This window comes from Lucilia sericata, unplaced genomic scaffold (genome assembly GCF_015586225.1).
Source record: "Lucilia sericata isolate MDLA Ls3-8-SP2 unplaced genomic scaffold, ASM1558622v1 Contig000708F_arrow, whole genome shotgun sequence".
Lineage (NCBI taxonomy): Eukaryota > Metazoa > Arthropoda > Insecta > Diptera > Calliphoridae > Lucilia > Lucilia sericata.
Window position 1 is genome coordinate 31553 of NW_023994711.1, and position 144179 is coordinate 175731.

At 31.1% G+C, this 144179-nt stretch overlaps 2 protein-coding genes across 3 annotated transcripts; one reads left to right on the plus strand and one right to left on the minus strand.

Annotated features, from left to right (window-relative positions):
• Positions 1-15874: 15874 nt before the first annotated feature.
• On the plus strand, positions 15875-98147 carry LOC119607559. 2 transcript variants are annotated; one of them, XM_037961519.1, is made up of 3 exons: positions 15875-15950; positions 58508-58751; positions 97092-98147. In XM_037961519.1, exons 2-3 carry the CDS (start codon positions 58525-58527, stop codon positions 97726-97728), a joined length of 864 nt encoding a protein of 287 aa, XP_037817447.1. In that variant the 5' UTR covers positions 15875-15950; positions 58508-58524; the 3' UTR covers positions 97729-98147. The 2 variants fall into 2 exon arrangements, with proteins under 2 accessions (XP_037817447.1, XP_037817445.1); XM_037961517.1 differs by having other exon boundaries at positions 15878-15950; positions 58522-58751.
• A 28567-nt stretch (positions 98148-126714) lies between these two features.
• Positions 126715-128274, minus strand: LOC119607560 (jerky protein homolog-like). Its single transcript, XM_037961520.1, has 3 exons — positions 127824-128274; positions 127077-127555; positions 126715-127014 (listed from the first exon to the last, which is right to left on the minus strand). Exons 1-3 carry the CDS (start codon positions 128272-128274, stop codon positions 126715-126717), a joined length of 1230 nt encoding a protein of 409 aa, XP_037817448.1.
• Positions 128275-144179: the final 15905 nt, after the last annotated feature.

Here is a 144179-nt window from a genome sequence, read left to right on the forward strand (position 1 = left end):
CATTAATATAATAAATAATTGTTTAAGTAAATTGAGTAATAAATTAATTAAATAATTTCTAGACTATAGACTAGACTATAGACTAGACTATAGAATAGACTATAGAATAGACTATAGACTAGACTATAGACTAGACTATAGACTAGACTATAGTATAGTCTAGTCTATAGTCTAGAGTAGAATTTAGACTACACTATAAACTAGACTAGAATATAGATATAGACTAGCCTATAGACAAGACTATATACAAGAACGTAGACTAGAATTTAGACTAGGTTATAGACTAGCCTATACTATATAGTAGACTATAGACTAGACTATCGATGCATATATTATGTTGTATAACTATAAGGGACATTTCAAACATTCCGATTTTGATGAAACTTGGTACACATATTCTTTGCGTTACGGTTAAGATTTTATCGAGGTTCAAAATTCATATTTTTTGGGATTTTTTTCAACAAGCATTAAATTTGACATCGTATATTTTCTAAACTATTTATCCGATTTTAATCGTCGTTTTAGTCCCCAATTAAAGCCTATGTCTTGTAGTTCGACAATATTTTATTCAAAATATTATAATTTTAACATAAGGATAATGATATCGAAAAACGTCCTTCAGTCAAGGTACCCTCCATTTTATTTATATCTTTACGTAAGATTGCTTATAGTACTTAAAAATATATAAAAAATTCAGAATGGGACGATGAGGGGATCTCAAGTAAACCAACTTTTAGTAAAATTATCCATATTATTTCCATACAAATTTCAAAAATTTAAATTTTTTGTTCATGAACAATTTAATTTTTGTTTAAAATTTTTAAATTTATTTTTGTGTTCATCAACAAATAAAACTATAAATTTTGAAATTTGTATGGAAATGGTGTGGATTATTTTACTAAAAGTGGGTTTACTTGATATCCCCCCATTTTGTATATATTGTTGAGTACACTATAGGCAATCTTATGTGAAGGAATAAAGAAAATTTTTTGAGATATCCTTGACTAAAGGACGTTGTTTGATGTCATCATCCTCACGTTAAAACTATAAAAATTTAAATAAAATATCGTCTAACTATAAGACATAAGTTTTAATTGGGGACTAAAATCGGATAAACAGTTTAGAAAATATGCGAAGTCAAATTTAATGCTTGTTGGAAAAAATCCTAAAAAATATAACCTTTGACCTCGATAAAATCTGAACCGTAACGAATTTAGAAATTTTGGAGAACCACAAATTCCTAATGAAGAAGGCCCTCAATGACATACATAGATATATGAAAATTGACATGTATGTTTTACGGACCAAAGAGAAGATGGACACTGACCTGGATTTTTGATATCCGCTGTTACTGCGGAGAGGTAGAGGAAAAAAGAGACCTGGTAAGTGAAAGGAGGCTGTACTTATTACTCTCTGTTTAAACATTCGGTGTCTTTAACCGATTTTTCTATGCAAATCAGATTAAAAAGACGAAACACTTAATACTGTTGATAAATAATAAAAAACAAATTTTGCATCACTCTGGCCCATAGTGCAATGTCCGTCTATCGAAAATTTTTGCAGGTCATAATTATGAAAAAAAAAATTCATTGAAATCTGACTATGGCTTCTACAGCGCTAATATAGATAACCGGTTTTTTTTTAATATTAAACCATGTATACCATAAAATTTTTTTACTCTTTTGAAAATTTTAAAATGGCTACAAAATATTTAAAGATAAAGTTTGATCTTAATTAAATTTGGTAGGAATATTTATCTATATATCGTCACATGAAACGCAAACGGCCCTAACTAACCAAAAACTCAAAATCGATTTTATTACTGATTCTAATGTATTCGACCAAAAATTAGCGATTTTATTGACAAAGAACAAAAGACCTTATATACAAAAACATTTAAATATTAAAGGTAAAAAGTCCAATTTATCCATATCAACTATCATAACAAATGATAGGTTTCACTATTAAACAATTTGTTTATTTACTACAAATAAATCGCGTAGATAGAAACAAACTTTTTAATTTAAATAGTTCTTTGCTTCTCCTGTAAAATTTTAAAATTGTTAGATAGGGCCGTTTACGTGTTAGGTGACGATATGTAGATTGTGACCGAAAATTTGTTCAAGTTTTATTCATATTTATGACCTGTGACACTATCTGAAGTTATGGATAGACAGACATTGCACTATGGGCCATGGAGGATTTTGAAATAAACATACATATAACAACTTATAAGCATATATTAACAGCTTATAAATAACGCAAAAATTATGACAAAATTGTTATCGATGCTTTCTATGTTAAGATTTAAAAATATTAATGCAATGGGAAAATAATCCACTATAGCTCGAAAATAACTAATGATATGGTAAAATAGTCTTCAATTAAAATATAGAAAATTTAATTTATATTTGTAGAAAAGATATTAAAATGGAGTATATCTCTTTCAAATTTGGTGTTCATATTTTTATTAGTTTAACTTTCATTAATTTTTTTAATTATCCCAGATAATAAATTAATTAATTTTTCACATCGGAAAACTTTAAAGAGTTTTTTATCCATTTAATTGTTCCAAATCATATAGAATTTTATAGTTTTTATTAAAAAATACAAAAATGAGGTATATCAAGGACCTCACCCCTCCTCACCCTGAATAAAAAAGGCTGGAATAACTTTATTGCTAATTTTTGTTCAATCATAAGTACGAAGATTATAGAATTGGTCGAATTATTCGGCATAATCGGTGGGAAAATCATTTTTTTTAAGACATTTATTTTTTAAACTTAGGAGATTTCACGATTAAATACAAAATTTGACTGAAATATAGCTTTTATGTACAGAAATTTTGGTCGTTTTGTCAATCCTAAAAGAATCATATTGTCAATGGACATAACTTCCACTTTTAAAAGTGTCATTATGTCAATGGTCTTTGTGACACTATTAAAACATAAATGTATTGGTAAATATATGTAGGATTTAAGAAAGTGGCACTCTTTTCCTGGATAGAATTGCTCTTAACTTTGCTGTATGTTGTATTTTTGATTCATTTAAAAAGTCTCTGGAATTGACGGCCTTCGGACGGGCGCAGAGGTTTTAAACTCCGGTGTATTTGGAATATCTCAATGGACACTATGAAACTGTTTGGTTTGCCACCATAAAATAAAGTTGTTTTTAACTTTCAAGTGATATTCTATGGTAAATATACAAATTATTACCAACAAACATATTTTTTAATTTAATAAAATGTGTATAACTTAACTTTTAAAATTTTTTTACAAGAAACTGATAAAGATAAAAACATGAAATTTTTCACTCAGAAACTCCATATTATTTAATTTAACATATATTTTTTCAAAAAAATTGACTATAAAAAAGAAGGATATTAAAGGATTAAATTTTTTTCTGTTTTTATACCCTCTACCACCATCAGTGGTGATAGAGGGTATATATAAGTTTGTCATTCCGTGTGTAACACCAAGAAATATTCATCTGAGACCCAACAAAGTATATATATTCTTGGATGTTATGAAATTCTGAGTCGATTTAGCTATGTTGGGGTTTTTCTATTTAAGACATGCGAAAACTTATTTCTACAAATATTTGATCAATTAAAAAAGTATTAATATAAAAGTAGCTGGTGGAGGGTATTTAAGATTCGGCTCAGCCGAAAAATTATTTCATTCATAAGAATACTGTTATTCTCCTCTTTCATTTGATACCCATATTGACCAACTAGACCTAAACAAATTTCAACTAAATATAATTATACTTACTCTTCCTTTCAAACTTTAAAGTCCTTTTAAAGGAAGAAACGATCAGAAAATAAAAAAACCAAAAATGTGGTATATGGTCTTGTTCATGTGTGAAACAAATTTTCCCAATTTATTGTACGGTGTTATCCTTTGATTTTGTAAATACATTTTTTTGTTATTTTCCTTGCCTGGCAGGGACAGGCTTAACAGCTAGTACCGATATAAAAGTAATATATCGGTAAAAAAATGTACTAAACTAACTAAAAGTTAAAAGAAAACAAGTACTTAAGAGTGTTACATTCGCCGAATCTTAAAATGTGAATTTTCTGAATAAAAGATATATTTTTGGTAAGAAATATGAGTGATTACTAGGGATGCCAAACGGCACTGGCTTTTACAAATCCCGGGATTCGGGGCACTACAACATATGCATTTAAAATATGAAAGAGAACACAAATGAAAATATGTGTGCTTTGCACTGAAAAAAATTATATGTTTGCACTTATTTGTGTTATTCATATTATTTGTATTATAAATGAACAACAGAGGGAATGTATACATCGATGTATGTATATATTGACGAAACGATGTATTGATGCATATATTGATGTAAGAATGTATTAATGCATGTGTTGATGTATTTATGTGCATATGTATTTCCTTCTATAAGTGTTCAAATAATTAACCGTTGATCGGTTAATCGATAAAATTTTGGCGATTAATTGCTTGAATAAATGAAAATACAAATATAATTGTAAATAATTATTTACCTAATAAATCTATCAAAAGCATACATACAAACATTTATTTATAACAGCTTTTGAAAATATTCTCTGTGTATCATTTCATAAAGAGAGCAACTAAATTAAATTGTTTTTGTTTTGTGTATAGTTTGTTTTATTGCTGAGAATATTCGTATTGAATGTGTATAAGCGCAGGGGCAAGTTTGGCCATCGTTGTTTTAGACTTACTATCATTACGCCTTACAATATGCAATTAAAGACAAAACTACCACTTAACAGACTGTTACAGAGCGAATTTAAGAATTTAACCTATGTTCTGTATTTAAAATAATTTCTATGTGTGAGAAAAATGTATGGCAATAGTTATAGTTATAAAACTTATATAATTTTGACGGGAGGTACAATAGATTTTCAACGTTGTTGATCCTATGAAAAAAAAAAAAATAAAAAAATTTGCTTTTGAATTTTTATTGTTGAACTGAATTTCGACACTTAATTATATTTTTAAAAAATTTAATTATTTATGACAAAAAAGATAAATCGACCAGGAATCGAACCGGCAACGCTCAGTTTGTTAATTCTCGGTTCCATCCACTACACCACTTCATTAAATATGCCATGTTATTTTTTGTTTGTACAAAACATTGCTGCTGAATAACTTATCAACAATGAAATTGCTGAATAGCATAAGAAATTAAACAGTTACACTTTCTCAATGTGCACATTTTATTTGATCTTGGGTTAACAACAATTTTTTACAACAGGAAAGAGAATTTCTATGTTAACATTATTTGCAAACAATTACTAAGCTAGTTAATGGTGTAGTGGGAATGGCGTAAAACTAGCAACTGTGAGATTTTAAGTTCGAATCCTGTTCATTTTGGACAGTTTTTATTTAATTTTTTGTGAAAAATAATCAATTTTTTAATCCCTGTGGACGGTACAAGAAATTGTGGACTGATTTCGATTTTCATCCCAAACTATATGAATGACAAAATTCCACAATAAATATTTGTGCCAAATTTTTTATGAATATCATTATTTGGTAATTAGTAATACCTATGCGTTTAAGTGATTCTCGAAAGGGGACCTTAAATGGGAGCTATGACCAATTGTGGACCGATCGTGAAAAAAAATTATAATAAGATTTCTGTAGATAAATAAATATTTGTGCCAAATTTTGTATGGATATCTTTATTTATAACAAATTTTACGGTATCATTTCTGTTTATAAAGGCAATGTTTGTGCTAAATTTTGTATGGATACCTTTATTTGGTAACGAGAAATATGCGTTTAAGTGATTTTGAGAAGGAGACCTTGTATGGGAGCTATGACCAATTGTGGACCGATCGTGAAAAAAATTTACAGTAAGATTTCTGTAGATAAAAGCAATACTTGTGCCAAAGTTTGTATGAATATCGTTATTTGGTAATGAGTTATGTGCGTTTAAGTGTTTTTCCCTTATATGGGAGCTATGACCAATTATGGACCGATTCAGAAAATTCTTTCTTTATATGAATTCTATTGACATAGAATTGAAATTTGTAAAATTTCGTAAAGATATCGGCATTATTTCGGAAGTTATTAATAATAAATTAATTTCGGGGAATGTGTACACATGTATGGGAGGTATATGAAATTGTGAACCGATTTTTAACATCGTTGATCCTAAATAGAATGAGTCTACTATAGACAACGAATGTGTATACTTTTTGGGTCTACGACGAAATGAAAAAATAAATTTGTATGTTCTATATATGGTATCATACCACAATAAAAGGTTCAAAATGTATAAGATTAGCTGTGCTGAATTTTGTTTTGCATAAGTCAAAAATAAATTATGGCTCAAAAAAGAATTTAAAAAAATTTTGAAAAGTTTCTAATCCGGAAAAATCCCGGGATTTTCGGGATCGGGATTTCGCGATTGGCATCCCTAGTAATGACCAGTAGTTTTTTAATACCTTACATTGTAATAAGTGGTCAAACTGGTGTAATACTGGTACATATTGATTTGGTATTGATACGGTTAGGTAACGGTAGTGTACCGTTATCATACCGGTAAAGGGTATGTATATTTTGGTATCAATATCAATAACGGTATTCAATTTTAAACAGTATTTAATCGGTATCGGTTGCCAACCTTGTTTTAAGGTTAAGGTAAAATACCGTTATGATAACGGTATTAGGGTAAGATATATTTTAATACCTGTATGTATACCGAAAAACTTATTTCGGTACATATCGATATTAATACCGGTATTCTATTTTAAAGAGTATTTAATCGGTATCGGTTGCCAACCTTGTTTTAAAGTTACATTATAATTCTGGTATTTTTGTGTTAGCTTTTGTATTCGTCGTTAATAACAATTGCCCCAGCACAATTCATGAACTCGATTAAAAACGGACAATGCCGGGTACAAAAATGTAGTAAGGACATAATTTTTAAATAGTTTTAATAATAACACTATGCAAAAAATTTTGAGTCTTTCCCGAACAATACCAACGGGAAATAAAAGTAGAGATTTATAGACCCAATTTCCCAAGGGGCTTAAAAAGTTAGCTCGTATTGTTAATTTATAGGCATTTTAATTTAATAGGTCTGTTCGCGTACTCGATAATTTGTAACAATCTGCAACAATTGTTACAATTGTCCGTTCGCGTACTTTTGAAAACTTGCAACGAGAGATTAAGAGACCGATTAAAATAACAGTTCGTTAATAGAGATTTTTTTTGGTTTTAATGGATATTTTTTCCCCAGTAAAAAATATCCAACATATGTTCACAACATATGGTTGAAATATGAATACGTAAACAAACCAAATAAAATGAAAATTTGGTAAATTTTAAATTTTTTGAAAGGAATATTAAAATAAATAACACACGAATATTAAAAAATTAAAGTATGAACATTAATAAATTTAAATATCTTTAACCTTATGTAATTGAGTAATTTATATATTGATTATTTCATTGGATTATATACATACATATCGTCACCTGAAAAGCAAACGGCCCTAACTAACCAAAAATTCAAAATCGATTTTATAGTTGATTCTAATGTATTGCATCAAAACAAATGTCCACACAAAAAAGTGGAATCCTCCGACCAAAAATTTGCGATTTTATTGACAAAAAACAAAAGGCCCTATCTACAAAAACATTTAAATATTAAAGGTAAAAAGTCCAATTTATCCATTTTTATATACGCCATTGTCAACTATCATAACAAATGTTTCACTATTAAACAATTTGTTTATTTACTACAAATAAATCGCGTTGATAGAAACAAACTTTTCAATTTTAATAGTTTTTTGCTTCTTCTGTAACATTTTAAAAATGTTAGATAGGGCCGTTGGCGTTTTAGGTGACGATATATGGAAAAACTGTTCACAAAATTGCAAAACTTTAAATGCCTATAAAATAAAAACTCGAGCAAACTTTTTTAAACCCTTTTTTGGTCTACTAATGGTCTACTTTCATTTCCGTTGGTCTCATTTGGGAAAGATTTTCATCTTGCACAGTGTAATTTCTTATGTACAAAAACTCATTCTTCAAGGAAAGCTAAAATTTTTAAATATTTTCATAGATATTTCAGTATTACTTTTATAAAACAAATATAAATGTGGTATCATTTTATAAAAAAAATTCCAGCCTCAAAGGTAAATTAAAATTAAATATAAGGAGTGCGAACGAAAATAATAAAAAAGTTTTAAAGTACATATGTATATTAAAGTGCTCCAAAAAACGAAGTTGCGAATTTTGCACGTCCCACAATGCTTCGTTACATGGACAAAAATACCAAAAAAAGTTAATCGGAAAAGAAAAAAAATTATAATTTCAGATTCGTAACTAAATAATTAACAAACATTTTCAAAAAAAGTATATTTTAATTGTAATGTATCTGTTAGAGGGCTCCAAAATCAGAAGAATATGTGAACAAAAACTTTTTGCATCGGCATTTAAATGTTGTGTTGAGAGAATATTTAAAAATACATTTTATTTCTATGGATTTTTTTAATTTTTAAATATATCCAAAAAAAGATATCTCAGATTTTCTTTGTTTTCATTCAGAATATACCTACATTTTGAATATAACGTACATATATAAACATTTAAATAAAGGCTTAAATGGCTTTTTTTTAATTTAAAATTAATTGCTTCACATGAATTGCTATAGTTCGCTTGTTTTTCAATATTAAAAACTTTTTTCTATTTATTAATTATAAATATTCAATTTAAAAGAACCTGTAAAAATTTGTGTATTTGCTGTCTTAGTTCTTGATTTATAGCCGTGGGAAAATTACAAAGAAGAACCTTCAACATTCGTGCAGAAGTCTCTCCACTCCTTCCGCTTCGCATTTCTAGTCAAGTTTTTGAAACGATTCACTGAGGTCTTATAGGGTATCCAGTTATTGGTCCTTTTTACCTCATTGAACAGTTTACGACATACTTTTCTAGCGTTTGCTATTTCAGTGTTCCACCATGAGGGTTTGGATTTTCCTCTCTTGATGGAAAGTTTACAGGCTGTTGTAGTCGCCATACGGAAAGCATCCGTTAGGGTGTGAACTGCTGCGTTAATGTCCTCAGTACTTTCTAGAGTAGGGAGAGAAATTAGAGACGAGGAAAGTAGGTTATGTTGAACTTCCCAGTTCGTCTTCCTTCTATTTAGAATACTATTCATATTCCCTTTTATATTACCAATCATAAAGTCTATATATCGATGGTCTGACAAAGAACAGTCATTAGATACGGTCCAATGCGTGATACATTCGCGGTGCTTAGCACTCACGAGAGTAATGTCTAGTACCTCTCTTCTGTTAGATACAATGAAAGTGGGTTCTGAACCCCTATTTACTACTTCCAAATTTCTACTAATAATGAAATTGAAAAGTTGCTCACCTCTTGTGTTGGTGTCACTGCTACCCCAGATACTGTGGTGCGAATTAGCGTCAGCACATATGACGACAGGGATGTTGTGTATATTCGCCTTGTCTACCAATCTTCGGACATTGTTGTTGGGAGGACAATCCCCGTGATCGTGGGCCATATAGCTTGAAACCAGCCATGTAGTTGTGCCGCCATGTTCTAGTGCGGCTGCAACCGTGTCTTCATCACTGAAATCAGATAAGATGAAGATGTGAAGAGAGCTCTTGGCCAGAATACAGGACCTTACTTTACCTGAACTTTTAACATACAGGATTTTATAGTCCTTATGTTGTAGTCCGCAAACCCGATCCTGGTGGATCCATGGTTCTTGGACCATTATAAGCACCTCCCCTCTCTGCGCCTCTCGGAGGAGCAATGCAGCTGATGCTGCTTTAGAGTGGTGTAGATTGATTTGAGTCAACCTCACCATCTCCTGGGGTAACAACATCGGCGTTGGCGATCTCCTGGGATAGACCCAGAAGGTCGTCATCGTCGACCTCCTCATCCTTCCGAGTAGAGAGTTTGCTCATCAATTCAGAGACTGACTGAGCATCATCTCTCTCGGAGGGATCAGAGGTTGTGTTGCTAACCGTGCCTTCTGTTGACTGCACGGTCAACTCATCATCCACCTCCACCTTCGGAGAGGGATCGCCCTTGGAATCGCTACGATAAACATGTAGGAAGATCGTTCCGAAGCAGTAATAGACCTTCCCCTTTGTTTCTCGCAGCGGTTCCAAGGATTCCTTATTCAGGACTACGATCACATGTCTTGAAGGTCCATCAGCCACTGAAACCCTTACAACTTTCCAATCATTTGTTGGAAGCTGAGGGTTACAGCACTTTAGGATCTCCAAGATCTCTTCGGGAGTGGAGGGCTCAGACGGTATTTTGGCGATGGATCGAGGCCTGCGTGGAATCTCCTCAGGAGTCACCACATCAAGCTTAGATCCATCCCATACCTCACCCAATAGTGAAATGGCAGACTTGAGCAGCAACGCTGAGCGTTCGTCTGCACATGTCATTAGTTTAACGTGACCCTGGAACCATCCAGCGTCATCGCATTGAGGAGGAGTGCCTGGGTTCTCTTTGAGAACTTGCCAGAACACTCCCATGAGTTTTGGCTTCACCACATCCCAGTTAGACTGGGATATGGATCCGTCAACATCGCTCCGGTCGATGACGGCTCGAATAAGGCTGTCTTTGGCAACCTCACTGAAGGAGCGCGTCATTGACTTCTGCACCTGTTTTGGACGTTTCGTCTCTAACTGCTGGCTTGCGGAAGCTGCTTCCTCCTCTGAACGTTGCCGTTTAGGCGCCGCTTCCGTTTTCACTTTTGCGGGAGGAGAAGCATTGTCGTTGCCAGCGATCTGGGCTTTGGCCCATTGGAGGGAAGCTGATTGCTCCGTAGTGAGTTCCCCGGGTGGTTTGGACCCGAGTAGCTCAATAATCCTAAAGGCGGAACGCCTTGTAGTTGTCGCCCGCTTGGAGGGTTTTTTGTGCCGAGTCGATTGTTGATTGCCGGACCAGGACAGGAGGATACCGTCACTGAGCCTGGAGGTACAATTGGCACTTGGGAAGCTGATATAAGAGACGACTTAGCCGACCCATTATCATCAGTACCTGAAGCAGGGTTTTTAACCGCCTTAGCGGTTTGGACTGCAGCTGCTTTAGAGGTACTTGATGAGAAGTCCAGAGGTACCTCGCCACCTGATGAGCAACTACGAAAAGTTTTAAATTTATTACATTCAGCCAGCCTGGGTGTACCGGCCTCCTGCGACGCCGGTAACATGCAAACTTGCCTGACCCGGTGTGGCCGCCTGACTAGTCTGGGTAACAGTCGCATTCGACTTTCCCCAGCCCATTACCGTCGCTGTGGATGTAGGGTCCCCGGAGATTATGAAGCCCCTGACCGGGTACGCGGGGCATGCTTCCTTCTTCTCTTCCATGGTTTGTCCTTGTGACAAGTGTATTTTTAACCTACTGCCAGGTTAAACTGCCGACCCCATAGGGAAACAGACGCTACCAGACAGGGGGAGGGGTAGTTCTTAGTTTCGCGCTCAATGTAAACCCGTCTGGAATGGGTGACCCTACCAGGAATAGCCAACTTGTGATGGCCATTCCCGATCATCGCGCTTAAGCATCTGCATCACGTCTGCGATGGGTAGTCATCTTGACTACCCAAGTCTTCCATAAGTTATGGAAGACTTTTTTCACTTAGCAAATTGCGTACTAAGAAAAATCTTTAAAAAAGTAAAAAAATTTTAAAAGACTTAGATTTAAATGGGTATATTTTTGAATCTAATTGAGATGGTTGGTTGGTTTACGTGGTAGTTCACTACGCGCGAACAGTCAAGTAGATCCAAGCGACTCCGCTTCGACCGGACCACTCCACTCGTCAGATGTAGTATATTACAGTTTTAGATCCAACCTGTAGCAGTGAGAAATCTTAGGATATCATTAAGCTTAGATCTAGATATCTTTCCAAGGTTAGATATGAAGTAACTGCCAAGGAAACGGTTCCTTTTCACAGATAAAGCAGGGCATTCGCAGAGAAGATGGAAGAGCGTTTCTTCCTTTTCCCTGTCTTTGCAACTCGATATATCCCGTCTACTTCGGCCTTTTGAAGATAGAATCTGAGGATACTACTCTTGATAAAATCTAACGGGGTTGCTACTGGAACGGCGTTGGAGATATCAAGGGCAGATGCCGTTCTGGCAAGCTCATCTGCCTGTTCATTTCCATCATAATCCCTATGAGCAGGGACCCAAACAAGGCAACCCAGCCCTGATAGATCCTTCTTGCATTGCTTAACTAATAGGGAAGTGGTAGTATAAGAATTTAGTGAGAGAAGTGCCGCTTGACTATCAACAAAAATGCCTATGTTGCCGCGGATATTGAGGTCGTGTAGTACCCTATAAGCTGACATTATCGCAAATATTTCAGCTTGAAAGACACTACAGTTGTTGGGAAGGCGGTGAGATATACTTATCCCAGCGTCTTCACAGAAGACACCAGAACCAACACCATAGTTCATTTTAGAACCATCTGTAAAGATTCTGGTGGTATATTCGCTCGGTAGGTTACCCCTACACTACGCGCTCCTGGAAGGAACTCTCACTTTGAAAACTCTATCAAAGTCAGTGTGTGGGGTAATATAATCCGATGGTTGGTTCAAGATTGGAGGTAATTGGCTTAAAATCTTAGCGTGTCTATATGTTCTTGATTTCCAACTTCCGGATGAGTTAAGCCTCGCTGCGCTGCAAGCAGATATGGCCATAATATAAAGATCAATAAGTAGAATGGTGTTCAGAGCTTCTGAAGGACTAGTTCTTAGAGCACCTGTTATCCCAATAGCTTAGATAGCTCCGAATTCCACCATGAAGGGAAGCTTTTCTTTGTCTTTGTGATTGGCATTCTTGTCTAGAATGAACTGTGCCTTGGCGTATCTCGATTTGAAGATGTATTTCTAACTCTTCTAAATTAGGCATTACAACCGTCCCGTGTCGTAACACCGGAGGGGAGCTGTTAGCGACTAATCTTATTTTACCTCTAATTAGCCACTCAGGTTCTCGGCACTGCTACCAACCACCTTAACCTTACAAGTGGGAAATGGGATAGTAGGAAAATGAGGAGATTAAAACAGGAAATAGGGATTGGGAAAGGAGGGGGATAATCCTTGGCCATGCAGGCTTTTAAGTTCGCTGTCATGCGGGAAAGCTCAACAGTGTTTAACAGCATGTCAGGAACCACAGCCAACACTAAGCCACCACATCGCGGCAAGATCCAGGTGGTGGATCTAATTGAGATATTGACTTGAAATTTTTTTAGAAGATCAAAAATTAACTTAGCTAAAATTAAAAATCTTTAATATCGGATGGAAAACAAAAAAATAGCACGCGTTTAAAAAATTTTTACATGTTTGAGGTACCCTATTTTGAGCCCCCATAGCGCCGCCCCTAGAGCATTTTTAGAATCTATTTTCATAATTTAAACCCGAATACTCCTTGGCTACTAAGTGTTTAGAAATGCCAGATTTATTTCCAAAAAATGTCCATTCTGCCCTACTGTGATCGAAAATACCGTTATCCTTGGACCGATTTAACTCAAAGTTGAAATTTTACCATATCTTTATCTATAAAGCCCTGTACCAAATTTCATGGATCTACGACAACTCCTTTTATTTTTGCCAAATTTTGTTCTACATGAGAGCACTGTGTGTCAAACAAAGTGTTTTCAGAGTATTATAGACTAGATAAAAAAAGGTAAATTAGCCCTTTATGGCTAAAGTTCCAAAATTCGAAAAAGTACTTTCCATTTGAATAATGCTCTATATAATTAGAGAAATAGCAGAAATATAACAAAAACTTATATATTAAGTATAAAAAATTACTATGCAGTAAACTTGAGGTGTACATTTAAAAAATGTAGTTTTTAAAACTGGTAATTTATGTAGTCCAGTTTTTCAATCGATTTTCGACATAATATGTCTAAAATACAATCTTTATATATTCAAAAAGGGTTAATACACAAGTTTTTATACCAAATATGTATATATTTTATTTTTTTTTTTTTATTTCTGTTATTCCTATAATTATATATAACATTATTCAAATGGATAGTGTTTTTACGATTTTTTGAACTTCGGGGTTAAATTTGTGTTTTAAAGGGTTAATTTTACTCTTTTTAAACATAAGACTTTATTCAAAAAATTCCAGTCAGCTTTATTAAATATGGCCTACAAAAAAATAATATTTCCCTATAGTAAACTGAGAATTCATAAATATTGCAAAATTTGACCTTTGAACTCCACCTTTTATGGGTTCCAATTTGAATAAAATTTCAGATATATATTTTATATTAAAACACTAATCTGATACTTTATTTAAAATGTAAAACAGTAAAGAATTCATACGTATTCTCTAAAATATTACAAAAATATAACAAGATTTTTCTGAAATCCGCCGAGTTCAAATCGCAGGTACAGTTAAACTGTAAAAATGATTAATCCAATTTTATACCTCTTTATTTTTGTATCTATTGTCCACAAATCCTCATGAGTTCTCCTAAAAATTTAAAAATTTGTTTTTCAAAATTTCAAAAAAACTTAAATTGAAAATCACAAAAACTATTATTCGAGTAATTATAAATATATTTTAAGTAAAAAAAATGTTTTTTTAGAATATATGTATCTCAAAAAAGTAAATTTTTTGTCACATTTCAAATTCATGTGCTGTGAGACACGTTAATGGCCTGGGGAATTTGCAATAACTTTTAAATTTTTCAACCAATTTTTGTGTTTTATATATTTCTGAAATGGTTTTTCTACGCACATTATGATTCCTTTACAATTAAGTGCAAAGTTTATTATTAAATGGAAATTTGAGCAAAAACTGAAAAAAAGTTTTTTCCTTGTAATTGCGCTTGGAAACTTCAGAGCCGTTGCGCTACCTGTTAACGTTATCCTATCAGCCTAATTTTTGCATGACATAGTTTTACAGCTCAAAGAACAATTTTAGAGAGGGAACGCCCTCTCTAGAATTGTAGCTTGGAGCACTCTTCACACAAGCTTGGAGCACTCTAATGTACATATATATGTATGATAATTATAATATTATGCATATTTTTAACGTAAAATTTAACTTTAACTTTTCAATTGACCTTTAGTTGTCTTCTAAAATTTTTGAACAATGCAGAATAAATACGTTTTTCCGTCTATTGATAATTTTTGAACAAAACTGCTGCGAAATGTACCATCTGATTTTGATTTTTGAAAAAAAGGTCTCATTTCACTCTCTCATAACATTGCTGAAGGTTGTGATGAATATAAAAAAAGAAAATGATGTGTGCATAAATTAATTAAAAAGCACAAACTATGAACACTATCTTTTTGTGCGCACTCCTTATGTAACATAATTGTGCTCTTAACATTGCCAAAAATTGAAAACAAAATTATACCATTAGACGGGGCTTCAAAAATCCTTTTAATAACCTATATTGTATAACTTCTTTAAAAAGAAATAAAAAAATTTAAAACAAATTACATACTAAAATACCTTTCTGTTATATTTTGTGAATAAATAGTATTTTAATATCTAGTTCAATTTCGATTTTATCGATTATGTATTTAGTTACATATGTATTTTATTTTTCTACTAAAATATAATTTATTTACTTATATTTCATTATTCTCCTTTCTTATCCAAAGCATGTTAAAATATATTTTAAAACATACATAAATATATTTGTTATTAAAAACGTTCATAAACTATGGACTTATTCGTAACAATTTATCAAAGGTTTATAAGACAAATTTTATTATTTATTCAATAGACGAAGAATGTAATCTAATTGTCATACAATATTTGTTCTATAAACCTTTGATAAATTGTTACGAATAAGGCAGTATAACTATACCAAATACAAATTAATAAATATTTTTATCTATACAGAAGCATATCAAATGATGCCATATTAAATTCCCCAACTGGTGGTAAAAACAACAGCGGCAGATACTCACCGAACATGCAGGTAATTAAGTTTTACATGTTTATTACTATATCAATGGGAGCAATGTTTACTACTTTTCATGTCTATCAAAATAAAATTAATGCCTGATATCGAAAATATGCCCCCCACTGTTGGGGTGAGGAATTCACTAAAGAGTGAGAGGTTCGGCCAAGTTCGTTGTTCGAAACAATTTTGAACCTCACCCAACTTTTTACGAAACTTTTATCTCTTTGAAACTATGTTTAAAATTTCTTAAAGTCGGCCCAGCCATTTAGGTGTGGACCTTATGAAAAACACGAAACTGCCCTTTTTACCCAATTTAATTTAATTTTTCTTAAAAAAATATGTATCTTTTGACTGATTACAGCAAAATACTTCTCAAGTATTTGCATATTTCCGAAAAAGTACCTAAACTACACATAATTACCCGTTATGTTTGAATTACCCACATGCCTATTTCTGGTCCAACTTTTACAACAAATCTTTCCTAATATATTATTTCTGGAACGTTAAAAGCTAAATCGAAAGTATTCAGCATTAGTACAGACAAAAATCACTTTTTAAGGACATAACAGTAAATTTGCCCGTTTTTCGTCATTTCCCGCATTTTTTACCAGTTTTGGTCAAACTTTCGCAACGCACAGTGGTATAGGAAAAAAAAAAGAGGGAAATAATTCGGTAACTTCTAAACGGTTAATCCGATTTTAATGAAATTTGGTATGCACAAAGAGAAGGTGCTGTCGAGTTTAGGTTTTGAATTTGGACCTTATAGGCCAACCAGGGGCCCGGTGGAGGGTCCTCAAATTAGGACACCTCGGCTATGTTAAATTTTTAAAACGATCCTATTTCTTCATTTGAGTTCCGATTTAAAAAAAAATTCGTATATAGAATCTCCTCATCTCCTCATCACTATAAAAAATGTCGTCGTAGCAGTAAATTATCTCTTATAGTTTAGGAGATATTCGCATTTGAAAATTAAAATTTTAAAATTTTTACCGTCCTTACTTTAGTTTTTTGATAATAGCGGGTCCAAATATTCCCGATTTTTTTTTTATTCGCATAACAACAAGTTTATATATCTGATTTTTACATAATTCTTTCACTGCTTGATATATAAACTTGTTGTTAAGCGAATAAAAAAAATGGCGAAAATCGGGAATATTTGGATCCGCTATTATCAAAAAACTAAAATAAGGACGGTAAAAATTTTAAAATTTTAATTTTCAAATGCGAATATCTCCTAAACTATAAGAGATAATTTACTGCTACGACGACATTTTTTATAGTGCTCGATGAGGAGATTCTATATACGAAATTTTTTTTAAATCGGAACTCAAATGAAGAAATAGGATCGTTTTAAAAATTTAACATAGCCGAGGTGTCCTAATTTGAGGACCCCCCGCCGGGCCCCTGGTTGGCCTATAAGGTCCAAATTCAAAACCTAAACTCGACAACACCTTCTCTTTGTGCATACCAAATTTCATTACAATCGGATTAACCGTTTAGAAGTTACCAATTATTTCCCTCTTTTTTTTTCCTATACCACTGTGCAACGGAACTTTGCTAATAAAAATTTCTTACACTTAAGATAGCTAAATCGAAAATATCTTCGCGTCAGAATATACAAAAATCAGTTTTCAAGCACAAAAGTACCGATTTTTCCAGTTTTTCCCCGTTTTGTTGCAACTTTGCTAATACATATTTCTGACACTTTATTGAAATATGTATTAGTAAATACATAAATCGAAAATATTTTCGCATTAAAGTAGACAAAAATAAATTTTTATGCCCGATTTTCGTAGTTTTCACCCATTTTTTTACTCCCTTCTAGTCCAATTTTCGGAAAGTAATATAGCCTATTGACGCTTCCTGACTTATATCTTTCTATGTTCCAAGTTTGAAGAAAATCGGTTCATCCGTTTAGGCGTGATTGACGCACAAACAAATAAATAAACAAACAAATAAACAAACTTACAAAGAAATTTATAATATATATTAGGATATTAGGATTTAGTAATTATTATTCTCGCAGTCGGAAGACTGATGTGTTTTGTTGCTATCACTGAGTGTTACTTTCAAAATTATTTTAAAATATTTTTTATTATTAAAATAGATAGGGGGTATTAAACCGTGAGCGTATGAGTAATTTTCCGAAGGGAATCTTCTATGCGTCACAGATTGGAAAAAGTAAGAAAAAGGAACAAAAATTATATTTTTGTGAATCTCCACGATTTTGAGATAATTTTAACAGTTTTAAAATTTATTGGAACATTATTTCGAAAATAGAAAATGTAAGAAATTGGCCTCGAAAAGAACTAAAATTATATTTTTGTGAATATCCCCAATTTTTAGATTATTTTAACAGCTTCAAAATTTTTTCGAACGTTACTTCGAATTTTCGAACTTAATTTTAAATATTCCACCATAGCATTGTAGTGTCATCAAGTGTACTCCAGACAGCCAAATTTCAGACAATTCGGGCCACGAGAACTGGTTTTAATGGCTTTAAAATTTTTTCGAACTTAGATTATTTTAAGAGCATAAAAATTTTTTCGAACATAACTTCGAATTTTCGAATATAATTTCGAACATTCGTACATGATATTGTATTGTTATTAGCTGTACTCACAACCGCCAAATTTCAGCAAATTTGGGCTACCGGAATTGGTTTTAAAACAATTTTCCCCAATTAATTCGTCGTTAGTCTGCCTAAGAAATAGAAATATACCTATCGAATAGTTCGTTACGTACGACGAATTTCGTCATACGCAATGATTGTGTACATTTTCATATACCCAAGTGTGTTCTATTTCTGACGACGAATATTCGTTCCGAAAAATTCGTCGTTGGTCGTACTAATAGATTTTGTTTTGTATAGAACTTGTTTATGTCAAATTTCATCGCTATACACGTATTTTTAAATAAGGAAAACTAGTATATTAATAAGCAAAACCATTTATGAAGGGAACCTCGTAATTTTCTGAATCCTCCTCTTCAAATTTTCTTAAAAGGACCTTATATGAGGGGTAGGGTCAATTATTGACCGATCCTCATAACTTTTTGTAGACCGATTTTGGTTCATATAAAACTTGTTCACATTGAATATCATCGCTGTATTCGCATTTTTATGGCAATAATAATCGTTAAAGTAATTTTCGGAAGGGGGCTTATAGGGGGGTAGCAAGATTAACGTTCTTATAAAAGTTTCTTATGTCGAATTTCATAACTGTCGTATTTTTAAGCCAGCAATGATCGTTTAAGTAACTTTCAGAAGGGGACATCGCATTTTTAAGGAAGTAATGAGCGTTAAAGTAATTTTCCTCATATGGAGGTATGGTCAATTATGGACAGATCCACATAAACTTTGGTAGAGAGATTTTGGCTAGTGAGGAACTTACTTGTGTCAAATTTTATAATCGTATTTTTCAGCCAGTAGTGAGTTCTAAAGTAATTTTCGGAAGGGGACCTTTTATGGGCGATAGGATCAATTATGGACCGATCCTTACTAAATTTGGTAGATTTTGGCTCGTATATAACTTACGAGTGTCGAATTTCATCACTTTACGCGTATTTTTAAGCCAGTAATGAGCGTTAAAGTATTTTTCTGAAGGAGACCTTATATGGGTGGCAGGATCAATTATAGACCGATCCACATAAAATTTATTGGAGAGATTTTGACTCGGGAGGAACTTATGTAAATTTCATCGTTATACTCGAATTTTTAGCCAGTAATGACCGTTAAAGTAATTTTCAGAAAGCGACCTTATATGGGGCCGATCCTCAAAAAATCAGTACGGAGATTTTAGCTCGCATAAAACTTGTGTGTGTCGAATTCCATCACTATATGTTATACTCGTACTTTTCAAACAGTTATGACCGTTAAAGCTATTTTTCGGGGGTCCACATGTATGGGGGCTATCGGAAAACGTGGACCGATATTGCCCATTTTCCATAGCAAACAAACCTTATCAATAGAGAATATTCATGCAAAATTTCAGCTGTCTCAGAACAAAAAACGACTTGTTTAAGTGATTTTCAGAATTTCAGGACTTTATATGGGAGCTATGACCAATAATGGACCGATCCGGGAAAAAAGTAGTAAAATGATTTATATGTACACAAAACATATTCAAGTCGAATTTTATCCCTATAGCTTTAGAATTCTATGAAATATATGCGTTTAAGTGATTTTCGGAAGTGGGCCTTATATGGGAGCTATGACCATTAATGGACCGGACTAGATTTTTACAATAGCTTTATTTGTCAATGAAATATGTGCGTTCAGGTCATTTTCGGAAGTGGACCTTATAAGGGACCTATAACCAAGTGTGGACCGACTGTGATCTACGTTGATATTATGATTTCTGTTCATATTATATTTGAATGTACACAATTTTGTGTTGATACCGATATATTTGAGGGAGTTATTAATGATAAACAAATTTCCAGGAATATATACCTTTGTATTTAGGCTATGGGAAATATTAGATCGATTGTAAAGACTTTGAACAGATTTGATCATTGCCCTGAAAAAATATTGTGTGACAAAATTCACCGAAATATCTTTGGTAGTTTTCTGAGAAAAAGAGTTAGAAGAAAAAATGTAATTTTTCGAGGTGTTCTGAAATTTTTACTCATAACTTTTTACGTTGTGAACCGATCTTGCTGATTTTCAATACTAAACTGCTTAGGATAATAATAAATATTTTGTATATACACTTTGTTGGGTCTTAGATGAATATTTCTTAGTGTTACACACGGAACGATAAACTTATATATACCCTCTATCACCACTGATGGTGGTGGAGGGTATAAAAATGATAAGAAATTGGCTAGATGACAACATTTTCGATAAAAATATTCCAAAAGAGAAAACCTCGATTATCGATAAAAGAATTTGCTTAATAATATTCCGATGCTTGAATCACATTACAAAAGGCAATACACAAACAAACTTTATTTATATTGGCGAAAAATATAACTAAGAAAAAAAAAAAACGATTTCGAAAATGCCAAGTGTAGATTGTGTCTCGTCACCTGCAATGCAAAAGGGCGTACCAACACTTTTAAAAATTTTACAGAAGAGACAAAAAACAAAATAAAATGAAAATACTTGTTACTATAAAAACGTTACTTTTTTAGAAGATTTATATCCGAACATCAATAAAAAGATTTGATTATGACGCCTTTTTGCATTTCAGGTGACGTTTTGTTATTATATATGGATATGCAAGCTGTTAAAATGCTGAAACAAATGCAAGTGCATCACATTATAAAATGAAATTACAAGTACATTTTTTGTGCCATTTTTTTGTTTTTCATCCAAATACAAAGATTTTTATATTTTCTGAAAGTGCTCGACGAGATCTTGCTTGGACATACTACTTATCTCTTATAATATCCGAGTTATAGGCATTTAAAAATTTAGTGATACAAAATTTACCATACCTTGGTCCGCCTTTTTTTGAATACCGGGCGTAATTTTGGACCAAATGGACTTAATTTTTTCTTGTTAGTTAGACAACAAAATTTCCAATAATATACAAAAAATTTCAGATCAATATCATTTACTGATCCAAAAAAATACGGTTTTTAATTTAAAAATTCAAAAAATTTTAGATTTTTGCCGTTTTTTTTGCCAAAAATGTGTCTTAACTCTTTTATTAATAAAATAAAATTTTCTTTAAGAACATATAACAATTTTATAGTTTTCTAAAAGGTATCTTTACGCAGAACGCTTTGGCGTAAAAAACTTGTCCTATTTTTTGAAAATGTTGCCACTGCGTCCTTCCGAATATGACCTATTTTTTATCAAAACTTCAACTTTGGGCGACATGTTCTAAAATCCCAAAGTTGGGATCAGAAAACTGAAAGCAATTTTGGAAACCTCAATATATTTCTATTTACTCCAAAAGTATTTTCCCAGCCCTGAAAGAAATGTGGACCCTATGGGCAAAAAAGTAAAAAATCCCATTTTTGGGATTTTCATTCCTATTTTTGGGAATTTCGGAATGCCCTTTGACCTTTTCAATTTTTTTTTGCATTTTCTTATTTGAAATGACAAATTTAACAAGCGTTGAAAATTTCATTGAGTTTTGTTCATAAATAAAGATTTTGTCATATATTACATATTTGTTTAATTTCTAAAACTATGATTTATATCAAAATTTTAATAGGGTCGCAGATAGCTACAACATTTTAGTCCATATTTATCCCTTAATATCTTTTTTTAGTTAGATATGGAAATTCTCGATTCTTTACAAAAATTTTCAAGCCAATATCTCAATTACATTCAAAAATATGTTCATTTAAACCTGTATCCTTTAATTTCATATTTTTCATATTTTAGTATTAAATATGACAGAACATATTTAAATCTTATATTTACCTATTTTCTATTTGTTTGCTTATCCTTATAATTGAAAAGTCCTATTATGCTTAAATTTTCAGAAATTTATAACTATTTTTTACTTAAATTTTTTCGACAGATCATTTCGTTCTGTTTCGTTTATGATCATGTAGGTAAAAATATTAAGGTAATGATAATTTCGATTCATTCACTAATAAGAAATATCAATCACTGAATTACAGGTTATAGTAATATAGTCCTAAATGTTAATAGGTAGAAAATTCGTAATTTTTTACTATGGAATACTTGTATCTGAAATGACAAGAATTGGTATATAAGTAAACTTCTCAGATTTTAAGTACCATATTTAATAAATCTACAATGAAGATTACATTAAACGAAGAGTTGTGTTCCGTTTTATGGAGTGTATCTTCAAAAGGGCCAGAAAGAATTGAAGACATTTCAAATTATATAAAAACTACATATAGTAGAAAAGTAGACAAAACAGGCATATCAAAAATTGAAATTTTTTTGATGTAAAAAGTAAGTCTGTGGATGGAAATCAAAAGAAATTTCGATTAAAATTTTGTAGTTGGATGGAAACTACTACGGAAATCTCAACTTACAATACATCAACAGGAGCGCTTTGCAAGTCATACGAAGACTTATGTTCAAGGTCAAAAAAAAAGAGGGTCACACAAAAACTTTTTTCAATCTCAAATGAGGAAATTGCTGATACATTTATCGAAATGCTGAAAAAGGAAAACCAACCTATGGATGCCGTACATATTGCAAACTATTCTTCCTAATGCATCAACAAAACGACTTAATCGAATTGTGGAAAGTATACCAACTCCAACATCACAATCAAATTTTACTGAAGAGGAAGCAATAGCGCTTATGTTGGAACTGGGTCTCAGTAGAAATATTAAATATTACCAATTAAATATTACCAAATATTAAGGAAAGCTCTGCATGAAAAAGGACACAATATATTACCATCATACAAGGCGATCCAGGAAAAAAAAAAAACTATCCTACCATCACCTATTGCTGTTAATGATGTGGAAGCTTGTATTGATATATCATCTTTGCTCGAAAACACAGCATCAAGAATTGTGTCAGACATTTCAGAAGACCAACTAAGGAAAATTCATAACTGTGATGTTGTCTTAATGTGTAAGTGGGGATGTGACGGTTTATTAGCACTTCCAGAATACAAACAAGCTTGTGGAAGTCGGACATTAGCAGACTACAAAAGTGTATTTATGTCATCATTAGTGCCATTACGAATTCGTTCATATTCCCTTAATCCATCATCGTCAAGCATCGGAAATTCATTTGAAGATATATGGATCAATACAACTCCGGGTTCAAAAAATTTTTGTAGACCCATTGGATTTGAATATATAAACGAGTCAAAGAAAACAACAAAAGATTTAGTGGAATATTTAGAAGATGAAATAAATGCACTGGAGCCCATTTGCATAAAAATAAAGGAATTCTCTATTAACGTATCATATCAGCTAAGCTTAATAAAATTTATTGGAGAGATTTTGACTCGGGAGGAACTTATGTAAATTTCATCGTTATACTCGAATTTTTAGCCAGTAATGACCGTTAAAGTAATTTTCAGAAAGCGACCTTATATGGGGCCGATCCTCAAAAAATCAGTACGGAGATTTTAGCTCGCATAAAACTTGTGTGTGTCGAATTCCATCACTATATGTTATACTCGTACTTTTCAAACAGTTATGACCGTTAAAGCTATTTTTCGGGGGTCCACATGTATGGGGGCTATCGGAAAACGTGGACCGATATTGCCCATTTTCCATAGCAAACAAACCTTATCAATAGAGAATATTCATGCAAAATTTCAGCTGTCTCAGAACAAAAAACGACTTGTTTAAGTGATTTTCAGAATTTCAGGACTTTATATGGGAGCTATGACCAATAATGGACCGATCCGGGAAAAAAGTAGTAAAATGATTTATATGTACACAAAACATATTCAAGTCGAATTTTATCCCTATAGCTTTAGAATTCTATGAAATATATGCGTTTAAGTGATTTTCGGAAGTGGGCCTTATATGGGAGCTATGACCATTAATGGACCGGACTAGATTTTTACAATAGCTTTATTTGTCAATGAAATATGTGCGTTCAGGTCATTTTCGGAAGTGGACCTTATAAGGGACCTATAACCAAGTGTGGACCGACTGTGATCTACGTTGATATTATGATTTCTGTTCATATTATATTTGAATGTACACAATTTTGTGTTGATACCGATATATTTGAGGGAGTTATTAATGATAAACAAATTTCCAGGAATATATACCTTTGTATTTGGGCTATGGGAAATATTAGATCGATTGTAAAGACTTTGAACAGATTTGATCATTGCCCTGAAAAAATATTGTGTGACAAAATTCACCGAAATATCTTTGGTAGTTTTCTGAGAAAAAGAGTTAGAAGAAAAAATGTAATTTTTCGAGGTGTTCTGAAATTTTTACTCATAACTTTTTACGTTGTGAACCGATCTTGCTGATTTTCAATACTAAACTGCTTAGGATAATAATAAATATTTTGTATATACACTTTGTTGGGTCTTAGATGAATATTTCTTAGTGTTACACACGGAACGATAAACTTATATATACCCTCTATCACCACTGATGGTGGTGGAGGGTATAAAAATGATAAGAAATTGGCTAGATGACAACATTTTCGATAAAAATATTCCAAAAGAGAAAACCTCGATTATCGATAAAAGAATTTGCTTAATAATATTCCGATGCTTGAATCACATTACAAAAGGCAATACACAAACAAACTTTATTTATATTGGCGAAAAATATAACTAAGAAAAAAAAAAACGATTTCGAAAATGCCAAGTGTAGATTGTGTCTCGTCACCTGCAATGCAAAAGGGCGTACCAACACTTTTAAAAATTTTACAGAAGAGACAAAAAACAAAATAAAATGAAAATACTTGTTACTATAAAAACGTTACTTTTTTAGAAGATTTATATCCGAACATCAATAAAAAGATTTGATTATGACGCCTTTTTGCATTTCAGGTGACGGTTTGTTATTATATATGGATATGCAAGCTGTTAAAATGCTGAAACAAATGCAAGTGCATCACATTATAAAATGAAATTACAAGTACATTTTTTGTGCCATTTTTTTGTTTTTCATCCAAATACAAAGATTTTTATATTTTCTGAAAGTGCTCGACGAGATCTTGCTTGGACATACTACTTATCTCTTATAATATCCGAGTTATAGGCATTTAAAAATTTAGTGATACAAAATTTACCATACCTTGGTCCGCCTTTTTTTGAATACCGGGCGTAATTTTGGACCAAATGGACTTAATTTTTTCTTGTTAGTTAGACAACAAAATTTCCAATAATATACAAAAAATTTCAGATCAATATCATTTACTGATCCAAAAAAATACGGTTTTGAATTTAAAAATTCAAAAAATTTTAGATTTTTGCCGTTTTTTTGCCAAAAATGTGTCTTAACTCTTTTATTAATAAAATAAAATTTTCTTTAAGAACATATAACAATTTTATAGTTTTCTAAAAGGTATCTTTACGCAGAACGCTTTGGCGTAAAAAACTTGTCCTATTTTTTGAAAATGTTGCCACTGCGTCCTTCCGAATATGACCTATTTTTTATCAAAACTTCAACTTTGGGCGACATGTTCTAAAATCCCAAAGCTGGGATCAGAAAACTGAAAGCAATTTTGGAAACCTCAATATATTTCTATTTACTCCAAAAGTATTTTCCCAGCCCTGAAAGAAATGTGGACCCTATGGGCAAAAAAGTAAAAAATCCCATTTTTGGGATTTTCATTCCTATTTTTGGGAATTTCGGAATGCCCTTTGACCTTTTCAATTTTTTTTTTGCATTTTCTTATTTGAAATGACAAATTTAACAAGCGTTGAAAATTTCATTGAGTTTTGTTCATAAATAAAGATTTTGTCATATATTACATATTTGTTTAATTTCTAAAACTATGATTTATATCAAAATTTTAATAGGGTCGCAGATAGCTACAACAATTTAGTCCATATTTATCCCTTAATATCTTTTTTTAGTTAGATATGGAAATTCTCGATTCTTTACAAAAATTTTCAAGCCAATATCTCAATTACATTCAAAAATATGTTCATTTAAACCTGTATCCTTTAATTTCATATTTTTCATATTTTAGTATTAAATATGACAGAACATATTTAAATCTTATATTTACCTATTTTCTATTTGTTTGCTTATCCTTATAATTGAAAAGTCCTATTATGCTTAAATTTTCAGAAATTTATAACTATTTTTTACTTAAATTTTTTCGACAGATCATTTCGTTCTGTTTCGTTTATGATCATGTAGGTAAAAATATTAAGGTAATGATAATTTCGATTCATTCACTAATAAGAAATATCAATCACTGAATTACAGGTTATAGTAATATAGTCCTAAATGTTAATAGGTAGAAAATTCGTAATTTTTTACTATGGAATACTTGTATCTGAAATGACAAGAATTGGTATATAAGTAAACTTCTCAGATTTTAAGTACCATATTTAATAAATCTACAATGAAGATTACATTAAACGAAGAGTTGTGTTCCGTTTTATGGAGTGTATCTTCAAAAGGGCCAGAAAGAATTGAAGACATTTCAAATTATATAAAAACTACATATAGTAGAAAAGTAGACAAAACAGGCATATCAAAAATTGAAATTTTTTTGATGTAAAAAGTAAGTCTGTGGATGGAAATCAAAAGAAATTTCGATTAAAATTTTGTAGTTGGATGGAAACTACTACGGAAATCTCAACTTACAATACATCAACAGGAGCGCTTTGCAAGTCATACGAAGACTTATGTTCAAGGTCAAAAAAAAAGAGGGTCACACAAAAACTTTTTTCAATCTCAAATGAGGAAATTGCTGATACATTTATCGAAATGCTGAAAAAGGAAAACCAACCTATGGATGCCGTACATATTGCAAACTATTCTTCCTAATGCATCAACAAAACGACTTAATCGAATTGTGGAAAGTATACCAACTCCAACATCACAATCAAATTTTACTGAAGAGGAAGCAATAGCGCTTATGTTGGAACTGGGTCTCAGTAGAAATATTAAATATTACCAATTAAATATTACCAAATATTAAGGAAAGCTCTGCATGAAAAAGGACACAATATATTACCATCATACAAGGCGATCCAGAAAAAAAAAAACAAACTATCCTACCATCACCTATTGCTGTTAATGATGTGGAAGCTTGTATTGATATATCATCTTTGCTCGAAAACACAGCATCAAGAATTGTGTCAGACATTTCAGAAGACCAACTAAGGAAAATTCATAACTGTGATGTTGTCTTAATGTGTAAGTGGGGATGTGACGGTTTATTAGCACTTCCAGAATACAAACAAGCTTGTGGAAGTCGGACAGCAGACTACAAAAGTGTATTTATGTCATCATTAGTGCCATTACGAATTCGTTCATATTCCCTTAATCCATCATCGTCAAGCATCGGAAATTCATTTGAAGATATATGGATCAATACAACTCCGGGTTCAAAAAATTTTTGTAGACCCATTGGATTTGAATATATAAACGAGTCAAAGAAAACAACAAAAGATTTAGTGGAATATTATAAGATGAAATAAATGCACTGGAGCCCATTTGCATAAAAATAAAGGAATTCTCTATTAATGTATCATATCAGCTAAGCTTAACAATGATTGATGGAAAGGTCAGCAATGCCATAACAGAAACTTCTTCCTTCTGGAGATGCTCAATATGTAATGAGAAAAAGTCGCAATTCTCAAATATAAAAAAAAGCAGAAGTATTAATGAAGAAGTCCTGTCTTTCGGAATTTCACCACTTCATGCCAGAATACGATTTTTGGATTACTTTTTACACATAGCATACGACCTCAAATATAGAAGTGTGCCAGAGAATCTTACTAAATCAACAAAAAATAATGAGGAATTGAAAGAACTGAGAGCTGCGGAAAAAAGCAGAATCCAAGAAAAATTTAAAGTTCAGATGGGATTAAACATCGACAAACCAATTCCAAGTTGCGGTAGTACAAATGACGGTAATAGGGCGAGAAGGTTTTTTCGTGATTTTGAAATTACTTCAAAAATAACTGGAATCGACAAGGAGTTGCTTCGAAGATTTAACACTATTTTAATGGCACTGAATAGTAAACATAAAATTAATGGAAATCGATTTGGGGAATATACATCTGAAATTTCTAAATTACTTGTATCTCTGTATCCATGGAGGGAACTAACACCAAGAGTACACAAAGTATTGTGTCATGGTCAAATAATAATTGAATCGAATATTCTTCCACTTGGAGAGTTAACAGAAGAAGCCCAGGAAGCGAGGAATCGAGATTTTAAGCATGTTCAACTATTGAGCTCAAGAAAATGCTCCAGGCAATCACAGAATGAAGATATTTTTAATAGTTTACTTCTATCTTCTGATCCTGTTCTTTTAACTATGCGAAAAAGATGGATTTGTTATGAAACTCTATCATCTCAAAACAAGGAAGATTTAAAGGACTTATATTACCTTCTGGATATGTATACCGATATGACAGATTATTTTATAGAAAATAAGTAGTGTTAGGAATTAACTATATAAGTAGGTTGTAAGAATTAATTGTATTATGTTTAAGATAAACAGTTCAAATAAAAAAGCTATTATACTATCTGATGATATTGTATTAAATTGTGTTTTATATTTCGGTGGGCGGGAAAGGTGGTTTGTTTGTGATTTAGGTGTTGTTGTGCGTGGCTCATAATAAAATTAAAATTTTTTATTGTATATACAATGTTATAGTCTTTAATAAAATAATTAACTAAATAATTTTTAAAAATTGTCCAAATATTTTATTCAACACCAAATGTATGTTCTGTCATACTTAATACTAAAATATGAAAAAGATGAAATTAAAGCTCACAGGTTTAAATGAACATATTTTTCAATGAAATTGAGATATTGGCTTGAAAATTTTTTGTAAAGGGTCGAGAAATTTCATATCTAACTAAAAAATGATATTAAGGGATAAATATGGACTAAATTGTTGTAGCTGTAGTTTTAGAAATTTAACAAATATGTAATATAAGACAAAATCTTTATTTATGAACAAAACTCAATGAAATTTTCAACGCTTGTTAAATTTGTCATTTCAAATAAGAAAATGCAAAAGAAAAATTGAAAAGGTCGGATGCCCGCAATTCCCAAAAATAGGAATGAAAATCCCAAAAATGGGATTTTTTACTTTTTTGCCCATAGGGTCCACATTTCTTTCAGGGCTGGGAAGATACTTTTGGAGTAAATAGAAAATATATTGAGGTTTCCAAGACTGCTTTCAGTTTTCTGATCCCAGCTTTGGGATTTTAGAACATGTCGCCCAAAGTTGAAGTTTTGATAAAAAATAGGTCATATTCGGAAGGACGCAGTGGCAACATTTTCAAAAAATAGGACAAGTTTTTTACGCCAAAGCGTTCTGCGTAAAGATACCTTTTAGAAAACTATAAAATTGTTATATGTTCTTAAAGAAAATTTTATTTTATTAATAAAAGAGTTAAGACACATTTTTGGCAAAAAAACGGCAAAAATCTAAAATTTTTTGAATTTTTAAATTAAAAAACGTATATTTTTGGATCTGTAAATATATTGATCTGAAATTATTTGTATATTATTGGAAATTTTGTTGTCTAACTAACAAGAAAAAATTGAGTTCATTTGGTCCAAAATTAAGCCCGGTATTCAAAAAAAGGCGGACAAAGGTATGGGAAATTTTGTATCACTAAATTTTTAAATGCCTATAACTCGGATATTATAAGAGATAAGTAGTATGTCCAAGCATGTTTTTTCAAGATCTCGTCGAGCGCTTTCAGAAAATATAAAAATGTATTTGGGTGAAAAACAAAAAACTGGCACGAGTTTAAAAATTTTACATGTCGTAGGTACCCTACTTTGAGCCGCCACAGCGCCGGGTTCATCTTCAAAACTTAAACTCGAATACTCCTTGGCTACGCTCACTCCAAATTTTATACCGATCGGATCAGCCGTTTAGAAATGCCAGATTTATTTCCAAAAAATTTCGATTCTGCCCCACTGTGCGCCCTAAAATATGCTTTAGCGATATTTAATTATTTGCACATATGCATGTGTGTGAAATATTTAATGAAATTCAAATTGATAATTCAACTAGCTAAATATGGTTAAAGTGATTTTTGGGGCAGGACCTAGTATGGGAGATATGACCAATTATAGACCGATCGTAAAAAATTCTTTAAGTAACATTTCAGTATATAAAAACTATATTTCAGTCAAATTGTGTATCTATATCGCAATTTTGTAATGAGTAATGTGCGTTTAAGAGATTTTCGTAAGAGGACCAATTATGGTCCGATTGTAAAAAAATTCCAACATTAATGTATATAAAGACAAAATTTTGGCTAAATTCTGTATCTATATCATTATTTGGTAATGAATATTGAGCATTTAAGTGATTTTCTGGAGGGAACCTTGTATGAAGGCTATGACCAAATATGGACCGATCGTAAAAAAATTTTATAGTGCAATTTCTGTATATAAGAGCAATATTTGTGCTAAATGTATGGATATCAATATTTGGTAATGTATCGTATCCAAAGTGTTTTTCTGAAGGAGCTATGACCAATTATGGACCGATCGGGAAAAAATTGACAGTAAGAGCAATATTTTTACCAACTTTTATATGGATATCTTAATTTGGTAATGAGTTATGTGTGTTTAATGTTTTTCTGAAGGGGACCTTGTATGGGAGCTACGACCAATTATGGACCGACCGAAACAAAAATTTTACAGCACTTGTAATATTTGTAAAAAATTTATATGGATATTTTATTTTGATAGGAGTAATGAGTTATGTGCATTTAAGTGGTTTTCGGAGGGGACCTTGTATGGAAGCTGTGACCAATAATGGACCGATCGTAAAAAAATTTTATAGTGTAATTTCTGTATATAAGACCAATATTTGTGTTAAATTTAATATGGATATCTTCATTATGTAGCTCCTTGTATGGGAGCTATGACCAATTATGGACCGATCGGAAAAAAATTTACAGCTCCAGATTTGAATACGTACCATCATACTAACTTCAGAATTGCTCATTTTGAGGAGATTTTTAGTCTCGCTCTCATCAGGGTCACCCCATAGGATCTTCGTGGTTCTACCTACTGTTTCATTATTCCAAGAGGCCTTATGGGATTCTCTCATCCATATTTTTAGTTCAGCTTTTGTTGCGTTGAATGGTTTCGCCTTTGTCAGGTTAACTGCCTCGAGCTCCCTATCCTTTAAAGCTATTACATTCGCCCTTTCGTATTGGTATTTGCTCTGGGATCAGCGTTTGGATAAGAGTATCAGTGTGCACGTTATTGAAGGCGCCTTCGATGTCAATGCATACCGCCAGTGTGTATAGTTTGCAATCAAAGGATGCACCTATGCAGTGGACAACTTCGTTTAATGCGGTTTCCACAGATCGTTTCTTTACATAAGCATGCTGCTTAAATTTTAGGTCTTGTCGTTTATTTAATGGGGGTATATGTGAATTTCAAGCATGCAGTAAGTATCTGAGACAGATGTGCGGAAACCAGTCCCGCCTCAATTTGTAAGAGTGCCGGAAAAATGCCATCCGGCCCTGCAGCTTTATAGGGAGCGAAGCTCTTGATTGCCCCTTTAACCATATCAGGTGTAATTACAATTTCCGTGTTAGCCTCCCCTTCCTCCAATATCGGTTCATCTATGTTAATCGATATACCGGGTGGGAAATGAGAGTCCATTAGGAGTTTCATTGTCTCCTCCATATCCTCCAGCCTCCTGCCCGTATCATCGACTATAGATTCCGGTTGGACATGAGTTTTGGATAGGAATTTTCTTACCTTCGATATGTCATTTACGCTGTTACAGAAAAGTTTCCAGGATTCTCGTTTGGCTTTACGAAGAATTTTCTTATATTCACCAAGTTAACTACGATACTCATCCCAGTATACTGCGGTATTTTTACGCCGTGCCCGGTTAAATAGTTTACGAAGAGTCTTACCAAGGTTCCGGATCTCCCCGGTTACCCAGGGTTTCTCCTGGGTATATCTTCGCTCTCGCAGAGGGCTGTTGCCCTCGAACGATTCAACCAAGGCACTTGTGAGCATTTCTACTTTGGCGTCTATGTCTTCTTCATTTCGACATTGAAAAGTGTTCTGACATAAACGGTTCTTTAGTAAGGAACCGAACATTGTCCAATTAGTTTTAGACTTAATCCGAAACTTAATAGGCTTTGGTGGCGGCCGTAGTATTACTTACGTCTAAGTGTTTTTTGGGAGAGGACCTTGTATGGGAGCTATGACCAATTATGGACCGATCGGAAAAAATTTTACAGTAATATTTCTGTTTACAAGGGCAATACATGTACCAAATTCTATGTGTATGTCACAATTAAGTAATGAGTTATTTGCGTTTAAGTGATTTTCGGGAGGGGACCTTGTATGGGAGCTATGACCAATTAAGGACCGATCGATAAAAAATTTCACAGTAATATTTCTATGAATATATTAATTTAGTACTGAGTTATGTGCGTTTAAGGAATTTTCGGGAGGGGACCTTGTATGGAAGCTATGTCCAATTATGGACCGATACAGAAAATTTTTTTATCTGAATGAATTATATTGACGTAGTCACAGAAAAAAATAAAAATCGTATTTGACTACAAAATTAAAAGATATGATTCCAAAAATATTCAATTTCCAGCCTATAAAGATTTTTGACTCATTGACTACGACATTTCTAATTTTTAGTCTTGTTTTGGTTTTTTAAAGTCGATAAAAAAAAAATAATTAAATCCACTAAAATATTACTCAGTAAATTTTTTACTACCCAACAAACTTTTTTATCAAACCAATAAAAGTTTTGTTGGTTTGATTATAAAATTTGTTAAGTAATTAGAGAAAAATTGATAATTATTTTTATTAAGACAACCATTTTTTTGTTGGATTTAATGCCAATTTCAATAAAAAATATCATTGATTTGACTATTTTTTTTTATCAAACTTGTTTTTTCCACCCCAAATAATAAACAAAATTTGTAAACATTTATTTTTACTTTTATTTTATTTAAAAATATATATACGTACATATGTATTGCTATTGCAATAAAATATAATATTATATTGTACATTTTAGGAATATAAATAACTAATTTTTAAAATAACATTTCAAATTGAGAAATAATTTTTAAGTTTTAAGCAACCTTGGTTGGATTATACTATGTTGAGGTTTAAGGAGTTTTAGTTTAATATTCAGCTTCTCTTTGGTTTCTGCAACTATGGCAAACGAATTAAGGAAATCTGTTACGGTAAACTTTTTTCTGGTTTGGGCTCCGGCTTTATAAGTAACTAATTTCTGTTGAGGTGGAAACAAGTAATGTAGAAAATATAGAATAGAAAATATCCTTGATTCTGTTAAAAAAGAAATAAAATGTAATTATGTAAATGTTAAATGTCAATTATATTAAAGTCAATAATATAGCGGCTTACCATCAATGCACGACTTCAAATTGTCTATTTATGACAACAAAATAATTGGGTCCTTATCAAAAGAATTTGATAAGGACCCAAAATATATATACTTTGTTGGGTCTCAGATTAATATTTCTTGGTGTTACACACGGAATGACAAAGTAATATAGCATCTATCATCACTGATGGTGGTGGAGAGTATAAAAATGTATAATTCATTCGCCAGATATTCACCACTTTATAATATATTCTGATGGCTGCTTTTATCAAAATCGCAATATAATATTGTCAAACGCATTGCTTTCATTCAAACATATCATTTATATGTTTTTATAAAACGCTAAGCTTTTTAATTTCTGATTTTTATTTTTTTTTTTTTTGGAAAATAATAATAATTATTTTTTTATTTTTATTTTTTTGCCCAGAAATAAAAATCATTTTTTAATAATTATTTTTGGATTTTGGATATTTTAATAATTATTTTTATTTATTTTGGTATAGCGAAGAAATTTGGCATAAGTTAGTATCTTAGGAGTCAAAACCTTTCCACCAATTTTTATGTGGATGGGTTCATAATTGACCCTACCCCCCATATAAGATCCCCTCCATAAAATTACTTTAACGCTCATTACCAACTTAAAAATACGAGTATAGCAATGAAATTTCATAGAAGTAAGTTTTATACTAGCCAAAACCTCTCTACCAAATTTTATGTGGATCGTTCCATAATTGACCCTACCCCCTATATAAGGTTCCCTTCAGAAAATGACTTTAACGCCAGGGATTGCAAATAATTATTATTGATAAATTTTCTAAAGAAAAAAATCATGCAATGATTTTTATTTTTTAAATTTTATTAAAAAACTCAACAAATAATGATTATTTTCTGAGCATTATTTTTTGTTCAGAGAATAATAGTTATTGTGAGAGTTTTATTTTGCGCTTAGAAAATAATAGTTATTATGTGATTTTTATATTTTGTTCATAAAATAACAGTTATTTTCAGATTTTTATTTTTCACTTAGAAAATAATAATTATTTGTTGAGTTTTATTTATTTGCTTATAAAATAAAAATCATTTTTTGAATTTTGATAATATAAGAGAAAACTAAGATATTTAGTGCAAGATATATGATGCATTATGGTACTTTTTCATTAAACAACTGGAAAATTTTGAAATTTATATAATATTTAATATAAAAATATGAAATTCAATTATAGGGTCCTAAGTAAATTCATTTCTATGTATATGAGGGAACTTTATGGAACTTTTTCATTCTACAGTTGGTACTTTTTGAAAGTTAGGTAATATTTAACATACATATAAACACGAAATTTCACATATAGGGTCCAAAGTACTTTTTCGTTCTTCAAAAGGTACTTTTGGAATTTTCTATAATATTAAACCTATACAAAAGAAATTAAGCATGTAGAGCCCGGAGTACATAGGAACCTATAAAAGGTAACTTTTTGGAACTTTTTTGTTCTTTAGAAGGTACTTTTAAAATTTTCGGGTTATATGTATAACTCTCAAATTTAAAAAAAAAAAAATTACCAATTATACCCCTTTTAATTCTACGATTTGCGATATATGTCCTTTGGCCAGCAAATTTTTTGTTTTGGAGTTATAGACCTTTTAAGTTTTAAAATATATTATCAATATCTTCCATATTCATGAACCGATCCGGACAATATGTGAATCGTTTGAAAGAGCTCTGAAATACCTTTTCAACGATATACAATATGACCCCATTTATTAACCCATAAAGAACCAATCCCACAAATTGTATTTTTATATTGATTTTTTTGATAAAATTGCCATTATTTCATAAATCTGTCTAAATAACGGTACCAATAAATGTAGAAAAAATTGTAGGAAAGATTTCAAGCTTTCATTTGATGTATAGATATGTACTTACATATATCTTCATAATTAAGAAGAACCCATTGTACGACCAATGCAATGCACTTTTTCTTTAATTCTTTCGTCAGTTGAATTTTTTCTATCGACACATTTTTCAAAGATTTAATTTTTTTAAGAAATTGTGCCGCAAAAGATTTGACGTACACTTTTCATTAAATGTATACACATTATTACAGCGAGTACAAAAAATCGCTTCATCACTATCCTTAATGCGCTTTCGATTTTTATTTTAATTTCAATTGTGTTAGTCATTTTCACTGGATTTATTATACACCGTATATTGTCAAAGAACTCAAGAACTAGTATAGAAAATGAATTCCTTTGTTCATGGAGTTTTATTTAACTTTGTAATTATTAAGGATTTTCAAGGATTAGGTAATATTTAAATTAAAGATTAGTAGCCCAGGAAAAGAAGGGTTTTGCTGTAGGGAATTAAAATCTTAATATTTTTAACTTCAGTAAAGATAATTTCGCATTTTTTCTTTCTAATATTAGCTAAAAGTACATAATCCCTCTCTGGCCCATAGTGCAATGTCCGTCTATCCGAAATTTCCGATGGGGTCACAGGTCACAATTATGAATTTAATTTGAAAAAAATTAGTCGACATAATCTACAAAGTCAGGAAAATATTTCCCCTAAATTTCATTGAAATCAGACCACGATTTCAACTAACTCTAATATATTCAACCGACTTTTTCCATAACATATCAACACGGACAGAAAACATCTATTTTCGGATTTACCATCTCCGATTTTAATGAAACATATCTTTGGTTTGAAGGTGTTCCTCAAATCAGTGACTTTTTAATCGGAATCCCGTTCCAGGCCAAAAATATCGCGCTTTGAAAATTTAAAAATGTGTTAAAATTGTCTAAAAGTGTAAACATATAATTGCCCATAACTTTGAAGTTCCTTTAAAAAGATTGTCTTTAAAATCGTGTAAATAAAATATTTAACCTCCAAAAGGTTACCGGTCAATATTCATAGTTTATTGTTTAATGACAAATATATCAGACAGTATTGAAAATTATAAATGGTCAATGTATGAGGATACCTATACTCTGTTCTATATTTTAGTGAAAACTTTTCGATGGAGACTCTTGTAGTTCAGGAGTTATTAACCAAAACGTAATTTAAAGCAAGTTTTTTATACAAAATCGTATGAAAAATTTAACAAAAAAAAAAAAAAAAATACAAAGTGCAATCAATTTGAATTTATATTGAAAATGCTATTTATCTCTTATACTGCAGGACCAATTAAAATAAAATGTACAAGAAAATTATTAAGGACGATTTAGCCTTATTGAAAATTGTCTTTGTTAAAATTGAAGGTGAGGTATGTGGTGTTAAATGAGAGTACTTCGATTATAAAAATATATTAAAGCTTCACAAATCTGCAAATAAGGACCGATTTGGCTGAAGTTGAATTTTTCTTACAGTACACATTACGGGTATTAAAAAAGTTCTATAAAGTTCCCTCATATAGAAATAAATTTACTTAGGACCCTACATATTGAATTTCATATTTTTATATTAAATCTATATATATAAAAATGAAAGTGAGTTTGTATGTTTGTTTGTGCTTTATAGACTGCTAAACGGCTGGACCGATTTTCCTGAAATTTTCACAGTTTCTTCCTGTATGTCTGGAAGGAACTATAGGCTACTTTTTATGTTGAAATTTTAAGTGGGCGACTTGCCACGCCCATATTAAGAAAATATTGAAATAGTGTATCTGAGATAATATAATAGCTAGAGTCTTCAAATTTTGTCAGAGCAACTTTAGTATCAATATAATTATTTAAGACAAAAAATGGGCGGCTTAGCATTAGGGGGCGTGGCACCTCCCATATAAATTAAATACAAAAAATTCGTTTATCTTGGAAACTATTACAGTTAGAGCCAATATTTAAGTGAAAGATTAGCGATTAAATTAAAATTAATCCTCGAAAGATGTTTTTGAGTACTCAATTAGTTAATTTTGTTTGCAAGTTTAAGCGCCCAATGGAGGTGGTTTAATCTTAAGCACGAAATGCAAACAGCTGATGCAAAAAAAATAATACAATTTTTATAAATATAAACATTAAAATGTTCTATTTTTTGATTAGTATAAATTATAGACACTTCAAAATACATTTTTTTGTTTTTAATTTAAGTTTTCATTAATGTTCATATTAAATTTACAATTGTCTTCTTCTTTTTTATAAAATATGCATTGTTTTTATAACAAGCAGTGAAGTTTTCTGTTGTTTTGTATGGCAACACTGCGAAGTTTAATCTTGTACTCAAAAACATCAAAGGGGATTAACATAAGATTTAATTTATTTTTAGATTAACTAATCTGATTATTAATTGGCATTTGATTATCATTTCAAAAACCCGCTCTTAGAATATTAAAAATTTGCACGAGTAACTTTATAATCCATGTAAACATTTTGGGTAATAAATTGGCGGACTACCCATGATGGGAGCAGCACCTCCCATATTAATACAATACAAAAATAAGTTTATCTAGGAAACTAATTGAACTAAATTCTTCAAATTTTGCTCTAAGAACTTAAATATTCATCTGAACATTTTGGAGAAAAAAGAGCCGACTTTCGTCATGGGGGGCTTAGAGCCCCCATATAAATTAAATAGGAAAATTATTATATCTGAGAAACTATTAGAACTAGAATCTTCAAATTTTAATTGAAGAACTTTGGCATTCATGTTAACATTCAGAGTATAATGGGCGGACTTTCAATGGGGAGCTTTGCACCTCACATATGAATTAAATACAAAATTTCGCTTATCAGGGAAACTAATAGAACAAAATTCTTCAAATTTAGCAAGAAGAACTTTATTAGACATATGAACATTTTGAAGAAAAAAAAGGCGGACTTTCATCTGGGGGTTGTGAGTTCCCATATGAATTAAATAGAAAAATTCGTATATCTGAGAAACTATTAGAGCTAGAATCTTCAAATTCTACATGAAGATCTTTGACATTCATGTCAACATTTAGAGAATAACGGGCGGACTTTCAATGGCACCCCCTATATGAATTAAATACAAAATTTCGTACATCTGGGAAAATATTAAAATTTTTTTTAAATCTTAATTAACGTTCGGAAAATTTGTATCTCTGGAAAACATTACAGTTAGAAACTTCAAAATTATTAAGAAGATTTTTTATTTATATTGCTTTTAGATAGCTAGTATTATATAAATTTCAAAATTTAAATTTCAATTGAATCATATATCTTGCACTAAATATCTTAGTTTTTCTTATATTATCAAAATTCAAAAAATTTTTATTTTATTAGCAAAAAAATAAAACTCAATAAATAATTATTATTTTCTAAGTGAAAAATAAAAACCTGAAAATAACTGTTATTTTGTGAACAAAATATAAAAATCACATAATAACTATTACTTTCTGAGCGAAAAATAAAAATTCTCTGAGTGAAAAAAAACTCTCAAAATAACTGTTATTCTCCGAACAAAAAAAAATAAAGCTTAGAAAATAACAATTATAGAGCAATTTTTTTAATAAAACTCATAATGATTACAGTCCCTGTTTAACGCTCATTATTGGCGTAAAAATACGAGTATAGCAAAGAAATCTTTCCACCAAATTTTATGTGGATCGGTCCATAATTGACCATACCCCCCATATAAGGTCCCCTCCATAAAATTACTTTAACGCTCATTACTGGCTTAAAATACGATTTTACAGATATAAGTTGTAAACAAGCCAAAATCTTTCTACCAAATTTTATGTGGATCGGTCTATTATTGATCCTACCCTTACTTTAAGGCCCATTACTGGCTTAAAAATACGAGTATAGCAATAAAATTCGACTCCAGTAAGTTCCTTGCGAGCCAAAATCTCTTAACCAATTTTTTGTGGATCGGGCCTTAATTGACCCCCCCCCCCCCCCCCCACATATAAGGTCTCCATCAGAAAAATAATTTAACGCCATTACTGACCTAAAAAACTAGTAAAGCGATGAAATTCAATATAAACATGACCTGTATGAACCAAGATCGTTCTACAAAATTTTACAAGGATCGGTCTATAATAGACCATCCCCCATTTAAGGCCCCTTCAGAAAATGACTTTAAAACTAAGTACTGGCTTAAAAATACTAGTAGATTAATGAAATTCGACATAAACTAGTTTTATATGAGCTAACATCTCTCTACAAAATGTTGTGGGGGTCGGCGCATAATTGACCCTACCCCCATTTAAGGTCCCCATCAGAAAAATACTTTAACGCTCATTACTGGCTTAAAAATGCGAGTACTGCGATGAAATTCGACACATCTCTCTTACAAGGCGATTAGGTTGTAAGTAGTTAAACATCTAGCACTTTCAGTGCTAGATTTTGCATTTTGCATCGTGAAAATGTATTGAAGTTTTTTAAAATTATGCTAAATGCTTTTTAGCATATTTTGCTTGATAAAAAAAAATTAAAAAATATTTCTATGTTTTCTATGAAAAGTTAAGTATAGTTTAACTGATAAAAATATTATTGAAAATCAGTGGTTAGATATTGCAAAACAACATGACAAAAATCTGATACAATGTATATAATTTTGAAAATTTTATCGATTAAAATTAATTTAATGAATTGTCTATTTTTGTATTGTCATTACTCGTTTCACCTTTTTCTAATGCCGAACATGAAAGGTTTTTTATATCAAAGGCTATAATTAAAATTCGAAATCGTATTTAAGCTAAATTTTTATGTTCAATAATACAAATTCGAAAAGAATTGAAATTCGAAAATGCATGCTGTTACACTTAAGGCCTTAATCATAAACAAATTTTAATTTTATACAAGTTTTATAAATCAAATTTTGTATGGAAATTTAGTATTAAAAATAAAATGTTGTTTATGAATATATAAAAAATTATATTACAAATAAAATACGATCATTTGAGAAATATCAAAATGAGGTTTACGATGAAGATATAGTACCAGAAATATTAGAGTCATGCACTACATCATCAGTATTTTAATAAAAACTAGAAAAAACAAACATTTATATTGTTTTGTTAGATTAAAAAATTTAGCACTTTTTTTCTTACGTAGGACATTTTAGCACTTTTGAAATTTATTTTCTGGCAACACTGTGCTTGTATATTATTAGGGTGATCGATTATTCGACATTTTCCAAAAACCGGTTTTCGAATAGTTCGAATAGTTGACATTTAAAAAAACCGGTTGATATTTTTCAAATTCAGAAAAAACCGGTTAACCGGTTTTTCATTATAAATAAAAAAATATATTTTAATTTGAAAAACTTAATGTTTATGTTTAAATTTGATTAATAAAACATGGCCCGAAATGATTTTTAACAGTTTAAAAGATTATAACTTTAGATCTAGTCGTCTGATTTACATTATTTCTTTAATATAAAAAAATTAGGAAAAAAGTGGGACACTTCTGTTAAACATAAGGTACTATGTAATCCTGTTTAGGAAATTTGCATAGGCATTCCAACACTTCCATAAAATTTCAGCCGTAAATTAATTATTGTAATTGGAATATAATCTTAAGATTGATAACATTTTATCAAACAGTTATCTATTTTACAAATAAATTTTTTTTAATTAATTAGGAAAATCAAAAAGTTTAACCAAAGGAGCTTTAGAAAAATATACGCTAGCTCCTCGACTCGAATATTTTTAAAATTTAGGCGGGCTGTATTATTATTTACTTAAAAATTTCATTTAAATAATCTTTGAATACAAAACAAATAAAAGTATTCGAAACCGGTTTTTAAAAAGTGAAAAAACCGGGTTATTCGATATTCGAAAAATCAACATTAAGAAAAAACCGACACTGGTAAAGCAGAAAAAACCGGTTTTAAAACCGGCTGAAAAATCGAGTCGATCACCCTATATATTATACATGTTTTGCAGTTGCTCTTTATTCTAGTTTTGAGTCTGAAAATATGAAACTTCGTTTGTGCCATTCGACACATTTGGCTACATTCAGCATGATACAGAAATTCGGAAATGCTTTAGGTACATTTTGCAAATTTTTGAGTTAAGGGACCATTTACACGTAGAACAAGGTTTGAGTCGATTAACGGATTTAGAGATTTAAGAGAACTTTTATTTGCTATATTTTCTAAATAAATGCCTTTTTAAGCAATGATTATGGGTCTGTTTTTGACGAATTTCATTTCGTCTTGTGTTAAATTTTCATGGGTAGAAATGAGATGTTATCTAATTGTGAGAGATCCTGAACAAGATTGTTTCACTTTTGAAGGAATTCCTGTGAAATGTCTTCATCCCATCCTATTCCCTCTAACCATAGTTGTTGCATAAACATTTTTGTTATGATGACTATGGGTGCTAGCTGGGTCAAAGAGCTTTGCTACCGATGAGAGAATCTGACGTTTAGTTTTCTTTGAGGCCTGATCAATGGGTGTAAAAATATACGTAAATGCATCAGTAAGTGCATTCCAACTGATTCCAAGTGTTTTTGTACTACTTGATTCATGAAACCGAAGATAATCTAGATCATACAGATCATCTTTGGGTACATCGGACAACAATTCTGGATAATTTACCGTAATTTTCTTTAGGGGAAGACCAGCTGACTTTAATGTATCAATCAGCGTTTCTTGTATATCGCCACTAAATACGTAGCGATATTTACTCCAATTGAGAATTATAGTTATTAGATCGTTTTGAAAGCATGTCATTTAGCGAAAATTGCGATTTTGACTTTCTGGAAGCATTGAATACGACAATTACTTTCGTCGTAAATAAAAAGTGTTATATTTCCCATAATCTAAAGTTATGTATTCATTAAGAACTGTTTTATATTGTGATTGAAGTGCAGAGTCTTTCAATAGAGTTTTTTCCATTCTAGAATACTGAGCTAGGGCAACAAAGCGAGACGAACCTAAGAACTCTTTTCTGAAAGGCAATGTTACGACGTATCTACTGTCTTCATTTCGGGTTGTTGTCTGAACATAAAACTTTTCAAGTCATGTTCTACTGACACTGGTCTTTATTATTCCATCAATATTAAGAAAATGTTAGCAGTCGTTGCCTAATATAAGATTTATTAAAAGTGGGATCTGCAAGATCTAATTCTGCCAGCTCTTTTGAGATAGGAATCTCAAAGGCATATGAAGGGGAAATTTGGTGACTTTATATTTTTGAATTAAGAACTCTTTAAGAGAGTGAAATAAGTAATTATTATTGGAAAATTTAGTAAAAAAAAAAACGTTATCCATTTAAAATATAATATATAAGATAAAGATAATCCATACATTCATTAATAATTTAATTGTACAGTAGAGTAATAACTGCGTGGTAGTTAGTAGTGTTTTAATTACGAAACCCGTTTTCAAAAATTGTATAAAAGATACAGATTGACGGTATTATTGAACAAAATATTTCCAGACACTTAATCCTTATGAGGAATTCCATTTTAAATTTAAAAGATTTTTCCCATACTCAACGATTTGTACTAAATTTTGTAAACACGTAAAGGAAGGTCCACAATCATTAGAAATTACATTCTTTCATTGAAGTTTCAAAAATTATGGCAACCCTATATATTAGGTGTTAAAGATAATTAAAATTTTATTTTTGCGTAAAATTCTTCAAAACAACCTTTTTGTGAAATTATATAAACATTTTATTTAAAAATTTGTTTCCACGTTTTTTCTAAAAACAAAATTCTGAATCATATAAAAGAGAAAATCTATGTTTAGTTTTTTTAAATTTTTATATGGTGGCCACATTGGTTTTTTAGCCGTAATCAAACATTTAGATTGGGATTATTACTAGTCTCCGAGATATGACCAAAAGTGTCCATGTTCATCTACAAAAAAGGGCCTAAAATCTGTCTTTTTCATAACTTTTTTATTTTTCAACTCAACAAAATTTATAAAATTTAAAACTTTAAATTAAATTATATACATTTCATACATTTTTTTAAAGATACATGGACATTTTTGGTCATTTCTCAAAGAAAATTAAAGATTTATTTTTCATAATAAAACATTTATCTTCAATAATACCTTGTTCCGATACATTTAAGCAATTTATGGATGAAAAACTGATTTTCTGAAGGAGGCTTTATATGGGAGCTAGGGGCAAATATGGACCAATCCCGATAAAATTTTGTGAATATATTTATATAATATCTATTTCTGCTGAATTTCATCGCGATATTTGTGTTTATAAGTTAATTTTGGACATTGTATAGGGTCAAATAAGGCTCGATTTTTATGAAATTTGGCAAGTTCATCAAGGATTGTATAAAACTAAGTTGTGCCGCTTTTTATCGATATAAAGATATATTTAATATATTTAATATATTTAAGGGCTCAGAAGCCCTTTTCGGGTGGTTTTCTACAGGCTTCGTCCTTGGGCAAAAAAAAGCGTGTGTGCCAAATTTCATCCAATTATCTTGAAAATTGTGACCTGTACCTTGCGCACAAGGTTTACGTGGATATCCAGCCAGACACGCTCACTTAAAAACGATGCTAAATAAATTAATGAAATTCGGCGAAAATATTCACTATTGCCTTAGGCAGTTTGGTATTGAAAATAAGCAAAATCGGTTTACATTGAAAAGAGTTATGAATCAAAATATACAAAACTCCTAAAAAATTAAGCTTTTTTAACACAAAAACTTTTTTCACAAAAACTATGCGATATAATTTCATTAAAAGCAGCACACAATTGTTTCTATATGAAAGCTTGATTCCTGTTAAAAATGGGCGGAATCGGTCACAATTTCATATACCTACCATACAAAGGTACATATTCCCGGAAAATGCATTAACCCATTAATGCCCACAGTTACATATACGTAACGTAAATCAATTCGAATTTGGACTCGAAATGCACAGAAATGAAAAATGCAAAGTTACTTTTTTCTGATGGATAGGTTAACTTAACATGTTTTTAACGAAATACAATTTGAGTAATTTTTGCCTATAGGATTGTAATTATTGGTTATTTTGTTCGTAAAGCTGCAAAAACTCATATTTTTCGAGGAATAAAAGTTTCTTGCGTAAACTTATAATGAAGTAATCGAAGTTTATTACCTAATTGTTTATAAACATATACCATGTCCTTGCGGGAACTTATAAAGAGGATAATAAAGGTGTTACGTGTATGTAACAGTGGGCAGTTCTCAGTACTTTTTTCCCCCTCTACATATGATATAAATAATGAACAACTTGCTTACTTTTTTATGTAATCTGCTCCAAAAATAGTTTTTTATCAGAGGAATGGGCTTTTAACGTATGATATTTGATGAGAAACAATATATTTTTAATGTAAATGTTTCTATTAAATCGTCATCACGGGGATATTTTAAAATTTTCAAGGATTTCTGTGAAGGATATGCAATTTGAACGCATGAAAACTTGCTCAGGACACAGTTGGTGAATCTTAAATATATATTTTTACTAGATAATCGGAATATAATTGCAATTATCATTAAAAATGAATCATGGGTTGGAAATTATGACCATATATGCAAAATATGTAATGTTAGTCAATTTATCTGTTGCTGCAAGAAAATATATATAATTCATTGAATTCATGAACTAACATTACAAAAATTACAAAATTCCACGAATTAAAATTTTTTACTTTGAAATTATTTTTTATTTTATATGAAATAAATTTGTATGATATACCATATAAATTTCCATAATTGGTCGTAGCTCCCATACAAGGGTTAAACGCACACTACACATTACCAAATAATGATATCCATACAAAATTTTTGCACAAATATTGCCATATACACAGAAATGATACTGTAAAATTTGTTCACGATCGGTCCATATTTGGTCATATCTCCCATACCAGGTCCCCTTCCGAAAATAACTCATTACCAAATAATGATATCTATACAAAATTTGCCACAAATCCCAGGAAAAACTTACATTGAAAAGCAATGAGTTAAAAAGCTCTTTTCACTACTTCTTCATTAGCATTTTAAGTCATTATTTTAACACAGTGGTGTCATTGGAGGATAGTACTTCCACGCTCGCTTATAAATAGGGAATTAAAGAAGTACTTGCAATTTCACTTACAAAGAAGTTGTTTAGTAAGTTGTTTTATTTTTATACCCTTCACCACCGTCAGGTAATAGAGGGTATATATAAGTTTGCCATTCCGTGTGTAACAACAAGGAATATTCACCTGAGACCCAACAATTTTTTCGGATCGGTCCATAATTGGTCGTATCTGTCATATACAAAAAGTCCCCTTTTACGTGTTCTCGCCTAATCACTGCACCACTGCTTAGCTATTTTCGCGTCAAATAATGGTTTTCACATAGAAATTTTTTTTGTTAAACACAAATCTTAACACACAATTAAATAAAATGTGCAAACAAAATGACAAATGACGATAAGTAGTAGTCATTGAAAAGTAGGTGGTTATGGACGTACAACGCATTACCGAGTTTTTGCTGGGAATATTGCTTTTGTATACAAAAATGTAATTTTAAAATTGTTTCACGATCGGTCCATATTTGATCATAGCTCCCGTAGAGTACCTCCTTCAGAAAATCACTTAAACAAACATAACTTATTACCAAATAATGGTATCCATACAAATTTTGGCACAAATATTGCTTTTTTGTATAGAAATGATTCTGTTTTTCACGATCGGTCCTTATTTGGTCATATCTTCCATACAAATAATATCTATACAAAATTTGCCACAAATATTACTTTTGTATACAAAAAAAAAAATTATTTTAAAATTGTTTCACGATTGTTAAACACAATTCTTAACACGCAATTAAATAAAATGTGCAAACAAAATGACAAATGACAAAATGACCATAAGTAGTATTCTTTGAAAAGTAAGTGGTTATGGAAGTACAACCCATTACCGAGTTTTTGCTGAAAATATTACAAAAATGTAATTTTAAAATTGTTTCACGATCGGTCCATATTTTGTCATAGCTCCCGTAGAAGGCCCTCTTCAGAAAATCACTTAAACGCACATAACTCAGTACCAAATAATGATATCCTTTAAACATTTGGTACAAATATTAATTTAGTTTACAAAAATTTTATTTAAAAAAAATCCCCTCCCAAATATTACTTAAATTTACATTAATCATTACCAAACAATGATATCCATGCAAAATTTGACAAAGACATTACATTTGAATACAAAATGTTATTTTAAATTTTTTCACGATCGGTCCGAAAATCACTTTAATGCACATCACTTATTAAATAGCTATATAGATACAAATTTTGACAGAAATGTGGCTTTTATAAACAAAAATGTTACGATAAAAACACATTAACCGTATATAATTTGTTGTAATTTTTTTTTAGTTGAATGAATTTAGTACAAACAAATTGTGAACAACAGTATACATATCTAAATTTCCTTAAATATTTCACCAGTATTGCCAAAAAATCCCCATTTTTAAATTTAATTCCCCATAGTTTTCCCCAAAATTTGTCCATGAAAAACTCTCATGTCCGTCCCACACAAATATTTTCCATTCATATGCACTATTTCGTATATAAAATGCGCAATACCGGAATTTGATTTTAAATATGGTTAAAACAGCCATGCATATATTAATTAAATAGCAATCGTGATTTAATTTAGAACAAGTTGGTACCTAGAAAGTATACTAAATGAATGGCAATTATCGGGGCACATTTTTCCTTTGTCCCCATTTAGGACCCCTGAAAATGACTTTAACCCCAATGATTATCTTTAAATGACATGTATAACAAAGAAATTCGACATAAACAATTAATCCGGTATGTGATGGAATACGAGCGATTTGAAATCGACCGATTTGAAAATGTGTGATGAATTTCGATCGAGGAATGATTTATTATTTTCGTGCAAAATTCCACGCAGACAACAAAATACTGTATTGAAAATCACAGAAATTTAATATTATATCATACAACAAATCGTTTTTGTTGATTTCAAATCGATTCGATTTTAAAAATGAATTTAATTGCATACCTGATTATATAACTCTCTACCAAGTTTCATGAGGTCCAAAAAACAAAATACGCAAAACAATAAAACCAACACACTTCCATTTTTTTATTGGAATTGAAAGAGACCATATACATATGATACTAGGTATCATTTAAAGATAAATTGCGTTTTCAGTTTATAATTTTCTGATCGTTTCTCCTTTCCAAAGGACGTCAAACTTTTAAGGACATACAAAGTAATTTAAATATATTTACTGAATAGTTTTAGTCAATATGGGTATCAAATAAAAGAGGACAATCTCCAAAAATCAAATATATTTTTTTGTTTTTATTTTTCAGTACGAAAAAAAATTAATAATATCATTTGCAAGTTTCATCCTTTCATATCCTTGGGAATTTCCATTATATTTTTTTCAATAAATATATGTTAAAATTTGTTTCTATAGCTTTATTATTTAAGCAGTAAAAAATTATATTATTACTCTAATATCTAATCTGAAAAAATTTCTTGATACATAAGAAAATAAATGTGAGTAAAATATTGGACATCGAATGTTTAGAGGGAAAAACGGGTAAATTCTGTAACCTCATATCTCCTAAACTATAAAAGATACATAAACAGTTATCGTCGTTCATTTAAAAAATAAGCGGACAGGTGTCTGGTACTTTTTTAAAATTCGGCCCCTTTAGGGGTGAAAATTGTACCTATTTTTGGTACTTTTTTCATAAAACATTGTTTTTGGTTTATTAATGAATGGACTCCCAATACGATGTTGCAACTTTTTGGAACAGAATTTCTATTTCGTTAAAAAGGAGACTTTTTGGCAATTTTTCGTTATTCAAAAGGTACTTTCTGAATTTTCTATAATATTTAACCCAGAAACATGAAATTATACATGTAGAGCCCGTATTAAGTGAGGACCTATAAATGGGGACTTTTTGATAATTTTTCGTTTTTGAAATGGTACTTTTTTAATTTTCTATAATATTGATCCTAGAAACATGAAATTAAGCATGTAGAGCCCTGATTAAGTGAGAACCTATAAAAGGGGTAATTGTTCGTTCTGCAAAAGGTACTTTTTGAATTTTCTATAATATTGAACCTAGAAACATGAATTAAGCATGTAGAGCACGGAGGAAATAGGAATCTATAAAATGGGACTTTTTGGTACTTTTTCGTTCTTTGACTGGTACTTTTTGAGTTTTAACCTAGCAACATTAAACTAAGCATTTAGAGCCTGGAATAAATAAAAACCCATAAAAGGAGACTTTTTGGTATTTTATCGAACTGCGTCTGGTACTTTTTGAAATTTTTATAATATTAAACCTAGAAACATGAAATTAAGCATGTATAGCCCGGATTGAGTGATAACCTATAAAAGCTATTGTTCTTCAAAAGGTACTTTTTGTGTTTTTTATAATATTGATCCTAGAAACATGAAATTAAGCATGTGGATCCCGGAGTTAATGAGAATCAATAAAAGGGGGCCCTTTGGTAATTTTTCGTTATTCAAACGGTACTTTTTGAGTTTTTTATTACATATAATGAACCTAGAAACACAAAACTAAGCAATCAGAGACTTGAGTGAATGAAAATTTAAACTGGAATATTTTCTGGTACTTTTTCGTTCTTTTGAATTTTCTATAATATTGAACTTAGGAACATGAAATTAAATAAAATATGTCTTTTGGTACTTTTTCGTACTTCAACTGGTACTTTTTGAGCTTTCTAAAATATTGAATATATGTAAACATAATTGAATGAAAATTAAAAAAGGTACCAGTATCCTCTTTTGTTCTTTTTCTAATTCTTTTCGAATTTTCTATAATATTGAACGTAAAAACATAAAATTGGACACGCAGCTTCCTGATTGTATAAAAATCTGTATGAGATTTTTTGGTTTCTGGTTGAAAATTAAACATGCGTCATCCTGATTTGACGAAAATCCATAAAAAGGCACTGTCTGGTACTTTTTCGTTCTTCAACTGTTTTTTTATTTTCTGTAATATTGAGACTAGAATCATAAAATCAAACTTAAGAAGTTCTCTAAAAGGGGACTTTTTGATATTGCAGATATTCTTTATACATTTACAATAATTATGTTTATTTTATTCCATTGTGTTGAGGGTAGCGAAGCACACTGGGTATAGCTAGTATATTAATATTAGAGTAATAATATATTTTTAGCAACTTAACTAATAGTGCTACAGGAACAATCTTTAAGTGTGTGGTAAAGAATGCATTTTGGAGAAAAATATATTGAACATTTTTAAGAATATAAAAGGATGAAATTTTCAAAAGACATTGTTAACACTTTTTATTCCTGAAAAGTAAAAACAAAATATAATTTTGATTTCCGTAGATTGTCCTCATTCATTTGATATTGACAAAAACTATTTGATAGAAATATCTATAGCCTAGCCTATAGTCTAGTCTATAGTATGTATGTATGTATGTATGTATGTATGTATGTATGTATGTATGTATGTATGTATGTATGTATGTATGTATGTATGTATGTATGTATGTATGTATGTATGTATGTATGTATGTATGTATGTATGTATGTATGTATGTATGTATGTATGTATGTATGTATGTATGTATGTATGTATGTATGTATGTATGTATGATGTATGTATGTATGTATGTATGTATGTATGTATGTATGTATGTATGTATGTATGTATGTATGTATGTATGTATGTATGTATGTATGTATGTATGTATGTATGTATGTATGTATGTATGTATGTATGTATGTATGTATGTATGTATGATGTATGTATGTATGTATGTATGTATGTATGTATGTATGTATGTATGATGTATGTATGTATGTATGTATGTATGTAGTATGTATGTATGTATGTATGTATGTATGTATGTATGTATGTATGTATGTATGTATGTATGTATGTATGTAGTATGTATGTATGTATGTCTGTATGTATGTATGTATGTATGTATGTATGTATGTATGTATGTATGTATGTATGTATGTATGTATGTATGTATGTATGTATGTAGTATGTATGTATGTATGTATGTATGTATGTATGTATGTATGTATGTATGTATGTATGTATGTATGTATGATGTATGTATGTATGTATGTATGTATGTATGTATGTATGATGTATGTATGTATGTATGTATGTATGTATGTATGTATGTATGTATGTATGTATGTATGTATGTATGTATGTATGTATGTATGTATGTATGTATGTATGTATGTATGTATGTATGTATGTATGTATGTATGTATGTATGTATGTATGTATGTATGTATGTATGTATGTATGTATGTATGTATGTATGTATGTATGTAGTATGTATGTATGTATGTATGTATGTATGTATGTATGTATGTATGTAGTATGTATGTATGTATGATGTATGTATGTATGTATGGTTTGTTTGTTTGTTTTTGTTGTTTGTTTGGATTTTATAAATGCTAAACTGCTGGGCTTGCTTAGTGGGTGTGGCGCGTCCCATATAAGAAAACCTTAATTTAGTATATCTGTGAAAATATTACAGCTAGAGTCCTCTAATTTTTTGCAGCCACTTTAGTATCAACATGAATACTTAAGACAAAAAATTAGCTGACTAGCAGTAGTGGGAGTTTATTTGGGAAACTATAGGACCTACAATCTGTAAATTTTGCACAAAGCACTTTACCATCTATATGAACATTTTTCGGGAAAAAATTGGTGGACTAGCAATAGGGGCCGTTGTACCTACCATATGAATTAAATAAAAAATTCTTTTATCTGGGAAACTATTAGAGGTAGAATCTTAACATTAACATAAAAGTGAACATTTGGAAGTAAAATGTGCGGACATTCATTTGGGGTTCTTGGAACCTCTCATATGAATTAAATACAAAAGTTATAAATTTGAGAAACTATTAGAGCTAAAATCCTTAAATTTTTCGCTAACAACTCTGACATGTGAATATTTGAATCTAGAAACCTCAAATTTGTCACGAAGAATTTTCACATTCATGTGAACATGGGAGGTACCATACCCCTATTGTGGACTATCAAAAGGGGTTATGGTACCTCCCATATGAATTAAAATAAAAATTCGTACAACTGGGAAACTAATAGAACTAGAATCTTCAAAAATCGTAAAGTGCGGTTTTTAAGGTAGCAAAGCACACTGGGTATAGCTAGTTTTATATATAATTTAATGAAAATTATTTATAATTTGGTTATTTCCCGGCTATAGCGATTTTTATAAATCGCTATAAACCGTTCCAAACAACCAATATATCTCTTTTCCAGTTGCACAGGGTATTGAAATGTAATTTGTATTTTTTTTTTGTGGAAAAATGTTGATGAAAAACAATATTAAATGAAATTTTAGAATAAATAGAAGTTATTATTCAATGATATATCTTTTTAGCAAATATAAACACATATAGTTTTGGCTTTAAGTTCGGTTGCGCAGAAACTGTTCCTCTTGCTGTGTTCCTCTTTGTCAGCAAACAAAATCATGTTTTTTACTGTTTTATACGTCAATTGTTTTAACAAATTATTTATTGTAATGTGAACATCGGGCAAACAAAACGTTAAAACAGAAATGCTCATTTTAAGCACATTATGAAATAAAAATGTATTTAATTTTTTGTTTTTAGGCAGAAATTTCTATGAAATCGCAAAAAACTATTTTAAGTTCAATTAAATATTTTATACCCTTCACTTTCGTGAGAAGTGTATATATAAGTTTGTCATTCCGTTTGTAATTTCCACAATATAATTTTCCGACCCTATAAAGTATATATATTCTGGATCCTTATAGATAGCGGAGTCGATTAAGCCATGTCCGTCTGTCTGTCTGTCAATTTTCTGAAGACCCCAGATATCTTCGGGATCCAAATCTTCAATAATTCTGTCATTAAGTGATATGGATATAAACTTTTTACGGGTGCTATGACCAATTATGGGCTGATCTTGCCGATGCCAAAAAAATTAGTATAATGATTTACATATTCACAAACCATGTTTTATTCCGATGTCAAATATTTTAGCAGAATGATTTATACACTGAAAATAATCAATGCCTAATATACACGAAAAATGTCGTACATTATACGAAATGCTTCGTGGTTTGGCACCACGAAATTCTTTCGTAATATATACGAAATTGTACGAAATATTTTAGTAAAATTGAAAATAATTTCAGAAAAAAATGTTTATTTTACGATTTTTTTAATGACATAAATATGTTAGTTCATTTAAAAAATATTATTGTAAATTTAGAAAAAAATTGCGAATTAAAAAAAATTGTTTTATGTTTAACAAATACTTTAAAGAATTACGGCTGTATTTATAAAAACTTATTTTAGGTTTATTAAATTAGTCAAATATCAACGAAATTTATCAATATTTGCAAAAATTTATTAAAAATTACAAGGAAAATAAGTAAAAATAAGAAAATTTTAAATAGTGATGTTTATTTTGTTGCTTTTTAGTGATACTTAGATTTATATGTTATATTTATACATCTGAACTAAATATATATATATATTACAGTGGTGGAAAAAATAATAGAAACGACTTTATTTTGTGGTGAAAACTAAATTTTCTCAAAAACTACCCGTTAGATATGTATCTTAAATAAAAGGTATTTAAGTCTACTTTGCTACGATATATGGAGTTTTTAGTTAAGTAAGTTTTTTTGCTCCATCATATTTTATTCGTATTTAAAAAAGTTTGATATTGGAAAAAATAATAGGAACGATTCACAGTATTACACTGGGAACACAAGCTGAGATTTCTTAACTGCGTTTTGTATTTATTTTTAAAATGTTAATTATAAATGAAATTCTTAATATAAAAGTATACTTTTTACATTAATTTTTATGTAAACATTTGTTTTTTCGAAGCTTGATTGACCATATGGATCCAAGAAAGTAATAGAAGATGCTGTAAAATATAAGTTTAAGCCAAAAAATATGGAAAACAAATACAAAATTACATCTTTTTTTAAGCGAAAAAATCAGACTCATGCAGAGGATGACACTTTTGTGTGTTCCGTATAACCTTAAAAGGGAATATAATTTAGATGTTGCCAGCTTCATAGTAAGACCTCTCATGTATAAAAATTATTAAAAGGGTAAAATTAGTAGAAAAGTATTATATGGTACTTTAAAGATCCTGAAAGAAAAAATAAAATTTTTCAAAAACATTTGAAATCTCCCCTTGAGCAGGAATCGAAATATTTTGTGGTCAGATGTAAAAAAGTATATTTATTTTATTCTGATATGATCCGTATAGCTATACGTAGACGTTCCAACACTGGATTTTGTCCCCAATGTGCTATGAAGATCATTGAACATGGTGGCGGATACGTAATGGTATGGGGTTATTTTTTCTTGTTTGGAACATGGTCTCTATTTCGGATTGAGGGAAGATAGGACCGTAAATATTCCATAATTATAATTAATGATGCTATGCTGAATGAGAAATACCACTTTTTAAGGAGATTCCTACCATTGTGTCCTCAAAAGCGCAATTTTTTTACATGACTCAATATTTCTTGCTCCAAAAAGAAGTGTTATTTCTTATTCTTTCTTGATATTTTCTGGTTTAAATTGCATTTTTACAGTTTATACTATTTTTTTGGACCAAAGAATTATTTCAACAATTTGTCTTGAACATGGCGTATTTTTATAATTTTTCTGCGGTCTCGCCGGCAAAGTTTGCTTCTGCATCTTTTTGGACTCAAAATTATTGTTTATAATGAGATTATATTAGGGTTGTAATAATAAGCCTTTAACTTACAATTTGTATCGATTTCAATTTGAAAATTGTCTACAAATTGTTAAATTTTTATATTTTTGCATTTTTATATAGCTTAATTTAAAATCTCATTAAAATTACGAAAAGTGACGCGTAAATTATTGCAAAAATAATGGTATTATATTCATAACTGATCAGTACAAAATTTCAGTTAGTTTTTCCAACTCAATTCTTCATTGGAGGGATTTTAAGTAAAAAGAAACTTCGAAAGAGGAGGTGGCTCTATTTTTCGGAACATCACTGTATATTTATATATATATATATATATATATATATATATATATATATATATATATATATATATATATATATATATATAAATATATACTAGCTATGTATAATGAGATGCCATTCAAATTATTGCAAGTTCGCCAATTATTCTAAACGTTTATTAAGATTTAAATGTAATCCATAAAAAGGGTGAATAATCTAATCTAAATACGAATTTTTCTATTTAAATAATATGAGGGCTTCAAGCCCCCCAGATGAAAGTCCGCTCTTTTTCCTCCAAAATGTTCAGATGAATATTTAAGTTCTTTGTGCAAAACTTACATAATTCAGTTCTATTAGTTTCCCAGATAAACAAATTTTTGTACTTAGTTAATATGGGAGGTGCCGCTCCCCTCATGGGTAGTCCGCCAATTTATTACCCAAAATGTTTAAATGGATGTTGAAGTTATTCGTACGCTAGTGCGCCTACTTTTTGTCCTAAATAATCATATTGACATTAAAATGGCTCCGACAAAATCTGAGGATTCTAACTGTTATATTATCTCCAATACACGGATTTGATTCCTTAATATGGCGTGGCTTCCCGCCCACTTGAAATTTCAAAATAAAAAGCTGCCTATTACCTATTCCAGACATACAGAAATACGCTGTGAAAATTTCAAGAAAATCGGTTCAGCCGTTTATATAAACATACAAACAAACACACATTCATTTATATATATATGTACTAGTTATACCCAGTGTGCTTTGCTACCCTGAAAGCAATATAAATAAAAAACACACTTAACAATTTTGAAAATTCTAACTACAATAGTTTATTTAATTCATATATGGGTGCCAAGCCCCCATTGAAAGTCCTCCCGTTATTCTCTAAATGTTTACATGAATGTCAAAGTTCTTCATGTATGGGACCGACCGCACCCATTTTATGAACCAATCGTGAAAAAATCTTGAAATAGAATTTTTGTATACAAAACTAATATTTGTGCCAAATTTTGTATCAATAGCTTTATTTAGTAATGAGTAATGTGCGTTTAAGACATTTTCGTAAAAGGACCTTGTATGGGAGCTATGAACAATTATGTATATCATTGGTAACGAATATTGTGCATTTAAGTGATTTTCTGGAGGGGACCTAGTATCAGAGCTATGACCAAATATGGACCGATCGTAAAACAATTTTATAGTGTAATTTATGTATATAAGAGCAATATTTTTGCTAAATGTCAAATTTGGTAATGAGTTTTGTGCGTTTAAGTGATTTTCGTGAGGGAACCTTGTATGGGAGCTATGACCAAGGATGGACCGATAGTGAAAGAATGTTGAAATAACATTTATGTGTACAAAAATAGTATTTATGCCAAATATTTTATGGGTATCACTATTTGGTAATGAGTTATGTGCCTTTAAGCGTTTTTCTGAAATCGACCTTGTATGGGAGCTATGATCAATTATGGACTGATAGAAAAACAATTTCACAGTAATATATCTATGTATATGAGCAATACTTGTGCCAAACTTTATATGGATATCTTAATTTAGTAATGAGTTATGTACGTTTAAGTGATTTTCGGGAGGGGACCTTGTATGGGAGCTATGACCAGTTATGGACCGATCGGAAAAAAATTTTCAGTAATATTTCTGTGCATATAAGTAATACTTGTACCAAATTCTATATGGAATCTTAATTTAGTAATGAGTTATGCGCGTTTAAGTCATTTTCGGGAGGGAACCTTGTATGGGAGTTATGACCAATTATGGACCGATCCAAGAAAACTTTCACAGTAATATTCCTGTATATAAGAGCAATATTCCTGTATATAAGAGCAATTTTCTATGGATATCTTCATTTACTATTTAGTTATGTGGTTTTAAGTGATTTTCGGGAGGGGGACCTTGTATGGGAGCTATGACCAATTATAGACCGATCGGAAAAAATTTTTATAGTAATATTTCTGTATGTGAGAGCAATACTTGTACCAAATTATATATGGATATTTTAATTTAGTAATGAATTATATGCGTTTAAGTGATTTTCGGGAGGGGACCTAATATGGGAGCTATGTCCAATTATGAACCGATCCATAAAATGTTTTCTCTGAATGAATTCTATTGACATAAGATTTTAATTTGTTTGTGAAGATATCGACATTGTGACGGAAGTTATTAACAAAAAACCCATATTCCGGGAATATGTACTTTTATATGGGAGGTATATGAAATTGTGGACCGATTCTGGTAATTTTCAGCAGGGATTAAGCTCTTGTGTAGAAACGAATGTATAGTGATTTTCATGGAATTATCTTGCATAGTTTTCGAGAAAATTACATCAGAATATGTAAAAAATGCTTATTTTTTCGAGGTTGTTTTAAATTTTGATTCATAACTTTTCCCGGTGTGAACCGATTTTGAAGAACATTTAGGGTGAATTTGGTTAAATTCTATTAATTCGTTTTATCGTGAGCGTGTTTTACTTTGTTGGGTGAATATTTCTTGGTGTTGCACACGGAATGACAAAGTTATATATACCCTCTATCACCACTGATGGTGGTGGTGGGTATAAATAAAAATCCCCACTTAACAATTTTGAAGATTCTAACTATAATAGTTTTTTTATATAGATATATGTATGTATAATGAGATGCCATTCAAATTATTGCAAGTTCGCCTATTTTTCTAAACGTTAATTAAGATTTAATAGTTTCCCAGATATACGAAATTTTATATTTAATTCATATGGGAGGTGCCAATCCCCCATTGAAAGTCCACCCTTTTCTCTTTAAATGTTCACATGAATGTCAAAGTTCTTCATGTAAAATTTGAAGATTCTAGCTCTAATAGTTTCTCAGATATACAAATTTTTCTATTGGAGGATTTCTTTTTAAAAGAAAAATTTTGTTTTTAAAACTGATAATTTATGTACAAACTTTATATGCTCAAAAAGGGTTAAATCATAAGATTTTATACCTAATGCAAATTTTTTTTTGTTTTATTTCTGTTATTTCTCTAAATACATAAAACATTATTCATGGATAATGTTTTTACCATTTTTGAACTTCCGGGTTAAATTTGTCCCATGCGTTTTGAAGGATTAATTTCGCTTATTTCGCTGTTATTGGCCAACAAATAAATAATATTTCGTTATACTGAGAATTCACAATATTGCAAAATTTTACCTTTAAACTTCACATTTTATGGGTTAAGAATGTCCGATTTGAATAAAATTTGGAATATATATCTTATATTATCTGGTCTATAATACTCTGAAAATACTTTGTTTAAAATGTACAACAGTAAATAATTAATACGTATTCGAAAAAATTCGCAACTGCGTTTTTTTTTTTGAAGCACTCTAATGTACATATATGCTATGTATATTGCCGACTAGAAAAATTAGAGTTGTTTTTCCATAAATAATGTAAATTTGAAAAAACGTAAAAGGTGTTAGCCAAAAATTAGACATTTGGCTGATGAAATTAATTTCTAAACCCCAGTGCACTGGTATGTGTACAAATCCAATTAACTTTTGGAAAAAATATGTTTGCCTCTGATTTTTAGATTCAGACCATAATTTAAATTTTTATCGTACCTATTACAAATTAATTTTAAAAGTTTTGAAACATTCTCTCATTGATTTTCGAAATATTTTCTCTATTTAAGTTATAAATTTTATTATTAAGCTAATTATTTTTAGAATATGTGGTCAATTGGCTCATCATTGAGCGATGAAGTTAGTTCCGCCGAATTTTCCTGTATAAATAATGATCGTTATCGTAACTTTGTGACTGGCTTACATTTGCAATCCCTAACTCAACGACACCATTTTCACCAACAGAAGTCATCGGCTCATCGGGTTCATCCAAAAACCCAGCAGCAACAAAATAACTTGCGAAATAATATTTCCAATCAACAACATGATGCCAGGTTTGCATTAAATAAACTCCTGCTGACAGACTCAAATCAGGAAATAGTTAAACCAGTAATGCAAAATTTTTAATAAATTGCACCTACATGTTAACTGAAACTGATTTTTGCCTGTAAGCAATAGACATAACTTAATTTACTTATAAATACATAAACGTACTAGCTACTTGTACCTGCATTGCCCAGGCTTCTTAGAAAAGTAAAGTGCAAAAATATATCCCTACCTACTAAGTTGTAGCGGAAGCTGAATGAATAATGTTATACCCCGTTCAAATGATGCGTTTATTCATTATTAACGCTCTCATCCCCAATTACAAACAGAAATACATAATTGGCAATACAAAATTTTAGCTGCGAATTACACAAGCTGTACGTAATTCAGTTTGGGTATTTATCATAATCAGCTGTTCGTTTTCATTTCTTGTAGACAAATAAAAACTAAAACAAGTAGACAAGTATATTCGGCTGTGCCGAACCTTATATACCCTTCACCATGATGTGTTAAAAAACAGTCAGTATAAATTTTATTACAAACATTTAAAAATACCAGTCGTTAAAGAAAAAAGTACCGGCAAGTCTAATTTTAAAGATTTTCAATCAATCGGGGTGCTACCTGTGTGTATAAAAGCCAAAAAATACCAGTCATAGAACGAAATAGTACCAACATTCCTGCAGATTTTCGCTAACTTAGGACCCTGAATGATTAATTTTATGTTTCTAGGTTCATGAAGAAGGAAAAAGTCCCCATTTATATGTTCTCGCTCACTTAATTTCATGTTTCTATGTTCTGTATGGTAGAAAATTCAAAAAAGAACATTTTGAAGAATGAACCTTTCGTAGGTTCTCACCTAATCTTAATATCATATTTCTAGGTTTAATATTAAGAAAAATCAAAAAGTACCTTGTGTAGAACGAAAGAGCACTAAAAAGTCCCCATTTATGGGTTCGTATTCCTAGGTTCAGTATTATAGAAAATTCAAAAAGTACCTTTTGAAGAACGAAAAAGTACCAAAAAGTCCCCTTTTATGTGTTCTCACTTAATCCGGGCTCTACATGCTGTAACGATTCTTAGAGTAGGGGTATTACGATGGGAACAATGCTACCTATTATTTCAGCTGTGCTCGTCGTTGGAGGGGGGTTGGATTGTGTTGAGTTCCCAAATAATCATACAACAAAATAATTCAGAATCAGCTACAAGGGATTTTACTTTAGGTAGCTTATAATCTACAAAGCAATCCATACAGAAAACGAAAGACATGCAGAGAAACGGTTGATGAAACTGGCATAGCTTAAGGTATAGCAAATACCTTTCTGATACCCACCCACCATACTGACAGAATACTGTATTATTTGTCAACCCTAATGAAAAAAAAAACAAGTTAGAGTACTTTATTCGGCTGAGCCGAATCTTAAATACCCTCCACCAGCTACTTATATTAATACTTTTCTAATTGATCAAATATTTGTAAAAATATGTTTTCTTATGTTTTCAATAGAAAAATCCCTGGATTTAAACAGCTTAATTAGCTTAATTACAAACGCCATTTTCTTTATATTTTTATAGCGATTAGCGATATTTAGTAATTTGCATGTGTGTGAAAGATTTAAAGATTTATATAATACATATATAATTTTGTTCTACACAAATTGAGCAAGTTAAATACGGTTAAAGCGCTTTTAGGGGCAGGATCTAGTATGGGAGATATGACCAATTATAGACCGATCGTAAAAAATTCTTTAAGCTAAATTTTTGTTCATAAAAGCTATATTTCAGTCAAATTTTGTATCCTTGTATGGGACCGACCGCACCCATGTTATGAACCGATCGTGAAAAAATCTTGAAATAGAATTTTTGTATACAAAACTAATATTTGTGCCAAATTTTTTATCAATAGCTTTATTAGGTAATGAGTAATGTGCGTTTAAGAGATTTTCGTAAAAGGACCTTGTATGGGAGCTATGACCAAATATGGACCGATTGTAAAACAATTTTATAGTGTAATTTATGTATATAAGAGCAATATTTTTCTAAATGTCAAATTTGGTAATGAGTTATATGCGTTTAAGTGATTTTCGTGAGGGAACCTTGTATGGGAGCTATGACCAAGGATGGACCGATCGTGAAAGAATTTTGAAATAACATTTATGTGTACAAAAATAGTATTTATGCCAAATATTTTATGGGTATCACTATTTGTATGGGAGCTATAATCAATTATGGACCGATAGGAAAACAATTTCACAGTAATATTTCTCTGTATATGCGCAATACTTGTGCCAAACTTTATATAGATATCTTAATTTAGTAATGAGTTATGTACGTTTAAGTGAGGAGGGGACCTTGTATGGGAGCTATTACGAGTTATGGACCGATCGGAAAAAAATTTCTCAGTAATATTTCTGTGCATATGAGCAATACTTGTACCAAATTTTATATGGATATCTTAATTTACTAAAGAGTTATGTGGTTTTAAGTGATTTTCGGGAGGGGACCTTGTATGGGAGCTATGACCAATTATGGACCGATCCAAAAAAACTTTCACAGTAATATTCCTGTATATAAGAGCAATACATGTACCAAATTTTCTATGGATATCTTCATTTACTAATGAGTTATGTGGTTTTAAGTGATTTTTGGGAGGGCACCTTGTATGGGAGCTATGACCACTTATGGACCGATCAGAAAAAAATGTTTTCTGAAGCTTTTTCCTTCTTTCCACAATTTGATTATAATTTTTTCTTTCTGAAACACTAATTTCTTTACCTTTGCTATCCATTTTTATTATTCTTACAACTTTTATACAAAAATATGCAAACGATCTATTGTAATAACCATTAACTGAAAGTGTGCAAAAACAAGAAAAAAGGACAAAAGATGTAACGATACTATCAAAACTAAACAAATGAACGCAGACTTTTTGGTTGCTTTATTCACGTGTTACTATACTTTTAAATCTCGCTTTTAAATAAACGAAGAAAAAAATATGGGATTTTTGGTGCTTTTTGATATAAAGATTGCTATGAAGCAAAATAAATAAATATAACATATTTTAATTACAAACATATTTATATTTATATCTAACATATTTATATTTATATAGAAGTCGTTAGATTTTTATTTCATACTGCCAAAACAAAATAAAATGAAAATTGGTATGATTATCAAAAAAATCAAACAGAAAATATATTTTGTTTTAACACTAACATATTTGAAATAAAATGAAACTTCAATTTAAAAAAAACAAGTAAGAGTGTTATATTCGGCTATGCCGAATCTTATATACCCACCATCAAACCTCGTTCGACTCGAACGAAACTTACTTATGTCGAATTTCATCTATATACTCGTATATTTAGGCCAGTTATAAGCGTTAAAGTAATTTTCTGAAGGGGATCTTATATAGGGGGGTAGGGTCAATTATGGGTCGATCCTCATAAAATTTGGTAGACAGAATTTGGATCGTATTAAATTTATTTGTGTCGAATTTCAACGCTACACTCGTATTTTTAAACCATTAATGAGCGTTGCAGTCATTTTCTGAAGGAGACCTTATATGGGGGGTAGGGTCAATCATGGACCGATCCTCATAACATTTTTTAGATAGATTTTGACTCGTATGAAACTTACTTATGTCAAATTTCATCTATATACTAGTATTTTTAAGCCAGTAATGAGCGTTAAAGTCATTTTCTGAAGGGGACCTTATATGGGGGGTAGGGTCAATTATGGACCGATCCTCATAAAATTTTACATAGTGATTTTGGATCATAAGAAACTTACTTATGTCGAATTTCATCGCAATATTCGTATTTTTAAACAAGTTATGGCTGTTAAAGCTGCTTTTCGAGGGGCCACTTGTATGGGGGCTATCCGAAAACGTGGACCGATATTGCCCATTTCCAATACCAAGGAAACCTTACCTATAAAAAATATTTATGTGAAATTTCAACCCTCTAGCTCTTTCCATTCGGACTCTATCGTGCTTTCAACAGACAGACAGACAGACGGACGGACAGACGGACAGACATGGCTAGATCGTCTTAGAATTTAATGAGGACCCAGAATATATATACTTTTGTGGGTCTATGATCAATATTTCGATGTGTTACAAACGGAATGACAAAATCAATATACCCCCCATCTTTTTTGATGGTGGGTATAAAAATTCAATGAAAAAACGTAAATTTTTATTTTGTTTCTGTTTTTATTTGAAATTTGTTTATATTTGTTTAAATAACAAAAAAATTTTTAAAAATCATTAGATTTTCAATTTTCCATCCGTATTTTCAGTAAGTTTTATTTCATTTTGTATCTACACTATAATATTTACATGTCATTTTACTGAATATTATGGTGTGTGGCCAGCTTAATAAACATTTATAATGTGAACGCAGAACCCACCACCACCATCAGTGGTGATAGAGGGTATAAATATATAACTTTGTCATTCCGTGTGTAACACCAAGAAATATTCATCTGATACCCAACAAAGTATATATATATTCTGGGTCCTTATCAAATTCTGAGTCGATTTAGCTATGTCCGTCTGTCTGTGTAAAACACGCTCACGATAAAACGAAGCAATAGAATTTAACAAAATTCAACCAAAATGTTCTTAATTTTCCTAAGTTGTTTGGTATTGAAAATAAGCAAAAAATTGGTTCACATCGGGAAAAGTTATGAATCAAAATTTAAAACAACTCCGAAAAAATAAGCATTTTTTACACATTCTGATGTAATTTTCTCGAAAACTATGCAAGATAATTTCATAAAAGGAATGACCGGAATCGGTCCACAATTTCATATACCTCCCATACCAAAGCAGATATTCCCGGAAAATGAGTTTTTTGTTAATATCTTCCGTCAGAATGTTGATATCTTCACAAAATTTTACAAATTAAAATCGTATGTCAATAGAATTTATTGAGAGAAAAAATCTTCTGGATCGGTCCATAATTGGACATAGCTCCCATACAAGGCCCCCCCCGGAAATCATTTAAACGCGCATAACTCATTACTAAATTGAAATATCCATATACAATTTGACAAAAGTATTGCTCATAACATTAGCAATATTACTGTGAAATTGTTTTTCTATCGGTCCATAATTGATCATAGTCCCACTCAGAAAAACACTTAAAGCCACATAACTCATGAGACCTATAAAACATTTGGCATACATGTTATTTTTGTACACAGAAATGTTTTTACGATCGGTCCATCTTTGGTCATAGCTCCAATACAAGGTTCCCTCCCGATAATGAGTTAAACGCATATAACTCATTACCAAATATTGATATCCATACATTTAGCACAAATATTGCTCTTATATACATAAAATTATTATATACTTTAAAATTGTTTTACGATCGGTCTATATTTGGTCATAGCTCTCATACTAGGTCCCCTCCAGAAAATCATTTAAATTCACAATATTCATTACCAATATTCATTACCAAATAATTTTGAAATTTTGTCTTTATATGCATAATTGGTCATTGCTCCCATACAAGGTCCTTTTACGAAAATCTCTTAAACGCACATTACTCATTACCAAATAAAGCTATTGATACAAAATTTGGCACAAATATTACTTTGGTATACAAAAATTCTATTTCAAGTTTTTTTCACGATCGGTCGGTCCCATGCAAGGTTCCCTTCAGAAAATCACTTAAACACACATTACTTATTACTAAATTACGATATATGTAGATACAAAATATGACTGAAATATAGCTTTTATGTACAGAAATTTAGCTTAAAGAATTGTTTGCGATCGGTCTATGATTGGTCATATCTTCCATACTAGGTCCTGCCCCTAAAAGCACTTTAACCGTATTTAACTAGTTGCATTACCAATTTGTGTAGAACAAAATTATATAAAGTCTGTTCGTTTACAAAAAATTTTTTACTAGTTTCACCATTTTTTACTATTTTTGTAAGTTTTCTGTTTTTGTACACAAAAAATTGTAAAAAATAGTAAGCTCTTTAAAATAAAATATGTTTCTCTTTTACTATTTTTGGCTTGAATATTTTGATCGAGTAAAAATAGTAAAACAAAATTTGTTCTGTATTGATTTTTTTGGAAAAAATTTTCATATAATTTGTTTTAAATTTTTCAATATAATGACAATAAAACAAAATTTACTTGAATTTCGTTCGTTTACTTTTTATATTTTTGAGAATATTTTTTATTTTTCTCTTGTTTTATTACTTTTACTAGAAATGTATTCAAACAAACCTATATATGTATGTATTTTAAACCCTTCAAACATTTAGAAGACAAAACGATTGCGCATCACCCCCGACGCCACGTCAAAAACACTTCTGGACGATTGTCATACGAGAACGCACATTTTACAAAAACAAAATACATTGATTTCGAATTTTCGTCTTCTAGAAATATACATTTAAGTTGCTTCCGGATGATAGTTAGAATAGTGCATCCATTTTGCTTAAACAAAAAACCATGACTGTTGAATTTTTTTCATCTGGAAGTATACGTTTTAGTGACTTCTGAATGAGAGCTGGGTGAGAACACGCATTTTACAATAACAAAATACATTGTTTCCTAATTTGTATCTTCTTTATTTGTATGTTTATGTCACTTCTGGAAGACAGTTTGAAGACTGTTCACATTAATGTTGTATTTTATTCATCTGGAAGTGTGGATTGTAGTCACTTCTGTACGATTGTCAGACGAGAGCACACATTTTACAAAAACAAAATACATTGATTTCTAGTTTTCGCCGTCTGGAAGTATACTTTTAGGTTACTTCCGGATGATAGTAGGAAGAGTGCAAAAACAAAAAAATATAAATAAACCATTTTTTAGCGAGAACGCGAAAAAAAAATAAATAATGCAGAAATTTTGCTAAGTTCAGTGATCTTTTGTGTTTTGTCCAGTCATGTTCAGTTTTAATTATTCATTGTAAAACTTAAATGAGTTATTGAATAATTTTCATAGAAAAATAGTGTAATTAATATATTGTGAATCTTAAGTAATAAAAAACAATATGACAGTGTTGTGTTAAAAGTCAACTGTTAAGAATCACTTAAACGCATATTACTAATTACCAAATAATGATATCCATAAAAAATTTGGCACAAATATTTATTTTTGAATTTTGTCATACATATAGTTTGGGTATCCACTGAGTTGAAAATCGAAATCAGTCCACAATTTCTTGTACCACCCATAGGGATTATAAAATCGATTATTTTCCGCAAAAAAATAAATAAAAACTGTCCAAAACGAACAGGATTCGAACTTATAATCTCCTAGTTGCTAGTTTTACGCCATTCCTACTACACTATTAACTAGCTTTGTAATTGTTAGCAACTAATGTTCACATAGAAATTCTCTCTCCTGTTTGTGTAAAAAATTGTTGTTAACCCAAGATTAAATAAAATGTGCACATTGAGAAAGTGTAACTATTAATTTCTTATGCTATTCAGCAACATCAGTGTTGATGAAAGTTATTCAGCAGCAATGTTTTGTACAAACAGAAAATAATATGGTGTTTTTATACGAAAAATATTAGTTAACGAAGGACAAAATAATGAAGTGGTGTAGTGGATGGAAGGGAGAATTAACAAACTGAACATTGCAGGTTCGATTCCTGGTCGATTTATCTTTTTTTGTCATAAATAACTTATTTTTTTTTTAATCAAATTAAGTGTCGAAATTCGGTTCAACAATAAAAAAATTTAAATCATTTTTTTTTTCACAACGTTTAAAATCTATTGTACCTCCCGTACAAAATTATATAAGTTTTATAACTATAACTATTGCCATACATTTTTCTCACACATAGAAATTATTTTAAATAAAGAACATAGGTTAAATTTACGCTCTGTAACAGTCTGTTAAGTGGTAGTTTTGTTTTTAATTGCATATTTTAAGGCGTAATGAAAGTAAGTCTAAAATATTAAGGTAAATTTGAATCAATCCATAAAATATGATCATTTAGGGAGGAGCGTATTTAATATTCGGCAGAGCCGAATATAGTACTCTAACTTGTTTGTTAATTATATCGTAGACATTATAGGCATTATATTTAACCAACAAACTTTGAAAAATTCAAATTAAATGATTTTGTCCATCATTTGGTTGAAGACGGGCATTTCCAAATTTTCTAAAACATAGTGTCAAATATTCGTGTATTAATGTACTAATTTTTTTCCCAAAATATAATCGTTTAAAATTTTTCTGGGATTTTATTTACAAATTTGTAAACGTTAAAATTAGAATTTTTAGATTTTATTTTAAAAGTAAAACCAAAAAAGCTTTATCTGAGAAAAAATTTTTTAAAAATCAACTTAATGTTGGCTTAAAGAAGTTTCGAGCCTACAATAATAAAATTCTTCTATTTGTTAATGATTTATTGAAGGTGTTTTTTGACGTTTAGAAATACGATTTTCCTGAATTTTGGCTAAAATCTTTAATAAACCTAAAATAAGTTTTTATAAATACAGACGTAAATGTTTAAAATGTATTTGTTTGTTGGATTATTCGAGTATTAGTATCTTCATGTAGGGTGTCCGTGTATAACTGTTAATTTATTGATATGTGGAGAATTATAGTACAATATGTAATAAGATAAACTTCTAAAGATGTTTTATTTTTACATTCGAAAATCAATTAGGTGATCATACTTTTAGAGTAAATGAAAATTAAACAAAAAGATTACAATTAAGTTAAAGATATTGAACACGAAAGAAAAATAACAATCAAATTACGTTATAAACAATCGGAATCGAAGAATAAATCAAATTATATCATAAAATGTAGCTATTTGCATTCAGCAGTCGGGTTAATTTATAAAAAAAAACTCAAGAAAAAAATTCTAGAACAAGTTATCTATAATTTACACCTGGTCACCTCAGATGAAAAAATATTCAAAAGTTAAGACGATATTATGATCAAGGGTAATAATGGTAATTTCAGGTTTGAGAATAATTATAAATTCAGGTTGAGATGAAGTACAAATCAGGTGAAACATTAATGAGGATATGAAAATGCTTTTTTTAAACATTGTAAATGATACCAATTCCGAATTTGAAGAAGAACTAGTCGACAGGATTCGTCTGGTTTTCGTCTTCCAAAGTCGACAACACACGAGATGAAGGCTTTAAATCTTAAAATCATAAATTCCTTAGCAAAAATTAAGCAAATTCAGCGTTTCGAATTATAAATTAAACTCCTTCAAATAAAAATAACGATTTGCTTAAAATTGTCCTGTCATTCTATTTCAGTGTCTGTCTCCGATAAAAGTTTTAAGTTCCGTAAAAATTTTGCTGTCTTGTCCATGTGTAATCACAGTTTGTCCGAATAAAAGTTCATAGGGTGTCCGTCCGGTTATCTGATGAACGCTGCTGCGTAACGCACAGTTAATGCTTGCCAAGTATTGATACCATTTACGTTGATCATTCCGAATGTATGAAAGGAGTGCTTCGTTGTCTCTCTCGCGTTCGACCATGCGCTGAGCCTGGTACTTCATGTGCTGCATATATAACTTCTTTACGAAGTTCTTCTGGGACCCATAATTTCCCAGAACTAAAATTGGTTCTCTTGTAAATAAATTTGTCCATAACCTTGTAATCCGGTAAGGTGTTATTTAAGAACTCGTTTCTAAGTCGAGTATATTCATAACTATCGAAGGCTTTTGAATTAATGTCAATGGATGGCATGGTTTGTAGCTCTATTTCATCTATGGATGTGTCATTTTCAAATGCACGCGATGAAGCGTCAGGCACCAAAGTGTCCCTACCTTTACGATGTTCTATATTGTACACAAAGCCCTGTAATTTTAGGGCCCATCTGGCTAAAGGTCCTAATAGATCCTTTTGCCTCATTAGGCTTTTGAGACTAGCGTGGTCGGTTATAACCTTAAACTGATGACCTTCAACATACACCCTGAACTTTTTAATGGCTAAAATCACGGCTAAACACTCTAATTCTATGATTGAGTAGTTTCTCTGGGCTTTGTTTAGTTTTTGCGACATGTACGCTATTGGTCGCTCGTTCCCTAAGACATCCAGTTGAGCCAAAACTGCTCCTAAACCACAAATGCTTGCGTCGCATTGAATAATGAACGGCTTACTGAAGTCTGCATGTACCAATACCGGTGCAAAAGTTAACTTGGCTTTAACGGTTTCAAAGGATTTCTGTGACTCGTCTGTCGATACAAAAGATTTTCGTTTTCATAACATCTCTGTCATTGGGAAGGTTATCGTAGCATAGTCATCTATAAACCGACGGTACCAGCCGGTCATACCTAGAAACTTTCGGAGTTATCGTGCCGTCTTGAACGCAGAGAAAAAACATGGTTGTGGTAACCAGTGTTGCCACTTTGGTTATTATTAACCAAAATTGGTTATTTTTGTTTTGCATGTGTACATGTGAATTATTTTTTCGTTTTGGTTATTTTTTGCAAACAATTGAACTAAATGTTGTTTGCTTTTATTCTAAAAATAAAATTAATAAAACTTCTTTTATCTCTAGTTTAAACCAACTATGTAAATATACATATCGCCCCTGTTTTGAATTTTGGAAATATGTGGAATTTTTTTTTAATATTCGAAATTATTTTATTACTGCAATTTGTACATCTACTGGTTATACTGCACAAAGTTATTTTTCCACATCTTAATTGGTTTAGGATTTAGCAAAAGTGCCTATGCGTTTTCCACATATTAAATGAGTTGATTTAAATCATAACAACACCGTAATATTATTTTATTTACACTAGCCAATCTAACACCGTGAATAATGGAATGAATCACTTTTTGGGTCGATTCAAACTCGTCCGTCCTTCCGTTAATATTTCTATTGGTACTTTTTATGTGAAGAACTCGCGGTACTTATATGAAAAAACGAAGTAGGTTATATTTCGCATTTCGATTTTTATGGAATTTGGTGGGAATAGTCTACGTACTTAGTAGATTATATCCTCCAAATTAAATTAAAAATTTAAAGTATAATTGCGACTTCTATACCTATTTGAAATTTTGCATAAACAGATACTGTGCTAATTTGTCGAAATTCTAAGATAAATTATTTAATAAGAATTAATAAAGTATTTTCTGCTAATTGATGCAAGAATAGTATCACAATATCTTTAAAGTATTAATCAACTGATATTTTTAAGTAACACAGCTAAGGAAAATGAAATTGTATTATCTACAAAACTTGTAATAACATCTAAACTCGTACGACGAACAATAATCGCGATATATGCAAAGATTTGATACTCATGACCTTTGACTTCTACTATCTCACCATGACTTTTAGTTCTTTATTTATATTTGCTAGATGATGTTGTATACTAGTTTTTATTTTACCGTCTTAAATTCTAAATTTTGGTCAATTTGTTGGACAATTTGAATAGATTGCGTTTACAAATATTGCTGAAGTTATGAATGTAATGCTAACATCCGCCACATGGTATTATAATTTGGTCAAATATACCCCTTAAACCCAAATTTCGAACGAAATCTTAAAATTTGTACATAAAATGGGAAGATTTTTTTAATTTAAAATTGTTTTCCAAAAAGTCAAATGTGGAGTTAGTTATTTTTTTCCGCGAAGAGATATATATTTATTGTTGAAAACACGATAGAGTCGAAAAGAAACAAGATAGAAAACTGAAATATTTTTGCCAACATATTTTTAGTTGATCCAGTTTGCTTGGTATTGAAATATCGGACAACGATTTCAGCTAGCCCCCATATTATGCCCTATTCAAAAAATTACTATATTGCTTAAAAAAGCATGTATAGCGATGAAATTCAATATAAAAAAAGTTTTATTGGAAATGTATTTGTCAAAGTTTATGAGGATCGGTATATAATTGACTCTATTCCTCATAAAAAGTCTCCTCAGAAAAGCTCATAATGTACTGCAATATAGCAACAAAATTCAACAGAATCAAGTTTTAAAGGAACTAAAATATCTGCGTCAGATTTTATGAGAATTAGTCCATAATTGACCATACGTCTCATATAAGATCCCCTACAGAAAATTACTTTAACGCTCATAACTGTCTTCATAATACCAGTTTAGCGACGAAATTTAACATAGTTACAAGTTCCACTTCAGAAAATGAATTTATTATTTTAATGTCCAAATGTAAATAAATAAAAATATTTTTGTTTTCTTTTTTCTTAATTTGGATATTTTTTATTCGAATTTTGGTTAGAAAAAAATTTTGTTGTGGCAACACTGGTGGTAACCATGTTCATGGTTAAAATTATGATTGTAGTCTTAACATATTATCGTTATTGTAACAATTTTAAAATATCATATTATGATTAAATACCGTTAAAATATTTCATCATAATATTTTTCTATTTATCATAATAATATTGTTATCAGTGTGACCATTTTGGCATTTTTGCAGCTAGATTTAGCATTTTTTGATTTAGCTGTAAAATTTTAATTTAGCATTTGGCATTTTATTTAGCATTTTTATAAAATATTTTTAGCATTTTTAGCTTTTTTTGCAATTTTAGTATATAAACAAAAAAAAAGACAAATTTTTGCAAAAAAGATTTATATTGGAAATAGGTTTAACCGGAAAAAATCACAAGCAACAAGAAATATGAGAAATGTAATAATTTACACTGTAATTCAAAATAATGCAAAAAGATTCATGAAGATAAATAACCTAAAATTACGCCAATACAAGTGAATACTTTAAAATGTTGTATTCTAAAATATTTTCTGGAACCCAATGCTTTTTTAAATTCGAGGTGATAGAAATAATTCAAGAGACTTCATATATTTTTACAAATACGTTCAGTACGCTATTTTACAAACTAATACTTTTTGTTTTCTCATGGAATGAAACATATAATTTTGGAAAAGGCTATGTATGACGGTTAATTAACAAATTTTATTTTTTCCTATACGAAATAAAGAGGTTTTAATTTTTATCATCCTTCAGGAGTTCTTGTTAATTTATTGAAAATAAGTATTGAAAAAAATCAATAATATATAATTAAGACTTTCTCATCCTACTTTCTGTTCTTTTTATTTTTACCAAATTTTTAGTAATTTTGTTGTCACGTTTTTTTTTAATTAAAAAAAATACATACATTTCGAAAATATTATTGACAATTTATTCCAGAATTACAAACTTACGGATTTTAATATATCTCTCAATTCATTTCATACATTCTCATATATATTTTTCCGAAAAAATCTTGGAAGTATGAGTTATAAACCTGACATCTATTCACCGAGATTTAAAATTATTTCAACGGAATTTTCAATATTTTTGTGACATGAAAACCATTTTTAAAGTGTTTTGAGGAAGACAAATAAAATTGTTTATATAAAAAAAGTAAAACTAGAAATATTATACTTTTCCTTCCGAAAACACATATAGGTTTTATACCATGAGCAACTAGTGTAATTAATAGAGTTTTAATGTAATTTTTGCATTCAGAAATATTTTAAAGTTAGAGACATTACATATTGCTAAATTTACAAAAATTTTGAAATATTTTTTAGCATTTCTGTTTATCTTAATACCACGGAACTTAATTTTTTACCCTACTCCACTATACTACATTTGAGTATACTAATCGGTTAAGAATCATTTTCTGAATCGATTAAGCCATGTAAGTCTGACCGTCTGGTAGAAGTTGAAATTTTCAAAACAATAAGCACGTATGCTTTTTGATCCAATGACAAAACCTTTTAAAAATGGTTAAAGTCCGTCCTTTATTTTACCTAGCCCCCATACATATACAAATGTATAAAGCCTTTCTCAGAAACTTAGTTTAACTATATCGGAACCAAGGTTCAATTCAACATAAATGCCTTATTACGAAAAATAAATCAAATTTTATACTCATATGGTCAACCACGGCAGAATATACTTTCTTACTTGTTATAAATTACAATGAATTTCAGTTACAAATTAATATGAATTGTTCATAAAAACACTTAAAAAATTTTAGCATTTTTTTTGGCATTTTAAAATCAATTTAGCATTTTTTCTAGCATTATTTTGGATGGGTTTTAGCCGCAACATTTTTTGAGACCTGGTCACACTGATTGTTATACATGATCATGTTATGATCCAATGTGTTCAAACATTCGATTAAAAATATGTATCGAAATCAAAATAAATTTTACTGAATCAGTAAAATTACAGTTTTTTAAAAAAAAGTAAAAAAATATATATATAAATAAAGATAACTTAATTACAATACTTAACACACTTCACAAATTTCAATTTGCTTCACAAAAACATAACTACATTATTCTATGCAAACTGAAATACTTATACATTTAATGTTATAAACCAAATGAGAATTATTTCAACTCATTTTATTGTCACATAAAAAAATACACACGAAAAAGTAATCTGTGTGAGCAAAAGTTGTTTTGTTGCTGTATTAATTTGTTGATGTATCAGCAGACATATAACAACATAACATACAATGGTTATATAACATAACATATTATGATTATTTCCAAGTTTAAATGGTTTTTAATAACATAATATGTTTTCCTTGTTATCAGTATTTAGTTGTTGTAAAAATAATTATGATTCAGTGAATTATACTCAAATTTATAATTGCCTTCAACATGAAAATGTTTACAGTAACTAAAATATTGTTAAAATCTAATTAAAATAACAATTATATGTTTTTGAAAACAATATTGTTACAGTAAACATGGGATAGTTTCAGTAACCATTTTGAACCATGTTTTTTCTCTGCGTGCGGCAAGTGAATTTGAAGGTGAAAAAAATAAGCATTTTTTTACACATTCTGATGTAATTTTCTCGAAAACTATGGAAGATAAATTCATGAAAATCTACGTGAGAACTTGATCCCTGCTGGAAATCGGTCCACAATTTCATATACCTCCCATACAAAAGTACATATTTCCGGGAAATGGGTTTTTTGTTAATAACTTCCGTCACAATGTCGATATCTTCACAAAATTTCACAAGTTAAAATCTTATGTCAATAGAATTCATTCAGAGATTTTCTGGATCGGTCCATAATTAGACATAGCTCCCATACAAGGTCCCCTCCCGAAAATCACTTAAACGCGCATAACTCATTACTAAATTAAGATATCCATATAAAATTTAGTATAAGTATTACTCATATGCACATAAACATTACTGTGAAATTTTTTCCCGATCGGTCCATAACTGGTCATAGCTCTCATACAAGGTCCCCTCCCAAAAATCACTTAAACGCATATAACTCATTACAAAATTAAGATATCCATATAAAATATGGCAAAAGTATTGCTCGTATGCACAATACTAATACCGTGAAATTTTTTTCCGATCGGTCCATAATTGGTCATAGCTCCCATAAAAGGTCCCATCCCGAAAATCACTTAAAACCACATAACTCACTACTAAATTAAGATATCCATATAAAATTTTGTACAAGTATTGCTCTTATATACAGACTTATTAATATGAAAGTTATTTTGGATCGATCCATAATTGGTTATAGCTCCCATACAAGGCCCCTCCCGAAAATCACTTAAACGAGCATAATTCATTACTAAAGTAAGATGTCCACATAAAATTTGTTACAAGTATTGCCTATATGCACAGAATTTTTTTCCGATCGGTCCATAACTGGACATGGCTCCCATACAAGGTCCCCTCCCGAAAATCACTTAAACGCGCATAACTCATTACTAAAGTAAGATATCCATATAAAATTTGGTACAAGTATTGCCTATATACACAGAAATATTACAGAGGAAATTTTTTCCGATCGGTCCATAATTGATCATAGCTCCCATACAAGGTCCCTTTCAGAAAAACACTTAAAGACACATAACTCATTACCAAATAGTAATACCCATAAAAAATTTGCCACACATACTATTTTTTTCTACACAGAAATGTTATTTCAAAACGATCAGTCCATCTTTGGTCATAGCTCCCATACAAGGCTCCCGCCCGAAAATCACCTAAACCCACATAACTCATTACCAAATATTGATATCCATACATTTAGCAAAAATATTGTTCTTATATACATAAATTAAACTATAAAATTGTTTTACGATCGGTCCATATTTGGTCACAGTTCTCATACTAGGTCCCCTCCAGAAAATCACTTAAATTCACATACAGAATTTTGAAATTTTGTCATAGCTCCCATACAAAGTCCTTTTACGAAAATGTCTTAAACGCACATTACTCATTACTAAATAAAGCTATTGATACAAAATTTGGCACAAATATTACTTTTGTATACAAAAATTCTATTTCAAGATTTTTTCACGATTGGTTCATAAAATGGGTGCGGTCGGTCCCATACAAGTTTCCCTTCAGAAATCACATAAACACTCATAACTTATTACAAAATTACGATATAGATAGAAAATTTTACTGAAATATAGTTTTTATGTACAGAAATTTAGCTTAAAGATTTTTTTACGATCGGTCTATAATTGGTCATATCTCTAATACTAGGTCCTGCCCTTAAAAACGCTTTAATCGTATTTAACTAGTTGCATTATCAATTTGTGTAGAACAAAATTATATATATGTATTTTGAAAATCCTTAAATCTTTCACACACATGCATACATGCAAATTACTAAATATCGCACAGTGGTATAGGAAAAAAAAAAGAGGGAAATAATTCGGTAACTTCTAAACGGTTAATCCGATTTTAATGAAATTTGGTGTGCACAAAGAGGAGGTGTTGTCGAGTTTAGGTTTTGAATTTGGACCTTATAGGCCAACCAGGGGCCCGGCGGGGGGTCATCAAATTAGGACACCTCGGCTATGTTAAATTTTTAAAACGATCCTATTTCTTCATTTGAGTTCCGATTTAAAAAAAATTTCGTATATAGAATCTCCTCATCGAGCACTATAAAAAATGTTGTCATAGCAGTAAATTATCTCTTATAGTTTAGGAGATATTCGCATTTGAAAATTAAAATTTTAAAATTTTTACCGTCCTTACTTTAGTTTTTTTTGATAATAGCAGGTCCAAATATTCCCGATTTTCGCCATTTTGTTTTATTCGCTTAACAAAAAGTTTATATATCAAGCAGTGAAAGAATTATGTAAAAATCATGACTGAGTCCAAAGTTATAGGCATTTTAATTTAAAAAATTAAAAAAAGGCGATTTTTTGTCATTTTTTTGGGAAAAAAGTATCTTTTTCTTTTTAAGTTATCTAAAAAGTTTCTAAGAAGATGTATATAGAATTTATACTTTTTGGAAAGCTGACTTTACATAAAGTACGATAAATGAAACAAAACCTAAAAATTTTTGATACCGAGGGGACCAGGTCCATCCAAAAAAAACCCTATTTTTTATGGAAAATTAAATTTTGAGCAAAAATTCTCAAATCGCATAGTCGATATCAAATTATAGTGACCTGTTTTATATGACCCAATATGTTCTTAATCATTTTGTAACGGGTTTCGATAACCCCGCCCCTGGTATGGATATAATAGGCAAAAAACTAAAAAATCCCATTTTTGGGATTTTTTAAAACTTTTTTGGGAATTCCGGGATTTCTAATAAGAAAATTCGAAATTTTGATTTAATTTTGGATTTTAAGTAAAAAAATCTACCTAACTGTAAAATTTCATCAAAAAATATTCATAAATAAAATTTTTATTGCAATTTGAAAAATTTGTATCTTCGCAAAAACTGAATAAAAAACATTTTTTAATTTTTTTTAAAAAAAGTATTCCGCGAATTTTTTAATTTTCAAAAATTATATACAGTTTTGAAAAATAGACAAAATTACCTTTCCATTGATATATAACATGCCTACCTAATGTTTTTTAAGTGACAAATTAATTAGGGAAAACTCAACATCTTTTAGAAAATTTACCTAGCACTATTATTTTCATCCATATATGTAACAAATTTAAGAGTTAACCTTATGGATGAAAATAATAGTGCTAGGCAAATTTTCTAAAAGATGTTGAGTTTTCCCTAATTAATTTGTCACTTAAAAAACATTAGGTAGGCATGTTATATATCAATGGAAAGGTAATTTTGTCTATTTTTCAAAACTGTATATAATTTTTGAAAATTAAAAAATTCGCGGAATACTTTTTTTAAAAAAAATTAAAAAATGTTTTTTATTCAGTTTTTGCGAAGATACAAATTTTTCAAATTGCAATAAAAATTTTATTTATGAATATTTTTTGATGAAATTTTAAAGTTAGGTAGATTTTTTTACTCAAAATCCAAAATTAAATAAAAATTTCGAATTTTCTTATTAGAAATCCCGGAATTCCCAAAAAAGTTTTAAAAAATCCCAAAAATGGGATTTTTTGGTTTTTTGCCTATTATATCCATACCAGGGGCGGGGTTATCGAAACCCGTTACAAAATGATTAAGAACTTATTGGGTCATATAAAACAGGTCACTATAATTTGATATCGACTATGCGATTTGAGAATTTTTGCTCAAAATTTAATTTTCCATAAAAAATAGGGTTTTTTTGGATGGACCTGGTCCCCTCGGTATCAAAAATTTTTAGGTTTTGTTTCATTTATCGTATTTTATGTAAAGTCAGCTTTCCAAAAAGTATAAATTCTATATACATCTTCTTAGAAACTTTTTAGATAACTTAAAAAGAAAAAGATACTTTTTTCCCAAAAAAATGACAAAAAATCGCCTTTTTTTAATTTTTTAAATTTAAATGCCTATAACTTTGGACTCAGTCATGATTTTTACATAATTCTTTCACTGCTTGGTATATAAACTTGTTGTTAAGCAAATAAAAAAAAATGGCGAAAATCGGAAATATTTGGACCTGCTATTATCAAAAAAACTAAAGTAAGGACGGTAAAAATTTTAAAATTTTAATATTCAAATGCGAATATCTCCTAAACTATAAGAGATAATTTACTGCTACGACGACATTTTTTATAGTGCTCGATGAGGAGATTCTATATACGAAATTTTTTTTAAATCGGAACTCAAATGAAGAAATAGGATCGTTTTAAAAATTTAACATAGCCGAGGTGTCCTAATTTGAGGACCCCCCGCCGGGCCTCTGGTTGGCCTATAAGGTCCAAATTCAAAACCTAAACTCGACAACACCTCCTCTTTGTGCATACCAAATTTCATTAAAATTGGATTAACCGTTTAGAAGTTACCGAATTATTTCCCTCTTTTTTTTTTCCTATACCACTGTGTATCGCTAAGCGCTATTAAAATATAAAGAAAATGGCGTTTGTAATGTTCAATAAATCTTGGAATTGTAATAGATTTAAGCTGTTTAAATCTTGGGATTTTTTCTATTTAAGACATGAGAAAATTTATTTCTACAAATATTTGATCAATTAGAAAAGTATTAATATAAAAGTAGCTGGTGGAGCGTATTTAAGATTCGGCTCAACCGAATATAGCACACTAACTTGTTATTATATAATAAATATATATTATTATAGTAATAAATTGTTTTATATTTATACTGTGTATATAATATGATTAACTAACAAAATTCAGTTCCGGAACGCTTTTTATAATAAAATCCGTCTGGCGGCAGCTGACTACAACGTATAAATCTTAAAAATTAGTCAGCCGGAGTTGAATTTTCCATTTACAACAAAGATTCTTTCATTTGGTATATGATTTTCCCATAAATTTTTGTTTATTTTTCCAAAAAATATTAATTTTACACAATTTTGGGAACAAATTTAAGTTTTGCAAAATTAATCACACCTCCCATATGAATCTATATATATATAATAAAAATGAATGTGTGTTTATTTGTGGTTTTGTTTGTTTGTTTATTTGTTTGAAGTCTATAGACGGCTAAACTGCTAGACCGATTTTCTTGAAATTTTCACAGTGTCTTTGTGTATGCCTGGAAGGAATTATAGGCTACTTTTTATTTTGATATATCAAGTAGGCAAAGGGCCATGCCCACTAACAAAGTAAGTATTAAAGGTAGTCTATTTCAGAAACTACTACAGCTAAAGTCCTCAAATTTTGTATGGACAATTCTGACATAGATATGAACAATTGTGGGCAAAATGGGAGGACTAAGTATAGTGGGCGTGGCACTTCCTTTATACAGAAAATATTGAATTAGTATTTCTGAGATAATATGTATATAAGTTAGAGTCCTCAAATTGTATGAGAGCCACATTAGTAATAATATGTATATTTTAGACAAAACCACCCCCCACCATATGAATTAAATACAAAAAATCTTATATCTGAGAATCTATTAGATATAGAATCCTCAAATATTGCAAGAACAACTTGGACATCCATGTGAACATTAGTGTAATAAATTGGCGGATAAGCATTAGGGGACGCATAAGAATAAAATAAAAAATTTCGTATATCTAGGAAACTTTTAGAGATAGAATCATCAAATTTTGCAAGAACAACTTGACATATATGGAAACTACAACAGGTAGGGGACCTGAACTGTTGTACAAGTAGCTTTAGAATCAATATGAACATTTCGTTTAAGAATAAGTCGACTACAAATACTGGGCTTTGCTCATTCAAAGTCGTATATCTGGGAATATAAAAGAACTAACAAAAATTTATATGGGAATATGGTTTTTAGTGTAGCAAAGCACACTGGGTAAGCTAGTTTTACATAAAATATAAAAAAATATTACAAAATATTTACATTAAATGAATTCCCCGCAATTATTGTTTTTGATATTAGTGCGTAACAGATGCAAAAACAAACATGTAATACAATAACAAAATTTACCGTGTGATTATGTGTTTTGTTGTAGTTTGTTTATTATTCTGTCTCTGCATGCACGAAAAATTTAAATTTTTGATGAAATTTTCAGAGGTTGTCTCGGATTTTTGCTCATATCTCCGTTATTTATCTCCGTTACAACATTCGAAAAACACATGAAATAGAAAATACCAACAACATTGTTATGACTATTGTAGGAGCTGCTGACATACTACTCGATTGTGAATTGAACAATTATTTCGCAATGTTTTGGTAGCGTACACAGGCTTCAATAAATTTAAATAAAATTTGATCTAGATTGAATTTTGGAAAAAACCGTTTCGGTAGATTTTATTAAGGATTATTGTGTATTAAATTCAATGAATTATATTAAATTAATCTATGTTAAAATGTAAAAATCTGAAAATTTTACAAAAAATTATAAAATTTCGATTACTTTTACTGTGACACAAAAATTTCTGATAAGCTATTGAAAGCGTCTCTCAGGAACCTTTCTTATGATACTAAAATTTTATATATTTCCTTTGGAAGAAATATGAAAAAAAAAAATCATAAAAGCCTCAAAAAAGGACCTTTTTATCGTTTGATGCAGCTGCCAAATATTGACCCCAGGACAAAAATTTTGATAAACGCTATCTTATAATCAATTAAACTTCAATTTTAGTCGGGACAACTTATTTTTCCTCCATACAAACGGGGCTACCCTAATGTATATACTATATAGGGTCGGAAAATTATATTATAGAAATTACAAACGAAATGACGAACTTATATATACTCTTCTTACGAAGGTGAAGGGTATAATTACAAAAAATATGTATTATGAAAAGAAACATCATTTTATAGTAGATTTTGGGAATTTGGAAAAAAATAAATAAAAAAATTTATTATGTTGTCCAGACAGTCCTCACATTTTTAAAAACTTAAAAACTTAATTTTCTTGAACTAATTTCTTTTTTTGCTTCACAAAGTATTCGAATTTTGTGTATTCATCATATTTAGATTAGCATTATGGAGAAAAAATAAATTATTAAAACTAAATTAATATTTTGTATAGTAGACTTCCAAGCGTTGTGGGACGGCTTCTACCAATTTATGGAATTGTTCCGGCGTTATTTTGTCCCATTCTTCATGTAAAGCAACTACTAGGTTTTGGAGCATACTGAGTGATTTAAAAGTTGTTCTTGTAAATATGACTACAAATTTTCAATAGAGTCCAAGTTCAGACATTAACTCCGTTGAAAATTTGGTGATAGAAGAAACTTAGGGTTGTAAATGATCTAGATTTTCACGTACCAAAACTTGTGTTTTGGATTGTTTTTCTGTTGAAAAATACATTGATTGGGTTGCAGCCCCATTTTGCTGGAACTGGCATGAAAATTCTGCTTTAAAATTGACAAGTAGACCTTGTAGTCTATAATAACATTAGTAATTTTAGCAGTCCAACACCGTGGGCAGACACACCACCCCAAACCATGACAGAGCTACTTCGGTCCTTTACATTTGTTTTAAGATGAAGTAAGATAATGCCAAGGCTTTTTCAATAATATTAAATTTGTTCTCATCGCTGAAGATAACCTTCTTCCAGAATCCAATATCCTCACTTATTTGAGGAGTCAAGACACTTATCATCGATTGCCGTCGATATGAGCGGTTTCCACCTTGGTATGTGATTGCTCCTTAGTACTCTGCGCACAATTTCGTCACTAATTTTTATTCACAGGACTGCCCTGATTTCGTTGTTAATTATAGAGCTGATATATGAAGTGCTTACACAGTAAGGATCAATAACATAATGCTGCAAATTTCCCCAAAATTATATGTTAAATATTCCATATAACCATTACTAAACTGATTATACGTCCTCTTTTTTAGAGGACAATAATCAATTTTAACTGGATGTCAACTTTAAAATTTATGCCCTCTTTCTGTATTCTATTCCCATAGTTCTGTCATCTTTAGTCAATATGATTTTTAGGACAAAAAGAGGGCGGACTTATAGCAGGGGGTGTGGCACCTCCCATATAATTTAAATACAAAAATTCGTTTATGTTAGAAACTATTAGAGGTAAAATTTCAAATTTTTTCCCGAAGAACTTTAACACCCCTCATATATATATATATATATATATATATATTATATATATATATATATATATATTCGGTGTATTAGAGTGATTCAAGCTATATATATAATATATATATATATAGATATGATAGATAGAGATGATAGAGATATAGAGATAGAGACAGATATAGATGAGAGAGATAGAGGTGAGAGAGAGACGAGAGAGAGAGAGAGAGAGAGAGAGATAAGAGAGAGAGAGGGAAGATAGATAGAGAGAGGAGATAGAGACAGATAGAGAGAGTAGGAGAAGAGAGAGAGATCGAGAGAGGAGAGAGAGAGAGAGAGATGAGAGAGAGAGAGAGAGAAGAGAGAGAGAAAGAGAGGATAGAGAGAGAGAGATAGAGAGATATGATAATAGAGGTATATATATGGATAGATATACATAAATATATATAGATATATCTTATATATATAGTAGGAGAGAGGATATATATTATAGTATCATATATATATGAGATATAGATAGATAGATATATATATACAGATATATATATTATTTATATATATATATAATATATATATATATATTATAGAGATATATATATATAGATATATATATATATAAACCACCCCCCACCATATGAATTAAATACAAGAAAATCTTATATCTGAGAATCTATTAGATATAGAATCCCTCAAATATTGCAAGAAGCACCTTGGACATCATGGGAACATTAGTGTAATAAATTGGCGGATAAGCATTAGGGGACGCATAAGAATAAAATAAAAAATTTCGTATATCTAGGAAACTTTTAGAGATAGAATCATCAAATTTTGCAAGAACAACTTGACATATATGGAAACTACAACAGGTAGGGGACCTGAACTGTTGTACAAGTAGCTTTAGAATCAATATGAACATTTCGTTTAAGAATAAGTCGACTACAAATACTGGGCTTTGCTCATTCAAAGTCGTATATCTGGGAATATAAAAGAACTAACAAAAATTTATATGGGAATATGGTTTTTAGTGTAGCAAAGCACACTGGGTAAGCTAGTTTTACATAAAATATAAAAAAATATTACAAAATATTTACATTAAATGAATTCCCCGCAATTATTGTTTTTGATATTAGTGCGTAACAGATGCAAAAACAAACATGTAATACAATAACAAAATTTACCGTGTGATTATGTGTTTTGTTGTAGTTTGTTTATTATTCTGTCTCTGCATGCACGAAAAATTTAAATTTTTGATGAAATTTTCAGAGGTTGTCTCGGATTTTTGCTCATATCTCCGTTATTTATCTCCGTTACAACATTCGAAAAACACATGAAATAGAAAATACCAACAACATTGTTATGACTATTGTAGCAGCTGCTGACATACTACTCGATTGTGAATTGAACAATTATTTCGCAATGTTTTGGTAGCGTACACAGGCTTCAATAAATTTAAATAAAATTTGATCTAGATTGAATTTTGGAAAAAACCGTTTCGGTAGATTTTATTAAGGATTATTGTGTATTAAATTCAATGAATTATATTAAATTAATCTATGTTAAAATGTAAAAATCTGAAAATTTTACAAAAAATTATAAAATTTCGATTACTTTTACTGTGACACAAAAATTTCTGATAAGCTATTGAAAGCGTCTCTCAGGAACCTTTCTTATGATACTAAAATTTTATATATTTCCTTTGGAAGAAATATGAAAAAAAAAAATCATAAAAGCCTCAAAAAAGGACCTTTTTATCGTTTGATGCAGCTGCCAAATATTGACCCCAGGACAAAAATTTTGATAAACGCTATCTTATAATCAATTAAACTTCAATTTTAGTCGGGACAACTTATTTTTCCTCCATACAAACGGGGCTACCCTAATGTATATACTATATAGGGTCGGAAAATTATATTATAGAAATTACAAACGAAATGACGAACTTATATATACTCTTCTTACGAAGGTGAAGGGTATAATTACAAAAAATATGTATTATGAAAAGAAACATCATTTTATAGTAGATTTTGGGAATTTGGAAAAAAATAAATAAAAAAATTTATTATGTTGTCCAGACAGTCCTCACATTTTTAAAAACTTAAAAACTTAATTTTCTTGAACTAATTTCTTTTTTTGCTTCACAAAGTATTCGAATTTTGTGTATTCATCATATTTAGATTAGCATTATGGAGAAAAAATAAATTATTAAAACTAAATTAATATTTTGTATAGTAGACTTCCAAGCGTTGTGGGACGGCTTCTACCAATTTATGGAATTGTTCCGGCGTTATTTTGTCCCATTCTTCATGTAAAGCAACTACTAGGTTTTGGAGCATACTGAGTGATTTAAAAGTTGTTCTTGTAAATATGACCACAAATTTTCAATAGAGTCCAAGTTCAGACATTAACTCCGTTGAAAATTTGGTGATAGAAGAAACTTAGGGTTGTAAATGATCTAGATTTTCACGTACCAAAACTTGTGTTTTGGATTGTTTTTCTGTTGAAAAATACATTGATTGGGTTGCAGCCCCATTTTGCTGGAACTGGCATGAAAATTCTGCTTTAAAATTGACAAGTAGACCTTGTAGTCTATAATAACATTAGTAATTTTAGCAGTCCAACACCGTGGGCAGACACACCACCCCAAACCATGACAGAGCTACTTCGGTCCTTTACATTTGTTTTAAGATAAAGTAAGATAATGCCAAGGCTTTTTCAATAATATTAAATTTGTTCTCATCGCTGAAGATAACCTTCTTCCAGAATCCAATATCCTCACTTATTTGAGGAGTCAAGACACTTATCATCGATTTCCGTCGATATGAGCGGTTTCCACCTTGGTATGTGATTGCTCCTTAGTACTCTGCGCACAATTTCGTCACTAATTTTATTCGCAGGACTGCCCTGATTTCGTTGTTAATTTATAGAGCTGATATATGAAGTGCTTACACAGTAAGGATCAATAACATAATGCTGCAAATTTCCCCAAAATTATATGTTAAATATTCCATATAACCATTACTAAACTGATTATACGTCCTCTTTTTTTAGAGGACAATAATCAATTTTAACTGGATGTCAACTTTAAAATTTATGCCCTCTTTCTGTATTCTATTCCCATAGTCTGTCATCTTTAGTCAATATGATTTTTTAGGACAAAAAGAGGGCGGACTTATAGCAGGGGGTGTGGCACCTCCCATATAATTTAAATAAAAAATTCGTTTATGTTAGAAACTATTAGAGGTAAAATTTCAAATTTTCCCGAAGAACGTGAACACCCCGCATAGAGAGAGAGAGATAGAGAGAGAGAGAGAGAGAGAGAATAGAGAGAGAGAGAGAGAGAGAGAGAAGGAGAGAGAGAGAGAGAGAGAGAGAGATAGAGAGAGGGGGAGGAGAGGGAGGCAAGAGAGAGAGAGAGAGGAGAGAGAGAGAGAGAGAGAGAGAGACAGAGAGAGAGAGAGAGGGAGAGAGAGACAGAGAGAGAGAGAGAGAGAGAGAGAGAAGAGAGACAGAGAGAGAGAGAGGAGAGAGAGACAGAGAGAGAGAGAGAGAGAGAGAGAGAGGAGAGAGAGAGAGAGAGAGAGAGAGAAGAGAGAGAGAGAGAGAGAGAGAGAGAGGAGAGAGAGAGAGAGAGAGAGAGAGAGAGAGAGAGATAGAGAGAGATGGAGAGAGAGACAGAGAGGGGGCCTGCAGACAAGCGAAGCACGAAGAATACAGACAGAGAGAGAGAGATAGAGAGAGAGAGAGAGATATAGAGAGATAGATAGAGAGGAGATAGAGATAGAGAGAGAGAAAGAAAGAGAGAGAGGGAGAGAGAGAGAGAGAGAGAGAGAGAGAGAGAGAGAGGAGAGAAGAGAGAGAGAGAGAGAGATAGAGAGAGAGAGAGAGAGAGAGAGAGAGAAGAGAGAGAGAGAGAGAGAGAGGAGACAGAGAGAGAGAGAGAGAGAGAGAGAGAGAGAGAGAGAGAGAGAGATATAGAGATAGAGAGATAGAGATAGAGAGAGATAGAGAGAGAGAGATAGATAGAGAGAGAGATATATATAGATAGAGAGATATATATAGATATATGATATAGATATATATTATAGATATATATTATATATATATAATAGATATATATATATAATATATATATATATATATATATAATATATATATATGTATGTGTATTAGAGTGATTCAAGCTTGTATGAAGGAAACAGATTTTGTCTGACAGGCCGTCCCCCCTCTGCCACAACGACTCTGAACTTCGAAGTGCATATCGAAATATCGATTATTTCAGTTTTTGCTCAAATTTACCAATTTATCAATAAATTTTTAACTTTATTGTAAAGGAATCGTAATGTGCACAGAGTAAGCATTTCGAAAAGAAATAAAACACAAAAATAGCAAAAATATCTCACAGCATGCTGTAAAATAGAGACAGAAAGACAATTTAACACCAAAGTTCAAAAATTTGAAAAAACACTCTCTATTTGAATAATGCTCTATATAATAAGAGGAATAACAGAAATAAAACAAAAAAAAGCTCGGGATATGTTACATGCTATCTTCCCTTCTTTAATGGAATCAAAACCCCAGGCATGGAACAACTACCATCACAGTTATAAGCTAAGGAATTAACCGGAAACAAATGCCCCAGAGAAGAAGCTACCGTATTTGTACAACTCAGAATCGGGCACTGTAAATTTTCCCATCAACATCTCTATGATAGAACTATCCCCCACAACTGCCCTACATGTAAAACACGTCTTAACGCTACACACATCCTTAACGAATGCACTACCTACAACCCGTCCAGATCTCTTCTTTTCGGAACAAGGATACCAACCGAGCTACTCAAAAACACATCGGAAGAAAACATTAAATTAATTAACAAATTTTTAATCAAAAATCATTTGAAAAATATCATTTAAATAATAACATCGGAGTCGAAAGACCTAGATGCTAGTACTCCTATTTCTTTCTAATTCATTTTTATAAATTTTCTGTTATAATTATTAATTTTTAATAAATAAATAATTAAAAATAAATATTTTAGGTTTTGAAGATGTAATGTGTCGTACTGTTCATTCCACAACTTTCATTATAACAGATTTCATGAAAATCGAATCAGTAGTTTTTTTATGTCTGAATGTAAATTTGGGGCGTGCGTTCGATCCAGATCCTGAGATCAGACCTATCGGTATACCAAATTTCATGTAAATCGGTGCAGTAGTTTTCTGCAAGTCTTGAATGAAAATTTTGTATAACAATTATATAGAAAAAAGTGAGCATAAGAAGACTCGTAAAGTCAAATCATGATTTTATATAGCCTATTGTTCCACCTTAGAATAGAATTATTAGTGTTCTAAATTTCATGTAAATCGGTTCAGTAGTTTGTCCATGAAAGCGTAACAAACAGACTTTCTCTTTCATGTAATTATAGGATAAGATATAGGTAAGGATAGTTTTATAAAAGTAAGCGTAGAAAGGAGCGTGGCATCGGATCACTATCTTATATATAGCCTATAGTTCTTTCCAAGCTTATACCTATCAAAATTTCAGGTTTAGTAGTTTTTGCATATTGTGATTGCAAAATTGGTGTAATCATAGTTTTACAAAAAGTGGGCGTAAAAAGGGGCGTGTCATCCGATCAAAATCTTATATAGCCTATTGTTTCTTTTGGGGTTAGACCTATTAGCCGTCCAAATTTTATGTAAATCGGTTCAGTAGTTTTGCCGTGAAAGCGTTGTACTTCCATAACCACTTACTTTCTGCATTACTTAGAAGTACTCTAGTAATGACTTTCTTATAATCTGATATAGAAGTACTTTATTTTCGGCTTTGTCATTTTGTTTGCACATTTTATTTAATTGCGTTTTAAGAATTGTGTTTTACAAAAAATAAAACAAAATTAGTTTTGTATGTGAAAACCATTATCCGTATTCTAGCTGGCTCTTTTTATTATTAAAAACAAAACAACTTAGTCAACAACTGTTTTGTAAGAGAAATTGCAAGTACTTCTTTAACTCCCTATTTGTAAGCGTGCGTAGAAGTACGTGCCTCCAATGACATCACCGTGTTGAAATAATGACTTAAAATGCTAATGAAGAAGTAGTGAAAGCTTTTTAACTCGTTACTTTTCAATGTAAGTTTTTCCTGGGTATTTGTGTATGTATCATATTCTTCAACAAATTACGAAAATAATGTACACTTTATTTTTATGTTTAAAGCCTAGTGCTCTGTCCAAAGTTGCGAAAAATTATGCTATTCATGCGAAAAATTTGATGTGTAACAAATGTAGAAAGTTTGATATTTAAAGTATTTTATTGATTAATTGATATTTATGTATATTATTTCTTAATAATTATTTCTTATTCCTATTCATTAGCATAAATTTACAAAATACTACACCCATTTTACCTTTTGACCAATTAAATTAATAATTATAATATATATGCAATGATTTTGTAGTATTTTTCATTGCAATGAATCATGAATTAAAATGTACAAAATAGAATATGTCTGGCGAAAATCACCCGCTAAAAAAATTAATGCACCTCCAAATAAATTAGAATTACTTCTCATGTCCTTTAAAGTGCGATCAAACTCTTTTAGGATTTTTTGTGGGCCATGGTGCATTCATCCCACACTATTATTTTACATGTTTGCAGGATTTTACCCATTGAAGAATTTTTCTTAACATTACATCTTAGAAAATTGAGTTTTCAATGGTAATTTGAGTGCAGAATGTGCAGTTCTGCCTCCATCTAAAAGTGTTGCTGCAATACCTGATGACGCAATGTCTAAGGCTATATTCTTTTGTGATCGAACTTTAGCTAAAATCAATGAGATGGGAAAGGTTTTTCCGGTTCCTACTGGTGCATCAATGAAATAAAATCCTCCCTGTTGGTTTGTAATTGCTGACAGTATTGTATTGTATTGTATGCCATTCTCTGCTCAGGTTGTAGATGCGGTAAATTTTCTGCCACCAAATTCTCTTAACCTTGTGATATCCCATTTCAAGTTGCAGATCTTGGTCATTTGCTCTAAATAATAATATGAATACTTAACTTGACTTCCACAAAATTTGAGACTCCAGCTGTTTTAGTTTCCAAGATACATTAATTTAAGTATTTTCTTTATCTTCATATCTCTAAGCTATACCATGTGTGTTTTGCTATCCTAAAGTTATAATAATTAAAAAACTTCCTTTACGATTTTTGAAGATTCTAGTTCTTACAGTTTCCCAGATATACGAATTTTTGCATTAAATTGATATGGAATGTGCCAAGCCCCTATCGAATGTCAGAGTTCTTCATGCAAAATTGAGGATTCTAGCTCTAATAGCTTTCCAGATACACGAATTTTTGTACTTAATTCATATGAGAGGTACCAAGACTGTCCTGCCATTTTTGTCCTAAACATTCAATTTGATACTAAAGTTCCTCCGAAAAAAGTTAGGACTCTAGTTGTTATATTTTCTCAGATATACTATTTTAAGATTTTCTTTATATGGGAGGTGCCACGTCCACTGTAGCTAGGGTGCTAATTTCATTCCCATATATTCATATGAATGTTAAAATTGTCCATAAAAAATTTGAGGACTCTTACATACGGACAGACATGACTAGATCGTCTTAGAATTTAATAAGGACCCAGAATAAATACTTTTGTGGGTCTATGACCAATATTTCGATATGTTACAAACGTAATGAAAAAATCAATATACCCCCCATCATTTTTGATTGTGATTATAACAAGCCTATATTCGCCTTTGCCGAATCTTTTATGTATACCCTTCACCATTAGTGTACATATTTAAAAAATATTAATTTTATAAAATTTTAATTTATTTAATTTCCCCGTCTCTGTCATTACTTTACCAATATCAAAACAAAAGAAACAACAACAACGCTAAACGAAATAAAACAAACAAAAAAAATCACAACGCAATGAAATTAACAGACATACAAACATACGAAACAAAATAAAAAAAAAACAAGTTAGAGTGCTATATTCGGCTATGCCGAATCTTAAATACCCTCCACCAGCAAGCTACTTTTTATTAAAACCCATTGAACTATCTTATTTTTAGATAACTTGTCAAAAATTTTGTTTTCGTGTTCCGCTACTAACATTTATGTATGCATATGTGGAACTAATTTTGGATTAGGTCCAGAAAAATGTATATTAAAAGGCCAGTTCGAAAACATTTTAATAGAAAGATTAACCTATACACAGAACATTTTCATGTCGAATTTTATCTGGATATAATCATTTAATAATGAATTAAATATTAAGTGATTTTCAGAAGTAAAATTTCGTATAACGATTTATATATAACAAGTTAGAGTGCTATATTCGGCTGAGCCGAATCTTAAATACCCTCCACCAGCTACTTTTATGTTAATACTTTTCTAATTGATCAAATATTTGTAGAAATAAGTTTTCTCATGTCTTAAATAGAAAAATCCCAAGATTTAAACAGCTTAAATCTATTACAATTCCAAGATTTATTGAACAATACAAACGCTATTTTCTTTTATATTTTTATAGCGCCCTAAGATATGCTTTAGCGATATTTAGTAATTTGCATGTATGCATGTGTATGAAAGATTTAAGGATTTTCAAAATACATATATAAAATTTTATTCTATACAAATTGATAATGCAACTAGTTAAATACGGTTTTGGGGCAGGACCTAGTATGAGATATATGACCAATTATAGACCGATCGTAAAAAAGTCTTTAAGTAAAATTTCTGTAAAAGGACCTTGTATGGGAGCTACGACCAATTATGTATATAAAGACATATACATATATATAGATATGGACCGATCGTAAAACAATTTTATAGTGTAAATATAATATAAGAGCAATGTTTTTGCTAATGTATGGATATCAATATCATAACATAACTCATTACTTATGTGCGTTTAAGTGATTTTCGGGAGGGGACCTTGTATGGGAGCTATGACCAATTATGGACGGATCGGAAAAAAATTTAACAGTAATATTTCTGTATGTGAGAGCAATACTTGTACTAAATTTTATAGGATATCTCAATTTAGTAATGAAATATGTGCGTTTAAGTGATTTTAGGAAGGGGACCTTGTATGCGAGCTATGTCCAATTATGGACCGATCCAGAAAAAATGTCTCAATAATATTTTTATGCATATGAGCAATACTTGTACTAAATTTTATATGAATATCTTAATTTTGTAATGAGTTATGTGCGTTTAAGTGATTTTCGGGAGGGGACCTTGTATGGGAGCTATGACCAATTATGGATCGATCGGAAAAAAATTTATTGGTAATATTTCTGTATGTGAGAGCAATACTTGTACCAAATTTTATATGGATATCTTAATTTAGTAATGAATTATGTGCGTTTAATTGATTTTCGGGAGGGGATCTTGTATGGGAGCTATGTCCAATTGTGGACCGATCCATAAAATTTTTTCTCTGAATGAATTCTATTGACATAAGATTTTAATACGTAAAATTTTTTGAAGAAACCGACATTCTGACGGAAGTTATTAACAAAAAAACCAATTTTCCGGGAATATGTACTTTTGTATGGGAGGTATATGAAATTGTGGACCGATTCTGTTAATTTTCAGCAGGAATTAACCCTTTCAGGGTCAAAAATAATTTATGTCTAGAAAAAAAACTTGAAAACTTAAATTTAAGATAATTTGAGTATGCTAAATCCGGGAAAAATAATATTTTTTGAATTTGAGTTTTCCCTAGTGAGTTATAGAAGGTCAAAGTTAAATGTCGAATATATTCGACATTCGAAAAACAGTCTCCAAAAAGTACCACCAATATTTTTATGATTTTTTTTTGTAAAATGTCTTCTTAAACTTCTTTCAATACAATACAATTTAAATCTACATAGTCCGATCTCCTAAAATACAATTTTTTTGGCCATAAAATGAAGCTGTTTTTTAAACTTTGTTAAAAAGCACTTTTTAAAAAGTAGTCATAAGTGACAATTTCTTAAAATCTGATTTTTAAATATTTTTAAAATACGGAAGATCTTTCAAAATCTCAATTATAAATATAATAAAGTCTTAATTTTCATCTAAAAGAAAAAAATTAAAACTAAAGTTAAATATTATACCCAAAAAATGCTTAAAAACAGAGTCTATTGTAATGTCGAATATATTCGACAAAACCACGGAAAGGGTTAAGCTCTTGTGCAGAAACGAAAGTATGGTGATTTTCATGGACTTGTCTTGGATAGTTTTCGAGAAAATTACATCAGAATGAAGAACATTTTAGGTGAATTCGGTTAAATTTTATTGCTTCGTTTTATCGTAAGCGTGTTTTACACAGACAGACGGACATAGCTAAATCGATTCAGAATTGATAAAGACCCAGAATATATATACTTTGTTGGGTCTCGGATGAATATTTCTTGGTGTTACACACAGAATGGCAAAGTTATATATACCCTCTATCACCACTGATGGTGGTGGAGGGTATAAATAATACACATTTATGTCGAATTTTATCCCGATAACTTTGATTGTCAATGTGCATTGAAGTAATTTTCGGAAATGGTCCTTATATGGGAGTTGTGACCAATTATGGACCGATCAGGAAAAAGTTTCGTATAATGATTTATATAAAAAAAAACAAAAAATCAAGTGGAATTTTATTCCAATAGATTTATTAATTAATGAAATATCTGCGTTTAAGTGATTTTCGGAAATGGACTTTATTTAGGAGCTATGACCAATTACGGCCATCTCCGGAAAAATTTCTTAGAGTGATTCATATTTAAACAAAACATATTTGTGTCGAATTTTATCAAGTTAGCTTTATTTGATAATGAAATATGTGCGTTAAAGTGATTGTTTGAAGTGGACCTTATGCACCGATCCGGAAAAAATTTGGTAGTATGATTTCTATGCAACCAAACATATTCAAGTCGTACTTTGTCTTGATAGCTTTATTATTAAAAGAAATATATGCATTTAAGTGATTTTTGGAAGTGGACCTTATATGGGTGCTATGACCAGTTAAAGACCTGTCCGGAGAAAATTTTGTAGAGTGATTTATATATAGACAAAACCTATTTGTATCGAATTTTATCGAGATAGCTTTATTTGACAATGAAATATGTGCGTTTGCGGACTCGAATTTTATCACAATAGCTTTAGTTATCAATGAAATATTTGGATTTGGGTGATTTTCGGAATTGGACCTTATATGGGAGCTATGACCAATTATGGACCGACTGAGATCTACGTCGGTAGCACGATTTCTATTCACTTTATATCTGTGTGTACAAAATCTTGTGTTGCTATCGATGTAGTTGAGCGAGTTATTAACGATAATCTACTTTCCGGGAATATATACCTTTGTATGGGAGCTATGGGAAATATTGGATCAATTGTTATGATTTTTAACATACTTGATCCCTGGCAAAAAAAAACGTGTGACAAAATTTATCCAAATATCTTTGGTAGTTTCTGAGAAAAAAAACGTAATTTTTTTCGAGGTAGTCTGAAATTTTTACTCATAACTTTTTACGTTACATAACTCATTACAAAATTAAGATATTCATATAAAATTTAGTACAAGTATTGCTCATATGCATAAAAATATTACTGAGACATTTTTTCTAGATCGGTCCATAACTGGACATAGCTCGCATACAAGGTCCCCTCCCGAAAATCACTTAAACGCACATAATTCATTACTAAATTAAGATATCCATATAAAATTTGGTACAAGTATTGCACGTATACAGAAATATTACTGTGAAATTTTTTTTCCGATCAGAATTGGTCATAGCTCCCAAACAAGGTCCCCTCCAGAAAATCACTTAAATGCACAATATTCATTTCCAAATAATGATATAGATACAGAATTTTGAAATTTTGTCTTTATATACATAATTGGTAATAGCTCCCATACAAGGTCCTTTTACGAAAATCCCTTAAACGCACATTACTCATTACCAAATAAAGCTTTTGAGACAAAATTTGGCACAAATATTAGTTTTGTATACAAAAATTCTATTTCAAGATTTTTTCACGTCCGGTTCATACAAAGTTCCCTTCAGAAAATCACTTAATCACACATTACTTATTACTAAATTGCGATATAGATACAAAATTTTACTGAAATATAGCTTTTATGTACAGAAATTTTGCTTAAAGACTTTTTTACGATCGGTCTATAATTGGTCATATATCCCATACTAGGTCCTGCCCCAAAACCGTATTTAACTAGTTGCATTATCAATTTGTATAGAATAAAATTTTATATATGTATTTTAAAAATCCTTAAATCTTTCACACACATGCATACATGCAAATTACTAAATATCGCTAAAGCATATCTTAGGGCGCTATAAAAATATAAAAGAAAATATCGTTTGTATTGTTCAATAAATCTTGGAATTGTAATAGATTTAAGCTGTTTAAATCTGAGGTTTTTCTATTTAAGACATGAGAAAACTTATTTCTACAAATATTTGATCAATTAGAAAAGTATTAATATAAATGTAGCTGGTGGAGGGTATTTAAGAGTCGGCTCAGTCGAATATAGCACTGTAACTTGTTATATATAAATCGTTATACGAAATTTTACTTCTGAAAATCACTTAATACTTAATAAAATTCGACATGAATATGTTCTGTGTATAGGTTAATCTTTCTATTAAATTGTTTTCGAACTGGCCTATTAATATACATTTTTCTGGACCTAATCCAAAATTAGTTCCACATATGCATACATAGATGTTAGTAGCCTCACTACGGAAACAAAATTTTTGTCAAGTTATCTAAAAATAAGATAGTTCAATGGGTTTTAATAAAAAGTAGCTTGCTGGTGGAGGGTATTTAAGATTCGGCATAGCCGAATATAGCACTCTAACTTGTTTAAGAATTATAAGGTTTTTTACAACCATTCCAAAAAGGTACAAATTCTTGAGAGTTACGAAAATTTTACAAAAAATATATTTCTGTTTCAATTAAAGGAAAACAAATTGGTAATTTTTAAGAGACATAAAATTTACGTTTAAAAAATATGAATTTAATTTCCTGATTCTGTTTAAAATAGCATTCAGAGCATATCACTTTGACATGTTCTAAACGAAATATTTTTGTATAAGAATTATAGTTCTAAATGCTGACTGGATACATCTATAATCATAAAATGTTCTATTATATCATTCTAAGTTGACACTGCCCACTAACAATTAAAAATTTTCTTTTTTATCTTCTTTATATGAAAATACACCATGTTCATACGAAAACATGAATATGAACATGTGAAAATATACAAAATTAACGTAGAAAAGAAAATTATTTAAAAATCTTTCTTGAGCAAAATTGTTGTACCCGCATCGGTCTCACAGACCGAAAATCTCTGAAAAAGCATACCAGAAATGTTTGCAGGGACTTTTTAACTATATTTAAATGAAGCTTACATCAAATCATGAAGATATATATTAGCGTCAATAAAAAAATCACAATTTTTAAAAATCGGTCTCACAGACCAACGCGGTGGTATAGGAAGGTTAAATAAGCAACAACAACACTGCTTATTGGAAAAAGATTATTTTTGGATTTATGTATGTATGTTGGTTGCATTGCGTTGTGTATTTTGTTTCGTATGTTTGTATGTCTGCTAATTTCATTGCGTTGTTTTTGTTTCTTTTGTTTTGCTATTGGCAAAGTAATGACAGAGACGGGAAAATTATATTAATTAAAATTTTATAAAATTAATATTTTTTAAATATGTACACTATGGTGAAGGGTATATAAGATTCGGCAAAGGCGAATATAGACTTCTTACTTGTTATACCCACCATCAAAAAAGATCGAGGGTATATTGATTTTGTCATTCCGTTTGTAACATATCGAAATATTGGTCGTAGACCCACGAAAGAATTTATTCTGGGTCTTTATTAAATTCTAAGACGATCTAGCCATGTCTGTCCGTCTGTCTGTTGAAAGCACGATAGAGTCCGAACGGAACGAGATAGAAATTGAAAATTTCCACAAATATTCTCTATAGATTTGTTTGGTATTGAAATTGGGCAATTTCGGTTCACGTTTTCGGTGGTCCACTTGTATGGGGGCTATACAAGTGGACCACCGAAAAACAGCTTTAATGGGCATATCTGTTTCAAAAGTACGAGTATAGCGATGAAATTCAACATAAATAAGTTTCATGTGATCCAAAACCTCCCTACTAAATTTTATGAGGATTGGTCCATAATTGACCATACCCCCCATAAGGCCCCCTTCAGAAAATTACTCTAACGCTCATTATTGGCTTAAAAATACGAGAATAGTGATGAAATTCGACACACATAAGTTTCAATGTAGCCAAGATCTCTCTATCAAGTTTTATGTGGATCGCTCCATAATTGACCCTACCCCCCCATATAAGACCCCCTTCATAAAATTACTCTAACGCTCATTACTGGCTTAAAAATACGAGTATAGTGATGAAATTCGACACACATAAGTTTCAATGTAGCCAAAATCCATCTATTAAGTTTTATGTTGATCGGTTCATAATTGACCTATCCCCCATATAAGGTCCCCTTCAGAATATGACTTTAATGCTCATTTCTTAAAAATACGAGTATTGTGATGAAATTCGACGCACATAAGTTTCAAAGAAGCCAAAATCTTTCTATCAAACTTTATGTTGATCGGTCCATAATTGACCCTACTCCCTATATAAGGTGCCCTTAAAAAAATTACTTAAATGATCATTACTGGCTCAAAAATACCAGAAAAGCGATGAAGTTCGACACACATATGTTTTATACGAGTTAAAACCTCTCTACCAAATGAATTGAGGATCGGTGCATAAGAAAATTACTTTAACGATCTTTGCTGACGTAAAAATACGTGAGAAGTTACGAAATTTTATATAAGAAACATTTATAGGAACGTAAATCTTCTTACCGAATTTCATGCGGAAAGTGTCGGAAGTGATATTCGATGTAAAGATGTTTTGTATGAACCAAAATTGGTCTAAAAACGTATTATGAAAAATGGTCAACTATTAACCCTATCTCTCATATAAGGTCATCTTCAGTTAATTTGATGAGTAATATCACCCTGATGTTTGTAGGGGAGCATTCCTTTTAAGACATACCGTTTGATGGTGGGTATATGAGATTCGGCACAGCCGAATATAACACTGTCACTTGTTTTTTAATGATTTTGTAATTTTTAAATTTTTATGGCTCCACAAATAATAATTTTGGGAAAACAATAAAATATGATCAGTTGTTTGTTTTAATTACGTGCGAATGAAGTGCTGCTTATGTTATTTCGTAAGTTGGAAAACAAGGTTGCCAGATAAAGTTCACAATGTTTTTCTCAATAAGAACAGAGTACTGCTTTTGCGAAATTATTTCCCAAATATTTTCTACAAAATATTTCATATGTAGTTTTCGCACGAAATTTTGAACAGAGTACCTAGCTTATGGGTTTAAAAAAATACATATGCTTCTAAAGAAGTACAAAATTATATTGTGCTTATCAATCATATATACTTTAATTAGATTTTTTATTTTCACAGACCGTTGCATCAAACTCAAGGTTATCATATCTACCATGCAACCCAGGAAGAACATCAAAAATTATTGCTTGAACAGCAAAACCAACCAGCACTGGGTCAAGATATATTTGGAGTTAACGCCATTCTGAGTAATACAGATAAATATTTCAGTCATAATATTGAATGCCGTAATGATGGAGGAGATACTTACAAACACCAACTCTTCAATACGCGTCAACAGGCGGAACAACACTTAAATATCAGTCGACAACATCCACATGCAACAAGATCTGATATATCATCTGATGAAGTATCGAATCATATATACATCCAACATAATGGTCACGAAATTGATGTTAAGTATACTCCCCCCCACAAAACTATTTACAATTTCGAAACACAAAACTTGAATAAACCTGATGTTAATCACCGAAACAAAAGATCAGCTGATATCAGTTTCTCAAACACACACAAAACTGTTAATTCGAAAGAAGAAGGTTCCGGCATTGTGGATTGTGATCGAGAGGATATTAAGCGGAAACGTAAGAAATGTCATATGTCTTCTATGGATTACGATGATGTTGAGATCAAAGCAGAGGCAGATTCAGAATCAGAATTAAGAAACATTGATATACCTTTGCGTAATAAATCATACTAACAAAAATTCTTGAAAATAAGTTAAGCAAGTGTATTAAAACATTAAATAAATATATTTACATATATAAGGATAATTCTAAAGGATATGAAAAATTGGCAATGCAAAAATTGTAATAAAATTTTAGTTTAAGAGAAATATATTAAAATTATAATAAATACAACTTCCCATTAACAATACTCAACTATAGAAAGAAAGATTTTTACTTATTAACCCAGCAACAAATAATTGATGTCATACTTTACAAACAACATCTTAATCACATCTAAAAATGCGATTTCATATTTTTCGCTTTTATAAACCAAATATTTAATTACAAATGACACCCACATAAAAGAAGAATGAAATGTAGAAAAGTCACTATAAACAACATATTCGAAGTACATCAAATTTTGGTGAAAGACTAACGAAATTTACATAAGCGTGTCATTGAAAGAATGTGGTTTATTTTTGACATCCAAATATCGGATTTTTTCTGTTTCTAAAAATAAGATTCAATTCAAAGTTGTCAAAAATGGACAACATCCCTCCAATGACACGCTAATGTAAAATTCATATGTTTTTCACCCGAATTTGAAGTACTTCGGGTTACTAGTAGTAATGAAAATACTACATCTTTTTCCTCACTTTTTTTGCTGGGAACCACAAAAAGTACACAGAAAAAAATTAAATCAGTATTAGACATTTAATTTCATAAATTTGTAATTCTTTGCCATTTTTTATTAAAATGTATGTATTATGTTTTAAAACATGATTTGAATCTCATACATAAAAATATAATATGCGTAATTGTACATTTAAGGAACACAAATAATATAATTTTTAGTCAAGTAAAATATCATATTAAATAACCATATAAAAATTTTAGACACTCAAACATTATTAATAAACATAAAAATAATAGAGTAGTATTTCTTTTAATTTAAAAATTGTAATTGTAAATTTTATTTTGAATATGTTTGTAAACAAAATGATTGACTATTAGAAACTCCATCATTCAAACAATTTGAAACAGATTATATACTGCTGTAATTAAATGCACCATTGCTAATTTTACATCATCAAAATAAAGAAAATCGAAACGGAAAATTCAAAAAGAACTAACCACCTCGATCAGATTTTATTTTTTTACAGGAATTTTAGGAATCTGTTACTCATTTATAAATATATATATGCTGCGTGTAGCGTTCGAAAAGTAAAGAGAATTTTCTTCTATCTGTACTGACTATTAATTTGAAGAATTTACTTTTCAGAAGTGTATTGAAATAATTCCAGAATTATCACCTCGATATAAAATTTGCCAGGATATTGAATCGAATAGATTAAGACGAATTTTATTTTAGATGTATAATACATACATCTGGATTAAGAATAAAACTTCTTACCAAATGTTCTTTTTGTAAATGTCTAAAAGGGAATGTATTTTATTTAACAAACAAATTTGAGTAAAGGGTAAATATCGTAACTTAAACTACATTTTTAATAACTACAAATATATAAACAACGCCATCTATATTTCAAATACAATTTAATTCAGGTTAACAATTTTGATTTAAATATAATTCAATAATTCAGGTTTAACGTTAACATTCCGGGCCCCTTGATGGGTATCATCAAAAATTAGAAAATAAGTGAACATAAGTATAAAATTTTGTACTATATAATTCAGTATTAATTCATTTCATAGTACAAATGCAAAATTTACTAATATTTAAGAAAGTTATAATACACTTCAAAATATAATGTATTAAGTAATTTACAATAGTTATAAACAATATTATTTTAAATTTATATCAATTACATGGTACAATTTCCTGATAAAATCCATCCAAACGAAGAATTTTGTGCCACAGGCAATCCATCAAGATTAGGTAGAATTCCATTTCGAATCACCTTTGGGTAAAAATCCGACCCCATTACCATAGATACAGAGTTAGATTCATAAAATGTAGGATCGGCTAAAACTAAGTTTGTGAATTTTTCTCGCATCGTTGTAGATAGGGATTTTGTGGGCGTTTTCATCTTAATGCGGTTATCCACATGAGCTATTACCATAATAGAATATGTTTTATCAGACTGAGAACGTAATTTGACATTACAAATTAAAGATCCATCGACATTTTTTGTTTTTATTCCAAGTTTTGCAACAATGTCTTTAGAGATACGACTTATTCTTGATCCACTGTCAAACAAAATACGTATTGGGTGTAGACGATTATTCAATGAAATTTTTGCCAACGCAGCGGGTAAGATTGTTATGGCTGATTGAGATAGGATAACGTTGTTCGAGTTATCACTGGACTGTAGAAGACATTGTTGAGTTCTCTGGTCATTACTAATATGGAGTAAAGTATGGTGATGGCGTTTACAGATATGACAACCGGTTTTTGAAAAACAAATTTCATGTGAATGTTAATGCAGTTAATGCAATATTGTAAATTTCTGGCAGTAATTCTTCTTTTGTTGACATCCATGGATAAAAAACGTTTGCACAAGCGAAGGGGATGAGTCCTTTTACATAGGCGACATTGGAATTTCTTTTTGGATGTCATATTTTCTTTTTTAAAGGAATTGCGGTTTTTTACAATCCGAGGCATTCTGAAAATGAATATAAAAGAAATGGGAAAATAGAGAAAAGGCAAAGAGAAGAGTGGACTCTGTTATTGTGTCGGAAGAAGAACGAGTTTAATTATTGCCCTCTTTATGATACTGTTTTGTGTATAAACCTCAGCTATGCGTACTTTTTCATCTTTTCCTGGATATACCTTGATTACCTACCTAATCTCCATTCATTTGGAGGAAGATTTTCATCACGAATAACTACAATGGAATCAATGTCTATATTCTTCTCAGGGAATTTCCATTTATTTCTTTTATGAAGTTCTGAAAGGTATTCGTTCTTCCATCGTTGACAAAATTGATGTTGAAGAACTTTAACACGTTGCCATCGATTAATAACAGAGCTAGTCTGTAATGTGGGATCGATTGATGGTTCAGGTAAGGCCAATATTGGTAATCCTGTGAGAAAATGTCGTGGCGTTAGAGGATTCAAATCACTTGGATTCTCTGATATAGAAGAAATAGGGCGTGAGTTAAGACATGCCTGAATTTTGGATAATAAAGTGGAGAACTCTTCGAACGTAAATTTGAGTGAAGCAGATACTTTTTTAAGGTGTGACTTGAAACTTTTCACACCTGCCTCCCACAATCCCCCCATGTGTGGTGCGCCAGGCGGAATGAAATGCCATGTCAGGTTCTGGTGAAGAAAATTAGATTCAATTTCTGAACGAGCGGAATTTAAGAAATTCCTTTCGATTTCTTTCGATGCGCCGACAAAATTTTATCCATTGTCAGAGTAAACCTTGAATGGACAGCCTCTTCGAGATATGAAACGATGAAATGCTGCGATAAACGTACTAGTAGATAAAGATGAAACGGCTTCCAAATGAATTGCCTTTGTAGAAAAACATACAAAGACACATACATAGCCCTTTGTAATTCTATTTCCTCTACCAGTAATATTTTTTATTTCGAATGGGCCTGCGAAATCTACGGAAATTTTTCGTCATAAGTTAATGTATTCGAATAAGCTAATCTACCATGAGCACGAATTATATCCTTTTCATCCAAAAATGGGTTCAAATTGAGACTTGTGGATGATTTCGGAATTTCAGTTTTCTGAAGCAATGCCTTATACGTATCAGCAAATGCAAACTTCTGAGCTAGAATAATCCTTCCTGGGATGTTAAGTTTCTTGTTTTGTAAGAAACAAGACTGGGATTTGATCGACTGTTATGAATAAATCGAAATACATAACATAATACACGAACAGCTCTATTGAATGACGAAAACCTATTTAAGACATCATCATATTGAGAAAAATATGAAAAGTTAACGAAAACGCCTTTCAATTCCAGATTGGTCTCGAAATTGTCTTTTGTATTTGGCCAAAAATTCTTTGGCTTAGACAGCCATTCTGGACCGTGCCACCACAAACGGTTGTCAATCGATTCTTTAGGATATAACCCTCGGCTTTATAGATCAGCTGGATTAGATTTAGAGTCTACATGGAACCAGTTTTCTGAGCCTACTTTCTTTACCATTTTGAAATTCGATTTGCTACAAATGTTTTCCAATAGCAAGGGTCCTTTTTAAGCCAAGCTAAAACAATGGTAGAATCGGTCCATTTGTATAGCTCGAATTTAGAAATATTTAATGATGGTATAATAGAATGTACCATTTTATATTGTGGTGAATAGGAATTCCATCGGGGTATTTGAATATAATCAATCATTGGATAGTTTATTAAGAAATTTCTCCAACTTTCGAGGCAATTAGGAGTTAATGTATCATCCCAATGTATTTTAGAGAACCAAATTTGTCTCATTAATATTTTTGCTAGAATAACTACAGGTGCTAACCAGCCCGCAGGATCAAATATCTTAGAAATTTCTGATAGCACTTCTCTTTTTGTAAAAAAGCTGAGTTTGAAGTCCATTTCCTTAACGTGCTGAGCTTAAGGCTGAAATAAGTTCATCTCTTGTTTGAATAGCCGTGTTTAAATCATGAGTTCCTGCAATGACGTCATCAACGTACATTGAATGTTGTAAGACCTGGCTAGCTAAAGGATGAGAATCTTTTACATCAGTTGCTAGTTGAAGAAGTGTTCTGATTGCTAGATATGGTGCACAATTTACACCAAATGTGACCGTATTTAGTTCGAAATCTTGAATATTTTCGGATGGAGAAGCCCTGAACAAAATTCTTTGATAACGTGTATATTTTGGATTAACCTTTATTTGCCGATACATTTTTTCAATATCGGCGTTAAAAACAAACTGATAAAGCGCCATTTCAGCAATAGAATTGTTAAATCACTTTGTAAAATAGGACCTGTATGTAAGACATTATTTAAAGAATGTCCCGAGGTAGTGGGACATGATGCATTATGACATGACGTATCTTTGTTGTTGTTCGTTCAGGTTTTATTACCGCGTGGTGTGGAAGATAGTAATAAGGTGGAAAATTTTCTGGTAAAGGTGAACTTATTGGTCTCATATGATCCAGCTGAATATATTCGTGAATAACTGAATCATATTTATCTTTCTGTTCAATATTCTTCAATAAACGCATTTCGTTCTTAAGAAATTGAGAATATGCTTTATTCCTTGATTGCCCAAGTTGTATGGATTTATTATGGAATGAGTCTTTAAATGGCAATGATACTATGTATCTACCGTCGCTATCCCTTTTAGTAGTTTCGGTGTATAATTTTTCGCAAAATTCATCTTCTGGAAAACTTAATGTATTTAATGGAATATCTTCCAATTCCCAAAAACGTTTTAATTGTTTTTCCAAATTGTCTTCATCAAATAAGGTGACAAAAGATGATAAGGACATTTTCGTTTTATTAGAATGGACAGGACCGGAAACTATCCATCCGAATATTGTCTCTTGGGCAATAAGAGAATCGCAAATGTTACGTATAACTCTTTCTAAAATAATCGTATTAAACATATCAGCCCCGATTAAAAGATCAATGCGTAAACTTTGGTAAAATTTAGGATCAGCGAGTTTGATATTTGGAATTTGCGAAAAAACCTTGGGATCTATAGTGCAGGAAGGAAGATTTCCTGACAGTTGTGGCACAACTAGGGCATTAACATTTACCAAATTGGAATCGGATCCAGAACTTATTGTGAATGTAGAGAGTTTACTTGTTTTAGCGGAGGTTACACCATTAAGACCGGATGTTTCAATATCAACATGCTTGAAGGGAAGTTTTAGTATATTGTATACTCTCTCTGAAATAAATGTTCCTTGCGACCCTGAATCAATTAATGCCCGCGCTGAATATTTTAGTCCTAAATAGTGAATATCAACAACAGCAGTTCCCAAAAGAATCCCTTGAGAATGAGAAGCAAAACATGATTGTATATTACCTTCAGATGAAATAAATGTTCCTTGCGACCCTGAATCAATTAATGCCCGCGCTGAATATTTTAGTCCTAAATAGTGAATATCAACAACAGCAGTTCCCAAAAGAATCCCTTGAGAATGAGAAGCAAAACATGATTGTATGTTACCTTCAGATGAAATATTTGTGGACTGTAAATTTTCGGTATTAGAATTTTGCGAATTTGAATCTAAATTAGGATTTGAATTTATGATAGGTTTGAAATTTGGTATAGGACTTGAATTTGAGCTTGAAGTAGGATTCGAATTTGTATAATTGGAATTTATACGATGTAAAAGTGTGTTGTGTCGTTTATGACACGTAAAACATTTAATATAGCTTTTGCAATCTTTTACTGTATGAGTACGAGAAAAACAGTTAATGCAAAGGTTTAAACCTTTTATACAAGAAAGTCTGTTATCAACATCCATATTTAAAAACTTTGGTCATTTTCTAATAATATGAGCATCATTTGGACATAATTTGTATGTTATAGTATTATATGTCGATATCTGATTATGGTTATTACTCACGTTCTTAGACAAGTTAGATTTCCTTGAATTCATACCAACGACTTTATCAGAATTTGAAATTACTTTAGATTCAGCAATTGTTTCTAATGTTTGAATTCTGCTCGATAAGAATGAATTTAAATCAGACCATTTAGAAACGTTATTTTTTATCTACAATTGATTGTTCCCAAAGAGCTAAAGTGGTATGAGGAAGTTTTGTGAAGCAAAGATAATCAAATATGCTGTCCCAACTAGTTAAATCTATGTTACAAACCTTAAAGCACGCAACACATGCATTTATATTGCGTTGAAGATGCTTAATTTCTTCACTTGATTTGGACGTAATTACAGGGAGGTTGAATAAAGTACGTAATTGGCTACGAATCAGCATTCGTTTATTTTCAAATCTTTCCTGAAGACTATTCCAAGCTATAAGAAAACCATTATCAGATAATGGAGCTTTGTCAACTATATCGAATGCTTCTCCGTCAGTTTTCTTTCTTAAATAACATAGTTTCTCAATGTTAGAAAGGTTACTATTATTAATATATATAGCCTTGAATAAATCTCTAAATTATGGCCAGGTTTGATAATCCCCAACGAATGTTTCTGTATCACAAGTAGGTAAGTTTAAATTTGATCTATTACATACCGAATTTGATGTGGATGTATGATTAAACGAACGTTCCTGTATAGAGGCGCTAAGTTTAGAAACGATTTTAACATACGTTTCATATGAAGAATGATATCGTGAATTTATAACTTCAATATCAGGATTATCTTTGCTTCCTGGTGTTATAGTTTCCATACAAGAGTCATAAAGACTTTTTATATTGGCCATATGGCCTTAATTTCATCTCTGTGAACTTCTAACGCAAAAACCGATGACTGAGATATGGTGTTTTCGTCAAGTTCTTGTTCAAAATGAACAAGTTTGACGTTAGCTTTAACAAATTTTTCCATCGTATTCATCGTTCAAATTTTGTCAGAGTGTTAGAATATTCTTCAAAAATAATTGAACACGTTTTTCGAGAAGTTTTAAAATTTTCGATGTATAAATATTTCCTTCTTTCTTAAAAAAATAGCTTGGACCAATATTGGATATTTATAAATCCGCGTTTAAGTAAACCAAAATAAAATTTCTTCTTCTTATTAAAGTGCGAGTATTGTTATTTACATTTTATTTTGATTATCAAAATTTATTAGTTTTTCACATTATTGCAATCATTAAAAGTCATCCACTTTGAAATGATAAAAGTATAATAAGATTTCCAGTAAAAAGAGGGAAGAATAACGTAGAAATAATAGTGATGAGTAATTGGAAATAAATGATAACGAAAAGGAAAAGTGTGATAATTATAACGAGTAATTATTCTCTGAGTATATTCTAACTGTAAGACGCTCTTTTTTTTTCTCTATCCTTATGTATAGTTATGTATAATATCAATATATATTACTTATGTAAATGAAAGAAAAAGAAATGTACATACCGGTACACATATATGTATATATATATATCGAGCCCTTTTCGCACAAAAGACGTAACCGACAAAAACTAAATTTTACAGGAGAGCATTTTTTTTAATTATCTTCGAAGTAGAACATAGCATTACTCCAAAACTCCGTTAATAAATATTATTACATCTAAAATATGGGATGCAGTTTGTTTCGATTTTATATTGACGCTATATCCGATTTTTTTGTCGCTTACGTCTTTTTTGCCGAGACAAATTTTTATGATATAAACAATGTTGAGGCGGTTACGTCTAAATTATCTGTCTAAAAAAATATTTTTTGGTGTATATCTTTATATAATTTGTATAAATCTGAAATTTAAGAGTGTAATAAATATTTTCTTATAAGATTGGTTTTCTATGCCCCTCATACAGAAAATAAGTTTACAGTTAATAGATCTTTCAAAAATTAAGAAAGTATGATGAAATTCTACAAAAAAATTGTTTTCAAAACTAATCACGCGTTTAAATTCTATAGACCTCGGTCCACAATTGACCTAATCCCTCATTAAAGGCCGTATTCTGAAAATCACCCTGATGTCTACATTAATATCCATACATGGTAGTACAATTCGCCTTATATCGAATAAATAAGTAAATTCTGGGACTATTGATACATTAAGAGTCCATATACAGGTCCGCCTTCCGAAATCCACAAATTTACAACCAAATATAAGAGTTGGTTAAATGGTAATAATATAAATGCAATGTAATTAGTAATTAGAATGAACTAAATTCATAAAAAGTTATAGAAAATTATAAATTTTAGCACATAAATTGCAATGGCATAGTGATAATTACATGAATTTATTACAATTATACTCAGATATGTGGCATTTCATTCAGAAACAAATTTAAAACTTTAATTTGTTCAAAATTTTTCTATAAATTTAATATATTTTAAAAGAAAATTTAGACGTAACCGACACTTTGCTGTTAAAAAATTCATAAACAGAAAATTAATGTGTACTTACGTCTTTTTTCTTTTTCTTGTAAAGTTGAAACCATTGGGTCTATAGCTACGAAATTTTTAGAGATGATGCTAATGGACCTAAATTATCGATTTCTATAAAAAAACGAAAATCGAAAATCAAGTCGCTTACGTCCATTTTGCAAAAAGGTCTCGATATATACATATGTATAAGGAAATATGAAATGATGTAATTTTTACCGAAATTACGTAATTTTTTGGTTAGATTTATAATAATTCTTATTACAAAATTTATGATTTTACACATTTATTTTAATTTAAAAATACATATCATTTTTTTCACGCACTCATTTTATTATTTTTTATTTTAATTCGTACGCATTACATGTCGTTTGTCCCGCACTCTTTTCTTTTTGAATAATTTAATGAGACTATTTTGAATAGAAAGAATTTATGTATAGCAAACCTGAATTGATGACGAACAAAGTAACGAGATGATCCAAAGTGTTGGAATATAACTTGTGATGCACTTCTTATTATGTAATCGAGTACCTAATGTAGAAATCCGGTTCGTTTGGACCACTATTAATTTGAAGAATTTACTTTTCAGAAGTGTATTGAAATAATTCCAGAATTATCACCTCGATATAAAATTTGCCAGGATATTGAATCGAATAGATTAAGACGAATTTTATTTTAGATGTATAATACATACATCTGGATTAAGAATAAAACTTCTTACCAAATGTTCTTTTTGTAAATGTCTAAAAGGGAATGAATTTTATTTAACAAACAAATTTGAGTAAAGGGTAAATATCGTAACTTAAACTACATTTTTAATAACTACAAATATATAAACAACGCCATCTATATTTCAAATACAATTTAATTCAGGTTAACAATTTTGATTTAAATATAATTCAATAATTCAGGTTTAACGTTAACACTGACTTTTTTTGAAATAGATACCAAAGTTTAGCTTATAACGATAAAATAGTTATTACATTTTTCTGCCTTTTTTTAATCCTTAAAGTCAGTTTCTGTACCAAAAAGTCGCTTAAAAATTTAGAAATTAAAAATGACCTTAAATTAGGAAATTAAGAAACTGTTTTCTGAAATTATACTGAAATCAGCATTTTCAATCACTGGTAGGGAACACTTTCAAATTATTTGTTTTTTTATTCATGTGCAGTAGATATAAATAACTGTTCAATTTAAATTAGGTCACACCGTACTTTGAATTGTACCATTTACCGCAAAGTCTAGGCGCGCTTTTTTGGTTTAGGTGTTTGAGCTTTTTTAGTTTTTTAGCTGGAATAATGCCAATTTTCATTAAAGATCTTCGCAGCTACTCTAGGGCGTTTGGCTTGTCCCGACGTCAGTAGCCTTCCAATTTGACGTGCATCTCTATCAGTTAACTTACATGAGACGCCCATTTTTAGAGGAAACATTATTGTTTTCCTTTCATTTTATCTTCATACATGAAGATATGATATGTTCAGCTCTGTTGCAATTTTTCTAGTGGATATTCCATCCAGAGGTTTATTTATTATTTTTTTTTTTTTCACAATTTAATTTTGCAAATTTTTTTCTCAAATGATTGGATCAAAATTTTTTAATAAATGTTATTGGAATTTAATTACCTTTATAAACATCTCAGTTGTTTCTTAATAAACAAAAAAAAAACATGTTTATAACAACAAATTTTCAAAGAGTGCAAAAGTGAACTTTTTCCATTATTAACTTTTTAGCCATCTTTAAAATAAAGTAAATCATTATTAAATTGTTTTGGTATTTTATTTTCACCAATAACTCCCCAATGAATTCATGGAAATATAATTAATTCTATTAGACTCATTTGTTTCGGAGCTTTATTATAAAATAGTAGTTTGTTATGAAAACTGGTTCACTATTGCTCCATAGTGTAAATAATAATCTACATATATAAAATTCTAACGTTACTGACTGACTGATTCATCATCGCACATCCTAAACGGTTAAAGCTAAAGAGCTGAAATTTGGACAGGAGGTTGGTCTCCCACCAAATAGATCCACTAAGACGGGATTTTTGGAATTTCGAATGTTTAGGGGGTAAAAAAGGGTAAATTCGGTAATCTCATATCTCCTAAACTAAAAAATTTAAAAAAGTACCAGACACCTGTCCTCTTATTATTTTAAAAAATAAGCGGACAGGTGTCTGGTACTTTTTTTAAAATTCAGCCCCTTTAGGAAATAAATGGGTAAAAATTGTATTTTGGTACTTTTTTGCACCCCATGTATCTTTTAAACCAGAGAACATTCGAAAAATATTTTTGACTCCTTCATAACTTGACGAAAAAATAAAAATATGAATTTAGCGCTTTTTGGATATTCGGACGTTTAAGGGGTTAAAATTGTATCTATTTTTGGTACTTTTTTCATAAAACATTGTTTTTGGTTTATTAACTTATACATATCAATACATAATAACGGGCTCCCAATACGATGTTGCAACTTTTTGGAACAGAATTTGTATTTCGTTAATGGGGAGGAAAAAAGTACCAAAAGGGGTAAAAAGGGGAAATTTGATTTTATTAAAACACAATAATCCAATTTATTAGATCTAGAAACACTAAATATGCTAATGGGGTGTTATTTGGAACACCGGTACCAAGTGATATTTTTTGGTACTTTTTCATTCTCCAACTGGTACTTTTTTGAATTTTCTATGATATTTAAATCGAAACATGAAATTAATAATAAAGGAACTTTTCAGTACTTTTTCGTTCTACAAAGGTACTTTTTTGAGTTTTCTTTAAAATTAAACCTAGAAACATGAAATTAAGCTTGTAGAGCCCGGGTAAATGAGAATCTATAAAAGGGCACTTTTTGGTACTTCTTCGTCCTTCGATTGGTACTTTTTGAGTTTTCTATAATATTGAACCTAGAAACATGAAATTAAACATGTAGTTACTCCTACATGTAGTTACTATACAAAAATTCAATCTATAATTTGAATTTTTGTATAATATTGAACCTAGAAAAGTGAAATTAAGCATGTAGAGCCGGGATTAAGTGAGAGCCAAACAGAGGACTTTTTAGCACTTTTTCGTTCTTCAAAGGGTACTTTCTGAATTTTCTATAATATTGAACATAGAAACATAAAATTAAGCATGTAGAACACGGAGTAAATGAGAATCTATAATTTGAATATTTGTATAATATTGAACCTAGAAACGTGAAATTAAGCATGTAGAGCCAGGATTAAGTGAGAACCTAAAAAAGGGGACTTTTTGGCACTTTTTCGTTCTTCAAAGGGTATCTTCTGAATTTTCTATAATATTGAACACAGAAACATGAAATTAAGCATGTAGAACACGGAGTAAATGAGAATCTATAAAAAGAGACTTTTTGGTACTTTTTCTTTCTTCGACTGGTACTTTTTGAGTTTTCTAAAAAAATTGAACCTAGAAACATGAAATTAAGCATTTAGAGCCTGGAATAAATAAGAATCTACAAAAGGGGACTTTTTGGTACTTTATCGTACTTCGACTGGTACACTTTTAGTGTTTTTTATAATATTGATCCTAGAAACATGAAATTAAGCATGTGGATCCCGGAGTTAATGACAAATATAAAAGGCGGCCCTTTGGTAATTTTTCGTTCTTCAACTGGTACTTTTTGAGTTTTCTATTATAATGAACCTAGAAATATAAAACTAAGCAATCAGAGACTTAAGTGAATGAAAATTTATACTGGAATATTTTTTTTTTCGTTCTTTAACTGGTACTTTTTGAATTTTCTATAATATTGAACTTAGGAACATGAAATTAAATAAAATATGTCTTTTGGTACTTTTTCGTACTTCAACTGGCACTTTTTGAGCTTTCTAAAATATTGAATATATAAAAATATGTAAACATAATTGAATGAAAATTTAAAAAGGTACCAGTATCCTTTTTTTTGTTCTTTTTCTAATTCGTTTCGAATTTTCTGTAACATTGAACCTAAAAACAAAAAATTGGACACACAGCTTCCTGATTGTATAAAAATCTGTATGCGATTTTTTTGCTTTCTGGTTGAAAATTAAACATGCGTCATCCTGATTTTATGAAAATCTATAAAAAGGCACTGTTTGGTACTTTTTCCTTTTTTTTATTTTCTGTAATGTTGAGACTAGAATCATAAAATCAAACTTAAAGAGTTCTCTAAAAGGAGACTTATATACATTTACAATAATTATATTTATTTTATTCCATTACGATGAGGGTAGCGTAGCACACTGGGTATAGCTAGTTCTCATATAAATGTAACAAAAAAGAACGGAGAAAGGTCATTGCATTTCATTAAGATCACCACAGGCCCGAAAATAGTGGTATAGGTGTATTTATTCGAATTTGACGTATTAAACATTATCTTCCTCAAACTATACATGAGACACTTTTTTTACTCTTTCACTACATAATTACTAAACCGATTTACATAAAATTCTGCATATTAATAGGTCTAACCTCAGAAGTTAAAAATGACTCTATATGCACATTTTTATGTTTACTTTTAGAATAACAGCTATAACACCAAATTTCTAGGTTAAATATTAAAAAAAAACATAAAACAATTTTCAAGAAATTTGGCAACGGACTGTGTATTTTTGAAATCATTTTTTTGATCTGGATTTTATGCTTCATGAAATTTTGCATGACAATAGTTGTATCGTGGAAATTAAACAAGCATCGTCTCGATTTAATGAAAATCCAGGAAAAAGCACTGTCCGGTACTTTTTCTTTTTTCAACTCTTTTCTTTAATTGTCTGTAATATTGAGACTATAATCATGAAATAAAATTTATAGAATTCTTAAAAAGAGGACGTTTTGAAATTGCAGATGCATATACATATATTTACAATAACAATATTTTATTCCTTTATAATGAGGGTAGCGAAGCACACTGGGTATCATAATACAATTTTCTAGTCTAAACATAATTTGTAATTTGATTTTCAAAAATACTACTGATTTTTATACCCACCATCAAAAAAGATGGGGGGAATATTGATTTTGTCATTCCATTTGTAACACATCGAAATATTGATCATAGATCCACAAAAGTATATACCCAGCAACATTTTCTTGAATTTTGGTAATGGGTAGTAGTTATTTCCTAGGTTACAAAGTAATGCGTGGTACATATTAATCTCATTATTTCAAATACAATAATAATTAGTTGCTTGTAATGATCTAAATATGTACTTATATATATATATAGTTACCTTCAAGGGTCAAATACGTACTTGCATGTTACAACCACTTATTTAAGTAATTAAACTACATACTTTAAATACATTTGAGTCTAACATTTATAGTTTCTCAGATATAAATTGCTGATTCCAGATATCTATATTGTTCAACCGCCATTTTATAATATGTACGTTAATGGTAAAGTTTTAATATATTTAGGTTTTAAATACTTATATTCCGCTTTTACAGTTCCCTAAATATGATTGGTTTGTTTTTATAATGTACGTACGATCAAACAACCAACTTTTAGCATTATTTAATGAATTTGTTAAATATTTATTTTCGTTATTGAGGTGTCCAAAATGGATTTTGCTTGAATGGTTTTAATATTGTTCATTAGTGTCTAAAACTAACTGGTGTAAAATTTTAGTCCAATCGAATAACAGGAACCCGTGCCGGAAATTGATTGTAACGTATACAATTTTGTTAAAAATAAGACTTTTTTGATTTCTTCTTTCTTAACATTTAGGCCAAACCTTATCTTCTAGAGAAAATTATCCAAAGAGGTATAATTATATAATTATTATGTCTTTAGAAGATAAGATTTAGTAGACATTTTTAGAAAATATAATTTTAATGGCATTTACCGAATTTTACACTTTCCAATCGATTTCCGGCACGGGTTCCCGTTATCTGATTGGGCTAGTTTTTTTTGGTACTAATAAATAAAACAAGTTAGAGTGCTATATTCGGCTGAGCCAAATCTTAAATACTCTCCATCAGCTACTTTTATATTAATATTTTTTTAATTGATTAAATATTTGTAGAAATAAGTTTTCTCATGTCTTAAATAGAAAAACCCCAAGATTTAAACATCTTAAAGCTGTTACAATTCCAAGATTTATTGAACATTACAAACCCCATTTTCTTTTATATTATTATTAGAGCGCCTTAAGATATGCTTTAACGATATTTAATAAAAAGATTTCAGGATTTTCAAAATATATAAAATTTTGTTCTACACAAATTGATAATGCAACTAGTTACATACGGTTAAAGTATGGGAGATATGACCAAAATTTCTGTACATAAAAACTGTATTTCAGTCAAATTTTGAATCTATATCGTAATTTTGTAATAAGTAATGTGTGTTCAAGTGATTTTCTGAAGGGACACTTGCATGGGACCGACCGCACCCATGTTATGGACCGATCGCGAACAAATCTTGAAATAGAATTTTTGTATACAAAACTAATATTTGTGCCAAATTTTGTATCAATAGCTTAATTTGGTAATGAGTAATGTGCGTTTAAGAGATTTTCGTAAAAGGACCTTGTATGGGAGCTATGACCAATTATGTATATAAAAACAAAATTTCAAAATTCTGTGTCTATATCATTATCTGGTAATAAATATTGTGCATTTAAGTGACCAAATATGGACCGATCGTAAAACAATTTTATAGTGTAATTTAGGTATATAAGAGCAATATTTGTGCTAAATGTATGGATATAAATATTTTTTAATGAGTTATGTGTACAAAAATAGTATGTATGCCAAATTTTTATGGGTATCACTATTTGGTAATGAGTTATGTGCCTTTAAGTGTTTTTCTGAAAGGGACCTTGCATGGGAGCTATGATCAATTATGGACCGATAGGAAAACAATTTCACAGTAATATTTCTGTGTATATGAGTAATACTTGTTTCAAACTTTATATGGATATTTTAATTTAGCAATTAGTTATGCGCGTTTTAGTGATTTTCGGGAGGGGACCTTGTATGGGAGCTATAAAAAATTTTGGACCGATCCGAAAAAAAACTTCGATAGTAATATTTCTGTATATGTGAGCAATACTTGCAACAAATTTTATATGGATATCTTAATTTATTAATGAGTTATGTGCGTTTAAGTGATTTTCGGAAGGGGACCTTGTATGGGAGCTATGTCCAATTATGGACCGATCCAGAAAATTTTTTCTCGCAATGAATTCTATTGACATACGATTTTAACTTGTAAAATTTTGTGAAGATATTAACAAAAAACTCATTTTCCGGGAATATGTACTTTTGTATGGGAGGTATATGAAATTATGGACCGATTCTTTCAATTTTCAGTAGGAATCAAGATCTTGTGTAGAATCGAACGTATAATGACTTTCATGGTATTATCTTGCATAGTTTTCGAGAAAATTACATCAGAATGTGTAGGTTAGGTTAGGTTTATAGGAGGATGTATACTACATCAAATCCGAAGAAATACACCTAGGCCACTATCGGGCCTGTTGTGCGCTCCAATTCATGTTCAGAAACTCAGTTTCCTGGACGTAATTCCTAAGAATCTTCCAATCGGTGTTGGTTAAGAATGTTATTTCCGGAATAACATCACTTCCAAAGATACTTGGATCTAACTTCGAATGCCTGACAATGGCAAAGAAAGTGCTCCAGAGTTTCACTGTCATCTCCACATGCTCTACATTCATCTGAATCCGCACGTCCAATTTTGTATAGATGTGCAAGTAATCCTGTTTGTCCACTCAGAATACGTACCATCATACTAACCTCAGACATGCTCATTTTGAGGAGATTTCTCGTCATCAGGGTCACCCCATAGAATCTTTGTGGTTCTACCCATCGTTTCATTATTCCAAGAGGCCTTATGGGATTCTCTTATCCATATTTTTAATTCAGCTTTTGTTGCGTCGAATGGTTTTGCGTTTGTCAGGTTGACTACTTCGAGCTCCCTTCATTTTAAAGCTATTACATTCGCCCTTTCGTTGCCGACTACTCCCGAGTGGCCTGGTACCCATATGATGTGAACCTTACCTCTGGGAGAGTATTCAGTTAAAGCTTTCTTACAATCCAATACGGTCTTAGATTTAATTCTATCACCTGATATCGCCCTAATTGCCTTCTGGCTGTCGGTAAATATATTAAGCCCTGTGGGCGCCATATTTATTCTAATCCAATTTACACATTCCGTTATTGCTCGTACTTCTGCCTGGAAGCTTGTGTTATGATGAGGTAAACGGTGGTATATTTCTGTTTCTGGGTCTTCAATATAGAACCCCAGGCCCACTTTGTCCCCTAATTTAGAGCCATCCGGATTCCTACTGGTATTTGATCTAATGTTCCGCTTGACCAAGATATTACACTTTTTGTCCAAAGCAGTCTACCAGATTATTGAAGCATAAGCTAGAATTGGTCTAATTACACTTTTATAAAGTCAAGTCATAGTAGGACTAAGACCCCATTTCATGCCTATGGTTCTCCTACATATTACACCTAAGTACTTAACTTTGTCTGTCACAGGTATCTTCTTGCCCAGGAAGCAAGGTCAGTATGTGTAGAAATTTTTGTCTTTCTTGTGAAAAGACAGATTTCCGTCTTCGCTGGGTTAATATTGAGGCCTCTCGGTTGAGCCCAGCTCAAGGCCGTATTCAGAGCCTCCTCAGCTCTTCTACACAAGTAATTTGGATCCTTTCCCTTTAAAAGTATTACGACATCGTCTGCATAGCAGACAGGTCTAAGTCCTTTCTCGGTTAGGGTCCTTAGGAGGCTATTAATAGTGGTAACCCAGGGTAAAGGTGACAAAATGCCACCCTGTGGTATAGCGCGAAATACCTTTTTCCTGATAGTTATATCGTACATCTCGCAGCTTATCCATCTGTTCCTTAGCATGTAGTTGATCCAGTTACGGAGCACCCGGTCAACATAAAACTGGTCTAGGGATTGGATAAGGGTATCAGTGTGCACGTTATTGAAAGCGCCTTCGATGTCAATGCATACCGCCAGTGTATACAGTTTGCTATCGAAAGATTCACCTATGTAGTGGACAACTTCGTTTAAAGCGGTTTCCACCGATAGTCCCTTTACATAAGCATGCTGCTTAAATTTTAGTTCTTTGTCTGGTATACTGCTTTTAACCATACTATCGACTATCCGTTCCAAGGTTTTAAGTAGGAAGGACGTAAGACTTATCGGTCGATAAGACTTAGGTGTCGCATAGCTAGGTTTCCCTGGTTTGGGTATAAATATTACCCTTGCATCTTGCCATTTAACTGGGGTATATGCCAATTTTAAGCATGCAGTGAATATCTGTACAGATGTACGGAAACCAGTCCCGCCTCCATCTGCAAAAGTGCCGGGAAAATTCCATCCGGCCCTGCAGCTTTATAGGGAGCAAAGCTCTTGATTGCCCCTTTAACCATGTCAGTTGTAATAACTATTTCCGTGTTACCCTCCCCTTCCTCCAATATCGGTTCATCTATGTTATTCGATATACCGGGTGGGAAATGAAAATCCATTAGGAGTTTCATTGTCTCCTCCATATCCTCAAGCCTCCTGCCCGTGTCATCGATCATAGATTCCGGTTGGACATGAGTTTTGGATAGGAATTTTTTATCTTCGATACGTCATTTATGCTATCTACCTGTTCACAGAAAAGTTTCCAGGAGTCTCGTTTGGCTTTTCGAACGATTTTCTTATATTCACCAAGTTTATTACGATACTCATCCCAGTATATTGCGGTCTTTTTACGCCGTGCCCGGTTAAAAAGTTTACGAAGAGTCTTCCAAGGTTCCGGATCTCCCCAGTTACCCAGGGTTTTTCCGGGGCAGATCTCCGCTCTCGCAGAGGGCAGCTGTCCTCAAACGATTCAACCAGGGCACTTGTGAACGTTTCCACTTTGGCATCTATATCATCTTTATTTCGACCTTGAAAAGTGTCCTGACTTAACGGTTCTTTAGTAAGGTCCCGAACATTGTCCAATTAGTTTTAGACTTATTCCGAAACTTTATCGGCTTTGGAGGTGGCCTTAGTATTTTGAATCTTATGTACCGATGATCAGAAAAGGAGTGCTCGTCCGAAACCCTCCAATCCTGAATTTCGTTTATAAGCTCTTCTGAACATATAGTTATATCTAATACTTCTTCTCTGATTCTTTTGACGAAGGTAGCTTTATTACCTAAGTTCAATGTTATCAAGTATTTAGTATTAAGGAAATCCATGAGGGCTTGTCCCCTGCGATTGGTGTTTGTACTACCCCAAGCTACATGGTGGTAGTTGGCATCACAACCTATTACAGTTTTCTTATTTTTTCTTTGGCGTTGGTGGTAGTGTCGGAGAATCGAAAGGCAGGTAAACAGATGCAAGGAATATGTTGCCACGACCTTGCTTTAGCACCGTTGCATCCGATGTTGATAATCCTGTTGAGAGGAGAAAACATAAGTTCTTGTGACATAAGATACATGTCCTCGGGCGAGATCCTGTATCAGCGTAGAAAAGTTGGAAATTTACTTGCTTTAATCCAGAAACCTTGTTGCGAATCGTCCAAGGTTCCTGGATTAAAGCTACATATATTTTACCTGTGTTAATTTTAGCCATCAGAGCATTGGTAGCTGTCTTGCTCCGATGGAGGTTTATTTGGATAACCTCAATCATGGTCATCCATTTAACTGTCTTCCAGCGAGTTGGTGGTCACCTCCTCGCTATTTGGATTTGACTCCTCCGGATAGCCTGAAGTGGCTATTAATTCAGTGGGTACTGTTAATGGCTCTGCGGTGTCCTTATCAGGCATAGGAATAGCAGTATTTTTAATAGACACATTCCCAATTATGGAGAGCACTGCTGTTCTGTCTTCTGGCGGGTGAGTGATTTCCTCCCCGCTTTTAGGATTTGACTCCTCAACATTGCCAGTACTTGCTAATGATGCTTTGGGTACTGTCTTAGGTGTTTTAGTGTCCTTGTCGGGGCCGGTTTTGACAGCCCTTTCAATCGGCGCCTACCTAATTTTGGAAAGGGCAACTACACTTCCTTCTGGCGAGTTAATGGTAAATTCCTCGATTTTAAGATTTGACTCCTCAACGTTATCAGTAGTGGATACTGATGCTGTGGTCTTAGGTTTTTTAGTGTCCTTTTCGGGGCTTGTTGTAACAGCTCTTCTTGGCAAGACTAGCCATGGATTTATGGTCGATACCTATTACAAATAAAGTTCCCTCAGGTTCTTCTTTCCTGTAAAAGACATCCCATTTTTCCACGGCCAGCTCAGCATTTTGACCTCCAAGAATTTCTAGTATACGTTCATTATCCAGTTTACTGCCCCATCCTTTTATGTAGACAGTGGACTTTAGTCCCAGCCTAGCGCCGTCCCAGGGAGGAGGGATACTTTCCACCAAGTTCTTTAGGGTGCTAACACATTGGTGAGAAGCCAACCTCATCCACATCACGCCCATGCTGAACTCGCAGCTCTCGCTCTCTATTGGTTGTTTGCCCTTTGAAGCGATTGCATGGTCCTCTATTTTACTCTGTTGGTCTATTGGAGTTTTGCCTGTCGGATTACCGGCATCGTAAACTGCATAGCAGAGATCGTCCCGGTGCCTACTTCTGGCAATTTTGGCGTAAGATGGCGGCTCTTTTCCTTTTCCACTGTCTAGCCTCTCTTTCCTCGCTTTTCGGGGCTCCTTTGAGATTCCCTTACCTTCGAGGTTGATTTCGCCGACGTGTTCGTCCACGGAATATCTGGCTTGGCGTTTTCACCCTTACTCGCAGGATTCTCACTTGAGATTCCTTTGAGTGAAGTATGGCTTGGCTTCGACTGTGTATTAGAAGACGGGGACCTCTTTTTCTTCTTAGGTTTATTCTCAGTTGTCAACTCCTCGGGAGACCTGATCCTTTTTGCCTCAGATCTTGTGAGAGAGTCTGAGTTTTCCTTTGGAGTGTCGTGGGATTGACTAACTATGATTTCCTGAAGCATCTTTTTCAACTTCCTCCTCTGTGCTCCAGAAAGCCTTTTCTTAGTAATTGATAGTTTAGCTATGCTATCACTCACCTCTTTCACGATTTGCTCTACTTCATTATTTTTGGGATTTGCTATAATGGTATTATTATTATCATCTGAGGATTCAGAGTCGGAACCCTCACCTATATTTAAAGGCTGAGGTAGCTTAGAGCTCTCTCCGAGTACATCCTTCTCTTTCACCCCTATATTTTTGCCAGTACAGCATGTACACTTGACGCATTGTCCGCCGCGGAGGCCAAGGTATCCACCTCCGTAGTAGTATTTTGCTCACGATTGCAGGATGACGACGACACGTGACTCGCGAGTAGATCAACACTTGCCGCCGGTACTGGGTTATTTAGGCCCTGCACCGTAACTTTTATCTTTTTATTTTTATTTTCCATATTTGTTTTTTCCAGTTTTTTGGTCCGCGGGGAATATAATATTCCCAGGTGGTGGACAATCTGTCTTCCCTCAGTGTAAGTAAAATTAAAGCTGGGAGAGGACAGATGGTCCATCACCACCCCTATCCGCCACCCGGGGACGCGCTCGGTATGAAAAAGCTGGAAAACTCCCCCGAGTCAGGATGTGTAAAAAATGCTTCTTTTTTCGGAGTTGTTTTAAATTTTGATTCATAACTTTTCCCGATGTGAAGCGATTTTGCTCATTTTCAATACTAAACTGTACCGGATAATAATGAATATTTTGGGTGAATTTGGTTAAACTATATTGCTTCGTTTTAACGTGAGCGTGTTTTACACAGACAGACAGACGGACGGACGGACAGACGGACATAGCTAAATCGACTCAGAATTTCATAAGGATATAGAGCAAAGTAATTTGGAAATGTTATAGCCCAATTGTCTAGCGCGTCTATTTAACAAACAAGAGGTCGGTAGTTCGAGCCCTGGTTGATTCCAATTATTTTTTGCGAAATGACATTGATTTATATTTTTTGTAAAACTGTTCACAATGTTACAATAAAACAAGTAGTTAATGGAGCATTGAGTAAACAGCTGGAGTAAGAAACACGGATAATAACTGAACGCCTTGGTTCAAATCACGGCTGGGGAAAATTTATTTTTATTTTTGTAATTACGATCAGAATATGAATATGAGTATTATTATTTCTTCATTTTTAGTATGTAGATTTATAATAGTTTTTAGTATGTAGATTTATAATAGTTGGTTTACAATTTGTAACAAACAAAATAACCCAATATTCGTAGAGTTTCTGTAAGTAAATTGGTAACCACATATTTAGTTGTTTTAGGTAACTACTTATTTCTTGGTCAACGTCGAACAAAAATAAGTAGTTATTCCCCCCAAAAGTAAGTAGTTTCTACTTGTTTCCAATATTACATTTTGGCTTACCCGGTATGTAAAGATTTTGCTGGGTATATTCAGTGTCCTTATTAAATTGTAAGACGATTTAAACATGTTCGTCCGTCTGTTTGTCTGTCTGTTGAAAGCACGATAGAGTCCGAACGGAAAGAGTTAGCGAGTTAAAATACAAATGGCCCCAAAAAACAGATTTAACAGTCATGACTCTTTTAAAAATCAGAGTATAGCGATAAAATTCGACATAAATAAGTTTTAAATGACCCAAAATATCTCTACCAAATTGTATGAGGATCGGTCCATAATTGATCCTAACCCCCATATAAGGTCACCTTCAGAAAATTACTTTAACATCCATTACTGGCTTAAAAATATGTGTATGGCACTAAAATTCGACATAAATATGTTCCTTATGAGCAAAAATCTCTCTACCGAATTTTATGAGGATTGGTCCATAACTGACCCTACTCCTACACTTCTACAGCGATGAAATCCGACATAAGAAAGTTTCTTAAGATTAAAAATCTCTCTACCGAATTTTATGAGAATAGGTCCATAATTTATGCATATTACTGGCTTTAAAATACGAATAAATAAGTTTCTTGCAAGACAAAATCTGTCTAACGAATTTTATGAGGATCGGTTCATCATTGACCCTCCCCCCATATAAGGTCACCTTCAGAAAATTACTTTAACGCTCATTAATGGCTTAAAAATACAAGAATAGCGATAAAATTCGACACAAATAAGTTTCTTACAAGCCAAAATCTTTCTACCGAATTTTTTGAGGATCGGTCCATAATTGACCCTACCCCCATATAAGGTCCCATTCAGAAAGTTACTTTTACGCTTATTGCTGGCTTAAAAATACGAGTATAGCGATAAAATATGATAAAAAAAGTCTCTTACAAGCCAAAATCTTTCTACCGGATTTAATGAGAGTCGGTCCATAATTTACCCTACCCGCCATATAAGGTCCCCTTCATAAAATGACTTTAAAGTTCATTACTGGCTTAAAAATACGAGTATAGCGGTGGAATTCGACAGAAATAGGTTTAATACGTTCCAAAATCTGGTAGCAGATTCATATGAAGATTGGTTCATAATTGACCCTACCCACAATGCTTCGCTACACAGCACAGTGGGGCAGAATCGGATTTTTTTGGAAATAAATCTGGCATTTCTAAACGATCCGATCGGGATAAAATTTGGCGTGAGCGTAGCCAAGGAGTATTCGAGTTTAAGTTTCGAAGATGAACCCTGCAGATGCCCCAGGGACGGCGCTGTGGCGGCTCAAAATAGGGTACCTACGACATGTAAAATTTTTAAACTCGTGCCATTTTTTTGTTTTTCACCCAAAGATTTTTATATTTTCTGAATGCGCTCGACGAGATCTTGAAAAAACATGCTTGGACATACTACTTATCTCTTATAATATCCGAGTTATAGGCATTTAAAAATTTAGTGATACAAAATTTACCATACCTTGGTCCGCCTTTTTTTGAATACCGGGCGTAATTTTGGACCAAATGGACTCAATTTTTTCTTGTTAGTTAGACAACAAAATTTCCAATAATATACAATATCAGATCAATATCATTTACAGATCCAAAAATATACGTTTTTTAATTTAAAAATTCAAAAAATTTTAGATTCTTGCCGTTTTTTGCCAAAAATGTGTCTTAACTCTTTTATTAATAAAATAAAATTTTCTTTAAGAACATATAACAATTTTATAATTTTCTAAAAGGTATCTTTACGCAGAACGCTTTGGCGTAAAAAACTTGTCCTATTTTTTGAAAATGTTGCCACTGCGTCCTTCCGACTATGACCTATTTTTTACCAAAACTTCAACTTTGGGCGACAAGTTGGGATCAGAAAACTGAAAGCCGTTTTGGAAACGTCAATATGTTTTCTATTTACTCCAAAAGTATTTTCCCAGCCCTGAAAGAAATGTGGACCCTATGGGCAAAAAAGTAAAAAATGCCATTTTTGGGATTTTCATTCCTATTTTTGGGAATTTCGGAATGCCCTTTGACCTTTTCAATTTTTTTTTTTGCATTTTCTTATTTGAAATGACAAATTTAACAAGCGTTGAAAATTTCATTGAGTTTTGTTCATAAATAAAGATTTTGTCATATATTACATATTTGTTTAATTTCTAAAACTATGATTTATATCAAAATTTTAATAGGGTCGCAGATAGCTACAACAATTTAGTCCATATTTATCCCTTAATATCATTTTTTAGTTAGATATGGAAATTCTCGACCCTTTACAAAAAATTTCAAGCCAATATCTCAATTACATTCAAAAATATGTTCATTTAAACCTGTGTCCTTTAATTTCATCTTTTTCATATTTTAGTATTAAGTATGACAGAACATACATTTGGTGTTGAATAAAATATTTGGACAATTTTTAAAAATTATTTAGTTAATTATTTTATTAAAAACTATAACATTGAATATACAATAAAAAAATTATAATTTTATTATGAGCCACGCACAACAACACCTAAATCACTCCACACAAACCACCATTCCCGCCCACCGAAATATAAAACACAATTTAATACAATATCATCAGTTAGTATAATAGCTTTTTTTATTTGAACTGTTTATCTTAAACATAATACAATTAATTCTTACAACCTACTTATATAGTTAATTCCTAACACTACTTATTTTCTATAAAATAATCTGTCATATCGGTATACATATCCAGAAGGTAATATAAGTCCTTTAAATCTTCCTTGTTTTGAGATGATAGAGTTTCATAACAAATCCATCTTTTTCGTATAGTTGAAAGAACAGGATCAGAAGATAGAAGTAAACTATTAAAAATATCTTCATTCTGTGATTACCTGGAGCATTTTCTTCAGCTGAATAGTTGAACATGCTTAAAATCTCGATTCCTCGCTTTCTGGGCTTCTTCTGTTAACTCTCCAAGTGGAAGAATATTCGATTCAATTATTATTTGACCATGACACAATACTTTGTGTACTGTTGGTGTTAGTCCCTCCATGGATACAAAGATACAAGTAATTTAGAAATTTCAGATGTATATTCCCCAAATCGATTTCCATTAATTTTATGTTTACTATTCAGTGCCATTAAAATAGTGTTAACTCTTGTCGATTCCAGTTATTTTTGAAGTAATTTCAAAAACCTTCTCGCCGTATTACCGTCATTTGTACTACCGCAACTTGGAAGTGGTTTGTCGATGTTTAATCCCATCTGAACTTTAAATTCTTCTTGGATTCTGCTTTTTTCCGCAGCTCTAAGTTCTTTCAATTCTTCATTATTAAATATTCCACTAAATCTTTTGTTGTTTTCTTTGACTCCTTTATATATTCAAATCCAATGGGTCTACAAAAATTTTTTGAACCCGGAGTTGTATTGATCCATATATCTTCAAATGAATTTCCGATGCTTGACGATGATGGATTAAGGGAATATGAACGAATACGTAATGGCACTAATGATGACATAAATACACTTTTGTAGTCTGCTAATGTCCGACTTCCACAAGCTTGTTTGTATTCTGGAAGTGCTGATAAACCGTCACATCCCCACTTACACATTAAGACAACATCACAGTTATGAATTTTCCTTAGTTTTCCTTAAACGAAACAGAACGAAATGATCTGTCAAAAAAATTTAGGTAAAAAATAGTTATAAATTTCTGAAAATTTAAGCATAACAGGACCTTTCAATTATAAGGATAAGCAAACAAATAGAAAATAGGTAAATATAAGATTTAAATATGTTCTGTCATATTTAATACTAAAATATGAAAAATATGAAATTAAAGGATACATGTTTAACTGAACATGTTTTTGAATGTAATTGAGATATTGGCTTGAAATTTTTTGTAAAGGGTCGAGAATTTCCATATCTAACTAAAAAATGATATTAAGGGATAAATATGGACTAAATTGTTGTAGCTATCTGCGACCCTATTAAAATTTTGATATAAATCATAGTGTTAGAAATTTAACAAATATGTAATATATGACAAAATCTTTATTTATGAACAAAACTCAATGAAATTTTCAACGCTTGTTAAATTTGTCATTTCAAATAAGAAAATGCAAAAAAAATTGAAAAGGTCAAAGGGCATCCCGCAATTCCCAAAAATAGGAATGAAAATCCCAAAAATGGGATTTTTTACTTTTTTGCCCATAGGGTCCACATTTCTTTCAGGGCTGGGAAAATACTTTTGGAGTAAATAGAAAACATATTGAGGTTTCCAAAACTGCTTTCAGTTTTCTGATCCCAGCTTTGGGATTTTAGAACATGTCGCCCAAAGTTGAAGTTTTGATAAAAAATAGGTCATATTCGGAAGGACGCAGTGGCAACATTTTAAAAAAATAGGACAAGTTTTTTACGCCAAAGCGTTCTGCGTAAAGATACCTTTTAGAAAACTATAAAATTGTTATATGTTCTTAAAGAAAATTTTATTTTATTAATAAAAGAGTTAAGACACATTTTTGGCAAAAAAACGGCAAGAATCTAAAATTTTTTGAATTTTTAAATTAAAAAACGTATATTTTTGGATCTGTAAATGATATTGATCTGAAATTTTTTGTATATTATTGGAAATATTACGCCCGGTATTCAAAAAAAAGGCGGACCAAGGTATGGTAAATTTTGTATCACTAAATTTTTAAATGCCTATAACTCGGATATTATAAGAGATAAGTAGTATGTTGAAGTTTTGATAAAAAATAGGTCATATTCGGAAGGACGCAGTGGCAACATTTTCAAAAAATAGGACAAGTTTTTTACGCCAAAGCGTTCTGTGTAAAGATACCTTTTAGAAAACTATAAAATTGTTATATGTTCATAAAGAAAATTTTATTTTATTAATAAAAGAGTTAAGACACATTTTTGGCAAAAAAACGGCAAAAATTTTTGAATTTTTAAATTAAAAAACGTATATTTTTGGATCTGTAAATGATATTGATCTGAAATTTTTTGTATATTATTGGAAATATTACGCCCGGTATTCAAAAAAAGGCGGACCAAGGTATGGTAAATTTTGTATCGCTAAATTTTTAAATGCCTATAACTCGGATATTATAAGAGATAAGATCTCGTCGAGCGCTTTCAGAAAATATAAAAATCTTTGTATTTGGGTGAAAAACACACAAATGGCACGAGTTTAAAAATTTTACATGTCGTAGGTACCCTACTTTGAGCCGCCACAGCGCCGTCCCTGGGGCATCTGCAGGGTTCATCTTCAAAACTTAAACTCGAATACTCCTTGGCTACGCTCACGCCAAATTTTATCCCGATCGGATCAGCCGTTTAGAAATGCCAGATTTATTTCCAAAAAAATCCGATTCTGCCCCACTGTGCACAGATAAAAAGCAGTTTTTCTTGTTTTTCATTCTGAATGTACCTTGTGATATGTCCATTAAGGATCAAAAAAGAAATTTACCACATTTTGTTTGCAACATATCTATTAGGATATTCAATTATTCGGTTTTTGCCTTATTCGGTTTATTCGACAAATCATTATTTGAGGTTTTAAGTAACCGGTTAATAATCGGAAAAATCAACATTATTCGGTTAATCGAATAAAAGGAAACTGGATGTGTTTTATTAATATTATTTCTTTTTTATAATATTTTTCTTCCTACAACAAAAAAAATTATAATTTTCCACTTCTTTCCATTAAATAAGTAAATTTTTTAATTAAGTTTTTTCTCAAATATTAGAAATAATTTCTTTTCATGTGAAATCTCTTTCTATATAAAGAAATTATGTTAATTAATTTTATGTTTTAGAGATTTTTCAACGAGTTCCAGTGCCCCGTTTCTGTAATTCTCGCATCGAGAAAATCTGTCGAAAAATTCATGATCATCTTGTGTAAAACAGGGTGAAAACAAAAAATTTGAGTACAGTTTAAAAATAATCAGAGTCACACTGTTAAAAACTGGAAGACTATTATATTCTATGTTTTTTTTTTTCGATTCGAGAAAATTACAGAAACGAGGTACATTGCTGAAGAACTTATTTGAAATACTTAAGAAACACAACACTATTCCTCAAAACCGGATGTAGAAGTAAAGGCGATATCATTATTTCCACGATTTCTTTTCAGGAATCTGAAAGTTTCTGTATGAACCGATTCTAGAAGTAGGTAAATCAGAACATATTCTCACAATATTTCTGAAGTAGTAAAGGAAAGGAACAAAATTTATTATAAAAATATTGAATTTTGTATAAAATATACAGTAATTTTATTGTGAAATAATAAGTTTTCTTAATCGGTTAATTGATATAAATTATTCGCTTTATTCGTTATTTGAAATTTGGCAATTTTCATTTATTCGAGCGATTAATCGTTAAAATTTGTGTATTTTTGTTTTTGTTCTTGACTTATAGCCCTCGGAAATTGAAATTTTTTTTAGCATAAAACGTCGATTTTATGAATTTAAATGAAAATATCCAAAGAAGTCATTTAGTTTTTATGCTTTTTTTTAATTTTCTTAATACAGGCAAATCCCGGTTTAACGAATGATATACTGTCAGGCCTTTTCGTTAAATCGAAAAATTCGTTATATCGAGATTTTTTTAAATCATTTTATTTTAATTATATAAACAAAAAAAAAACATGTATATTCATTTCATGAAGGTAATATTTTACATTTAATCTTAACAAACTAATAAGATCACAAAAATGATGTGCATATTTTTCAAAATTATTAAATTTTATGCATATTACAAGTTAGGAAGACTGGAAAAAGTCGTTTATTGAAGTTTGTTTTTGTCCTAGTTGTAAACTTTTTTGGACTGCTTCTTCCTGAAGTTCTCGCAAAACTAATGACTTTGTACAATCAATATTGTTCTGCTGACTCCATAAAATACAAGTTTCGAAACTATTTATTGCATCTGCATTTCTTATTTTAGTTTCTTGTGTAATATTGACAATTTCTTCAGGATCAACATTTTCATCGTCATCCTCTTCATCATTATCTTGATCATCATCTCTATTCCAATAATTTATATCATCTGTAGTAAATGTTATCTAAAAATAAACAATATAAACTTAAATTTCAAATTTAATATTTTAAATAAAATACGGCTTACCTCTGGAAAAACTGTACTTAAGAGCCTATTACTTCGTCTTATATTGACAATTTCCTCAATATGGAACAATTGTGCTAAAGGAATATCATCCTCCTCGTCGAAATCGCCATTGTTGGACTTTAATAATTTATGCCAACAGTTTGCCAATGTATCCGCTTTTAAATTTTTCCATGCAAGACTTATCATTGATGTTGCTTCGTAAAGATTGATATTTTTTAGGAATAGTACAATGTCTTCAGCTCCTAATGAAATAATTTTAGACAGAAGACTATTTCTGTATTGTAATTTAACTAAACGTATGGCATTCTGGTCCATCGGTTGGATGAGTGGTGTCACATTTGGAGGCATAAATATCGTCCAAATTTTTCCATCTTTAGTGGATTTTACTAATTGATCTTTAGGAGGGTGACTTGGGGCATTATCCAAAATTAATAAAGCCTTTATGGGTAGGGATTTCGATTCTAAAAACAATTCCACCTCTAAAAAATAAATTAAATCTCCTAATAAAAAGAAGTTCTGTGAAGCAGATCATACTAACCTCTGGGACAAACATCTCATAAAACCAGATTTTAAATATTCCAGCATTCATCCACGCTTTATTTGTATGAAGATAATTTATGGACAACATTTTGTTCCGAAATGAGCGGGGTTTCTTTGCCTTTCCAAACAGAAGAGGTTTAATTTTCTTTGATCCCGAAGCATTGGCACAAAGTAAAAGTGTCACCCTCTCCTTCGACAGCTTTCTACCTGGAGCAGTTACTTCCCCAGCATGCACAAAAGTTTTATCTGGTAGCATTTTCCAATACATACCAGTTTCATTCGCATTGAAAATTGCATCAAGAGTTAGATTGTTCTCGATGATAATGTTCTGGAGGTCTTTTTTAAAAGGCTCCACCAAATCGGCTCGGGATGATAACTTCTCCCCAGATTCTTTAAGAAGTCTTATGCCGTATCTTTTTTTATATCTTGACAGCCAACCGTCACTTGCATGGAATCCGCCGCTATAAAGTCTGTTTTGTATTTCAATGGCTTTGGTTTTTAAAGCAGTTCCATTAACTGGAATGTGCTTTTTCCTTTGTTCAATAAACCAATGATAAAGCTCCTTCTCCATCAGAGGATACTCACCATTCTTTAGAGATCGACGATTTTTTGACCCATTTTTGGTAGATTCTAAATTGGTCATAATATGAGTTTTCATTTTCTATAAAGTACAAATGGAAGATTTTGGTATTCCATACTTTATGGAAATTTCTTTGAGGCTTTTGCCCTTTTCACACTCATCCAATATTTTTATACCCTCCACCACCATCAGTGGTGATAAGTTTGTCGTTCCGTGTGTAACACCAAGAAATATTCATCTAAGACCCAACAAAGTATATATATTCTGGGTCGTTATGAAATTCTGAGTCGATTTAGCTATGTCCGTCTGTCCGTCTGTCTGTCTGTCTGTGTAAAACACGCTCACGTTAAAACTAAGTAAAGGAAATCAACCAAATTCACCCAAAATATTTATTATTATCCTAAGCAGTTTGGTATTGAAAATCAGCAAAATCGGTTCACAACGTAAAAAGTTATGAGTAAAAATTTCAGACTACCTCGAAAAAAATTACGTTTTTTTCCTAATTCTTTTGAAGTTTTCTCAGAAACTACAAAAGATATTGCGATGAATTTTGTCACACCTTATTTTTTTAGGGCAGTGATCAATTATGTTCAAAATCTTTACAATCGATCCAATATTTCCCGTAGCCCCCGTACAAAGGTATATATTCCCGGAAATTTGTTTATCGTTAATAACTCAATCAAATATATCGATATCAACACCAAATTTTGAACATACAAATATAATATGAACAGAAATCATACTACCAACGTAGATCTCAGTCGGTCCACAATTGGTCATAGCTCCCATTTAAGGTCCACTTCCAAAAATCACCTAAACGCACATATTTCATTGATGAATAAAGCTATTGTGATAAAATTCGGGCTGGATATGTTTTGTGTACATACAAATTATTCTACCAAATTTTTTTGCGGATCGGTCCATTATTGGTCATAGCTCCCATATAAGGCCCACTTCCGAAAATCATTTAAAAGCTCATATTTCATTGTCAAATAAAGCTATTTTGATAAAATTCGACACAAATATGTTTAGTCTAAATATAAATTACTCTACGAAATTTTTTCCGGATTGGCCCATAATTGGTCATAGCTCCCATATAAGGTCGACTTCCGAAAATCACTTAAACGCATATATTTCATTGAGTTATAAAGCTATCGGGATAAAATTCGATACAAATCTGTTTTGTATACATAAAAATCTTTCTACCAAATTTTTTACGGATCGGTCCATTATTGGTCATAGATCCCATATAAGGCCCACTTCCGAAAATCACTTAAAAGCACATATTTCAATGTCAAGTAAAGCTATCTTGATAAAATTCGACACGAATATGTTTTGTCTTTATATGAATCACTCTACGAAATTTTTTCCGGATAGGCCCATAATTGGTCATAGCTCCCATATAAGGTCCACTTCCGAAAATCACTTAAACGCATATATTTCATTGAATTCTAAAGCTATCGGGATAAAATTCGACTTGAATATATTTTGTGTACGTAAAAATCATTTTACAAAATAATTTTTTACGGATCGGTCCATTATTGGTCATAACTCCCATATAAGGCTCACTTACGAAAATCACTTAAAAGCACATATTTCATTATCAAATAAAGCTATCTTGATAAAATTCGACACAAACATGTTTTGCCCAAATATAAATCACTCTGCGAAATTTCTCCCGTATAGGCCCATAATTGGTCATAGTTCCCATATAAGGTCCACTTCCGAAAATCACTTTCACGCATATATTTCATTGAATTCTTAAGCTATAGAAATAAAATTCGACTTGAATAAGTTTTGTGTACATACAAATCATTTTACCACTTTTTTCTCGGATCGGTCCATTATTGGTCATAGCTCCCATATAAGTTCCACTTCTGAGAATCACTTAAACGCACATATTTCATTGTCAAATAAAGTTATCTTGAGAAAATTCGACACTTATATGTTTTGTCTTTACATAAATCACTCTACGAAATTTTTTCCCTTAATTGCTCATAGCTCCTATATAAAGTCCACTTCCTAAAACCACCTAAACGCACCTATTGGAGTAAAATTATACTTGATCTTTTTCTGCATTATACGAAATTGTTTCCTGATCGGTGCATAATTGATCACAATTCCCATATAAGGACCATTTCTGAAAATTACTTGAACGCACATTTTATACATAGGTATACAATTTTTTCTGGATCGGTCCATATTTGGTCACAACTCCCATATAAGGGCCATTTCTGAAAATTACTTAATCGCACATTTTATACACATGTATGTATAAAATTTGACATAAATGTGTATTTTGTATATATGTATATAAATCATTATACGGAATTTTTTCTGGACCGGTCCATAAGTTGTCTTAGCTCCTATATAAGGTTAACTGTTGAAAATCACTTAATACCACTTAATTCGTTATTAAATTATTATATCCCGATAAGATTTGACATAAGTATGTTCTGTGTATAGATAAATCATTCTAAATTTTTCTGGACCTAATCAAAATTAGTTCGACAAAAATTTTGGCGACTTATCTAAAAATAAGATAGTTAGATGGGTTTCAATAAAAAGTAGCTTGCTGGTGGAGGGTATTTAAGATTCGGCATAGCCGAATATAGCACTCTAACTTGTTACTTTTTCATTCAATAAAATTCATTTTCTGTTTCCCATGTTGATAAATACACGTGAACACTTGCACTTTTAAAAACACAATATAAACAAGTAAGAAATTATAGTCGGGCGTGGCCGACCATATGATACCCTACACCAGTTATGAATATTAAATGTGATTTATTTTTCATAATAAAGCATTTATCTTCAATATTCCCTTGTTCCGATACATTTAAGCAATTTATGGATGAAAGACTAATTTTCTGAAAGAGGCTTTATATGGGGGCTAGGGGCAAATATGGACCAAGCCCGATAAAATTTTGTGAATATATTTATATTTACATAATATTTTATTGTGCTGAATTTCATCGCGATATTTGTGTTTATAAGCTGATTTGGGACATTCAAGTAATTTTCTGAAGGGGACTTTGTATGGGAGCTAGGGTCAAATGTGGCCCGATCTTTATGAAATTTGGCAGGGTCATCAAGACTTCTATAAAACTTAGTTGTGCCGTATTTTATCGATATATCTGTATATTTAACATAATTATGAGCTCAGAAGCGCTTTTCGGGGGGTTCTGTTGTATGGGGGCTAGGTGAAATAATGGACCGATTTTAACCATTTTCAATAGGCTTCGTCCTTAGGTCAAATAAAACGTGCATGCCAAATTTCATCCAATTATCTTGAAAATTGCGACCTGTACCTTGCGCACAAGGTTTACATGGACAGCCAGCCAGCCAGCCAGCCAGACGGACGGACGGACGGACATAGCTTAATCGACTCAGAAAACGATTCTAAGCCGATTGGTATACTTTAAGGTGGGTCTAGGACGAATATTTTTGTATGTTACAAACATCAGCACAAATCCAATATACCCTCCCCACTAAAGTGGTGTAGGGTATAAAAATCAACAAAGCATGTATTAAATGCGTAGTCATTGAAAAAAAAGGTAACGGTACTCTAACGTCACTTTTTTCTTTTTCTTTACTGCTGTTCGTAATATTGAGCAAAAACATTTTTAAATGTTCGCTATAATACGAGAATAGTAATGAAGTAAGTCTCTTATAATCCAAAACCTCTTTACTAATTTTTATGTGGATCGGTCTATAATTGACCCTACCCCCCATATAAGGTCCCCTTCAGGAAATGACTTTAACGCTCATTAAATTCGACCCAAGTAAATTCCTTACAAACCAAAATCACCTAACCAAATTTTATGTGGATCGGTCCATAATTGACCTCACCCCCCTATAAGATCCCTTTCAGATAATTAATTTAACTCTCATTACTGGCTTAAAAGTACGAGTATAGAGATGAAATTCTTACGAGCCAGAAGCTCTCTACTGACTTTTATGAGATTCTGCATATTGACCCCCATAAAGCTCCCATTCAGAAAATAACTTTAAAGCTCATTACTGGCTTAGAAATACTAGAAAAGCGATGAAATTCGACACACATATATTTTATACGAGTTAAAATATAAAAAGCCGTCAATAATTAATTATAAAAAGCCGTCAATAATTAACCCTATCCCCATATAAAGTCCTATTCAGTTAATTTGATGAGTAATATCATCATGATGTTTATAGGGAAGCATTCCTTTTACGGCATACGGTTTGATGGTGGGATTCGTCACAGCCGAATATAACACTCTCACTTGTTCGTTCTAAAAAAAAGGTAGTATTTAAATTGTCTATAATATTAAACCTAGAAACATGAAATTAAGTATGTAGAGCCCGGATTTAGTGAGAACCCATAAAGGGGCGCTTTTTAGTACTTTTTCGTTCTTCAAATGTACTTTTTGAATTTTCTATATAACTGAAGTTAAAAACATAAAATTAAGTTTGAAGAGCCTGGATTAGGTAAGAACCTACAAAAGGGGACTTTTTGGTACTTTTTCGATCTACATAAGGCAGATATTTTTTTCATCTATATACATATATAAAATTCTAACGTTACTGACTGACTGACTGATTCATCATCGTACAGCCTAAACGGTTGAAGCTAAAGTGCTGAAATTTCGACAGGAGGTCGGTCTCTCACCAAATAGATCCACTAAGAAGTGATTTCTGGAAATTCGAATGTTTAGGGGGTAAAAACGGGTAAATTCGGTAACATCATATCTCCTAAACTATAAAAGATACAAAAACAGTTTAAAGGTTATCGTCGTTCATTTAAAAAATAATGGGACAAGTGTCTGGTACTTTTTTCAAATTCGGATATTCGAATAAACGGGTAAAAACTGTATTTTGGTACTTTTGTTGCACCCCATGTATCTTTTAAACCAGAGAACATTCAAAAAATATTTTTGGCTCCTTCATAACTTGATGTAAAAATAAGAACATGAATTTAGTACTTTTTGGATATACGGACGTTTAATTGTACCTATTTTTGGTACTTTTTTCATAAAACATTGTTTTTGATTGATTAACTTATACATAGAATACATAATAACGGGCTCCCAATACTATGTTGCAACATTTTGGAGTAGAATTTTTATTTCGTCAATGGGGAGGAAAAAAGTACCAAAAGGGGTAAAAACGGGAAATTTGATTTTATTCAAACACAATGATCCAATTTATATAAAATTTTTAGATTTAGAAACACTAAATGTACTAATGGGGTGTTATTTGGAACACCCGTACCAAATGGAACACCCGTACATTAAAGGGGACTTTTTGGTACTTTTTCGTTCTACAAAAGGTAAAATGTTGAACCTAGAAACATGAAATTAAGTATGAAGAGTTTGGATTAAGTGAGAACTCATAAAAGGGGACTTTTTGGTACTTTTTCGTTCTCCAAAAGGTACTTTTTGAAATTTCTATAATATTGAACCTAGAAACATAAAATTAAGTATGTAGGGTCTGGATTAAGTGAGAACTCATAAAAGGGGACTTCTTGGTACTTTTTCGTTCTTCAAAGGGTACTTTTTGAATTTTCAATAATATTAAACCTAGAAACATGAAGTTAATTATGTAGAGTCTGGATTAAGTGAGAACTCCTAAAAGGGGAGTTTTTGGTACTTTTTCGTTCTACAAAAGGTACTTTTGGAATTTTCTATAATATTAAACCTAGAAACATGAAATTAAGTTTGTTGAGCCCGGATTAGGCGAGAACACATAAAAGGGGACTTTTTCGTTTTACAAAAGGTACTTTTTGAAATTTCTATAATATTGAACCTAGAACCATGAAATTAGGTATGTAGAGTCTGGATTAAGTGAGAACTTATAAAAGGAAACTTTTTGTACCTTTTCGTTCTCAAAAGGTAGGTACTTTTTGAATTTTCTATAATATTGAACTTAGAAACATGAAATTAAGTTTGTAGGACCCGGATTAGGCGAGAACCCATAAAAGGGGACTTTTTGGTACTTTTTCGTTCTTCAAAAGGTACCTTTTGAAATTTCTATAATATTGAGCATAGAAATATGAAGTTAATTATGTAGAGCCTGGATTAAGTGGGAACCCATAAAAGGGGACTTTTTTGAACTTTTTCGTTCTTCAGAAGGTACTGAACATAGAAATATGAAATTAGGCATGTAGAGCTTGGATTAACAGCCTGTTTTTCTAAAACAATTTACACCACACGAACATTTCATTTTATTACGATCAAGTTTAAAAAATTAGGTTATTATAAAACATTTGAAAGTTTTCGTTTAAAAATGTCTAAAATGAAATGAGCTTTTTCTATCGTAACATAACATTATTGCCTACGTATTTCATTTCTTTATTTTTCATGTAGGAAAGGACAAGGAAACTGAAAATATGAAATTTTTTTTTTTTTAAACAATATGAAAATTGTATGCAATGTGTCAAGATATTTAAAGGTTTGTATTGCATTCAGGTTCAAGTGGCATCATATTATTTCGCATTTTGGTATCATTTTCGTTGTTTTTTTGGGCAAACGAAAGATCTTTGCCTATCGTATATTTTTGACATTTTCTTTCGTTTATTACGAACGAATTCATTTTCTAAAAATCAAAAATATATATAACAATAAACCTCTTTCGTTGCCACTCACATACAAATTAATTTTTTCGTTACAAAAACGGAAAGCCAATTTCGTTCGTTATTTTTAAGAACGAAGACACATTTTCATTTTAGAAAAACAGGCTGTAAGTTAGAACGCACAAAATGGGACATTTTGGCACTTTTTCAGTCTTTAAAAGGCACTTTTTGAATTTTCTATAATATGGAACCTAGAAACATGTAATTAAGTATGAAGAGCCCGTATAAAATGGGACTTTTTGGCACTTTTTCAGTCTTTAAAAGGTACTTTTTATAATATTGAACATAGAAACATGTAATTAAATTATGCATGTAAAGCCCGGATTAAATAAGAACCCATTAAAGGGGACATTTTGGTACCGTACCGTTTAACAATCGGTATTTTTTGATTTTTGTAATAAAATTCGTACCGAATGTTTTTTAACACATTATGGTGAAGGGTATATAAGATTCGGCAAAGCTTAATATAAAACTCTTACTTTCATTTCGTTCATGCTTTCCCATTTCTGTGACAAAAAAAATCAAAACACAAATGGTTTAATTAAACAAGTAAACACAATGTACACACAAACAAGCACTATCTTTTTGTTTTTTAAGCGTTTGCATGAAAAACTCAAATTTTTTGACGAAATTTTCAGAAGTTGTCTTGGATTTTGGTTCATATCTCCGTTATTTATGAATAGCAAGTTTGTCAGATAGAATTATTGAAGACTGCTATCCCAAAGATATCTGAGGTCTTCAGAAAATTGATTTCAACACACAGACGGACAGACAGACGATCATGGCTTAAGGATCCAGAATATATATACTTTATAGGGTCGGAAAATTATATTGTAGAAATTACAAACGGAATGACACAGTTATATATATATATATATATATATATATTTAATTTTTATACCCTTCACCTTCGTAAATTATTTTACTACTTTAGTGGTGTAGGGTATCGATAAAAAGCGGCACAACTAAGTTTTATGCAAGCCTTCATGACCTTGCCAAATTTCATAAAAATAGCTCCCATACAAAGTCCCCGTCAGAAAATTACTTGAATATCCAAAATTAATTTATAAACACAAATATCGCGATGAAATTCAGCACAAATAAATATTATATAAAATATATTCACAAAACTTCATTAGGCTTGGTCCATATTTGCCCCTAGCCCCCATATAAAGCCTCTTTCAGAAAATTATTTTTTCATCCATAAATTGCTTAAATGTACCGGAACAATGAATTATTATGAAAAATAAATCACATTTAATATTCATAACTGGTGTAGGGTATCATATGGTCGGTCACGCCCGACTATACTTTCTTACTTGTTTTCTATTATTTTTCAAAAAACTCCCTTTTTTTGCTCAAAAGAAAGTTTAGACAATTTCCTTTAACCCTTTCATGCACAAAACCAAATCGTTGGACTATAACTAAAAATCCCACTTAACGATTTTGAAGATCCTTATACGATAGTTTTCCATATTTATAATATGTTACATATTATTGCAAGTTCGCCAGTTTTTATCTATCGCCAATTTCTAATTATTTATAAAAAAAATTGAATAATACAAGAGTTTCCAAGATGGACGAAATTTTGTATTTAATTCATATATGTTGTTCCAAGCCACCTATTGAAAGTCCGCCCGTTATGCTCTAAATCTTCACCTGAATTTTAAAGTTCGTCATGTAAAATTTGAAGATTACAGGTCTAATAGTTTCTCAGATATACGAATTTTTCCATTTGATCCATGTGGGGGCTTCAAGCTCCCCACATGAAAGTCCAAAATGTTCGGATGAATACTAAACTAATTTGTGCAAAATTTTATAAATCAAGTTCTATTAGTTTCCCAGATAAACGAAATTTTATATTTAATGCATATGGGAGGTGCCAAGTTCCCCATTGAAAGTCCGCCCGTTATGCTCTAAATGTTCACATGAATTTCAAAGTTATTCATGTAAAATTTGAAGATTCTAGCTCCAATAGTTTCTCAGATATACGAATTTTTCTATTTGATTCTTTGGGGGGCTTCCAGACCCCCCAGATGAAAGTCCGCTTTTTTTCCTCCAAAATGTTCAGATGAATATTTAAGTTCTTAGTGCAAAATTTGAAGAATTTAGTTCCATTAGTTTTCGAGATAAGCGAATTTTTGTCTTTAATTAATATGGGAGGTGCCGCTCCCCTCAAGGGTAGTCCGAAAATTTATTACCCAAAGTGTTTGGATGGATGTTAAAGTTATTATTCGTGCAAAATTTGAAGATTCTAACTGTAATCGTTTCCAAGATAAACGTATGTTTGTATTTAATTTATATGTGGGGTGCCACGCCTCCTAATGTTAGTCCGCCTACTCTTTGCCCTAAATAATTATATTGACACTAAAGTTGCTCCGACAAAATTTGAGGACTCTAACTGTTATATTATCTAAAATATACGGATTTAATATTTTCTTAATATGGGCGTGGCTCCTCGCCCACCTGGAATTTCAAAATAAAAAGTAGCCTATTACCTATTCCAGACATGCTGTGAAAATTTGAATAATATTGGTTCAGCCGTTTAGCAGTCCATAACGTTCGAACATACAAACATAAAAACAAACACATATTCATTTTTATATATATAGATATCTACTTTAAAATATTTTTTATTCTTCTCAATTACTCTGTAAGGTCCCTCATATGGTTGTTTTAAAGTTGTTTTATTAATTACACGCACATTACATATTTGCAGTCTCTAAGGACTTTAGGTATATATATACTTGAATTTTTACTACTGTGGTGATTAATATTGGATCTTACATTTTTAAAATTGTCTTTTATTGTGTCAGATGTCAGATGCATCAAAATCTCCAGTTGATGTCAAAATTTCTCCAGGTAAACGTGGCGTTAGATTGAGGATGATAAGGAGAAGTTGTGATTTTAAAACACCCTAACATCTCCGTTAATTCAGTAAACATTTTAGAAGTAAATTGTCCACCCTGATCTGTTGTTATATTTAACGGAACTCCAAAACGTGAAATATAATTTTGAATAAACGTATCTACTATGTTAGATGTTGTAATGTCTTTCAGTGGATATGATTCTGGACAACGAGTATATCTGTCGATTATGGTTAATATATATCTGTGTTCACGAGATATAGGTAAAGGTCCAACAATATCTAAATGTATATGTTCGAATCTTCCCTTGGGAATCTTTTTTTCACTACCGGTGTTTTAGTGTATTTAGTTACTTTTAATTTTTGACAGAGATTTAGTTCTTTGCTCATTTTTGGCCAAAAATAGTGTTCTGTCACTAACCTCCGTGTAGCTCTGACACCGGATGTGAAATATTATGTAATTTTTCGAATATAGTTTTCCGCAAACTCAATGGAACATAAGGTCTAGATGTATCTAAAGTGCATTCACACCAAATTTCTAAATTCAGAACTGGAATTTTTAAGAATTTAAGAATTTGCTTTTATCGGAAAGAAGCTGCAAAAGATCTTTATCTTTCTGTTGTTCATCAAATAACACCCTTAGATTAAGATCCGAATATTTGTATGCTTCTACTTCAAACATTCTAGACAAAGCTAGAACATTAAAGTCACCTTTAATATGTCGAATATCACTAGTGAATTGGGAAATGTACTCTAAGTACCGTGTCTGCCTTAGACTTCTTTCGGTCTTTGAATCTAAGGCAAATACTACAGGTTTGTGGTCAGTATATACCATAAAATTTTTACCTTCCAGTAAATACCTAAAATGCTTAATATTTATATATATTGCTAATAGTTCTCTATCAAAAGTACTATATTTAGCTTCACTAGGAGTTAATTTCTAAGAAAATATGGTTCTGAAATTCCTTTATAAACTTGTTGCAGAACACCACCTATGGCAACATTTGATGCGTCCACTGTTAAGGTAAAATTTGCATCTTTATTGAAGTGGTTCATTAAAACTCGAGATGCAAAAGATTCCTTTATATGGTCAAATACATTGAGGGCTTCTTTGGTCCATTCTACGTTTTTATTTTTTATTTTCAAGGCTTTTGTGATCACCGCATGGATAGGGTTGGTTAATTCGGCTAACTTAGGGATGTATTTGTGGTAATAATTAACCATTCCTACAAATTCCGAATGTTGTTGTTATAGCTGTTTTAGATATGTCTTCTTCTGCCATTGGGATTTGGTGATAAACCCGTACTAAATCTATCTTAGAAAATATATTTTTATTTCTTATATTCATATTTAAATCATGAATATGTGCTAACGGATATCTATCTGGGACGGTCACTACATTTCGACGCCTAAAATCACCACATGGACGCCATTCGTTTGGATCTTTTTTGGGAACCAAATGTAAAGCTGATGCTACACTAGAATTTGATGGCCTACATATACCCGATTTTACAAGAAAATCAAATTCTGTTTTGGCTGCTTCGTATTTTACCGGGTCTAAACGTCTTGGTTTTGTAAAAGGTAAAGGGCCTTTGTTTATAATCTGTTAACGGTCGAATGTTTTATTGGTTTCGTTTCGTTTACTTTATACACCTACAGTCATAGACCCAAAAAAGTATATATATATATATATTCAGTGTCCTTATTTAATTCTAAGACGATCTAGCCATGTCCGTCTGTCTGTTGAAAGCACGATAGAGTCTGAACGGAATGAGCTAGAGGAATATTATCTATAGATACGGTTTGTTTGGTATTGAAAATGGGCAATATCATACAAGTGGACTCCCGAAAAAGCTTTAACGGACATATCTGCTTTAAATGTACGGTTATAGCGATGAAACTTGACATGAATAAGTTTCATATGATACAAAATCTCCCAATCAAATAAGGCCCCCTTCAGAAAACAATCATTACTAGCCATAAGATACTAGTATAGCTCGGGGGAGTTTTCCCGTTTTTCCTACCGAGCGCGTCCCCGGGTGGCGGATAGGGGTTGGTGATGGACCATCTGTCCTCCCCAGTTTTAGTTTGACCCAAGCTGAGGGAAGGCAGATTGTGCACCACCTGAGAATATTATATTCTCTGCGGACCAAAAAACTGGGAAAAGAACAACGTGGAAAATATAAATAAAAATATGAAAGGCCTCTCCACTCTCGAGTCACGTGAGGGTTCCGACTCTTAATCCTCAGATGATAATAGCAAATCGTGAAACAGGTGAGTGATAGCATAGCTAAACTACCTATTACTAAGAAAAGACTATCTAGAGAACAGAGGAGGAAGTTGAAAAAGATGCTTCAGGAAATCATAGTTAGTCAATCCAACGACACTCCAAAGGAATAATCGGATTCTCTCACAAGATCTGAGGCAAAGAGGATCAGGTCTCCCGAAAAGTTGACAACTGAGAATAAACCTAAGAAGAAAAAGAGATCCCTGTCTTCCAATACACAGTCGAAGCCAAGCCATACTTCACTCAAAGGAACCTCAAGTCAGAATCCTGAGCAGTGTTGCCAGAAAATGGATTCCAAAATATGCTAAAACTTAAAAAACTAAGTGCTAAAATGTTCTACAGAAGAAAAAAAGTGCTAAAATTTTTTAATATATCAAAATAATATAAATGATTGTTTTTTCTAGTTTTTATTAAAATACTGATTATGTGGAGCACTCAATATTTCTGTAACTATATCTTCATAGTTATTTTCATTTTGATATTTTTCAAATGATTTTATTTTATTTGCAATATAATTAATTACATATTCATAAACATTTTATTTTATAAAAGATTTTTAATACTAAATTTCCATACAAAATTTGATGTATAAAACTTGAAATAAAATTAAAATTTGTTTATGATTAAGGTCTTAAGTGTAGCAGCATGTATTTTCGAATTTCAATTCTTTTCGAATTTGTATTATTGAACATAAAAATTAAGCTTAAATAAAATTTCGAATTATAGTTTTAATTATAGCCATTGAAATAAAAAGCCTTTCAACTTCGGCATTAGAAATAGGTGAAACGAGTAATGACAATACAAAAATAGACAATCATTAAATGCATTTTCACCGATAAAATTTTCAAATTTATATACTTGAATTTAAAAAGCCATTGTATCAGATTTTTCGTCTTTTACAGAAAAGAAGACCTGAGGGAACTTTATTTGTAATAGGTATCGACCAGAAATCTATGGCTAGTCTTGCCAAGAATAAAGGTAGGGCTTACTTTGCCTCTAAAGCTGTCATATTCAAAATTGGGAAGGTGCCGACTTGAAGGGCTATTACAACAAGCCTCGAAAAGGACACTAAAATACCTAAGACCACAGCATCAGTAGCAACTACTGATAACGTTAAGGAGTCAAATCCTAAAAGCGAGGAAGCTACCACTAACTCGCCAAAAGAAGATGCAGCTGTCCTTTCCAAAATTGGGGAGGCACCGATTGAAATGGATGTCAAAACCGGCCCCGATAAGGACACTAAAACACCTAAGACGGTACCCAAAGCATCATTAGCAAGTACTGGTAATTTTGAGGAGTCAAATCCTAAAAGCGAGGAGGAAATCGCTCACTCGCCAGAAGACAGAACAGCAGTGCTGTCCAAAAATTGGGAAAGTGTCGAAAGTGACTGCTCTTGCTATGCCACAGTGGGGCAGAATGGAAATTTTTAGGAAATAAATCTGGCATTTCTAAACGGCTGATCCGATCGGCATAAAATTTGGGGTGAGCGTAGCCAAGAAGTATTCGAGTTTAAGTTTTGAAGATGACCCTGCAGATGCCCCAGGGACGGCGCTGTGGCGGCTCAAAGTAGGGTACCTACGACATGTAAAATTTTTAAACTCGTGCCATTTTTTTGTTTTTCACCCAAATACAAAGATTTTTATATTTTCTATGAAACATGCTTGGACATACTACTTATCTCTTATAATATCCGAGTTATAGGCATTTAAAAATTTAGTGATACAAAATTTACCATACCTTGGTAAATTTTGTATCGGGCGTAATTTTGGACCAAATGGACTCAATTTTTTCTTGTTAGTTAGACAACAAAATTTCCAATAATATACAAAAAATTTCAGATCAATATCATTTACAGATCCAAAAATATACGTTTTTTAATTTAAAAATTCAAAAAAATTTAGATTTTTGCCGTTTTTTTGCCAAAAATGTGTCTTAACTCTTTTATTAATAAAATAAAATTTTCTTTAAGAACATATAACAATTTTATAGTTTTCTAAAAGGTATCTTTACGTAGAACGCTTTGGCGTAAAAAACTTGTCCTATTTTTTGAAAATGTTGCCACTGCGTCCTTCCGAATATGACCTATTTTTTATCAAAACTTCAACTTTGGGCGACATGTTCTAAAATCACAAAGCTGGGATCAGAAAACTGAAAGCAGTTTTGGAAACCTCAATATGTTTTCTATTTACTCCAAAAGTATTTTCCCAGCCCTGAAAGAAATGTGGACCCTATGGGTAAAAAAGTAAAAAAATCCCATTTTTGGGATTTTCATTCCTATTTTTGGGAATTGCGGGATGCCCTTTGACCTTTTCAATTTTTTTTTGCATTTTCTTATTTGAAATGACAAATTTAACAAGCGTTGAAAATTTCATTGAGTTTTGTTCATAAATAAAGATTTTGTCATATATTACATATTTGTTTAATTTCTAAAACTATGATTTATATCAAAATTTTAATAGGGTCGCAGATAGCTACAACAATTTAGTCCATATTTATCCCTTAATATCATTATAACTACATTAAAAAATATGTTCATTTAAACCTGTGTCCTTTAAATTCATCTTTTTCATATTTTAGTATTAAGTATGACAGAACATACATTTGGTGTTGAATAAAATATTTGGACAATTTTTAAAAATTATTTAGTTAATTATTTTATTAAAGACTATAACATTGTATATACAATAAAAAAATTATAATTTTATTATGAGCCACGCACAACAACACCTAAATCACCCCACACAAACCACCTTTCCCGCCCACCGAAACATAAAACACAATTTAATACAATATCATCAGTTAGTATAATAACTTTTTTTATTTGAACTGTTTATCTTAAACATAATACAATTAATTCTTACAACCTACTTATATAGTTAATTCCTAACACTACTTATTTTCTATAAAATAATCTGTCATATCGGTATACATATCCAGAAGGTAATATAAGTCCTTTAAATCTTCCTTGTTTTGAGATGATAGAGTTTCATAACAAATCCATCTTTTTCGCATAGTTGAAAGAACAGGATCAGAAGATAGAAGTAAACTATTAAAAATATCTTCATTCTGTGATTGCCTGGAGCATTTTCTTGAGCTGAATAGTTGAACATGCTTAAAATCTCGATTCCTCGCTTCCTGGGCTTCTTCTGTTAACTCTCCAAGTGGAAGAATATTCGATTCAATTATTATTTGACCATGACACAATACTTTGTGAACTGTTGGTGTTAGTTCCCTCCATGGATACAGAGATACAAGTAATTTAGAAATTTCAGATGTATATTCCCCAAATCGATTCCCATTAATTTTATGTTTACTATTCAGTGCCATTAAAATAGTGTTAACTCTTCGAAGCAACTCCTTGTCGATTCCAGTTATTTTTGAAGTAATTTCAAAATCACGAAAAAACCTTTTCGCCGTATTACCGTCATTTGTACTACCGCAACTTGGAAGTGGTTTGTCGATGTTTAATCCCATCTGAACTTTAAATTCTTCTTGGATTCTGCTTTTTTCCGCAGATCTCAGTTCTTTCAATTCTTCATTATTTTTTAATATGATGGCACACTTCTATATTTGAGGTCGTATGCTATGTGTAAAAAGTAATCCAAAAATCGTATTCTGGCATGAAGTGGTGAAATTCCGAAAGACAGGACTTCTTTATTAATACTTCTGCTTTTGGTTATATTTGAGAATTGCGACTTTTTCTCATTACATATTGAGCATCTCCAGAAGGAAGAAGTGTAGCATATAACGTATAAAAAGTTTAAAATGTTTTGAAAGCATAATCAGGCGAGTCGCATACAATTATCCAGCCTTATTGCTCGTCGGAGGGGAGGTTCGTTGCCTGTCGCTTCGTAAGAATTTCGCTACTCAAAGATTTTAAAATTTGCATGCTAAATGTTCAATAAAAGGAACAGAAAAGCCAAAATATTAAAAGAAAACCATCTAAAAGATCAATATAATTGGAATCTATGTTGTTTTTGATCCAATCATCTGCCCACCCAACCATGATTACTAACATTTTAACCAAAACAAACTATTTAGTAATCCCATTTCCTAACAGCAAATTTAACCAAAAAGTTTTCAAATCAAAACAGTTAAATATTTAAAATTTAGCCAAAAATCATTTTGATTTATTTAAATAAAATTTCAATATAAAAATCTAAACATCATTTTAATTTCTTTAAGAAACAATTTAATTTTCACACTAAATTTTCTAA

Coding starts and splice junctions, on each gene's coding strand:
- LOC119607559 (XM_037961517.1), top strand. Junction 58,752..97,091: donor AATCAACAACATGATGCCAG/GTTTGCATTAAA, acceptor TTATTTTCACAG/ACCGTTGCATCAAACTCAAG.
- LOC119607560 (XM_037961520.1), bottom strand. CDS start 128,274: ATGAAAACTCATATTATGACCAATTTAGAATCTACCAAAAATGGGTCA. Junction 127,556..127,823: donor TGGGGAAGTAACTGCTCCAG/GTAGAAAGCTGT, acceptor TTTATTTTTTAG/AGGTGGAATTGTTTTTAGAA. Junction 127,015..127,076: donor TAAGTACAGTTTTTCCAGAG/GTAAGCCGTATT, acceptor GTTTATTTTTAG/ATAACATTTACTACAGATGA.